Here is a 138,997-nt window from a genome sequence, read left to right as displayed (position 1 = left end):
CAACTCAGCAGCTGCTTTAATTCCACTTCGTCTTACATGCTGTTTGAGGTTTAGTCCAGTTGGTGAGCTTGTGCACTTGCTGTCTGTGGATCTTGAGTAGCGCTTTGATGAGAAACTTTTCTGCTTGCAAATGGCGCTATTTTTTTGTATTTTTTCACATGTTTAGAATGATAATGTTCCTCCTTAGATGTGTATGCTTAAAGAGCATAATAAAGTACACAAAGTTCTGGGATTTACTTTTGTATGTGGTTTACATCTGATTTACAAATGACTACTTGATTTTATTCAGAATAGGAAGGATGCATTATGTGGAATTTGTTGCTGGTGAAGCTGTTTTTTGATTATTTTTTGCTCTGTAGTTTAAGTCTGACTTCCTGACTAGGGTATTGCATCCTTCATATCTCCAAATAGTCTTTATTTTTATTATATTTATAAAAGAAAAATACAGCTTTCCGAATCTCTCCGAAAATAGCCAAATAGCTAAGCGTGGGCGGAGCTAAAGAGTGACGAGTACTGATTGTCAATACAACAGAGATATTGTTTGCAGTACCAAATCATGACCAGGATCTTTTATAACTGGGACCGGTCCATCTTTCAGTACGTTGACAGGCACGCTCTTGCTCTCGCTGGTCGATGCGTGTGCGTGGGCGCGCTTTTCTGGGAGAAATTCCCATATAAGTAGTTTAACCCTCTTTATTATGTAATATTCTTATTATGTAAAAACTCTTAAGATATCATGTATAAAGAAAGAAAAATGCATCTTAAGCACGCAGAATAACATAAGTTGACTTTGAACAATTATTTGCCATTTTGGACGATTACATAATTGTGGCATCCATAATTGTAATCGTGATTAGAAATGTGATTAATTGTGCAGCCCTGCTTTAACTACACATCATATAACAACAGATCAGTCTAATCATTCTTTGATACACTACACAGAAATTACTTAAAAGAGTCTGTTCAGGGAATCATTTTGACTATGCTGCTTGCTGTGGTTTATCTCTCTGTGTCCGAATCTCAAAATTATTTTGTAAGGTGTTGTATCGGTATTGTTTGTAGATACAAGATATTGTTGTTCTTTCTTATAGAGGAAGCATTACTTAATGCCTCTGGTACCATGATAGTTTTTTATTATTTTTTTTTTTACTACATTTAATAATTTTGTGTATTTATTTATATTTTAAAATAAATGTTGACATTGTATTTTTACACTTAACAATTTCTAGTTTTACAATTTGAAAAATTAAATATTTGTCAATGTGTGTGTGTATATGTGTGTGTGTACTGTATATGCACGTTATTTATGAATTAAGATTTTATTTATACAATGTATTGATAACTTATGCAATGTTTAGTTTATTACTTTATGTAGAATTAACATGAATGAAAATGTATAAATGTTGTTCAGTTATGAATTATTTAATGTTAGCTATTGCATTAACTGACGTTAATGAATAGGACACTGTTGTAAAGTGCCACCAGCAGTTTTACAGAAAAAGATTCACAATTATTATTATTATTGTTATCAAGTAAAATAACTGCATCTAAGCATGCAAAATATCTCTAAGAAATTATTTTTTGAGACTGTGAGATGATATTGTGCAGTCATGTCAAATGACAGGGGTTTCGTCTACACGATGATATTTGTGCCACTTCATTAATGCTCAGATTTTAAATAATTCATGTTCAATTAAAAATGGCAACGTAATTAAACTATCTTTTTCACAGCTTGCAATAGGAAGTGACTTTCTCATTATCTCCATGGCAGGCCATTGCTGTGGATCATCATCTATTCGTGCTTGTTTTTAAAAGTCATGCAAACCCCCACAGCAGTACATCAGACATAAAAAAAACCCCGGCAAAGACTAATTATCTTGGGATTTGGAAGAAAGGAAACATGTAATCTTTTCACCCCTTTTGGTAGCACTTACTACAATCTGAAGTCACCAGCTCTCTTTTCCTCGGAGCACAATGTAGTGAAAAATAGGCCAGAGAGGTTCAGCTCTTTTAAAGTCATTGTATAAATCCCCCTTCTTTATCATACAATAAGAGACACAACTCCACCACACAAATCCAGATTAGCAGCTGAAGAGAAAGTCTGGCTTCAGATGAAAAGTGAAAAGTGGTGAGTTGAGGTTATTAGCTGTGTCCTTGCTGGAAAGTGTCAGTTGGAGGGTTGCAGAAACTTGGGATAGTGTCCTTGATTGGCTAGGCTACTAAATCTCTTGCTGTTTGTAAACCCTGCAGCTAGCTCTGTAGCATCTAGAATGGCTTGCTACCCAAGAGTTGAGGCATTGATTGGCACTAACAAGCCTTATATTTTCAGTCTAGAATGCTAGACTGATTGCCATCTGGGTAAAAGTAGACATGGATTGCAAACTGGTTTCAGCTGCTGGCTTCAAGTCATGCTGGGAAGTTCCTACTCCCATACTATGTTCTATTCAACTCATAATATGTTTCTGTTTCAAACCACTTACTTGCAAAAGTGCAGTTGAATGTAACTTGATGTTGACCAGTTTGGAAACTCATGAAATCATCCATGTTAATATGACGTGGTTGAACATGGTGCCGAAATAATGATAAATATTTTTTTAAGAATGTAAAATTCTATTTGTCCACAATTCATAATAATTATAAAAGCTGCTGATAGTTTTGCAAAATGCTGGCATGCTGGCATCTTCTAGGCATCAGACAAAGTATTTATGATCTAAATTTGGAAATATTAAGTCAAGGAATATTAAGGAATACCATACATGACTTAAATGTAGCAATAGAGCTATTCTTAATAATAAATACAAATACAAAAAATGGTCAATGCATATTTTTTTTCTGCCCAAACATCACAATATATTTTTAACATATTGTGATGTTTTGGCTGAACAAAAACAAATTATTGAGCATTTTTTTTTGTAAAATGAGTATTAATTGATAGCTTTATCACTATTCTTCTGCAACAGTCCACTAAAAGAAAAAAGAAAAACCCTGTACATTCAGGATTCACAGTTATGATTAATATAATTTCATTCAGTCATTTCTTCAGACAACTAACTAGTCTGTTGTTTTGTGGCATTAAAAACATCTACATTATAAAACTGATCTGAGATCATGTAGACACTGGTTTATGGTTACACCGAGTTCATCCCTTACGGTAAGCCATTGATATTTTGAAATGTTTCAAATATGTTATGATGCAACAAAATCTTATTTATTGAAATCTCGTGCCTTTGGCATTTTAAGGCATGATCCAAACCACTGGTTCAAAACAAAAGAATCACAAAGGCTTTGAAGTGTCATGAGGCAGTGCTTCGAAAGCATCCATCTTTAATCGACATGCCTCCAACTTGGACAATTCCCAATGGTAATTATGTCTTTTTTATGGTGTTCTTGTGTGTAATTATAATCACTCTGTGACTTGAAGACAGTATTAGCTTATCTAGGTTTAATATGTATTGAGCTTCACTCTAATGTGTGTTGTGCTTTGCAATGTGAAATTTGTCCAAGCTAAAGTCATGTATGAGTCATTTTATTTACAACAAGGACCAGATGGCATGAAATGCATTCGACAAGTGAGTCTGTTCTCTTTCACCTGTTTCCTTGTCAAGGTTCTGTAGCAGATCCACTGACATCACATGGAGCATATGGCCACTACTCCAACTCGAATTACCCAATAAACCCTAGAAATACAACCCTAGAAATGCCAGGCTATTGATGTTTGAATTTCTTCCATTTTGTCAGCTCTGTGCTTCAGACTAGTGTTGTTTTTGGCGGCCTGTTTTAATTTTAATTTTAGTCTAGTTCTTCGTGTGAAGCTTTCATTTTAGTTTTTATTAGTTTTAGTCACGTTCATACTCTTAAATCTAGTCAAGTTTCAGTCAACTAAAAGTCTGAACAATTTAGTCTTATTTTAGTAAGAATTATCCATTACTTTTTTCATCTAGTTTTAGTAAACAAAAAACTGATGATATTTAGTCTAGTTTAAGTCAATGAAAATTGTATTTTAGTCTCTTTTTAGTAGTGCAATTCTATTTAACCCAGTCAATATAGTAGCTAGTAGTATAGACAAAACCAAAATTGTCTTTTAGCCAAACCCATTTCAAACAAGGTTATCTTATTATATTATTGTTACCTTATAGACTACAATACATCAATTCCAGACACGGAAGAAGCTCAGATTTTTTTTTTTACCAACCAAACATGTTAGATGTGTCTGCACAGTTCAACCTGATGCAGCCCCTGAAGTGAGACACAGGAAACAAAAATACTGCAAAATAATAATAATAACGCGACTAAACGAGACGAAATAACATGATAACATATTGTTTCGTCTCATTTTGGTCAACAAAAATGAAAAGCAGTAGGAGTAGACATTTTAGCATAGTTTTTATTTTGTAAATCACATTTAGTCTCATTTTTATTCGTCAACAATATTGCATTATACATGTAATTATAGTCATTGTCACGTGACCAGCATTTAAGTTGCGTCTCGTCTCGTTTTCGTCATGTGATAAAGGTTCGTTGACGACGATATTTTGTCATAATTTTCATTGTCTAAAGCAACACTGCTTCTGACACTATGTCGGATTCGGCACACAAGTTGTCCCGTTTGGTTTGCCTGGTGAAATCTCGCTTTGATCCAGTGGTATTTTCAACAACAACCATGAGCTGTGAGATGATGGAGAGCAGTAGTGGGGAGCTGAAAATGAAAAGTGCAGGGGCGGGATTTTGGGAATTGCTTTTTGGTCCTGCTTGTCATCCTCAGTGGAGAGTAGACTTTTTAACATGGCAGCTTTGAAGTTGAGATACATGTCCTGGAGCGAGTTGAGGCCTGTGTCTCGACCCTCACCTTAGTGGTGCTTTTAATTAGCTTCTTAACAGCGAGTCATGGTGGGCTCACCCGCCGCACTGCTCTGCAGGTGCCATAGACCTAAAACACTGCCCCCTGCTGCCAGCTGACATTCCTCCATGAATGTTTTTGCTTGTATTTTTACTCTTGCATCTGATGAGTTTCCATCTTTCTTCTACTGCCAAGGTTTTATAGATGGTTGGGTTCAGCGAGTCTTCCGATTTCATATTTTGCGTTCTCACTCTATCCTTTAGAGCTTTTCACAGTTGAAATAGTTAACCCTAGGTCATTCTAAACCCTAGGTAACTGGAATCCTGGATTACTTTGCTTATTATAATATAAAGTATTTTAAAGGAAAAGAATAAAGACTCTTCTTCACTCCAATTCAAAATTTTCATCACCATTTGACATATCCCCTCAATGCTAAAACAGCTGTTTATATGACCAAGTTTTTCCCGTAACAGTCTAACACCACATTGTTTCATACTGTACACCTTTGACACCACAAAAGGGGTACTAAACCTTTTCTGGACCAGAAGAGTTTAATAACTCCAGGTAAAAAAGTGATGCTAACCCTGCTACTGAATTGACCAAGTGTGAAAACTGTGATTTTTTTTTTTGTCACCAAGCAGAATTGTAAAAGTAATTTTTTTCAAACAGTTTTTCGGGACAGTCCCCCGGTTTCAATTGGTCAGCCAAACAGGTAGCCCCACCCCAAACTCACCCCATTGGTTGAGCTAGTGTTGCCAGGTGGAATACTCAAACAGATAGCAATGTTTTCAAGACATCAGTGTTAACGCTTTCAGTTAAATTGACCTACAGATTTATAGTAATTAAGTTCGGATGGGGGAAAAAGCATTTTTGACCTCAATAGAGGTACAGACTTTTACAAACTTTCAGGCCCTAGTTTTCTTGAGGTCTGTATTTTTTCTGCATGTCAGCATTTCTCTTGTTTTCTGTATTTTAAAGTCCAAAAAATTAACAGCTTTATTCAATGTCCCACAGTTTTTATTGATTTTGGCCTTTTTTGTTAAGAATTATGGCTTAATTGTCAAAGTTGTCAGTAATCATGCAATAATTTATATACAACTTCTGTTGGGCTACTGTATGTCATCACAGGGCTTGTATCTATTTATTGTAAATGTATTTATTATTTGGTTGAAAAGACCTGGTGGGATTCAATTACAGTTAGATAAAGTGCAATGCTTTCAGTGTTTTGAGAGGTGTGAACGGACTGATATAAAGGCTTGCTAACAGTATCCTCAGCAGCAACATTGTGCTCTTAAAGCAACATTTTCACATAACATTCATGGCCAGCTGGCATTTATCCAGTCAAAGGTGAAATGTTCTATAAAACATAACAGAAAACATTTCTCAGTTGAGCAAAGCATAATCTGTACATTGCTGTTGGAGTAATATTTTAAAATATTGTGTCTGCAGAAGGAGCATATCATGCAAAATGTGTCCTTTAGTTAAGTCTAGTCAGCTGTATAATCATGCACTACATTTTGCTCTGTTCTCCTCAGATTTACTAGCATGGCTGTCACGACACTGACCTGATGAGGCCTCGAGAGGGTCATGCTTAGTGGACAAAATCTTGTGAACACAGTTGCATTTGTTGTTTCAGCCGCCATGTTCAGGTCTTTTTTTTTTCTTTCTGCAGAATAAGGTTAGCTTGTCAATCTGATTCTTTTTTAAAAAGAAATTAATACAATAAAATACTTAATCTTGAGCAGCAAATCAGTATATCAGAATGATTTCTGAAGGATCATGTGACACTGAAAACTAGAGTAATGGCGGTTATCATCTGGAATAATTTGCACTTGGAAATATATCCAAATAAACAGTAATAATAATACATTTTACAAAAAGTAATAATAGAACTCAATATGACTGTACTGTGTGTTTTTTTTTTATAAATAAACATAGCCTCGGTTAGCATTATAGAATTATTTACATTAAAAAACATTTAAAACGTCTTACCGACCACAGACATTTTATTTAAAACATCTTAATGACTCAATTTTTTTCTAGTAGAGTGAAAGCAATGTTAATTTGTTTTAAAATCATAGTAATGCTTTTTTTATTGTTACATGTAAAATCTATAATAATATGATTTCAGATTTTTTTAATTGCAAAAAAATGACAATACAGAATACAGATGGTTTCTTTTGAGTGGCCATACATGAAAAAAGACTGCAGTAACAGTATCTATAGCAGTGGCTAACTGGATCATGCTAACCATAACCACCGACAAAACTGGCATATGTTATAGTAACTCTGTTCCCCTGTTCTATTTTATTTCTTCCATCTCCTCTCACCTCACCATTGTTGTCTTCAGCATCATAAAATGTAATTTTTCTCACTTCAAAGTGTGATTTAACATTTTGTTAGTGACATACAATTAATCTTTCTGCAACTGCAAACAATAACACCACTCCTTTAGACTTGCATGATAACAGTTGTGTGGAGATGCCTTACTACTGTGCGAACAGAGACTAGGTGTGTGTATATGTGTGAAAAGAAGAGAACGCATCGTCGCTCTGGGATATATGTATGTGTGTGTGTTTGTGTGTGTGTCTAGCAGCTGCTTATTTGGTTTCGCTGTGACTGATTCTCTAGCGAGCCAGCATATGTAAATAGATATGTGTGACTTCAGACTGCCTGTTCACATATCTCCATCTGTCCAACTCCATGGTTCTGTTTGGATCCTTGAGAGCGTTGCTAGCGATGTGCATTTCCGTGGGTGTTCTGTGTGAATGCATGCATAAAATATGTAAAAAATGTATTCAAATTAAAATACTGTCTCGTTTGCATCCACCCACCAATGACTCAAGGAAAGATGACTGGGGGGCCTTGGAGTGTGACTTGAGTTCAGGTCATTTAGGTTTTGAGACCAAAATAGACTTTTCAAATTGACAGGCCTTTTTGAGAATGTCAATACAAGTCCATTTTGTTGAGCAGTGGTATTTTTTTTTATAACTTATGATAAAATGGGTAAAAGATTATTTAAAAAATTGCATAGTCCAGGGGACTCCAAGCTCATTCCTTGAGGGTCTGAGTTTAGCTCCAACTTGCCTCAACACACCAGCCTGGAAGTTTCTAGTATGCCTACTGGTAAGACCTTAATTAGCTGGCTCAGGTGTGTTTAGTTAGGGTTGGAGCTAAACTCTGCAGGACATTGCCCTCCAGCACCGAGTTTGGAGACTTTAAGAATGGATATTTTGACTAGTAACCACAGAAAAACATCCTGACACTTTTCTGAATACCCCTCAGAACATAGAATATCCCACTCTGGCATCGATTTGGCCAATTTTGCCAAACATCAGATGAAGTCAAACATCACTCACAGTTTTATCCGAAATTGTTTCTCTGGCTTCTCAGAAGGCAGACATTTCTCTCCACTTCTCTTTCCCTTTCTCTGTTTTGAATTAGTTTAATTTTCCACCGAGACACCTTTCACTTGTTTTCTGGGTAGAAACTGATAGATTGAATGCTGTGGCCCCCACTGACTTGAAGATTGTTGTGATCTACTGTAGCTACTGTAACACATGTACTCAGAGGGACGTCATCTCTCAGGTTTTCAAACTGACACTTACAAACACTCTGAATGTCTCTTTAAAAAAATACTTTTTGTTTATCTGACTTCTAGTTACCATTATGCAGGACTAGGGCTGTACAATTACATAAATGTTGATTATTTCCCTTGATATTGTCACACAACAGAATTTATCATAAAATATATGTTTTTCCTTTATACTGAAATTTAACATGGAAACCAACCACACAGTTAGTTATTACTATAAAACTAACTTGTTATTAGCAGTTACCAGAATAATAAAGTAGATACGTAAATATGTGGACATATGAATACATGCAAGTATAAATGATATAAGAAATCAGTTTTAAATAATTAAACTTCTGCAATGTACTGCTGTACAAAAGTGTGGTGTCAGTTATTTTTCTTTTATGATCTGAGTCTCTTATGCTCACCAAGTCTGCAATTATCTTGTGAAAATAGAAAACAGTAATATTGTGAAATATTATTACAGTTTTTAATAACTGCTTTCTATTTGGAGATTTTAAAATGTAATTTATACCTGATGTGAAGCTGGATTTTCAGCAGTCTTCATTGTCACATGATCCTTCAGAAATCACTCTAATATGCTGATTTGGTGCTCAAGAAACATTTCCCATTATTGTCAATGTTGGAAACAGTTGCGCTCTTTAATATTTTTTTTTTTGTGGAAACAGTAGTATTTTTCTTTGAATATAAAGTACAAAATAACAAGCTGAGAAGTGTTTTTGAAAAACATTGGTCTTTTGATAGCATTATTAAATTATTCTCAGAAAGCAAAATCAGTTTGTTTACTTCTTTAGGAAGCAATAGTGGTGTTGTATTTCATCCATTTCTGCCTGACCATATACTTTAGTTTTTACCCCCTTTGTGCATCATAGAATTCACAGATCCCCTTTTTCATCAGCATGTGTGGTGCATTGCATGCTCTGAGATGTTACCAGCTAAAGTTTGTGTTTGTTTCACAGGAGCGAATCCTCAATTGCTCATCTGATTGGTATGCCATTTAGGGCTGGGAAAAATATCTTGTCAAAATGTTTACGATATTCGATATATATCTCGATATTTTTGCATTTGCATTTAAATAATAAAAAACATGATTTTCTTTTATCCATTTAAAAACAAAAAAACAAAACAAACACACAAACAAACAAACAAAAAACATTTAGATTAAACAGCTAATTTAAACTGTTTAAAAAAAAAATCTAGACGAAGTGATTACTTACTGCTTTTTATTAAATGAAATAAATATGTAACTGAAGCAGTGCAAAACAAGTACAGATAGTGCATTCTGTCAACTTTTTAGTGCATGCAATTCACAATTTAAACTAAAATAAGTATGTTTTTTAGCTAAGAACACAAGAAGCTCTGTGGCATGAAACTATGTTCCCACTGACACTAAAAACCCTCTTAGATAGGCAGCTAGTTGCTGAAGCACACAGCTATTTTTATGTATAAATGAATACCAAAGACTTTTGCACTCTGTCTATATTATGAAAACTGTTAAATATAACCGTGAAATTCCCTATTAGTAATTCCAAATAGCGATAATTCATGTTTCTCTGTTCAAACAGCACGTGCGCATGGTTGCCAAATTGCGTAAAATAAGCAAACACCAGGAAGAAAATTTATCCTTGTAACAGCAAAGCTCAGATACGGGGATTTAAACTCTTGTTATCTGGCAACCGCTCTCATGAAAGCTCTCATAGTAGAGGTGCGTATAGCAGTCCGCAGTTACATGTTGTATTTTGATGTTCGGCACGTTTTTTGGGAAAGTATGCTTGAATTTGAAATATTCGATATTCCCAATATTTTCTAATTTTACATCGTCGTCAAAATTTTCGATATATCGCCCAGCCCTTATCCCATTGACTGGAGCATTTTACAGACCATTCTATGACAGGTTTTTGCAATTCTGCTCCTAGCAACCTTCCATCACTGTACATTTTAGGGGACTAACTAATCTGAAATCCCACATCCAGATCATGTAGAAACCTATAATGGGAAATTCTAATCGTGTCATGTGCTGAATAAAGGAGAAATCCTAAAATGTGCAGTGTTGTTGGAGGTCCCCAAAAAATGGGATTGAGAAACACTGTTATAAAGTGTTCACCACATTTTTTTTTAATCTATATATTTAACATTTTGACGGCACATTGATATCCTTGACTTCCTGCATTATGCTGTTTTTAAATAATATATTGTCTTTTTTCGCTGTGCTCCTAGGTGGAGTTCAATATCAGAGACAAAAGATTAGCATAGTTGGGGATGTGAAAGAATAAATACACTAGTCACTGTATGACATGAGCATAATTTCACACCAGTCCAGATACCTGCAGATGCCTATTGGAGTGCTTTAAACGCAAAATGACTTGTCACACTTGACAAATTAGCCTTTAAGAGAAGTCTTTCCAAAGAAACTTCAAATAAATTAGATTAAAGTTGCATTTGCAAACTGAGAATGCAATATAATATTAGTAACCCCACTGATATGAAAATGGAACAAAGCAGCTTTTTGAAAATGTCTATTAACCTCCAGACATGCTTTCTGTCTAGCTATACTTCTGGCAAAGTTCTAAAACTGGCAGTTCTTGCTCAGAATATTACAGCTTTCAGCCACTTCCTGTGACTGAGAAGTTCAGTAGGTTTCAATCCACAGCTATTGACCTGCAGCAGCTGTACTGACACAGGACGTCCTGCAGGTGCAAGGATGAGCTCTGCCCAATCTGGGCTCCAGCCCATGAGATCCCAATGACGCATCTTCTTATTTTGTATTCCGACAGTTGGCCTGGATCTGTAAAGTCTGTGCATGTGTGCCAGACAGACTTCTCATTTGGATTTGGTGATGGCTGTCTCAGGAGTGCCTTCTTCCACTTAGCCTCAGGTGCTAACATGTTTCTCAACCTTATTGAGTCGAGCAAATACATACAGTAACAGGAGTCTGGAATTTTTCAGCTAAACTTTTTAAATGGTGACCCTACAAATGTGTACATTTAAAGTTTATCCTTGTCATTAAACATTACAGTAGTTGAGGTTATGAGGTAACATGCCCTTGTGGCTCTCTGGTTATTAATTGAACTTATTCTGTTTTTGCTACAGGCAAGTTGACGACTTCATACATGTTTTTTGTGTAACCCTCATCATGACAGGTGCATAGTCATGCAACACTGCCACTATAGTCTTATTCTCAATTGAGCGATTCTTTTGAGCTGGTTCTTTTTGCAAATCATATTCAGTGAAACCAGTGGAATCTAACTGGCAAATAAATGAATCCTCTGAGATACTTAAAACATTTTTTTTTATATCATATTGTAGGTCGCAATCAGTGGATTTAGATTGCTGAATGAATTACTCTTTTTAAGATGTTTCTTTTTTAGTAAATCAAATTCATGCAGCACAACAAATAGGGTAAGATTGCAGAACAATAGATTATTTGGGGGTCCAGTTTTTTTAGTAAAAAAATCATAGCATGTTCAGTGTATTTTGATTGGGGTTGTGTATGTTGTGTGTTATGTCGTTTAGGTTTTTTATGATACCGGTGCCAAATTTATACTTTTAAACCTAATTTATAACATAAACCAATGGCTTTATTATCTTAAAAAAGTTTAAAGCATACAAAAATACATAAATATAAGCAAATTCACAACACAACACATTTACAAAACAAATTCACAATAAAACTTAAGCCACCTAACCCAACTACAATAATTTAACAATAAATAAACAGTCAGTTACAGCTAAGCAAAGAGCAAAGTAATTGGTAATCTTGGTAGGAATGCAACAATACAGTTACCTCACTGTTAAAAATATACCGTAACCTTGGTTTTTGGTTCGGTTCAACAATAAAAACAAATAAATAAAAACTCCTGTACACTAGAGAAAACCAAGGATTATAATATGTCTATTTCAAATTTCTTTTAAGATAAGTATTACTTTTCCTATATTAACACAAAAAAGGATGGATTGGCCATTATTGAGCGCTATAAACACATGTGATGTCTGTTTCATTCATACTGAAAACCCGAGGGTGCCCTCGCACAGAAACTCCACATATGCATCACCGAAGTAATAGAACTCATGTTGTTCAAGGAAATGTATTGGGTTGAATCAGTAAATAAATGAATCTATGTATTTGTACTATTATTTATATATACTATTTATATACTATTATAATAATTATCAATATTATAAATTCGATTTTAGATTTACATTTTTCAAGTTTAAATGAGTTGATTTTTTTCTTGTCATGTTCATTAGTTTTCATTAATTTCTATTTAGTCTTAGTAATTTTAGTTCTTAAACTTAGTTTAATTCAGTTAGTTGCCAAGACAGCATTTTTCCATATATTATTTAGATTTTACTATTATACTTTATTCATATTTTATTATTTTATTGTATTTATTTCAGCTTTGAATGACTGAAATTATACATTTTCTAATCAGTTTTGCTGTAGTTTTAGATGATAACAAACTTGGAATAATCGATTGAATGAGCTTAATTAGTGGTTTTTTTAATGTATATTTTTTCGATTTCATTGCTGCTCTTTAGTTAAGTGTTGCGTTGCAGCCAACCGTGAACTATGTTCGGCATTCAGCGCATCAGACATTACGGTTGTTTGCACATCGGTGGCACTATGATAAGACCCAATAAGGTCATTGTATTTTTCACAAAGTGCTAGTCTTCAGTAGCACATTTATCTTTGGCTCAATGTTACATGCATTATGGAAAGAATCTGTGATTTTCCTCCACTCTGTATGGCTGCTACTGTGTGAGTTTGGACTCCCTCATTAAATCCAGGGGTAAGAAATGAAATACATTCATTGTGAGTTCTAAGAAAGGATGAATGGCCTTGCAGTAAAGTGGCGAGAGACTTCCCTGCTCAACACAAACATGGTTTGTCTTTGTCTTGATGCTTGGTTTGGGGCTGTGCGCCAGGATGCTAATAGGCTAGCGGAGGAGCTAGGCTGAGGCCCAGACAGCCGCAGCACATTTCAACCACGTGCCTAAGCAGTAAGCGAATGTCTGATTAGCACGGGGTAAGCTAAAAGCTAGTTCGTTTGGAGTGGCGTCTTCTCTCAGTACTCACGAGATTAAAATCAAAGAGCTGGTGCTCTTTAAAGAGCGAAGCGAAGAAACTAATTATTTTTAAATCCTATAAATTACTTAGCCTTGGTTAAAAATGAGTTAGCTCAGCAAAATGTCCATCATGTTGGGCTGTTAATGACAACAAATAATTTTTCAGCTACAAAGAGTTGTTTTAACAAGAAAACTTTTCAGGGAAAACAAACCTTTTTGTACCGCATACTGCAGTTGGTATTGTGTTAACCATTGGTGGCAAGTGACAACGGACCAAACAAAAATGTTTCACAGTCACACTGAGGATGCCTGCAGCTGTGTGTGTGTATAAAACGATGTGGATGATGTGCTAAACTGCATCTGGGATGCAGTCGGTTTGTTTTTTTGGTTTACTGACATGCAGTATGACTTTACTGCATTTGTTGAATTTTCATGTCATGCTAAAATGTCACACAACAGAGAATGAACATATTCTCTGAAAATAGGTCAGATCATCTTATCAAATCAAATACATAAATATAATCAATGTAGATGAAACCTTTTAACTGGAAAAATACTGAAAGGAAATTACTGCAATTTTGTTTTGTTGATGTATTGATTTATTTTACATTTCAAGAATTTGCTGCTAATGCTAAAGCTAGGCCTCAAAGTATGGCACACAAACTCAATTTAAGGACGAGGTGGTGAGGGATGCCACAAAGGTCATGAGAAAATGTCTGAGGAGCAGAATCTAATTTATGAAAAAATAAAACTCAGAAGGTGAGTTGAGGTTCAGATAGGATGCACATTTCAAAATGGGACACACTTTAAATATCCCTTGTCAAGGTAGTGCTAACCTGGAAGCATTGTTAAACAAATTGCCTCTCTCTAACGTTACTGCTGTAGATAAATCTGAGACATTCCCCTGATCCTCTGACAACATCCTATTTGTCTTGTCCCTGCTATTTTCTCGGTAGTAGAACCCCAGCTAGCTAGCAAGCAGATCCTTACAACCTCTAATGACACAACATTTTGTGGTGCAGCAGATTAAATCTGTAGTGTTTACAGCAGATCTATGGTGTCAGATTTAGTACTTTGATCTGTATCATTGCTTCTGGGTTTCAGATGAGGTGTAGTTACATCTTTAGCAAAAAAGTTTTTGGTGTTCCCAAAGCAAAACACAATAACACTGTAAATTGCATAACAAAAAGAAAAGAAAGGGATTAAAATGAATCTGATTCTTTATCTGCAGGTTTTAAGCTATTGATAGCCAGAATTCATCAGGATTCACTGGTATGTTCTTAGAGGGCTCAGATGAGCCAATTCTTCAATTTTTTAATAAAGGCTAATAACCTCCTAACTCTCCAAAGGGAACTTGTTCACATTAATAAACAAAACAAGCAGATGAGCCTGCACACACAAAAGCCTCTGTGCTCTCTAGCCAAGGGGCTTTCAACCCTGGCAGTGGCTCAAGCCTGATGTTTTCTCTGTGTTGTGTTGCTGTGCCAAATTATATTGTAATTACTTATTGGAGGCAGTTTTGATGAGGCTGAGGCAAGGGGCCGGGGGAGCAGAGAGGAGGACTTGATTGTTGTTGTTCAGTCATGATGGTAAATCGTTTGTGCTTGCCTTCAAAATGATGGTACTGATGAAAAAAGAAAAACTGGGCATTCCACGTTTCTCTAAGGATCTTCTCAGAATGTCTCAAATGTCTTTGGCTTTGGTAGGAGAGGAGTAATTGCCTAAATAAGGTCTCAGTTTGTCACCTTTGGTATCTTTTCCCACTCTTACAGAAACCGATCCCTGAGTTGTTAGTGAATGGCGTGAATGAAACCTATTGGGACAGAAGCTCTGAGAAGTTGAACTCTCCTTTTGTTCTCTCAGATATACTGGCTCACATGAGTAATAGGGATCAGATTTGCAAAACAAAATGTAATGATTCTGGTTCGGATTCAGATTCCACTCAAAACTGATGCAATACTAATGAATTTATGAATCATTTTAGTGTTTTTGAGTGGTGAGATGGCTGTAAATAGCCCTTACAATATGCTAAACATTTTTGGTACTTGTTGTTCAGTAAGTGGGAGTCATTTTGATTATGGATTGATTAATGGGAAGGATTTTGTTTTGACTCTTCTAGGTTGTTTACAATTGCTAGGTGACATCACAAATGTGTGTGTTAATATTGAATTCAATTTATGTGCACTTCAGAGGTGTCATATGAATATAATTTTACAATATATATATATATATATATATATATATATATATATATATATATATATATATATATATATATATATATATATATATATATATATATATATATATATATATGCATTCACAGTAGTTAATAACAAGCACAGAGCAACCAATTTGTTCTACTAACCCTATGTAAAACTGTCCTCATTTGTCCGTTGTGGGGGCAGCCCCAGAGGTGGCAGTAATGAGGCAGTCAGCTATGAGGGTCACCTTGATGTCATAGTTATTGTTAAAGCCATTGCCTGCATGGTTTCTCTCCCCTCTGCCCCGTCTGCTTTGACTTGGCTCAAGTCAGCAGCACGTGACTGGGATTTGTGGACTGCCCACCGCTGCCCGCTCTTTCTCACCCTACACGGCTAATGTGAGGGACCACAGCAGATGTGGCGAGGTGCTCAGGATGTGCCACATTAAGCCTCTGCCCTGAGGTCGCGAATGCGCTGCGTGTTAAATGTAATAACGTGGAACTAAAATTTGTTGCGGGCTGAGAAGTTTAAGATGTCCCTGATGGATTAGAATAATAGTTTGGAATCGTTACAGAAAGCTTATAGTATTAGTTGACCCTTTATTCAGGGCATAACAGGAAGTTTGTGAACTGTTAGGTGAACATTTTGTGAACGTGACTCGTTTAGTAATTTACATGTTTTTCCAACCAGAGGTGATTTTTAAAGAGCAGGGTGGTCACTGGTAAATTCCCAGGCGAGGCAATAAACATAAATTTAAATAATTTTCATATATTTTTTGATGTATTATTATTTAATAACATATCAGTTTATGTACTAGTATGTTAGTGAATTAATGAATAAATATTTTTATTACAGTAATATATTTACCGTATTTTCCGGACTATAAGTCGCACTTTTTTTTCATAGTTTGGCTGGTCCTGCGACTTATAGTCAGGTGCGACTTATTTATCAAAATTAATTTGACATGAACCGAGAGAAATGCACCAAGAGAAAACATTACTGTCTCCAGCCACGAGAGGGCGCTCTATGCTGTTCACTGCTCCTGTAGTCTACACTGAAAACATAGAGCGCCCTCTCGCGGCTGGAGACGGTAATGTTTTCTCTTGGTTCTTGGTTCTAAATAATTGCGACTTATATATGTTTTTTTCCTCATCATGACGTATTTTTGGACTGATGAGACTTGTACTCAGGTGCGACTTATAGTCCGAAAAATACGGTAATAATAAATAATACTGATAAGGCTGGCAGTGTTTTCACTGTAATACACAGTGTAACTGTTCCTTGCAGATAAATTGGTCTATCTCAGTGCTTGTGTTGTAAACCTGCAGTCAGTATTGATTGGTATGTGTGTGTCCTTGGACATGTTGTGCGTAAGAGCGGTGTGTTTTTGAATGGAGACATGATTGCTTTGGTGAATGGCTGTCTGGCTGAAGAGCCGGTGTTGGAAATGTATGTGGGTGTGGAGTCTGGCACCTCTCACTCTGCACAAACAGAAATCAGATCACAGAGGTTTGCATGATGAAACAGAGGCTCAAATAACACACGGCTGCTTAATTAGGCTGTCGGGCCGGGGGTCCTAGAACGTACGTCTGCAACCATATTAACCACTCCAGAGGATTGAGTCGTCGTATTGTAATGCACATTTTAGTGTCAACAAATTGTGGATCAAATGTTGTCCAAATTAAATGTTATTGCCCTGGAGGCATTTAAATATATAGCCAGACGCTTTTAATAATTCATGTACAGAGACTTGTCAGGTTAAGCAGGAAGCACGTATTCTAGTCGTTTAAGGTTTTTAACGAGAGGAAGTGACGGACTTGCATCAAGACTGATAACATGTTTTGCTTCTCTCTTCTCTCGGCAGCGGGCTGCACGTTTGATGAGGACTCGGACCCCAGTCTGTGCGAGTTCAGCCAAGGGGAGGAGGATGACTTTGATTGGCAGCTGTTCCGGGCTCATGCCTCGCCACACTCCACCTCTGATCTCCTGCGTGGTAAGTCTGCCCAGCATTGCCCAATCTTATTCTGCAAGTTTATTTCACACTGTGTCACACCGTGGACCTGTCCATCCCAGATGGCCTCCTACTGGCCTCATCAGTGACAGAAGGAAGGATGGCCCTCATCGCAGCATGCTGTTTTTTTTTTTCTTCTTGTTTTATTTGTAGTTTTGTAAAATAAACTGAGGGAAAACTGTAAGATGTGTGATATCAGCTCATGTGTTCGTATCATCATCAAATCTACCGACAACCTTGGCATTATCATAAAAAATTATAATATGTTATTATTTGTCTATATTTATTATGAATAATAATAGTAGTAACAATAATTCTATTTTTTATTACAATCATTTATTTTACATGTTCAAAACTTAGAAAAACTTTCACAAAACTCCACAAGGATAATCAAAAGTGGAGTATTTATATAAAAAAATATTTAAATATTATGTATTTTGCTTCGTTTTTAAATATTAGGTTTATTTTTTATTTACTTTTTATGTATAGAATATTTGTATTGTTTTTAAAATCCCATATTTAGTTTTTTAATATTATTATTATAACTGTAAACTGTGCACACTTTGGCAATTAATATCGCAACATCTTCTGAACGCCTTGTTAATATTATTGTTATATTATTTATTGAATAAATTTGGCGTTTGTTATTTAAATTAATTGCTGTTTCAATATTTTAGAATTTTATATTATTAATTTAGATTAATAATGACAATAATAATAATCACCCATAATACACCTGTTCATTTTAGATGTCTTCCTACTGACAGCTGGAATGACATCCCCCGTCGCAGCATGCTCTTTCTTTTTTATTTGTAGTTTTATTCAAATTTTAATAACATTTCATGTGATAAATGTAGCTAATATTCAAATTTTATCAATATTTATTGTTGCAGGAAATAGTATTCTCCTGGCACGGATGCAATCACTATGTGTGGTCACGTGCAAATCAACTTTATTCAGTCAAAACAAGCAGGTGCAATATGAAAAAAGTTAAAGCGTCTGATCTATAAGAGTGCATCAGCAGCTCTCGCCTCTCAATGTCTTATTCTGTCCATGTCAACCGGCGAAACAGAAGTGATTAGGAGTTTGGCCCCGCCTGAAACAAATCAATCCCGACAATCAATGAGTTCTTTGAAATGTAGCCCAGCCCGAATGGGAAGTGTCAGAGAGATGTGCACGGCCTGCTGGGAAGGGGCTTTTATTGAGAGCCATTGCTGAAACTAGATCAAAACAAGCAGAGGGAGGGAAGAAAGTGCAGAACTAGTAATTGGATTAGGCAGACAACGGTGGTAAGTCAGTGAAAGAGACAGATGGACCACAAGGACTTCGATGCAAGGAGAGATAGGATGCCGATGACGCAATGAAACAGATAAAAACTTGCTAAGGTTCTCAGCGATAGAGTAAAACTCAGGGGACCTGGATAGAGAGGCTTGTGAAAAGCATATCTCACAGGGAATGTGAGCCAAGCACTATACTCTCTGAATGGAAGGTCAAAGACTACCAGAGGAGTAGGAATTTACAGAGACAAATAAAGCCGTGCACCAGTGTACATTTATAATATAATATTACATAATATTATATTTAAAAAATAATAATATATAATTTATTAATAATATAAATATATAAATATTACATTTTTATTTTTTTATTTATATATTTGTTTATATATTTGTTTATATAATTTAATTATATATTTTATTTTTTTGTAATTAATTTTTTTTATAATATAATTAGATTTTGCATAATTTGTTGTGGAATTAAATGGTGAAAATGAAAATTGCTAAATTGATCGTAATTTTTTTTCAGTAATTAAATCAAATGCTTTTATTACCTATCAGAATAATCTTATGCTTTGACTAATGGAAGCACAGTAGCAGGATTTGAATGAAGGAATGAATCAGTTTGAAGTTTTGAACTGAGAATGTAGCACTTTTTAAAATTGAAAACGGTACCAAAGCCGTTAAAGCAAAATTATAATCAACTTGTGTTAAATATATGAATGAGTCATTAGGACAGTCGAATATGATGGAATCCTCCACAGTAAATCATAATCAGCATTCTAATCATATGCAGACCCAGGACACCTCACCCACAGTCACAGGCGCTGTGCAGTAATTAATACATTTCCCTCTGGGTTTAATTACAGCGGACTGTCTGTCGAGTGACATTCACTCTTTTCTGAGGGCAACAGATGAGTCTAGGCATGCAAAGTTTAAGTAGGTGAGAATGATGTCACACCTTGGAAACATATCGCACCTTCTCCCTGCAGTGGGAGTTTACCATGTATTTTTAAATGGAGGACCCCACACAGACAAGACCGATTTGGATCATTTTAACATTGGCTTTGGGAAACTAGGTCAGAAACTGCATTGAACTGAGAGGCAAAATGGATCTTTTCATGCTGTTTCTGTCTCGATATGCAAACATGGCGCTCTCCTAAACAAGGCCCAGTTGTATTTTCTCAGTTCTTCATGTCGCAGAGATCCTGTCACCGTCACCCATCTTAATTCACAGCACAGCGCTGAGCTAACTTTTGCTTGGAAGACTATTTACAAGGGAACGGGTGTAAGTCTGGTCCCTACCTGGTGATAAAGTGATGAAGTTCTCTCTGTCAGGAGACCAATACAGATTTTTATATCTGAGCAAGAGGTTTAGGATGGGTATGCCAGGGTTTTGGATACCTACAAGGAACAAAATTATACTTTCACATTGACATTATTGTGACAGGTAGGAGTGACACTAAAATATGCAAAAAAAAAAAATAATATATATATATATATATATATATATATATATATAAATATACAAAAACAGATGCTTTATATATTATTTATGATTATTATAAGTAAACAAAAAAGCTAAATGACTTTTATTGTTAAATCACAAAGGCGGCAATTTAAATAAATAAATAAACTCAGCTTCAAGAAAGGCTTAAGTTTCCTTGTGGTTTTCCGTCAAAATAAAACGCTCCATGGTTTTATGTATAATGTAAAAATGAAAAAAATTTAATAAATGATTGTAAAAAAAAAGTATTATTAACACTTTTCTTTTTTTATTTTACAGTGAAATGTTTAATATGCTATAATAATAATAATAATAATAATAATAATAATAATAATAATGTATTATTATTTTATAGTCATATTGAAATATATCCTCAAAACTTGTTTTTCAATTTTTTGGAATCACAGTTTAAATCTGAGTTGCAAATTTTATTCTAATAAAAAAAAAAATGCATTTAAAAAAATAACAGATTTCTTTCCCAGAATCTTGCAGCCTTACTCGCATCTGTCACAAAACGGTGAAATTGTGTTTTTTCTCTTATATTTCAAATATGTTCCCTAATTGCTTGAAATAAAAGGGTCTGCCAAGTGCATAAATATGTTTTTTCATATGGAGTCCTGGAGTAATGAAAACCCTAGTAAACTTATGGGACGCCAGAATAGCAAATGTATTAAATTTGTGCCAAATTTTACCAGATTTGTACCAAATTTTAACAGATAGACTGCATTTAAATTTGGGTTTAGACTTTCATTTCTACAGTTTGACTTAAACCATATGTTATGTTTCAGTTCTGTTTTTTTTTTTTTTTTTTACTCACCAAACAAATTTTTAGTCAAATTTGGCAAGTATTCATTCTAGAGAGGCAAAGCAGAGTCGAGGCAAGTTCTTCTGAGGTCAAGCTGTTAGCATTCATTTGCAAGAAGATTACTTAGTGTTAGTGGGAAGTCAATCACACTGCTGTCCACTGTCTATCCATGCAAAATGGTTGTGAGGTGAAACCGGTCGGTTAGAAACAGACAGACCTCTTGGTCAATGTGGGAGGCAGAAAAACCTGCAGCCCTTCAGATAACCTAATTGGGCCTTTCTCATCTTATGCTAGACTTCTGGGTCCGGCAGAGATCTACTGTAATCTCCTCACCAGAAGCAGGTTCCCACAGATATTAGCACTAAATCCTGCCAATTCTCTAGTCATGCTGTATCTTATTACGTCCCTCCTAAGTCAGAGAGGCACCGAGGCACACGTTGCTGATCAGAGACCTGTAGGTCTTTATTACCAGCCGCCCTTCACCTTTCTCAAACAGCAGGCGTGTGTCCCATCTGCACATTATCCACACTCTGATGCCCAGGCCTTATTCATCACTGATATGAGAGACCACAGGGGCCCCTGACAGAGGAAGTTGGTGGGGAGAGACACATCTGGTGGAGTTGTAGGGTCATTATCAGACCTGGCTGGCTTCCCTCAATGATCTAATAAAGTTTCCTGAAGCCCTGAGCTGCCTGCCTCCATTCGCCGTCTCTCAATCACTGACTTCTGCTCTGGGACTCTTGAAACTGCCTCTTGACACATGGATGGAATGGAGTTTGTAGTGTGCAGGAAATTAGAAGAACACTACCTTTTGAAAGTTTGGGTTGTTAAAGCCTTTTAAATATTTTTGAAAGTGTCTTTTGCTCACCAAGGCTGCATTTATTTTATAAAAAAATACAGGAAAACAGTAATATTGTGAAATGATATTACTAATATATATATATATATATATATATATATATATATATATATATATATATATATATATATATATATATATATATATATATATATATATATATATATATATATATGTATGTGTGTGTGTGTATGTGTGCGTGTCTGTGCGTGTCTGTGCGTGTCTGTGTGTGTGTGTGTGTGTATATTTGTCCCTGTGATTGCAAAGCTGAATTTTCACTATCACACGATTCTTTAGAAATCAATCTAATATCCGGATTTGGTGCTCAAAGTATATTTCTTTTTATTGTAAATGTTGAAGACCGCTCCTTAATATTTTCTGTAAACTGTGATTTATTTTCCAGGATTCTTTGATGAGTAGAATGTTCAACATTTATTTGAAATAGAAATATTTTGTAATATTTTTTACTTTTGATCAATTTGCAATTCGCAAACTAATCCTTGCTAAAAGCATTAATGTCAATTAAATAAATAAATGCATACATACTTAAATTCATACATTCATACATAACATCTCATTATACCTCAATGTCAGTGGAATATGAAAAGGAAGAAAAAAGTCTCTGAAAAGCAAAAGAGAACATTTTCAGAACACTTGCATAGAAAGAAAGCATGAAAGTATTCGGCAGAGCTGGGGGTGTATATATAGGTACCATCTCATCTGAAATCAGACTCACCCGTAGCACTCAACTCAGCGAAAAGAATTGATTAATCATGCCTCTCTCGTGTTCAATTTTTCAGAAACTCTTGGATTTATACAATGATCCTCCACTTCTCTTTGAACTTTCATCTGATCTGAGAAGTGTCTCTCTTTTTTAAGTGTCTCAGCCCAGAGTCTCAAGTTATACATTTAGCACCTTGTAATGGAATCAGCTCTTGACGAAGGTCCCAAACACAAACCAGATTGAAATTCCATCGCAGGTGAGATCAAAGCATGATGAGTATGGAAGTAAAATAGATATGTGACCGTATTAGATTACTGAAGGCTGGTCGAATATAATTCCATTAATCTGGCTTATTTAATACGGTCTTGTCATAGACCTATTTTTATTAACATTTTTCAGTATTGTATAAAAAGTTTATTTATTTTGTATATTTATTTAGATTTAAGTACCTTAAAAACCAGCCCAAAAAAATTTAAATTACTATGACACTATTACTATATACTATAACACTTTACCTTCATTCCAGTGTTGTAAATACTTTATTGTGTCTAGCTTAAGCACAGTGGATGAAATGGATGCTGTATGCGAAGGATGAAAAGTTTGCTGATTTCTGAGCTGCTGATTTACTTCATGGTTAGGAGTAAAAATTGTTTATATATTTATTTTGTCCTATGAGCGATTTGGCAGAACGGAATAAAAATGATGCGTGTATACATTTTCAGACACACCACTGGGATGGAAGGTGAAATGGGGAAATGAATTGCTGTGTAAATCTATCAGGGCAGACTAAATCCAATTGTAATAGGAGGCCGATAGCATATATTACAAAGCCAGGCTCGGACCACTACTCATTCACAAGAGTTCATATTTACAATCACGCACAATAAATAAATAGCCAGATGTATCGTGTAACAAGGGGATAAAATAAAGGCATTTTCGCATCGTATCGCTGTTGAGATGCTATTTATTTTCGGAAGAGCCTGTGTCAAATAAGGTGACATTAAGACTTTAAAGATCCCCTGCGACAAGCACATAAAATGAAATGTCTGTGTTTTAGACCCACCCACTGTAAAAGTGGGTAGCTTTATGCTCCAAATTCAGCTTTTTACATATTTACAGGATGTCGAAAAGTATAATACTAATTTCCTTAGCCTAATATATAGCTGCACAATTACCTGTACAGTAACTTGTAACAAGGCTGTACTTGATGACTGCAGTACTTGAGACAACTACAATTCCCAGCATGCACTGTGGCATGAATTAATTTTGTAAACTACTGTTGTTTAATGTGGTAAGCGCAGTTGTGTTGTTGTATGTTTAAGTTATTTGTCATGTGATATTAATTGCACCTCTTTCTCTGTCAATTTTTATGTTTATTTACAGACTCCAAAATTTGTAATGGTAATACAGGCAAACGTTTTCTTATATTTGTGCTGCAATTTTTCATGCAAAAAATTTATTATTTTTTGACATGATATTTTGATTGGGTGAAATACTGTTCCATGCAGAAAGTATTTGGAAAGTCTGGAAGCGCTATATGACATGATTTATATATTAAACCACTTAGTCTTGAGGGCCTCTTCCTTCTGAAGCAACCATTAAAATGTAATTTAGATTATCACAATATAACAAATTGTCTGAAATTTGTCTAATTAGAAGACTATAAAGCAATAAATAAATAAAAAACAATCTAGCAAGCTGTATTATCTGCCTCAGCATGCTGAAATATAAATTCAGAGCTAGCGTTTTGTTAATAAATATCATTAATGATGTTTTCTTACTATGAATGAGGGCGCCCATTTTTCGTTAGACGAATAAGGTCACAGTCTTATAAACAGGGTTTGTTGCTGCACATAGTCCCAATTGAATCTTTAGTGGGATCGCAAACCAATGTGTGTTGAATTTGAATTGATTTGATTCAATTTTAATTTAAAGGGATAGTTCACCCAAAAATGAAAATTCTGTCAATTAATTACTCACCCTCAAGTTGTACCAAAACCGTAAGTGCTTCATTCATCTTGCATCGTGATACTCTCCAAAATGGAGGCAAGCCACAGCAGACTATTTTACTGATGTCCTTACTATGTTTCTGGACCTTGATCGTGGTAGTACCGTTGCTGTCTATGTGAGGGTTAAAAGAGCTCTCAGAATGCATCAAAAATATCTTAGTTTGTGTTCCGAAGATGAATGAAGGTCTTATGGGTTTGGAACGACATGAGGCCTGAGTCATTAATGACAGAATTTTCATTTATGGGTGACTTAACGCTTTAATTTCTGATTTCTGTCCTTATTAGTTTAGTTTTAGTAATTTTAGTACATTTACAATTTAAACTGGCCAAGGCAACATTTTAATAAAATGTTATCATCCAACATTCATATATGTATATAATTATTTCAGCCTTATTTTAATTACTTAATTAATTTTTCATTCTCATGCATCAGACGACCATTTTGAAGGCCATTTTCTGCTGTAACTTCAAACAAAGAAAAATTAATCCAACCTAAAGAATGGGATTAGTTTTTCTTTGTTTGAAGTTACAGCAGAAAACACCCGCAGGGACTTGACATTAAGCGAGGCGACTGCATATCCGCGCATGTACTATGCTAATGTTAGCCCTCCTCTAGCGACAGCCTCCCTGTAATTAACGTTGTCTTGCAGCTAGCAGGCGAGACCTTGCAGAGTAAAGAGGTCGGTTTAACAGCATAATGGAGAGTGAAGTTACGACCGTAACCTTCAAATAGCCTGTGGTGGTGGTCACCTTGACCATGTCAAGCAATAGCAACTTGGAAGCAGCTTATCTTTTGATGTCTTGTTGAAGAAATAGGACTGTGACATTTAGATGGAGGATGTAGAAAGGAAGATGGAATAACGGCATAATGTGTCTAAGGGTTCTGCTCCGTGTGCTGAGCTTAACCCGCAGGCAAAACGGCTGGTTGTGTTTATGTTGTCATGCTTGCTTAGCTGTCATGCTAAGCAGCATGGGGCTCTGGGACAACCCCCTGATGGTGCTTGTGTTTGCTCTCTTTGTACCCTTTCGCCCGCTCTCTCTTTCTATGTCACTGACATGTTATCTTTCACGGTAATTCAGAGCTGCACTTAAAGCCATTTCAAATGTGACATAAGGCTAGCACTGTGAAAAGCTAGTCACATAAAAGGCTGCCCGCATCTTTCCGGGCCAGTTACACTCTAGTTGAGTGACACGAATTAGCCTGTGAGACGACACGCAGTGTGAATCTAATATAAAAAGTATAGTGTTTGAAATTGTTAAACTGATTATCTTATTCATTGTCAGCCATTATCTCCTTCGTAGGAAATGTCGGCAGTTCTCTTTATAGCACTAAACCTGGTCTTATCTGCTTCTTCTTAAAGTGTCATATCATATACAGTGGCCAAGCCACAATCTTAGATTATTTATTTGGCTGTAGAAAAATGCAATATACACAAGGCCTCCATAAGCAGTTTGGGTTTATTTTTGCTGCAGGTGTTGAGTATTGGGCATATATTATGAGACCTGCTGACTTGGCTTCTTTTTCAGCTGTGGAAATGATGGTGTTTTACTGCTCAGAGGTTGGTTTTTAATCAGGGGTTGAGGAGAATGCCTTAGGGTGCTGGAACCATTTGTGGCTGAGTGTGGTGTAGATGCTACCTAATATATTCAAAGCCAGTTATACTGTGTCTTGGCTCACTGGCCACATCATTAGGCTTGAAGGCAGCACATAAAGTGTATGAACTTATCTGTCTAAGGGTATGTGCAGATTGTGCACAAACACATCTGACATTTAGTATCTCACGAGCATGACAAATTGTTCCACCATAGAAATATTAGATAGTAATTAGTAATTACTCAAGGTAAAAGTAAATACATTGGTTAAGATTACAAACCTCATTTTCTCCCTGAGCTCCAACAATGTTGTATGTGGTGTCATAGTTTTGGCACCCCCTGCTTTAAAATTCAGGTTAAGTGAAAGTGTGATCCTAGAATTTGGTAGCACATTTCTAGCTGTTCATTAGCTGGTTAGCTGCATGCTTTGCCAAGATGGTCTACTAGCTTGCACCAGTCAATGACCAACTTGAACCAACTAATGGCTATTTTGCAACTCATGACCATCTTAGATTAGTTAGTGATCATTTTTACTAGATAATCATCGTCTTCGACTAGCTAGTGGTCATCTTGGACTATATGACCATGTTGTAGTTCAAGACCATCTGGGACTAGTTAATTATAATTTTTGAATAACTTATGACTAGTCTAGTCCTTAGACGTCACAGCAATGGATGTCTGATGCATATTGGACAAGCTAATGACCATCTTGGACCAATCAGTGACTATTTTGTACTAGTTTATGACTAATGATCATTTTTTGATAAACTACTAATCATATTGGCCTAGCTAATGATAATCTTTGAATAGCTCCTGTAATGGTCAAAGATGGTCATTAACTATGACTAGCTAATGGTCATCTACCATAGTTAATGATCCTCTTAGACTAGATAATGAACATCCACTACATAAGGACCAATCAGTGATAATTTTTTACTTTTATGACCAACTAATAATCAGACTAGCTAAGGGTTTTTTAAAAAACAAAAACCATCTTGGACTAGCTAACAATCAGCCTAAGCTGGCTAATGATAATATTAGACTAGCTACTGTAATTGTCATTGTAGACTAGCCAATGGCCAGTTTAGACGGCTAATGATCAGTTAAAAACACCTACCTTTGAAACAATTTCGATTAGCCATTGACTAGTTAGTTTAGACCATGTAGAATCCAGTTATCATGTTCCAAAGTGCACTACCAACTTAAACTGGATTCATAGGCAGGCGGAACATCAATAAAACAGAATAATTAATCTCATGGTTGTTTGCTTATTTCTATCTCACGGGAAGGTGTTTGCTATAAGAAGTAAGGCATTCTAAGTTGGAAATGGTTAGCTCGTACTGGTACACTAAGCCTTCTTTTTCAGTAAAAAGTTCAAGTAGAATCTTGTCTTTTATCACCTGGTGTGCTCTCTTTTTCTCCTATTCTTTTGCTATGTGCTTCTCAGGTGCAATCTATTTTGGGACGAATTACCATAATAACACACATCGCGCGAGACTGGCTGTCATTGTAATAGATATCTAGACGCGGTTGCTGGGCGGAGCCATTTGCATATAATCACTTTAACTGATATGATAATGAATGTCATGGGCCTGATGCAAGCAGAAAGTCTCTCTGGAGACGAATGGCTATTTGATTTATACTCAATAAATAATATATTAACCCAGGAAGAGAGAGTCTTTTGGTATGTAGACTTAACAAGGTCCACCTCACTTATATAAGCAGTATGCTTCATGTTTGTACATGTTTTCTCGTAACCTTAATTACTTGGCCTTGTTCCCCCAGATCTCTCTTGAGTGAGTTGTGTCCCGTGTCCTTGTAGACACCTGGAGTTTGTTCTTTTATTCATGTGACTGGCTGGTAAACGCTCATTGGACTGGTGTAGTGCAGTTGTAAGAAAGATAAGGGGTTGTTATTGCTTTAGAGAAAAATCTAACCTAAACCTAAAATGTTTGCTTACACACTCGCATATCAAGACTGCCGGCAATTAAATGTTTACTCATACATTTAGAGTTAATAAGGTGCCGTTTGTAACTCACTGGTGCAGGTTTCCCACAGAATTCAAACAAAAAACAACTTATAACTAACAACTAATTAAATATTTTAGGACACACATTGTATATCAGTTCTGGCTTTTTATTTTTATAAATTCTGTCAAAACATAAGGGGATAATCTTGTTCCACAGGGGAAAGAAGCTTAGACAGGTTTTGAATGGCATGAGGGTCAGTAAACGCTGCCAGAATGTACATTTGTTTTGGTCAAACTATCTCTTTTAAAGGAGGAAATTGGAAATTCCCATTGCACACATTTTCCCCCTCTGGTGTCTGAGGGGTTGCTAAAAGGGACAAGGTGGTACGGAGAGAACAGATTAGAGACTGAACCCAGAATAGGTTTGTAATGCAGTCTTCCAGCTCTCTGGCAACTCTCGAACTTAAGTTCATTTGTTACTTGAACACACACTTCATACAGCTGACCTCCAGTTAGCCTCAGTTTCTGTTAACTGGCAGCACCAACAAGCTGAGAGCTCAAAAACACTCCACTGCAGAAAAACAGCCTGAGGAAGTAAAAAAAAAAAAACCCTCTGTGCTTACAAATCCCATCTCTGCTGAATTACAGTTGATTACTGATACAGTTGATTACCATAAAATATTCTGCTTTACGGCACCCAAAAAGTCAGTCACCCTTGTGTCACTCCAAAACTATGACTTGTTTTTTTTTCTGCAGAAAATGACAGATGATATTTTTAAAAACAGTTTTTATCTATACAAATAAGGACAGCGGGGTCTAAAACAACATTTTAAGGACAAAAAACTACCAACTAACAACAACAACTTGCCACTAGAACTTTTACACTGTACATCTGTAGAAAAACATTTAAGTTTAAGGACATTTCCTTTAACCCTAAAACACAACACAACAAAATACATCTAAAAAAAAAATCAATACAGAAATTTCCCATTTTTATCCATACAAGATACATTTTTTATTAAGATTGCATGAGAAAAACAATATTAAATGTATATTACACTACAGTTCAAAACTTAGGTGCCCTGGATTTTTTCCCAAGTCTATTATGCCCACCAAGGCTGCATTTATTTTGATCAACAAAAATATAGTAAAAAAACATTTGTCTGTCACTGTCAGTGTTTGTTACTGTCACCTTTGATTAATTTAATGCATCCTTGCTGAATAGAAGTATTAATAAAAAAAAAAATACATTAATAAATACTAATCTTACTGACCCAAACCTTTGAATGGTACTGTACTGTAGTTAATTATTGTTTTATATTGTCCTTACATGGCATACATTTCTAGAAAAGACAAAGAAATGAGCAGGTTATGTTGAACAACTGAGCTTCTCTCCTCCACCTTCTATCAATCCAGAACTCTTTAGTCCTTTACATTTTATGCATTTAGCAGGCACTTTTATCCAAAGTGACTTAGAGTGCATTCAGGGTATTTATTTTTTTACCTAACATGTGTTCCCCTGGCAATCGAACCCACAACTTTTTGTGCTGCTACACAGTGGTCTACCACTGAGCCACAGGAACACAGTCAACCCAAATCTTCTCTCAGTACCTCCATTCTCCCAAAAAAACAACAAAGATGTGCTGGAGTCGCACGAATGGATGCAAGAGCACAACCGACTACAATTAACCTTACACAGAGAGAGAACATAAATGAGAATTAGAGACAGACTGTAAAAAGAGAGAGAAAGTGAAGGAAATAAATAAAATGGAAGGTCCTAGAAAAAAAAGAGTCAAGGAGATAAGAAGTGTACCAGGGTTGACGAGCACGGGAGAGTGAGAAGGAAGATTAGAGGAAGTCTGTAGATACGACTCCTAGGAGGAACAGAGGATGATGAGCAGTGAGGAAGATGCGGAACTACAAAACAAAAAAAGCAGAGAGGAGCGATAACACTGCTGAGCATGTAGAGAGAGAGACGGAGCTCTCTGAGGGATTAGGAGAAGGAAAGCTAAGACTAAGCTCAAAGTTAAATCTAAAATATGAGCCGCAATGAAGACTTTAAAGTGAATATTTTCTTCTGTTATTCACAAATATGACAAACACAGCCTTTTACGTCAAGATTACATGGTGATTGCGTTGAAAGGTTAGATAAAAATGTTTTTTTTTTAGGTTGAGATCTTGTGTTTGTGCTTACACATAGAAATGCTTTCATTATAAGTATATGTCCCCAAAAAGGTGTCTTGTGAGATTTCTTTTATTTAGTTATTTTTTCATTTATTTTTTTGTGGTGAAACTTAGTGGCAACTGGTTAAGTTTGAGAATAACTGATGAATTCATGTTCAGAAAATCCTTTCTTTTTTTGTGTGTGTGATTATTTATTAATAAAATTTTCTGTGCGTATTTTGCGGGGGGAATTGGAATTAATTTAAACAAATGCAAATATGTTAAATGAAGCTGAGATTTTATTTCGATTTTAGGAAGTAGAATTAAAATGAAATAAAATCCCAATCCATGAATTTAATTAATATATACTTATGTTTTTCATTTGATTATTTTTGTTGTTATAAACTATGCTATAAAGCAGCAAAATTAATGTAAATATATTAAAATAATAAATGATAACCTGAGTAATTCAGACTGAAAATGTCTAAATATTATTCAAAACTAAACCGTTTATTAAATAATACATATTTATTATTTATTGTATTTATTTTGTCTAAATGTAATATTTTACTTTTTTATTAAAAATTATTTTAAAAAGTAATTATATCTAATAAATTATCCTTCTTTTTATGGACCATGATGGAAAAACACTTCATTTCCAAGAATGCTTTACATTTCCCCAATCTTAGCTTAAATTCCGAATTTTGCAATTCTTTTTGGCTAAAAACAATCAAATTAGCCAAAATGGTTAAACAAACATGCTGGTGACAGGTGATGTGCAGCACTTTATGAATGACAGTTATTCTTAAGGCCCGTTCACACCAAACACGATAACTATAAATATAACGATAAAGATATAGTTCTAAAAATCATTCTCAATATTAAAGAATAGCAGAGTCCACACCACAACTATAACGATAAAGGCACAGAGAAACGATATCGTTGGAATCACTTTCAGAACGATTTTTTTTTCTGATGAACGATAAAAACATTGCCAACCAATCAGAATCAATCCTGCTGTAATGAGCTTGAGAATTTAAAGCAGCAGACACGCGTCCGCTTAGTATACACAAACAATATCGTTCGCTGGTGTGGACGCTAATATCGTTATCTTTATAGTTATCTTTATAGTTATCGTTCTTGGTGTGAACGGGCCTTTAGACTTTTTATTTGAGTTATTCTTAGCAGATTTCCACAGAGTTCTGAGCATGCCGAGGCCTTGTGGGAAAATAAGTGAAGAAAAAAACTGCAGAAACTTTAGTTGACCATAGCTTTAAGCTAGTCTCAAAGTCCAGCTTTACTGCCAGTACTCCCTCCAGAAGCCGAGTGCTGTTTGCGGTGGAGCCGAACAGCAGGATTCTCAGTGGAATCTCTCTCAAACTCTGCCGACTGCCACTACAAATGACTTCTGGGAATCCTCCAGCAGGAGCTGTCTAAAGTGATCTGCTCAGGCTGAAGCGCCACTAACGTGAGTGCACGTGAACTCGAGTGTGGAATTGTAATAATGCCATGCGTACAGTTCCAGGCTGACAGTAGCGAGACATTTGCACGGAATAATGAGAGACATGTTCACGGAAGTATGCTCCCGTGTTTACGCTCACACACGCAAATACTGTGGGCCTTCACCAGTGCCAGACAGAGATTTATGAGCTTTATATATCCATTGCAATGCTTTCCATTCTAAAATGTAGTTTTACAAAGAGAGCAGTTGCACGTAGTCATCGTGCTGGGACTTTCTGTCTATGTATAAAAAATGACAGCGTTTTCTTATGGGATGGGGATTTATAGAGACTTTATTTTACATTTGGGTTTTTAGTTCAATGTTATTTGATATTTCATCAGTTTATGTGATGTTTATGTCAACACTGGCAACTGTTGACTGTTGCCGATGACTTCTATAGTACAGAAAAAAATAATATAGAAGTCATTGGCAACAGTCAGCTGTTTGAACATGTTCAAAACATCTTCTGTCTTTGGTTGAAGAAACAAACTCGTACAGGTTTGGATCAAGTGGATGAGTTAATGATGACAGAATTGTAATTTTTGGGTGAACTATTGCTTTAAACTCAAGCAGCCAATGCTATGATATTTTTATATGCATATAATGACATATTGACCTTTTATTTAAATATATATATATATTTTTTATATTCATTCTTTTTTTGCAACTATTTTTTACAACTTTTTAAACTATTTGCAATTATTTTTACTTTTATTTGTACTTTATTAAATTAATATATATATCTTGCAGTGCGAACGTAATGAGCTACAGGGAATGAAGACTTAGTGTCAATATTAAAAGTGTTTTTATTTTATTTAAAAGGAGTGCTTAACACCTTAATCTATTTTTTTTATTTATATATATACTTGGGTGTATTTTTATACTGTTGATTATTTTCTCATCCATATCTATTTATTATTATAATTTTATTTGATACATTTTCCATCTCATTTCAATCCGTCAGCAAAAAATATAAGTTTATGTAAAAGTTTCTATGTATAACTAGCTTGGTTGTTCATAGCCTTTGGGGGAGTGCCATCATTTTCATGTCGTTTGCTAATTTGCAGATGGCCTCTGGAAGCAGGACATTACTTCAACTTCCCTTTGGGCTCACTGAATAACAGATATGACCCAGTCAATCATGTCTAGTCCACTCTCTCTTTCTTCCCCTCTATCTGGATGGACATTGAAGTGACCTGGCAGGGTTTACCCTTGAACTAGTTGGGGTCATCATGTCCGGCCATACACACCATGCTAGACATGGCTCAGAGACACACAGTGCTGGATTCAGCTTTATAACAAGCAGTTCTGTCCCCTTTGTGCTCCCACACACCCCTCTAGAGAGGATGAAGCCTCAGTGGCCCCTGTCAAAATCCAGGGTCATTTTCCCTTTGACCTAAACCCAGTCTCAACCCTCATTAGAGGATCTCTTCGGGCCTCTTTGGGACAGTTGTCTGCCGCACTTGTGGCCCTTAAAGTGACCGGAGGAGAAGATTTAAGTGATGACCTCTGACCAGACACGTGCCACTATGGGCTGACCTGATGCAATGTAGTGTTAAGGTGATTACCTCTCCCAAATTAGTATCCAAATCAATCTAAACAAATATTTTTTACTTAATTTTGTGGAAAAATATCTTAACACCATCAAAAGAATAAGAGATAAATATGTATACAACATAAAAGCTTATCAGTATATAAGCTGATATGATTTCTGAAAGAACATGCAACACTGAAGACTGGAGCAATGACTGCTGGAAATTCAGCTTTGCAAACAAAATAATAAATTACATTTGGAAAAAATATATTAAAATATAAATCAGTTTAAATTGTAATAATATTTGACAGTATTTGATAATATCAAAAGGGAAATGAGCACGAGACTCCTTATAAACACATTAAATAATCATAATTCAAAATTTTTGACCGATTAAAAGGTTTATTTATTTATTTTATTTTTTTGACTAATTGTGATTTTATATCTCACAGTGTGACTTTTTATTATTGTATATCTCCATATTGGTTTTTTTTAATTCCTTTAAAAAAATATGTTTTAACTTTTTTTATTGTAATAATCATGAAATTACCACGTTTCATATATGGTGGCAATTCAAAGTGCTTTTCAAAAAAAAAAATTATATATACAACTATACATACATTTAAAAAAAAGTCCGTTTTAGGATGTTTGGAAGTTTTCAATACAGAACAAGACAAATGCTGATTGAGAAAATTACATATATATATATATATATGCAGCGTAAGCTCGGATATCCCATCCTCAGCTAATACAATAAAATATGCTGATTTTTCAGCTGTAATTGAATTAGCCATAGATCAACAGAAGATTTGAGAACATATTCCTCATTACATTGCATTGCTGATTTCATCAGCCCCAGTCTATTTTTGACTTTAGAGGTGTTATAGAGTGGCTTTGTTATATCTGGTGACAATTAGACTGCAAGATAACAAGGATTTATTGGCCCAATAAGGATAACAGTTCATTACTAGACAAGAACTGTGGTAATCCTTTTTCCACAGGCTATAATTGGGTCTCAACAACCCCATCCCCCACCGCTGCCACCACCACCACCCAAACCAGCAACCATCCTTCAAAGTGAATTCCAGCTTAAGGAATTTCCTACATATATTGTGCGTTTTTGGTGAAATGAAGTGAGGAAAAGATGGCGAGACTGGGACATTGATGGGGATACACACAAGCTCTTGTGTGCCACAGTGACACTAAGCTGCAGACAGCAGTTTGTGTTCGTTTTAAGAGTGAGGCTTAACAGGCTCACCGGTTCAAAGACTTTGTCGTCTGCCTGTTTTCCTGCTGCTGTTTTCCTTTGTCCCTCACACAGGCGTATTCACACTCACTACTTTTTACTTCTGTTCTGTTGTTCTCTGTAACCATCTGCATCTTTCAAAAAGAATAGCAGTAAATGCTAGTTTGTATGGGCTGTTACATGATTATATACATTGAAAGCACGGGTCACTTATTATTCGTGAGAGGACGCCGTACACACAGGCTGCAGACGTGAAGGCAATAACCTGTTCCCATCCTGTCGGGCCATTTAGACTGCAGGAAAGCCAATGATTTGATATGGTATTCCTGTTTTGTATTTAGCACGCAGTCTCTTAATAAGTTCATTCATGCAGTAACCTAGAATAGTGGTTTTTAAACTTGGAAAAGTTTCAGAGAAAAATTATGGAACAAAACGAAAACAAAGAAATCTGATTTTATAATAGCCGTTTCATTCAGTTTTCTTGTTGGATTTCATACTTGTTTTATAACATTATAAAAAATAACATTACATATGTATTTAATATCACTTAAGATCATGCTTCTTAATAAAAGTATGAATTTCTTTCGTTTTTTTTTGTCATTCATTTCGTCTGTTTATTGTTTGCAAATGCAGTTTCACCTTCAAATAGTTTAGCTTCATTTTCATCTTAATTTTCCTACTTATTCGAATTCCATTGTTCTGCCTCAGCAATAATGAGGAGCAAGAAGCATATTTCAAAAGTAAAGCTAAGTTCAAAATGTTCTGCTGGCTGCTAGCGTATGGTTAGATGCTCCCCGTCAAAAGCCTGCTCTCTTAGCAAGATTCATATCATGATAAGCTAATAAAACACATCCCCAAATTGTGTTAAAAACAGGAAGCTTATCCCGCTAAAGGCTACATGACGAAAAACATTCTTGGCACTTTGTAGCATAAAGTGGGGCGTAGGAAGGGAAGAAACATTATGCTTGATGGATTGTGGGAAATACTTGAGTTTGTTCGGAATGACTCACTTACATGCAGGCTCTTCAATGACTCTATTACCATATCCATGCAGAAGAGCAGTAAAGGACACAATCACGCTTTCACATATGGAGTTCAAATTAAACAGCTCCATCTCAAACCTTTGGGAGCACTGAAGTGATCATCGGCCTGTTTGTGGCCTGTCAAGTGAACTCTAGCTTCCATTAAATGTTATTGTGACATTATGAATGTTGGCTGTTCTGAGCTAAACCTTTTAGAGGAACAAACACCTTCATCATATCGTAATATGCTTGGTTTTCTATCTCTGCAGGTTCAGACATTTGATCTGCCGTAACAAGGGAGTATGAAAGCACTCGCTTGCGTTCTGTCATCAAACAGAAACAATGAGCTGAAATCTTGGTTTGATACAGTGAGAGAGGGACGCTTTAAATGGGAGAAGTCTTCCAAAGATGAGATCTGTGTGTGTAAATGTGTTCTACATTTGCATCTCTAGATATCTATCAGTCTATGTAATGTTACCAATCTAATTAAGATCCTCATTGCTTTGTGCCAGATAAATGCAAAATCTGATTGCAAACATTAAGTAAATTGTCAGGTTATTATATATAATAAAATATATTGTTCCCTTGCAATATGTTGTGGTGTGTTGAAGTGTGTTAAAACTACAACTTTCAGATGTAGTTAGTAGCTGATTGACATCCCAACATAATAGCATTTCAAGATCCAGAATTCCACAATTCTTTGGTAACGTAAGTGATTTTCCCTTTTGTCACATTTTCATTGGAGAGCAGGATGGTAGTCAGGTATATGTCAAGGTTTTCAGACACAAGACCGCAATAACACCCACCTCTGGCATGTCCTTGAAATGAGCCGCTTAACCACAGCTACAGAAATAAATCTTGCTGTTTTGACTAGACGGTACGTTTGCAGTTTGAACGGCAGAAGTGTGAAGCTTAGGTGCTTTGTGCTCCATTGCTTTTGTTTGCTTTGCAAGAACTGAGGTCTCCCGGTTCTTGTTTCAGTAGAGGTAGAATCTAGTTAAAACACAGACAAATCCCATCATGCACTTGTATTTGAAAAGTGACGGAATGCATGTCACCAGAGAAGAGTTGTTTATGGTGATGTTGGGCGTTATATGAGCTGTTAGACTCAGTAGCATCACACTGAATGGGATTTCAGTGACCCAATTATTTTGTAGCACTGTGGGTGCCAAAGTAACTCAATATTATATGCTCATGCAAACCATGAGGAGAAAAAAATCCATAAATCACATTCCAGTACATTTTGCATAAACCCACACTTTTCTAATAGAATATGTATGAGAGTCTAGCTCCATTGGAAAATGAAACCTGCATCTAATCATCTGCCCAAGTTATTTCCTGCTTCAATATTAGCCAGCTTCTTATCTAGTCCAAGACCTGGTCTGAGAGGATATGCTCTGCTTTTCCTCACACTTTCTCTCTTCCTTCGCCCCCTCCTTCTCTCTCCTTTTTGCCTGTATTGCTCTCACTCCCTCTCTCCCTTGATCTCTCTCCGTCTGTCTTTCCTCCATCTTATTGCCTCTCTTTCTGTCCCCCATCTGGGTCTTTATCATCTTTTGTGGCAGAAGAGGGAACAGAAAAGTCCTGAGCTCCGGAAAGCCTCCTGTGAGGCACAATCTGCCCAGCCCCTGCTAAAAGTGACCAGTTTAGACCACCATAATGAATTTCCAGACTGGTTTTTGTTGGTTAACAGTGTTTGGTACTGGTCTAGATAGTGGACCAGCATGGCATTTGTTTGTGAAGCTGGCTGACAAAGGACATATTGCTGGTTAAGCAGAGAGAGAGAGAGAGAGAGAAAATTGGGGTAGTAAAAATAAACACAATTCAGTATGTATTTTCTGATATATTTTTTTATTTTATTTTTGTTTGCCTCTTGGCTAAGTTTGTCTTGTTTTATGTCTTTTTTATGGGAAAAAAATACCATACAGCGATGAAAAAAAATTTTATAAGAAAGAAAATATTTTACAAATATTTTAAGGATTCATTAAAATAATCAGTTTTGCATTCTTATAAATGTTTAAAAAAAAATCAAATAAATGATTTCAAATAAATTGAACTCTATTCACTGAAGAATTCTAGAAAATTCCAGTTTCCCAAAAATATTAATCACCAAAACATTTTTCAACATTAGTATAAGACATGTCTCTTGAACTTTATCTATGAAGAATAATGTGACATTAAAGACTGGAGTAATGTTGCTGACATTTTTAAGCACCTAATTTATTAATCCAAATGTTCAGTTATTCTTCATAGATCAAGTATAAGAGACATTTCTTATATCAATGTTGAAAAACGTTTTGGTGCTTAATATTTACTTAATATTAACATTCCCATCACAGGAAAAAAATACATTTTGGAATATATTAAAATAGAAAATTCTAATATTCTACTAATATAGATTTTTTTATTTTTATTTTTACTGTATATTTGATTAAATGCAGTCTTGAGTTACAGTAGTGAACATATGAAAGGTAGTCTATATGGTGACCAGGATTTACTCATATGTCTGCATATGTCACAGAATCCTAAATAATCTCTCCATATTTCTGCCTTTTTTTTTACAGGCTTCGATGAAGTGCTATGTTCGCATTCACATATTATGAGGAAAAAATCCACACTAAAACAAATGAAATGTTATTGATTATTTCAAAGCTTGCACACGGGAAGCAAAATGGTGTCAGGGTAAAGTGGTTCACAGCAGAAGTGATGTTCTGTTGATTTATTGTTCCTTCATAATGATAAGTGAAGGTGCTTGTGTATGGTTTTGCTGACAGCGGTGGATTACTTATGGACTGAACACTGCTGTAGTTTTCCCCCCAGAGGCTTTCTCTCTGGGAGGCTGTATATCAAGGCTTAAGCCATTGTCCAGACTCTCTTAAACCTCAGCTAAATTCCAGTGTCCCCTCTATGCTTTTGGGGGTTTTCCGCTCAATGTAAATTCATGTTTCAATTCCATTTGACATTTTCAGTTTTTGCATTAAAGACAAATGGAATATCATTTTACCATTTACCTTGCATTCTAGGTCATTTAATACTGTACAATGTGTAGTGTGGTCCTCAAAATATTAAATGGAACATTCTGGTAGGTGATAGAGTTTGATTTGTGTAGAACTTTTAATAATGCAGCATCTTAAAGGAGACCTGAATCTCTAGTGTTTACAACAATGCCTGTTTTGTGTTCAGCTAACTTTGATCTCATTCTTTCAGCAATGATGGAGAGGTTACTGTTGGTGTATCATGCTTTGTGTTGCAGTGTTTTGCCATTTGACACCTCAACAGAGGAAGATGCTTTTCATAGAGAGCTTTGTGTAGCCCACTATGCCCAGACTTCTCTAATTAATTCCCATGAGGCTTCCTTCCATGTACCCTGACAGTAGTGGTGAGCAGCATAGAAAACATTACCGTTTACAGCCGTGAGAGGGCGCAGACTGAAGATATAGAGCGCCCTCTCGCGGCTGTAGACGGTAATGTTTTCTCTTGGTTCTAAATAAATGCGACTTGTAGTCCAGTGCGACTTATATATGTTTTTTTCCTCATCATGACGTATTTTTGGACTGATGCGACTTATACTCAGGTGTGACTTATAGTCCGAAAAAAAACGTAATTACTTTTCTAAGTGTGTTAAAGCGAACCGGAAGTGAAGAATTAAAAAGTGACAGTTTATCCAAAAATGTAAATAATCACATCATTTACTCACTGTCATGTTGGTGCAAACCTGTATGACTTTATTTCTTCCTGTGGAACACAAATAATAAAGTTTTCACAGGAGAAATTAAGTAATATCATGAGGCTGAGCAAATTATAACAGTATATTCATTTTTTTTTTTTGGTAAAGTTTAGATGCAAAGTTAGGCTTATTTTTAGCTTGATCTCTTGGCAGCACGTAGAGCCTATCGCTAGAAAGATTTGTAAAACCACAAATATTTGACTGTGCTTACAGTACATACAGAAACACCTGCACAGCATCTACGGCAGTAAAAAAAAAAAATCAGTAATCAGTATTTTTGTCTTGTTTCAACATCCCCAAAATAACATGCATTTACCTGAAAAGCTGTTGTGAAGATGTAAGACTTGTTTTCAGATAATTTATCTTGAGGTATATTTCTTACCCCTTTGGCATTGTTTTTCCCCTTGTGTTAAGCCTAAACATCAATACATTTATTCAGATTTATGAATAAAACAAGCAACAATCTGTTTGCCAGTGGGATAAGAAAAATACATTTACTCAAGATGTAATTCTCTGAAAACAAGCCTTAAATCTTCATACAATTTTTCTTCTAAAATAAATTGAATTTGCTGCATGTTGTTTTTAAATAGTAAATAAAGACAACAATACTCTCTTTTCCAGTTAATGTCAATTCACCAGTATGTTAACTATAATTCTTACTGTAAGTACACAATTTTAATAATCTTTCAAATTGTTTGAGAATAGGGAAGTCTGCAACTGTAATGATGATGAACAATATTGCTGAAATTACTTTCAGAATTGTAATTATTTTTCCAGCTGATAAATGATAAAAACATTGACGGCTCATTAGAATCTGCTTGTCTTAAGCAATGACATAACTACACCGTGTGCTTATAATAAACTGATAGTACTGCCAAAATACTGTAGTTATCAATATAGTTATCATTCTTGGTACATGGAAAGATGAAGATGTTTTTTTTTTTTTTAATCATTTGGAATAACATGCACATGTATTTGTATTAAGGAAGCCAATAGCTTTAATTTTTGAAATTTAGTTGACTTCCGGTCCACATATATTACTCTTTAACATACAGGAGTGATTATCTATTTGTTCACAACTTTTAAATTGATGTAGTGAGGCGTGAGTTGTGGTCTCAACCTGTTTGTCTGGTCTCCAGCCCGGGCTCAAGGCTGAGAGTACGCAGCTTGTCAGAATGATGAGTGTGTCTAATTGAGACGGAGCACTGCTGGCTGAGCTGAGGGATTGACAGTTAATCACAGTCATGTTAAACTCTTCAGCACACCAAGAACGCCTCTTTCTGCGTCGACTCGTCTCTCCTGCTCACCTCACGCCCCACGCTCCACGGCGTGCCGCGATCTGCACGAGATTTATGTAATCTTCGTGACAGCTTGTTCCTGGCATCCATCCATCAGGGTATAAAAGCCCCTCCGGTGGCGTTTTGGATACCAGCCCGCACGCTCAAACTACGTCAGTGCCAGAAACAGACATGCCGGCTTTGCATCTAGCATACACACCCACACTTTAAAAGCCTTCAGTCGCACCTTTGGGTCGCTATTATCAAATGTGCCAAAAATAGAAAATAAAGCACTGCATTCAACAGTTCCTTTTCCGCAGGACACTTTTAAACCCCTAAAATGCCACCTACCTTATGCTGGAATTCTTTTCTGAATCTTGGAAGGATTATTGTTGTGGGCTCGATGGTTGAAGAGGTCTGGTTTTAATTGCTGACTGAAAACTAGGGAGACAGAAACAGCAAGTGCACTAAAACTACTTTTAAATGATGTGTGCCTCCATCCTTTGTCATTTTGTTTTCTCTCTCAGGGGCATAGACAAGAGAGGAAACAGCAGCCAGCTGCTTGTTGTTGAATGCCTTATAACGCTGATTTATCACTATCGATTTGAATTCCGCCAGTAGTTGCCTCAAGCTACATAATTAAAATACTGCATTGCCGAGTCCCTCAAGACTGCAGATGACTTGTAAATTTGTGTTTTTCCCTTCACTAAATAATGCCCAGTGTGCATTCACAGGCCTGAAAGGGCAAAAAAGTGTTGGCCACTGGTTTAACATTGTTTGGCGCAGTGAAACATGTCTCATGACTTCAGGACCCGGTGCTTATATTTAGCACCTGGGGTGTCAGCGGTGCTGTTGATGTTAGCCCAGATCTCCACCATCCTTTTGCTTCCCGGGCCCCAAGAGTTCTAGGAAAGGTGCACTTGGGAGACCACTATCGGAGCACGGATGTGAGAGGGTCAGCAAAAACAAAGTTCCCATCCAGTTGTACTTAGTTCTGACACTCTCCCTGCAGTGCTGTTTCCCTCATGGGTCCGAATGAACGGTTGCCCTAAATTTGCAAACAGAAACAAAGCTGCACCGCTTTTCAAATCTCTCCCTCACCTATGCAGCAGCAAAACGAGTCCATCTGAGCTGTTGTTTAAAGGAACACTCCACTTTCATTTTCCCTTCGGTCTTATACACAATGTAACTACAGAAGAGTCAAGTTTTAAATAGGAAAAGTATCGAAACTCTTTGGTCAATTTTGAGCGAGATCAGTCAGAACGACTGAATGGATTCAAAAACAGTAAAACACAACTGTAAAACTCTAGGGGAGTTGGAAAATAGTTAAACTTCCTGCAGTACCAGTAGTAGTAATATTCCATATTAACTTCTTGAAATGTTGTAAAATGTATATGCTTATTAAACTGGTAAAAAAAAAAAAGAAGGTGTTTTAAGATTGAGAAAATAAGCAGACTCCGTTGCTCTGAATGATTTTGTTGTTGTTGTTGTTGCTCAGCTCTCTGCTACTTTCATTGGCTCTGATGAAGGAGGTCTTTTGGTAATTGAATACAGGAACTGGGGACGTACTAGAACACTTATGTGCAGGGCATGGACTGTGGGTCGTAGACAACAGCCTCGCATCTACCCCCCTCCCCTCGAACACAGGTTGGCTGGAGGACGTTTTGAAATGTCATCATGTAGAGACCGTTTCGGTGAAGCACGTTTTTCCCCGGCGCCTTTGGTGACAGCTACTTTAAAGGCAGTGGCTTCTGAAACAGGCTTATCTCCTCTCAGCTCCAGAGGCCACTGGCTACACCCCGTCCAGCCACGCTTCAGCTGTTATTTACTTCCTAATCATGGATGTTATTTAGTTTTGTCTTCCCTCACTCTGTTTCTTTCTCCTATAGCCTTTCAGGGAAGTTTCTCTCTCTTTCTTCACCCCACCTGGAGGTCTGTATGTGTTTTCTCGTCCCCTGAGAGGCCGGGGTAATTGCGTCCCACCCCTTTCATTGCCAGTTAAAGAGCTGGAGCTCTGCCAGTGGCTTCACCTGTAAAGCAGCGTGTTGTTTGGTTAAGGAGGTTTTGTTTGTCCCGAAAGGAACCGAGGGGCTGAATTGGGAATACAGATTTCAGTTGACTTCCTTTGTGGTGATACTGCTAACAGTTTAATAAAGGAGAACAGTGTCAAACACTTTTCAAATTTGCTCCAAGATGTTTGCCTGGTTATATAATAGGATAAATTAAATTAGCAATTAATTTTTTTCGATAATTTACAGCAGGATAACGATTAAATTCGTTTTAATTCAAATTTATTTGTATAGCACTTTTTACGATACAAATCATTGCAAAGCAACTTTACAGAAAATTATGTTTCTAGAATATTTATTAGCTTATCAGTGGTGACTGCCAGTTTATGGGCATACTGTATGACAGAAATTTTCAGAAAAAAGTAATATAAGATGTAGTCAACCAGACAATGAACGCTATTAAAAGCAGTTATTATATGATGCAATCACAAGGTCTTTATTTACAAGGATAATGTCCACTATTTATTTATTTAGTTAATATAAAATATAATATAGCTATCGAATATAAATATATATATATATATACATTTTTATCTTGATTTGGACCGGCAAGTCACTTAAGAACAAGATCCTTATTTAAAGGTTACTATCCACTATTTATTTATTTTGTGTATATATATTATTTATCAGTTACAGTTATAAACTGTCATCTGTTATTTTACTTTTATTTGACTATACAAGTTTATTAAAAACAAGTTCCTTATTTACAAGTATATTGTCCACTTGAAGGTGGAATGGAGAACAATTAAAGATACAGTATCCTGGTTTTGATCATTTTGATCATTCAAATGGCAGACACAACAGGAGATACCGTAATTATTGTTTATGTAAATATTGTAATGGCAATTAGTTAAATGCCTTTCCAGCGTTAAAGACGTTTAATGGCATTAAACACATTTCATTAATCTCATTAGTAGTGTGTTAATGTTGGCAGCCCACAGCCTTTTCATCTCTACCCACCCATTAAACTAGTTAATTGATAACTGGGTTGGTGGAGGGATCTCAGAAGAATTTTTATAGAATTAATGTAAATTGCTAACAGTATATAACAGCTCATTTATGTTTTGAATCGAGACTGGTGGAATTAAATGAAACTCCTCCAAAACCTTCATCCAAATGTTATTAAATACAAAAGGAACAGTGACAGGAGACAAGACAAGCTGACAGAAACGAGACAAAATGACAAGAAATGTATTTATTAACAAACTGGAGCACAGCAGTGTGAGATGTTGTGTAGAGATGAAGTGATCTAAAGAACTGAGAAGAGAGAGAGAGAGGGAGTGATGGGAAGTGAAAGTAAACATTAGGTCACACTTTAGGTGATGTCACACCCCAGAGTAAAAATCCTGATGTTGGGCGATACGCTGACTTTCACGGTAGAGAGAGAAATTGATTTTTGCAACTGAAAAGGTTTCACACCGTTAACAGCAGCTTTTAGATCTTTCTTTATTACTACATGCTGTGTGCGTTTCTGCCTTTTACACACTCGAGGCAGTTTAATGCCAAACACATGCTCTGCTTTTGAAACAGATATCGTTTGATAATATTAATAAAAGTATTTAGGAATTGGCTTCTGTGTAACCGCCTGCGTTTTCCCTTGAAATAGCCGGAAACAGCCTTAGGTGACAGATTTAATTTTACATGTTTTTACAAGTCCATGAGAGCAGGGAATTGAGGTTTGGCGTGAAGACGGAGTTTGTTACAAATTGTGCATGACACAAATCGTCTGGAATTGTATCGGTAGTGATTAATAGATTCCCTATTTGGTCTGTTGGGGTCATTCCAAGAAATGGCTTTCTCATATTTTCATGCTCGGTGTACCACTACATTAAGAGGGACCTGTGGTAACTGCATTTAGATGTGAAAACTTAGCCGATTAATGAATGCTAATGAAATGTATCCCTACTGAACTAATGAGACATTCAGTTTGATGACAGAAAGGTGTCATTTAATGAAATTTATGATTGAACATATTAGTGGGGTTACTTGCAATGTGGTCAGTTATACATTTTGGTGCACGTGATTTTAAAGCAGTTTATAGTGTTTAGCTTGAACTGTTTTTGAAAGCTATAAATGAGATGGACTGTTGAGTTGTGAATATGAAATGCGCACATTTTAATTCATATTTAATTTTAACCATTCACAAAAAATAATACGTTTCAGTTTGAATAGTTGTCTTTTTGCTTTTCTAGTTATAAATCTATTAAACAAATATTAGAGTTTGCTAATAGTCACCACTAGCTGTTTTTTTAAAACCTGTTTGAAATGATGAAGGAATGTGATTACATAACAGGGTTTAAAATATTCATTTGAGATGAAATATTCATTTGTGTGTTAATTCCAGCGCACATTCGTACACAGTAATAGTGTCTTTAGGGGGAAAGACATCAGTGAATGTCAGCTGCATGGAAATGACATGAGACGTAATCATCATGACTTTCTTTAGGAACAGAATATGGACGATGAAGGATTTCAGTTCTGTAATAGTAATAACCTTTTTTCGCTTTTATTCAAAAATACAGTAGAAAAAGGGACAGGAAATTGTGGTTTAGGTGTTGGGAAATTCAAAAGAATGCACGTTCTTCTCTTTAGAGAATATAGCTTGATTAAGTGGTTTATCTATTTGTACACCTTGTATACTTTATGTCATAGGTTGAGGCAAGAGGTATGATGTCAGACAGCATAACTTGGCCTTCCTTTGCGGTCTGTGTTCCAAAAGCATTCTCACTTTTATGTGTGTATGGAAAAATAGAAATCCAAGACAGAATGCCTTAAATCGCAGCTGACCTTTTGAGAAAGGCTGGGAGACATGGGAAGAAATGAGAATCCAGGCTATAAGGACAGGAGGGGCCTTAAACAATTTTAGGAAGCGAGATGTGAGCATGACTGCTTCTAAAATTGAAGTGGGAAGAGGGCCTATTGATTCGCCTATATTCAGCTCTGCCCCCCCCCCCACCCCCACAACCTTTCTTTTTATTCTCAAACACACCTTTGAAGCCTCTTGATGTCAGAGGCGAACAAAGCCCCACTGATGGGGTCAAATGGAAAAAAAAAAGATGCTCTTAAAAGTTCTGAGAAGAAACAGGAAAACAAAGGAAAAGGGAAAAAATGGACTGTGCCACATTCTGTGAATATGCTGCACTTTAGTGTCCCATGACTTTTAAAAGTCTTTAAATGCATAAACTCTAATAATAAATTCTCTTAGCATGAAAAGCAGCTAGTTTTAAGCATTAAATGTGTGTCTACCCATACACAGATGTGTTTAATGACCCTTTCAGAATATGTATATTTGCAGTAGAAGCTAATATGTTCCATTTATGGGTAAATAAGGTACAAAGAGATACCTTTTAGCTTTTGTATCTTAGGATACTGCTCAGTTGGCAGCTTTGTGTCGTCTTTGTGTTTTTTCTTAGTGGTTTTTATTGTGGTACTTTTTGTGTTTTGAATGTGTAATTCCAGGAAAATGTACACAAATGTGATCCCCAACTTGTTAGTCTTTATATATATATATATATATATATATATATATATATATATATATATATATAAAAAATAACTTTTTTTTTCTTCTTTTTTTCATATTAAATTCCAAACAATCAACACAAATAAGCCTTTAAACTCTATTTAGACATGAATGTTTGTCCCAAATTTTGGGTTACAAATCAAGTTGATTTGCTAAAAATTGGAAAGCCGATATAAAAAAATGAATAGACAATAAAACATATAATATTTAGTTTGACCTCCTGGGTGTGACAAAATGTTGAAGTTTTGATCATGACTGACTATTTGTATATCTACCTTATTCATGCCAAGTAACAAGAGCCTTTACCCCAGGTCTGTTCCTGCTTCTCCGAATTTGTAGTTCCTCTTTTCTGTTTCTTTTTGTTTATCTGCCGTGCCTTCCTATTTTTTTCTCTCATTCCTCTGACTGTTTCAGGCCACAACATTCGAGCCCACGGTAACTTTTTGTGATTGCATCTTTCAGCCTTCCTCTCGTCCGCCTCAGCACTGTCCTTGGTCCTTTCTTGACTCACTCTCTCCCTTCTCTCCTTCTATTTTCTCGGCGATAGCATCTCTGTTAGCTGACGAGTGGCTGTTTTCCTGCAGTGCACCGTGTGAATGGCGATGGGCTCAATCACTCCAAATCTCGTTATGTATGTTCCTGTGCCCTTGGGAGGGTTAGAGGCGAATAGATGGGAATTTATCAGATTATAGCAGACTTGGAGGCATAATTCACCAAAGGTCACCTTATGTTTGATATCTCTGGTTTATGTGAACAGGATACCTGTGTGGGTATGTAACGGTGGCTTACGATGAGGTGACTAGTCAAAGGTTAGCCAGTGAAGACTCTTAGTGTAAATATCAAAAAGGCAAGAGGGACGTCTGACCTTATTGAACTGTTCAGTAGAAGGTTATTTGCTCTTCTTGGACAAGTTTGCATTTAAAATTATATGATAATACAAAATACTCTTGTTTTGGTACAGCACTTTAGTGCCATTTCAGCCTGAGTTTATTTTATACAGTGTATTTCTCTTGTGTGTTGTTTTTATATGTCTGCCATTGTTATCGTTCCAGTGCTAATGCAGTTCACGCAACCAATTTGAAAAAAATGGTTGAGGGAGAAAAATCGACATTGAAGGTTAGAAGTTCATCATTCATAACAGAGACAGAGGACAGGCTCTCTTGGACTTGACGTGGACTGACAGTGATTATGATGTCTCTGTTTTACAAGAAGAATTGCTAACCTAGAGCTGTGCTAGGTAATAAAACTTTGGGTCATTTTCAAGGATATCATTGAATATGTATGATCACTAATGCACAGAATGATGTATGTTGTCTATGTCTAATAAAACGAGGAGCTTGATCCATTCCCCTGGACTTAGTTGAAACACTGTAGGAATGTTTTATGAATACCACAAATGACTGTGAACTGTGGAAGCATCTTTACAAGAGTATTTTATCGACTGCTCTTGAGAGTAGATTTGTAACGTAATTAACCTTTGTACAATTACCAGAAACATCTTCTTTTGGAGCGATAAGACATGATTGGTTAACTCAATTACAGCTACATTTAACATTTCTCACAGAGATCATTTTATAAATCAAATTATCTCAGCGTGAATTAGATTTTCTCATGTTTTCAGCTGACGTCTTTATTTTAATTCCTGGGATCGACAGTAAACAGGATCTAGTTTGTGGGTTTTAGGTCGAGGGAACTTAGTAATAAACTCAAAGTGGGGACAAAAACCTGATCATGTCCAAATGTTTTTCTCTGTGCCCCAGACGCTGTTGATTATACTGAAATATTCCCTTAATGCTCACGGTTTAAGGGAAATTAAATATTGTACAGTCTAGTCCTCTGGGAGAAATTGTAGCAGCTGCCGTGGCTTTCGGAGGTTTCACGCTGGCTCTTGGAGATTGGATTCTGATCTGAGGCAGGAGAAAAAGATAGCGAGAAGTAAAATGTCAGCGCCAATGTATCATGTTCTGTCCTCCACGTCCACCTGTAAGAAAGAGAGGGACAGGGTGCCAGTGTACTCAGATGGGTTCTTGGACCACTGGACTGGATGAGATATATGGTCAGCTCTGTTGTTTGGGTTCAGATGATACGATGAAGCGCAGGCTCAAATGTCACCATGTGTTTTGCACCATTTTCGTCGCAGCTTTTTCGGAAATGCTGGTTGCACTGTAATAATAGTCTGTGAATACATATCTGTCTGTCTGGTTCAGTCAGTACATATGTCAGTTTATTACACAATCTGTATTCATAGTTATTTCTGTTAGGCTGCACAATACAGATGCAGAAATTTGAGAAGATTGATAGCCAGAATGTATCATAGACTAACAGGCTGTCAGTCTGTGAATAAGTGGTACAGTTACACCAGTAGGTGGCAGCAAGTGACTGTCTTTTTGAGTTAGTCATTGAATTATTCATTCAAACGATTAATTTCGAGAACAAATTAAGTGACTGTCCTAATGACAGAATCGTTGAATCATTCAATCAAAAGACTTGTTCAGAACACTGGATGCTTTAAATGGAAGGATGCATCCCAGTGAATGCATTAAATGCTAGAAGGAGAAAGTCTAATAAATGCACATGGCTATGTCATAAATGTTTCCGTCTCTGCGGTCACAGCATGAAACTACTATTAAAATTATAATTGGAAAAATACATTTTTTTGAACATTTTGGTATTAACTGACTTTCTATTAATGCAGTAAAGGTAATGACAACTGCCTGTGGTTTACATCAAATATAATGCTGTATCGCAAAAATATATTTTTGTCTAGCATAACATAATGAAATTGAACAAGCTCAGTGGCGATTCATTTTCAAAGGATTGTGGGCGATTGAAGGATGCAAATACATCTGATGCATCCTTCAAAACAGGCCAAATGACAGATGCGGAAAAAAATAAATCCTTTATCAAAACATTGTGATGTACAGGCAGCCTAGATATGCTGCCTTATAATATTGTCTGTAAATGAGTCATTGAATAATTCGTTGAAACAACTTTCAAAAACTCTGATTCAGTCAGGAACAAAACTACGACACGTTAGACATAGGCGTGGTTGTCACATTTTTCTCAGTGCAAATAGTCAGACATGTTTGACCACTCGTGTCTCAAGTCTTTTGCAGCAAATTGCATCAATTTACAGACACTGTAAACGAGTGGCACTCAAGTTCAACTTATAAAATAATGTGACTCTAAACCATGCTTATTGTAACTTAAAAATCCAAAAGCACATTCTGTGTGATTGGTACATTAAGGAAAACAGCATTCTATTGTCGGCAAATGCCTGGAAAGAAACACATTCTTCAGTGCATGGAAAGTTATCATTTGTGGTATTTTACTCTTTTGTGTTATCTTGATGACAAGCAAACTTTACTCAACCAATGACATGAGTTTGAGTAGGGGCTGTCTGTTTATTTGACCAATTGCAGATGTGATGCCAGCAGTTAAAGCATTTAAATCCTCAGTAGAATTGTATGTTTTGAAATCAGGCATAAAAATAGTAATATATTTACTGTTCAAATTAGACTAAAAGCTGTAATAGTATTTGCTTCCAGCATTGGCTTGAACAGATTATTTATTTGCTAATTATTGCCACTCATATATTGTGCATTCTGAATATCTATTTTCCATATATCTGTTGATCTAGTTTATTAATCTGGCAGCAGTTTAGTGACGGAAGTATTGAGGGCTTTAATTAGCCATTACATCAAAGTCAACAGCTTTACCTTCATGGGCTTGAGAAAATTAACAGTGCCTCATGAACTACATGATTCCTTGCTTACAGTGACCCCCAACAGCCCTTCTGTGGTATGAGGTGCATGTTTAATACAGCTCTAAACAACTCCTGCCTACCCTTCTTTTCCATCTTTCGTTTCTTCTCTGTGATGTGCTCTTCGATGTCTCTGGAGTACAATATAAAGAGGCCTTGAGGAAATCTAATTAACCAGAATGCTTTGAGAGCAGGGCTTTTCACACAAACATGTACACCCAGAGATACTTAAATCACGGGCTGTCCCAAGAATAGAGTAATTTGGGGAGGGCCTGGTTCCATTAGCTGTTAGTTCTCCAAGTTTCTTGATGTTTGTGTGCACGTGAAATTAGATAAAACAAATGTATTTTTCTGTGGCAAATTTTGCTTGAAATATATGCTTGCATCATTTTAAATAAAAGCATCGGATTTGATGGATACATATATGCGTATTTAATGCTGCTTACATGGTCAAACACTTTTTGTGGCTAGTATATATTTAATAAGCTGTTATCATTCAGTACATAATAGATGAAAGAGTAATGAGGTTAGAATCAAGGGCCATACAGGTCTTCACAATGCCAGCTTTTTTGCACTGACTAGCTGATTTCTACGTGTCAGAATTTTTTTTTTTTTTTTTGCTAGGTACTGTAATTCATAGCTGTTAACCTTCATCTTAGGAAAATATATATATTTATTTTTCACAAAGGTTTTTTTTTTTCCCTTCTCTATGAGCTCTGTCAGCCCATACACAGTAAAAGCACCTTTGATACCAAGGCAACAAGGACAGTCTGGTCCTGTCTCGTATTTTTCAAGCGATTCATTGCAAAGACCTTGGGATAGAGTGATGGTTGTCTTGTAGACGCAGCTACACAAGGCGGGGTTTGTTCGCTAAGCAGATAAGCACTTGAAGGATGTTTAGGTTGGCATGTCCTGATTAGGGAGGACAGAAAAACCATGGTTAAAGGTTCCTTCTCTTGTGTGTGTGTGTGTGTGTGTGTGTGTGTGTATTAATGCTTCAGCTGTAATTATTCATTCAGCGTCACCTTGCAGAAGGAGCCCCTAACCCTACTGTCCCACCGCCCTCTGTGTGTAAACGGCTCGTCATGCTGATTAATAACAAGCAAACCGAATGGTCCCTTGTGTACTTCTATGAGAGATCTTTCAATTACAGGCATGTTTGACTATATATGATCTTGAGAAATTATGTTTCTCTTTTCATTTAAATCATTATTACATGTTCTGTTAATTGACTTGTAAATGACTATGTTTTTGAATAGTGTGGATTTTTGCTAGTGTTTATCACGGTAATGACATTTTTCACTTTTTGTGGAACACTGAATAAACATTGTACTCAAAAGATGCTTGAAGCTTCTTGTCGAACATGATATAAAAAATGTAAACAATGTTTCTGATCTTCAGATTGCCCATGTGTTCACTCATCAGTCCACATTTCTGTAATATTCCAATATTTGTAAATAGGCAGTGATTCTTTCTAGAATGTTTAGTGTGATGGAATACTGGTAGTTGTAAAAAAATCTTTGAAAAAAAGAATTACGCAATTATTTGAAATATAAATCTTTTGTAATATTTTAAATGGCTTGATTGTCACTTTTATTTAATCAGTTTAATCATTAATGCATTAATCCAAAAAAAAAAAACAAAAAAAAAAATGGAAAAAGGAAAATTCAGTATGTGGAATAATCCCAAATCTCTCTCACATATATATTTATATGCGTGTGTGTGTGTATACAGTATATATATATATATATATATATATATATATACTGTATACACACACACACAGACATATAAATATATATATGAGAGAGAGAGATTCGGAATTATTCCACATATTGAATTTTCCTTTGGACACAATTAATATGTAGATAAAGTTAAAATATCTGTGACCTAAATGGAAAAAAATACTCAAAGTGAGAGAATTTAAAAACTATGATATATTATTGTATATAATTGAAAAGTAGAACAATTGTTAGAAAAATAAAAACATTTATTGTTTTTATTTTCATCTTTAGAATATCTAGAATATTTATTTCCTTTAAAATAGGGAATAGAAAATGCCTCTAATTGAAGAATCACCCATGTATATGCCTGTTTTGAGTATTTGTTCACAGATTTCTGTCTTTTTACAGAGAAATTTTGCAATTGTCACACTGCGCAGAGACAGAGAGCCTCGAGGCTAAAAAGAGCATGAAAGACATTTTAGTATTCCGCGCTGTGTGTTGTCTCTCTCTCTCTCTGTGCTCTGTATTGAGAGAGTAATGCCAAAATTGTCATCCTTTGTGAACTCACTGAAGGGAGAGATACTCTGTGGAAAGAGACAAATAGACAAACAAGGGCTTTTGAAAAGTAGGCACGGGAAAACTACACAGAAGTTTCTGAGGAGGCTGTAATACAGCAGATATGCTCCGCAGAGAAGCTGGATATTTATTTCCCCCTCAGTCTCTATTATTCTCTCTGAGCTTAGTGTGTATGTCCCTGTTTCCTTAAGCAGTCACACTATAAAATGAACTAAAGCTCTCCACAAATGTTTATAGCCACGCAAAGATGAGATTTTTTTTTTTCTTTTTTCTGAGAAATATTTAATGTTCTTTCCTTCAGTTGTCGGTTTTATACTATATTTAATGAACAAATTAAGTCAGAGTGACAGAAATTAAAATTTTGACATCATTTACCCATGTCAGTCCAAACCTGTATGACTTTCTTTTTTCAGACTTAACACAAAAGAAGCATTTTGAACAGCATTGCTTCCCATACAACGGGAACATACAGTGACTGTTCACTTCCAGGACAAAAGACAAAACAAGCACCATAAAAGTATCATAAAAATGCTTCATATGACCTGTGTGCAATATTCTGAAATTTATATGTGATTGAAATTTAAGACTTTGCTTTAATTAGTTGATATTTGAGAATTTATCTTTGTATGTAATGGCACTGGCCTTTGGCTGATTCTTCCCTCTTGCTGTGTTGTCTTCTTCCGCAAGGCTCCTACATGATGGTCAACTCCTCCCAGCATGCAGCGGGGCAGAGGGCACAGCTTCTGCTGCAAACACTAAGTGAAAACGACACGCACTGCGTGCAGTTCAGCTACTTCCTGTACAGCAGAGACGGCCACAGCCCGGGGGCGCTGCAGGTTTATGTGCGGGTCAATGGTGGGCCGCTTGGCATTCCCGTGTGGAACGTCTCTGGCTCACATGGACGACAGTGGCACCAGGTGGAACTGGCAATAAGCACTTTCTGGCCAAATGAGTATCAGGTGAGAAACCATTTTGAATTAGTTACCATGTTTTTGGGCGGAAAGAATGTTTGTGAGTTATTCTTACTTTTTGACATTGATTGATGTCACATTCATTATATTTACATGTGTGTTCAAATGTTTCATTTAACAATAGAAGGATTAAACAGTGCTTTTGGATACTATATGATGGTTTTAGAGAGTAACAAGTCAATACCATGGTATAGGTCAAGTACCCTGGTAACTCTACTGGAAAATACAGTTGAAATTTGTAGCTGTTTTATAGAACATGTTAGTTAGATTCCAGCTGGTCTAAACCAAACATTAGCTTGTCTAAGTTGATAATTAGCCACTTCAGTAGGGTCATTAATTGTTTTAGGTTAGTCTCATATATTTATTAGTAGGGGTGTAAGAAAATATCGATACACGTGACGGTAGTATCGCAATATTTTGTTTGGCGATACTGTATCGATTCTCAAAAACGGCTGTGTGACTAATCTACTAATAACTTTCTTGGACCAGCTATTGATCAGTATGGACTAGCTCAGGGGTCGGCAACCTATGGCAGGAGTGTCAATAGTAGCACGCAGAGGGATAATCGCTGGCACACGAGCGATAGGAAAAAATGAATACTGACGTACATTTTTAGGCAATAACTTCTCATAGTCACACAGCCTGTTAGGAGCTATAACTACTATTAAAGTGTGAGAATTAACCTGCGCTAGTCTACTAATGCGCGCGTGAATGCCACACATACTAGGGGCTTCAGATCAAAGCCTCAGCAGTCTAACAGTGCTCATCAATGTCAAAATGACTGAGATGGCCAATCAAATCAAAGTAGGTGGGGTTTACTGTTCACAGAAGCAGAGCGTGAAGTGTCAGTTTAACCTTAAAGAGAGCGAGGTTAGATGAAACTGCAAATCATTTAATATTAGTCAACTTTTAATATGTTTTACGATAGAAATGTTAAATGACTGACAGCTATATCCAGTGATTAAATATTTTCTCAAATTTGGCCATTTTGAGAGAGAGGGAGAGAGATGTGTAAATAGTAAAACATAAAAAAAAAAAAGAGTGGTTAACCAGAAAAATTAAAAATGGCACATCATGCCATAATTTGGCCGACCCCTGCTCTAAGCAAATTAATTCATCATGTTTGCCTTGAAGTATGCCACAAATTAGCAATGTGATTGACAACTGTTGTAATCTCAGTGGCAAGCTTAGTAAACTGGTTTTCAACTGCTGTGACTTTCAAGTTGCTGTGCCTCAAAAATAGTATTTCAGAACTCCTTCAACCACAGCATACACAGGCATCCCTTTTCCTCACCACGAGGCATTACACAACTGGTGATGGAGACTACTGTCTTATTAGTCATGCCCCTTGCACTGTTTAATTAGCATTGATCTTATCATGAATGTAGGTTAGTGCTGTAGGGCTTAGACAAACCCACAATATAGACCAAGATAATAGTGTTGACACGTCTTACTCAACTAGTGACCTAATTTCCCTACTGTACGATTACGTGTGAGACAAGTTACTGCTTACGAAATGACAGCTCATTCACTCCTCCCATGCCGATTGATTGGTGTCAATGGTCGGTCCACCATTGGGTTACACTCTGCTATGGAGGCGAGATCAAGTCAAGTCAGCTATATTTAAATAGGGCTTTATATGATACAGACTGTGTCAAAGGAGCTTTACAGTGTTAAACAGGAAAAAAATTATAATGCTTGCTGATAATGCAAGAGGACAATAAAAACAGTCAGTTTATCAGTTAAAGTCAGTTCATTGCTGATTCAGTGATGTCATCATCCAGCTCAGTTCAGTTCTCTTCCAATATTGTCTGTGCAGTCAAGTCAACGGTCTTACCAGAAATTGAGTCCCCTACTAAGCAAGCCAAATGCAACAGTGTCAAGGAAACAAAACTCTATTGCTGACAGATATGGAAAAAAAAACCTTGGCTCAGTTGGGGGGCCATTGGGCAGTGGGCAGACGCAGTGGGCTTCATCAATAAATTAATTTTCTCCGTTCTGCAAACTCTGCGCAGCTGTCAGAAAGCAATTAAGTTGAGTAGTGTTCACTTCATCCAGAACTGTCAATCTCTCAAACCTAATTAACTTTCACATGCCAGAGAGTAGATGTGGCCTTCATGTGTAAATAATAGTCCTTGCACCAGTCAACAAGATGTGAAGGTGGAGGGGACATGACAATAGGTGAATTGGTTGTGTTTTTTTGTACAGCTGCATGGTCGATTCTGCGTCGCTTTGAATTTTGCTGAGTGCACATAAAGAAAATATGTTGTTTCTCCATAAACCAAGAAATTCTCCTGGTTAGCATGAGGCTGTCAGCTCTTGTTGTTGGATGGTATAACCATCTGGTTAAAACAGCATCTTCACTGATATTATGAAATGTATTGTCTGTACTTTTTTTTTTTAACCATTGCCGTTTTTAGCACTCTATGTGCTCTGAACTGCATATGACTTACACAGTTACCCAAATTAAATTTCCAAACTTTATTTTCATTTAGGGTCTTTGGCTAATTGAAAACCTAAATTTCGGTTTCAGTGTTTTGGTAAAAAACAACAACAACAACAATAACAACAAAAATGGTTTTCTAAAAAATATATAATTCCTACTTTTTAAGCTCTTAAAGATGATGTCACAGCTTAGGATAATGGCTGCTAGATTCTCTGCCATTCGTGTTTTTTTTTGTGATTATCTTCTGGATGATTACAATGCTGTCGTATGTCGCTAAACAGCTAATTAGCTAGCCATATGCCAATTGGCTTGAGGTAATCAAAGGCAGTAAGCTCATGATGATGATTAGCTTGCAAGCTGGCTGAAAAACAATCAAAGTGTTTAATTTGACCATTTTTAGCCATCTTTATATAATATGTTATGTGACAATTTGCAAACAGATAGCTTTCTCCAGGTGTTATAGACCTTCTTGTGTATTGATAATGGTACACTGTAAAACTCTATAAGAGCACAGACCTTTAGTCTTTCATCATTACCAGTGAAAGAGTGTGTATGCAGAAAGTTGTAGACATATTGGCTCTGCATTTGGAAACCAGTGGCTAAATGACTGCCATAATAGTTTGTGCATCTGATGAGAGGATGAACTTGCTCCTCTTTCAGCGTAGTTTTCTCACAGCGGGAGTAATCACATTAAATCACACTTTGGTCCTGGAAGATGGCAGACTGTCCTGATCAGTGGTGAAACTAGAGCTGTGCCACAGTCTCAGCGGGTGCAACATCAAGGCTGGTTTGCTAAAACAGATAATTTAAGCTCAGTTCTAACATCTGTTATATTTGAGGCCATTCAGACGATCTCTAATGGCAACAACACTTGACCCTTTAGCAATTGCCGTAATTAAATTCTTAATCTAAAAATGCAAATCCTCATGTCTTTCCAAAACTGTATGCAGTGGCTATCAAGCTCCAGAAGTCAAGTGACCTTTATTTATATTGCGCTTTGTACAATACAGGCATGGACTACAGTGAAAAAAAGCATTATGAATGTACTTCATGAGTATATTTTAAGTCTTCAAAAGCCACACAATAGGCTTGTGTGAGAAAGCAGTCAAAATGTAATGCATTTTTCACTTACTGTATAAGCATTTTATTTTTTCCTCTCCGGCCAAAGTTTGCAGATAATAATGGTGTGTCATATTCGGTTTAAATTAAGTGCATTAGTCATATAATGTTTTTAAAAAAAAAATTTTAAGCTTGACATCTCCAGGTCACTGTGAACTGTTGCTTTAAGGCAGTACTTAAAAGAAACTACTCGTGTTCCACAGAAGAAAAAGCACACAGGTTTGAAAATAAGAGTAAATTCTTGTCCAAGTTTGAGACCATAACGAGAATTAATGGAGCTTTGTGCCCATCTCTGTGTCATCCTGGTCAAACCCATGAACTCTGTAAATTTACCTTGAGGAGGTTCTTAGACCTTCGCTTTCAGACTCAAAAAACATTTGATCTCAGGCATTTTGCATGACCCCAGTTTGACCTTTAGTGTTGTCTTTTGTGGAATGTTGTTTACTCTCTGCAGCTGAATTTTCCTGTATTCCGGAGTGAGAAGCTTCAGCTTCATGTCAGCATACTTTCATCGTCACTGCAGCTGCAGACTCGTCAGAGTATTCAGACTGGACACGAAAAATGCACCCCAAAAAATGTTTAAATTCACTGCTCAAGCTTGCGGTGTGACAGTTATTTTTGAAATTGTACAGTGCATTGTAAGGTGCATTACAAAGCATAATGAATGCATTAAAACTACTTTTATAGTGCATTACATTACCAACTTATGTTAGCAATGTCTGTTAAGACCCTTTCAGCCAAAGTGATGGGAGCCAAACTTGCCAAACAATTGCCTCATCACAATTAACAGGAGAACAAATTGAACAAAACAGGGCAAAAGAAATATTGTCCACAATCAGAAAGTAATTGATGAATAAAGAATATGAATAAAGGAATAAAGGAGGAAATATCAGCATTAAGTGCTACTTTGTGACTTTGTGCATTTATGTTTCATCTAGTAAGAAAATAAAAATCAAATCCTCACTGGAAAGCTTCTAAGATTAGTTCTCCAAGGACGATGTGGCTTTTAGCGATGATGTTCAAATATTATCCAGTGTTTGTATCAGTATCCTGTCTACATAGCTCATATGAGTGATTGCTTTAGTTAAAGAGGTCCACTTCTCTTGAGAACATGGGGTCTTTGCTTTCATAGGAGGAAGTGAGTGCTAAGAGATCAGCGAAACCATACCCTGTGTTTCCCCTGAGCTGAAATCATTAAACTGATTATTTTCATGAAATTAAATCCTTTATTCATATAACAAGACCACCTAGGCCAAAACCCTATTTGGAATCAGCTAATAGCCTGTTTGTTTAACTCTTGTTTTGGCTCATAATAAAGGGTTTCATACAAAACAATGTTTTTTTCCTCATAACTGTAGTGAATGGTTTTAGGGTAATTGATTTCTAAATAACAATCTCACAGGTTGATTATTTTGACGATGTATTGTCCACATCAGTGGCTTCTTATTGCCTAAATTGAATTTGTCATAATTATGCTCTTTTGTTCAAGTAAACACTATGAAATAATGGAGAGAGGGAGGAATCAACTAAAGTTTGAAATATTTGCATTGAATCTTCCCCGTATGCCTTGCTTGCTCATATATTTCTGCTGTTATTGGTGAAGGTGTAATAGATAGTGGGAACTTGTTATCAAATATTAAAGATGTTATCGGGCCTGCCAGGACTGCCAAAAAGAATCTAGCTTCAACCCATCCGCACCTCTCCCTCTGTATCGGCTCTCTCTCGCTCAGTTCTGTCTCTCACGGGCCTCCAATTAAATGCACATCACATCACCAAATCTGTGTCTGCGTATTTCTCTCTCCGCCATGTTGCACAACAAAGCTGAAGCTACGAAAGAGTAATTGAACCTGACACATTTTATAAGAAAAGGCACAAGAGTGTAAATAATGAAAATTGATTGTGGGTAGAAGAAAGAAATGGAAGAATTAAGAAGACATTAGGTCAGATCCATTAAAGGGGTGGTTCACTGGTTTGTTTCTAGGCTAGATTGTGTTATTGGGGTGCAACAATAAAAAAAATGTATTTTTCACATAATTTACATAATGCTCTGATCACTTTCTGAGAAACATGCTGATCATGTGTTCCTGTAGCTCAATTGGTAGAGCATTGCACTATCAAGTGCAAGGTTGGGGGTTTGATTCCCCAGGAACACGATAGGTAAAAATTGATAGCCTCAATGTGGTTGGGGGTTCTATTCCCCAGGAACACGATAGGTAAAAATTGATAGCCTCAATGCGGTGGGGGGTTCGATTCCCAAGGAACACATGATAGGTAAAAATTGTTAGCCTGAATGCATTATGCATTATGCTAAATGCATAATCATTTCCTGCTTTTATGAAGCTGGATTGGTTAGCTAGCCCAGTGTGTTGTGATTGGCTAAACTGCCTCTAGTGCGTGTCTAAATGTCCGGCCCCTCACCTCAACAGCATGTGCTCCGGTTTTATTGTAAAAAACGACGTTGTTAATGTCGCTTCTCAGTTTTAGCCCCGATTGAGAAGCAGAGGATATTATTGAAGAGGATCGTGCAGAACCAGTGCAAGCACGGCTTTTAATGGTAGGCCGATGTTTTTTGTTTGTTGTTGTCTCATTCTTTTGATACGCTGTTATTTGTAAATGCTACAGCTTTTGTTCGCTTTTAATGTACAGTTTTATCCTGATTAAAGCTTTAATACAGTAGGACAACTGCATGTGCGTCCATGTTTAATGCTTCTCATAGCTGTGAAAATAAGTGTATAATTGGAACAGTTCATTGTTAGAGCTGAGCTGAGAGAGAGAGAGATGCAGAGCACAACGACGCGAGGAACAGTATTAAGAATTTTGAATCATTAGAATCGTTAGAAGACAGAATCACAATACATATATTAAGATTAGATTTTTACGTGCACCTCTAGTTTTCTCTTCCTCTTCTCTAAAGCAACGCAAAAAGTTATTTTGTTAGTATTTTTGTCTTTCCTCATGATGGCTTGGTTCTATGGCCGTACACAGCTGTTTTGAAATGGCCGTCGAAAAAATATTATTTTGGATCCAGATGGTGTAGTTACAACATCTACCAGCAGAAGCTAATTGGACCAAACTAATCAGCCCAACCTCAACCCTTTGTTCAGGATTGAATAATTCTGAGGAGAGCTTGTCCTTGTTAGAGAGCCTGGTTTGTTTGTGTCTGTCCTCCTTGATTGCGGTCCTTCACATCTTCCTCCCCCCCCCCTCTCTCTCTGTCTGTCTCGGTGTCTCTGCTTGAGCTGCTTAGTCATCTTCTCATCAACCTCCAAATTTTACTTTGTGCATTTTGACCTTTTTTAACTGGTGCGTCTAGCTGATTAGCTCTTTTTTTATGCTTATAATGTGGATTTTAGAATAAATATAAGCCATGGAATGTAGCTACTCTATATAAATACTGCAGTTCGAAGTCAGGTGTAACAGTGAGTGCATCAGAAACAAGGTGGAGGTTTCAAGCGCAGTATATAAATTTAATAAAACATCGCAACAAGATTGAATCCAGGCATCAAGGAAAAAATCCAACACATCTGATTCTGGAAAAAAAGGCAACATTTTTGGACACTGTAAACATTCGAAAAGGGTGATAAAGTAAAATCAGTTGATCTCTAGTGATAAGTTTATTACATTGATTGCTCGTTAATTGGAAAACACAAATGCACATGCTGACATATACCTGTTTTGAACCAGTAATGCACTGCTATTATAACATACGATTCAACTAAGCCTTGCATTTCCATACTCAGAAATACTCCTCACTCTTTTTTTATATGTCCATCATAAATCAGAGACATTTGTTCCATGTATATTCTCCAGGGGGATGAAGTCACGGATTAGAAAACATGATACAGGTAGAGGATTTTAATAGTGTAAGAGCGCCTCCGTATAGAAATATGTGATTTTGTCTTTTGTTTCGGGGCGCTGACGACGTGTGAGCAGCATCACACCTGTGAAGTGGTGGGGAAAAGTCGAAAACACATTTCTGTGTAATCTCCCGTTGTATCATCTCGCAGGTCTGCTGTCGGTTTATTGTGGTTATATGGCAGTCCTTTCCAACAGGAGATTAAAGTTGAGTTACCGAGCCTACTGTCTGGAGTCACTTTCCTCCTCTTTTCCCACAAAGCACATTGTGTTTTTAGATCCCAGTCAGAGTCTTTACATCCATCTTGACGTATTTAGGCGCCGATGGAGGTTAAGGCAGGTTTAGGACGATGAAATCATGCTGTTCCTGATTTTGTAACATTGAGTAGTATTTGTTTGTGCTCCATCACCAAATTTTTTTAAGTGCAGTTGCATCATTTGAGATAACTTTTAGAGGAGAAAATGATGGCGACGATTCATTTATGTCCACTGTTAGAAATTAAATAAATAATGTGAACGGTTGAAAACTTTAAAGAGAGTTTCTGAGGTTAAAGAAAAACCCTTTTATGATTGAAAACAGAACATTCGGTCATAACTGTGATTTGCTTGGTTTCTAGACAGTAAACAAAAATGGTTTCTTTTTTTTGAAGCAATAACTTTAAGCGTGGGCAGCCAAGCAGACCACTGTTGTGAAGAGCAAACATGGCCTCCATACTCTCGATCTCATCACTGTCGTTTGCACAATATTGATTTGATTTCATTACACTGGAGGGACTGTCCTTTGCTCATAGGCGAGTGGTGAGCCTGGTCCCGAGGGACTCGTGTACCTTATGCTCACATTATGAGCCGGTGCGTATGCATGTGTGCAGCATGCCGATTCAGAGCCATGTGTCACAGTGCATGCAGGCCTCCTGATGAAGCCATTATTTCCTTTAGGCCTCATGGCCCCTTAGAGAAGTTGGCATCTGTTTTCTCTCTCTTTTATCATTCTTCTTAATTGCTTTGACATCCTTTTTCTTGTCAAAACTCAAAATGCCAAAACGAATAATGATGCATTTTGCTTGCTTTCTCCCTGCTTGACAGGATCGTCCCGTTCTGCCTAGTTTTCTCTCATTATTTCTTTATTTCATTATTTTGCTAATGTAAGCTTAATGAAAAACATTGAAAATGTCAGACAGTGGTTAAAATCTAGAGCAGACAGCCCATTAAAACAACTTTTGTGAGTTTAACAAATACCACTTGGTGCTCATGAATATACAAGGCATCACTCACTAACTAAAAAAAAATGTACATTTTAAATAGACTGCAACAATATTTTCTTATTTGATCTTATTTAGCATGTAAATAGCCTTAATATAAGTTTTTACTTGAGGCAGAATGGATTAAGAAAATTGACTATTTGAGCAAGATGTGACTTCAGAAAATATATCTTGAATTAAGAGTTTTCCCATTTGCAAGACTTTCTGCTCTGCACAATCATTGTAATTACACTACTTCATGCAAATGCTAAAGCTACTCAATTGAAAGCCCAAATACATTTTTGCAGGTTATGTTTACCTCTCTTTTTGTTTTCAGATATTGCTGGAGGCGACTGTGGACCGCAAAGGCTACATTGCAGTTGATGACATACTCCTGTTGAACTACCCCTGTTGTGAGTAGCATTTAACTATCATTATAATGCGAGAGTTTGTTTAACCAGCATGGAAATGTGAAGGACTGTACAAATGCTGGGATCACATTAACCTTTTCAGGGATGTAATATTGTTGTCTGTCCAGGGCTGGAATGGGACAAAAAAAATCGGCCCTGGCATTTTTTAGTCCAGGTGGCCCACCACCACTTCTATATACAGTACAGACCAAAAGTTTGGACACACTTTCTCATTCAAAGAGTTTTCTTTATTTTCATGACTATGAAAATTGTAGATTCACACTGAAGGCATGAATTGCCTGAAACTATGAATTAACACATGTGGAATTATATATGGAATTATATACATGACAAAAAAGTTTGAAACAACTGAAAATATGTCATATACTTCAAAGTAGCCACCTTTTTGCTTTGATTACTGCTTTGCACACTTTTGGCTTTCTCTTGATGAGCTTCAAGAGGTAGTCACCTGAAATTGTCTTCCAACAGTCTTGAAGCAGTTCCCCAAGAGATGCTAGGCACTTGTTGGCCCTTTTGCCTTCTGTCTGCGGTCCAGCTCACCCCTAAACCATCTGGATTGGGTTCAGGTCCGGTGACTGTGGAGGCCAGGTCATCTGGCGCAGCACCCCATCACTCTCCTTCTTGCTCAAATAGCCCTTGATGCCTTCAGTGTGACTCTACAATTTTCATAGTCATGAAAATAAAGAAAACTCTTTGAATGAGAAGGTGTGTCCAAACTTTTGGTCTGTTCTATATATATATATATATATATATATATATATATATATATATATATTATAGGAAATAATACTTTTATTTACCAAGGATGATTTAAATTGATCAAACGTGATGATAAAGACATTTATAATGTTACAAAAAATATATATATTTCAGATGCTGTTCTTCTGAACTTTCTATTCATCAAAGAAATCTGAAAAAAAATCTACTTAGCTGTTTTCAACATAATAATAGAAATAAATAAATAGCAGCAAATCAGAATATTTGAATGATTTTTGAAGGATCATGGCTGGGGTAATGATGCTAAAAATTAATCTTTGAAATCACAGGAAAAAATTACATTTTAAAATACATTCAAATAGAAAACAGTTATTTTAAATGGTAAAAATATTCACAATATTATTGTTTGTGCTGTATTTTAATCAAATAAATGCAGGCTTGGTGAGCAGAAGATAATTAAAAAAAAACTTTTGAACAGTAATGTTTTTTCTTATTATCTTCTGCTCACCAAGCCTGCATTTATTTGATTAAAATACAGCAAAATCAAGTAATATTGTGAAAAGAGGGGGAAAATGACTCCAGACAGCAGGCTCAGTAACTCAACTTTAATCTCCTGTTGGAAAGGACTGCCACATAACCACAATAAACCGACAGCAGACCTGCGAGATGATACAACGGGAGATTACACAGAAATGCGTTTTCGACTTTTCCCCACCACTTCACAGGTGTGATGCTGCTCACACGTCGTCAGCGCCCCAAAACAAAAGACAAAATCACATATTTCTATAGGAACTTTCTTACTGTATAAAAATGTTTGACTGTATGTAGCCTATGTTTTGGATAAGAGTAAAACATCAGGTCTGACAATATTGTATATTTTTTTAATTAAATCTGGCTTTATTTGCATTGGCCCTTGGAAACCTCTATGAACACACTTGACTTGGCCAAAAAATCACTGGGAACGAATTTACGTTGTATTAAAAGGTGTTAACATATTCTACATTCATTAGGATAGGTTAGATGCCTGCCTCTGTTTTGAGTCCCTATCAAGCACTTTACCAATTCAACTACTCTCTTCTCCTCCTGCCTGGCTCTTTGGCCTGCATCACACACAGCAGAGCAAGCTTGTTCTTGATAAATCTGCTGTGAAAACATGGGAAAAAGCATTGAGGAAGAAGTCGGGTGATGCGCTCTTTATATTGGCGGAGCAAAATACTTCATCACTCTGCCTGTAGTGCATTGTGATTGGATGTTTACACTGTCAATACATGTCCCTGCATGAAGGTCCTCGGCACAAAAAAAGAAAAAAAAAACTTCTGTCGGCCCCTTAGTGCCTCGGCACACCAGGAAAATGCCCGATATGCCCGATTACCAATCCAGCCCTGTGTCTGTTTATGCTATTTTGAGCCGATTTGCTGGAGTAAAAACAAAAAGAGAGAATATGCTAAGCATTAACCATTATTGCAAGTCTTAAGTTTAAATTAGCATTGCTAACATTATTATTATTATTGCCTTTGATTAATAATGATTGGCTGGCTGATTATAAATAAATTAAATAAAACAACAACATTGTGTGTCATTTGCATTGAGATGTATTTGCCAATGGATGATGCACATTTTCTGTTATATATATATATATATATATATATATATATATATATATATATATATATATATATATATATATATATATATATATATATATATATATATAATGAAATATCTTGTTTAAAAACTCATTTTTTCACATAAATTGATATAAATACATCATTATAAGTACTGATATTTATGATACTTGTCTTTATTCATTATTCATTGTCAAAAGATGCTATCAAATATTTAAAATATACTGCCTTTATGATGTTCCTATGATAATTTGGATATTCAATGTAAAAATCCTAGGTGAAATTCATGATTAATCATTAACTACAGAAAAAAATGTATTCATTAAGTTGACTGCTATTGCAGAATAATCTATTGGTTGTTATTCTGGGCTCTATGTTAACGATCTTAACGCAAAGTGTAAAGCGCACAGCGCAGGTGCACTCAGGGCATGTCCAAATCCACTTTTGCTATTTTAACGACGGAAAAACGGTTGGCGCGCCCGGGCGCATGGTCTAAACGGGTGTCCCAATTTTCTTAATGAGTAATGGATGTTTTTTGGGTGTAACGTGCAATAAACCAATCAGAGTCTCATCTTCCATTCCCTTTAAGAGCCAGCTGAGTTTGTTTCATGACGGATTTGCTATTTACATGGCGGAATTTGGCAAGCACAAAGACAGAACGTGAGTCCGATATAAAACAGAGCTGCTCTTGTGCGAGCAAATAGATAGCCTAATTCTGATACATGTGATGACTATCCATTATGACATGTGGACATTTATATATACACAACTCCTTTTTAGACCAGCACGCCCATGGGCGCAAAAATGAGCGCAAATGCATTTTCTAATTAAACGACGTGGAGCTGGACGGGAAAATGCGAACGGCGCTGGACTGAAACTTGCAAACAAACTTGCGTCGCATTGCGCCGGGTGAATTATAGGGCCCTCCGTGTTAATGACCTGCTGGATGCACATTATCCCACTTATTACATACCTCAGAATTTCATGAGTGACCAATTAGAATCAAGTATAACAGTTGACAGAACTAATACATAATAAATTATAATATATAATAAATTATATTAAATGGTAATTAAATGTAGGCCTATATTTCCGACATGCATTCTAGAAATTATCATCCATCACTGACAAAATTCAGATAGTCAACTAGTTTATAGTACCTTTTCTAACCCGAAACTTACTTCTTTCAGCTGTGACACATCAAGATTTACATTGCTCTTATATACAGTACAACTTTCTCAAGTTCATCTACCTATGCAGGTCCAGTTCCGCACATATTCTCCTGATGGATCTGTAAGCACACATAATTTGGATATCAAAGACATTTTTGTACCTTCACCTTTCATCCTTGTTTCAGTCTCTACACTGGCTTTTGGCTTTCAGCTCAGAAGGGTACAGCTACATTGTTACTTTGATGATGAAAAGATCTAGTCTCTGTCTTGTGTGAAAAGTCTCAGAAACAAGTTTTTTTATGTAACCCCATCACACTTCATTTCAATTTTAAGTCTACTTTATGAGCTTATACAGCGTCTGTAGCATGATTTTGTAATATGAATGATTCATCAGTGCAAACTCCAAGGAAGTTTGTAATTTGGATAATGTTAACCAACAGCCAAATAACTATTTAGTCAACTAAATAAGACTGAATGATACATGTAACTGATTTTTTCAGGAGGAAAATCTAAGCAGAAAGACTTAAGAAAGTCTCCATTTATACTCCATATTGTTTTCTGTGGTATATCAGCTAGTTCAGTTATTATTTTGATGCCTGTGCTACTGTGCAACTTTTAATATGCTATGCTTGCATCAGTATGCTGCATATGTACTGCATTAGTTAGTGGGAACATGAACCCTGCTGGCTTCTGGCATGCTGAGATAGCCTGCTAGCTGCCGGACATGGTAGAAAACAAACAGATCAGAGTAGGGAGGAGTTGTTGTGATGGAGTGTGTGATGTGTTCGGCCCTCCAGTGCAGTGAAGTCTCTGAGTGTACAGAGCTGTGATGTCTTTTATTGCCGAGGGGGAGAGTAGAAATCCTTTAAACTCCCCTAATCCAGCAGAGCTAGACATTAAATTTGCCGACTGAAGACTGGAAGTTAATGTTGTAAAGACTTGATTCATTTATATAATTCTTTCTTCACCAGCCACCTATAATTTAGTTTAAAATGGTGCTAATGTGCTGTAAATCATTATCATTCTTTTCAGCTTTTCAAATTAGCTTGTATATTATTAAAGTAAGATTTTTATTTTTTTAATTAATACTTTTTCATTAATCAAAGACACAAATATTTTATTCAAAAGTGACAGTATGGTCATTTGTTATAAAAGATTTGTTTCAAATAAATGCTGTTCTGTAGAACCTTATTTATCAAAGAATTCTGAAAAATCATGTTTTTCACAAAAATTTTAAGACAACATTGACAATAATAATAAATGTTTGAGCACATTATTAGCATACTGTATTACCCTCTCTCTCTCTCTCTCTCTCTCTCTCTAACATTTCAACTTGTGTTAATATTTAACAATATTACTGTTTTACTGTATTGATTAAATAAAAGCAGCTTTGGTGAGTATAAGACTGCAAGTAACAACAGAAAGCAGCTAATAAATATGTCTTTCAGTATTTTCAGTATTCGGTACCAATACCAGTGAAAATCCACAGTTCTCAATACGGATTTTGGTACCAAAGCACATAAACAAAAACAAATACAGATACAAAAACATGCTAATAAAAAAATTGACTATACTTTAATTTAATCTAAACTGTCTACATCAGTGGTTCCCAACCTTTTTCAACTCGCGTTTGCGCGGCCCACTACAAAAAAATTAACTGACCTCGCTATTGTCGGATTAATAACTTAGTACGGCTGGCACTGCTTTAGCAAAACTGCTGTTATTCTGTAGCATATGCAGCAAAAATATCTAAGATAAAATATCTTTTTGTTGATCCTGATGAGCGCTCGTCGTCACAGTTGTAAACACGGCTGCTTTCTTTTTTCGTGAGGGGGTTCGCCACGGTATCTTTGTTTCCCAGTGGAACAATTAAAGAATGCGACACACGTCTCGTGGAAATCCTGTAGAATTCAACCAATCTGATGACGACTTCGAGACTCCTGAAGTGTTTCCACTTTTGTGTACCATATGCATCAGACGTTTATCCAACGTTTCGTGGGTGTGACGTCTGAGGCTGAGACTGCGCTTATGCTAGCAATTAACTCCTCTGGTATCTGCATTCATTTCAATCTGAAATTCAAATTTAAATATTGAATAATATTCATATTCCCACAGCCTTGCCCTCTATTTGTGGTGGCACATATATGCAAATTCACTGCTCAGTGAAAGTGATGTGACATTCAGCCAAGTATGGTGACCCATACTCAGAATTTGTGCTCTGTATTTAACCCATCCAAAGTGCACACACACAGAGCAGTGAACACACACACACACTGTGAACACACACCCAGAGCTGTGGGCAGCCATTTATGCTGCAGCGCCCTGGGGAGCAGTTGGGGGTTCGATGCCTTGCTCAAGGGCACCTAAGTCGTGGTATTGCCAGCCCGAGATTCGAAACCACAACCCTAGGGTTAGGAGTTAAACTCTCTTACCACTAGGCCACAACTTCCTGGACAGACATTACAGACATTACAAGTAAGATTGAATAAAAATGACTTCCATAATTTTCTGATGACAGTGTGTTTCCTTTAGAAATACAGTGATATAAAAACACCCACACTGGGTTTCGACTTTGACATGTGCAGTGTTCATGTTTATTCAACAAAGTCAAACCCATTTGGAAAATCTATTTGTGGTGGTTAGTTTTGATATTATGGTGGACCACAACAAATAAATCAGTGTATGGGAAGCACAATAAAACTTACCTGCTTGAACGCTTTCATTTGTTCTGGGTGTCTGTCTTAAAGTGTTTTGTTAGTTTGGTGTGTTTCCTCCTTTTGAGGTCGCCATGTCTCAGTGCTTTTATGAAGAGAGCGCATCTGCACACCTTTCGGATAGTGCATCAAGAAATGGATTGACCGGGTACTCGGTACCACAGTACTTACAATATTTTAATATGTTTAGTACCGACTTAGTATCGAAGTTCCGGGTCTTTTGAAAACACTGTGTCTGTCTGCATTTCCTATTTGTCATGCATATTGCATTTTAGACCAGTTTGTGTCTAATTTGCATAATTTCTGAATGAATAGGGTGCTAGAACAATGCAGACTGCATGTGTATATATATGACGCATCGCGTGTAATTCATTCTTAGTGAATTCTCCCTTATCTGACTGGCTTTTATTTAAACAAGCTGCCTCATATGATAACATGTCTGTATATTTATTTGAGAGCTGCAAGCCTTTTCTAAGACTAACTCAAAAGGCTCCGACAGCACAATTATCAGCTTTAATTGTTAGCAATGTGCTGAAATGCGTTTTAGTGACCAGCCGATAGGGACCACAAAGATGTGGTCTTTGCTCAAAGTTAACAATCCTTTTCACAAACTCTTAAAGATTTCAAGACTTCATAAAACCATAGGGATATTTATACATATTTAAACAGAGAAAACTGACAAAGTACTATTAGATGGTAATAAAGTGCAATTCTGAACAAGCAAATCAACAGATGCTGTGGTCATGAAAGCTCATCTCTGCGGAGTCTCGTAACACCCTCTTCCTTCGCCCCCCTCCTGACTTCCTGCAGGCGGCAGATGGCATCATCTAAGCCCCACTGTGCACATTAAATAATTAAAACTCTCATCAGGACCTGGACACACATTGTCAAGAGTGGCATTGTGCCAGACTGCGGAAATCACCATTTGGCAAGACAAGTCAAAAAGGAAAGGAAGGCTAAAAGAGCAAAAAGCGTGAGAAAGAAGATTTCTGTGCGATTCAAGAGGGTGTGGTTTCTTTATTTTTTATACTCCATGAAGTTATTATAGTAGTTATTTTATTCATACGAATGGTGGAATATGTACTGTTCAAAGACTTTAGGATACAAACATAATATTTTATACCTATTCAATACTTTTGCTGTAACAGATTTACAATCACTTTTCATACTTTCTTGCCTTGTAATTCAATGTTGGCTCATAAAAACATGAACTGAGCGTCACACAGTGGCATTGCCATGAAACGTGGCCACCTGTGGACTACAAACAATGTAGCCTGTGCTTCTACATGGTTTTACAAAGAAGATAAAAAATACAAGCTCAGGGTGGATGTACAAAACAGCATTTTCAATTATATCAGACCTCATAACCATTTTATCTGCTTTGATTGACAGATTTTAGATTTGTGCGTTGTGGGTAGGTGGTTTATGGTGATTTTATTTACACCCCTTTAAAGCAGGAAGCTATTGTTATGAAACCTCATAAGTTATGAAGAGGTTGGAGTTGTGTGATGGTGTGCAGTCATAGGTCAGTAGAGTGAAGAGGATGGGGCTCAGCACACATCCTTGGGGGGCCCCAGTGTTCAGTGTGATTGTGCTGAATGTGTTGTTGCCGACCCATACTGCCTGAGGTCTTCCAGTCAGAAAGTCCAACAGCCAGTTGCACAGCGAAGTGTTAAGCCACAGCTGTACCAGTTTGTAAATGAGCTGCTGAGGGATGATTGTGTTGAATGCTGAACTATGAACCGTCTATGAACAGCATTCTGACGTATGAGTCCTTTTTGTCCAGGTGTGTGAGTGCTGAGTGGATGGCAGTGGAGATTGCATCATCGGTCAACCAGTTGGACCGATATGCAAACTGGAAGGGGTCCAGGGAGGGGGGAGGGCAGACTTGATGTGGTCCATGACTAGCCGTTCAAAGCAATTCATGAGGATGGGAGTAAGTGCAACAGGACAATAGTCATTGAAGCAGGATGGAGATGGCTTCTTCGGAACTGGAATGATGGTGGTAGTTTTGAAACATGTGGGAACAACAGCCTGACTCAGTGAGATGTTGAAAATGTCTGTGAACACATCAGAGAGTTCCACTGCACAGTCTCTCAGTACACGCCCTGGGATGTTGTCAGGACCCGGAGCTTTGCGTGCATTGGTCCTGCTGAGGGATCTCCTCACACTGTCCGGAGACAGCGCCATCACCTGGTCGCCAGGAGGAGATAGAGTCTTCTGTGCAGTGGTGCTGTTTTGTTGCTCAAAGCGAGGGAAGGAGGTGTTCAGCTCGTTCAGCAGAGAGATGTTGCTGTCACAGCTCCGTGGTGGGGGCTTGTAGTCAGGCTTGTAGTTATCACTATGCAAATAGAAAATGTTCAGTAGTTCAAAATATGAAATTATACATAAACCATACACTGTTTAAGTAAGAGTCAAACTGTCAGATGAGCAGGGCTGGCTGCAGTTCCCATAGGAGCTCTTCGCTATCTGAGACTAAACAGTGTTAACAATTTGTTTTGCCTAAGGGCCTTTTTTATTTCTGACACCCATTCAGTAAACTTCAGTGTGTGTGTGTGTGTGTGTGTGTGTGTGTGTGTATACACACACACACACACACACACACACATATATATGCATATATATAAAAGACATCTGAAAAGTTTAATTTATACATCCACAGCTAGAGCCAGAGCAAGCCAGATAGAATAGAGCCTATGTTTATTTGTGTTTACTTTTCAACTTTTAGCTCATGCCCTTGTTTTAATAGACTTTCTGCACTTGAAGGAGTGGTGTATCCTCTGCCATCATCAGTCTCTTAAATTGGTTTCCTTAATGCAGTATATTTTGTAATACTATGTGCATTTATCTATACTAATACTATTCTATTTATCTGTTTCCTTTTTTCTTTTTTATCCTTTGTCTAATCCAGACTATATATTCAGTTACAAAAAGAATTCTCTTCAAATTCATAGATATGACTATTAAATTCAAAAGGTCATATTGCAGTTTAGTTGAACCTTGCAAAAATCTATTAAAGGAGCTCAAAGTACCAAGAATCACGAATGCTGGAGGGAAATTATCTAGACAATGTATTAATTATAGTATTAATAAAAAAATCACAAAATACATTTTTATACTTACGTCTTCGTTTTCAGATAAAGCCCCTCATTTTTCCCGCCTGGGAGATGTGGAGGTCAATGCTGGACAAAATGCCACTTTCCAATGTGTGGCATCTGGACGTCCCTCTGAAGCAGAGAAGTTTTTGTTGGAGGTGAGTATAGATTGATTTTTATGTTTTTGTGAGATTAATCAGGTTTTGTCAAATGTAATAATAATTAGCTAAAGGCTGAGGGTTGCCGTCTGTTGTGACTTGCTGTGAGGCCATTTAATTAACACCAAACAGGCTCTAAACACCTGAATGTTCATTTTTAAAATGGCAGTACATTTTAGGAACATTTTTGTTCAGACTGACTTTCTTAAAGCTATTGAGATATGATGAGAGATCAGAGATGAGATCAGAGAAGCCTTGTTTTTGAAAGCTTGATGAAGAAGCATCAATAAGTGTCTGGCATCAAAAGTGGAATTAAATCAAATGAGTGATTATGTCACATCAAGGTCAAGGACAGATGCCTGTGGTTGCAAGCTGTCACTCAAAGCAACAGAAGATTCTGTAATAATCAATGTCCTCAAACCCTCTGAAGTGCTCATTCCTCCCCTAAACACAGCAGGGGATATATGACTCTGTGGCTTCACTTCCGTTTTATATGGATGTTTTCTTACTTCTTTTGTCATCTTGTAGTACCAGCTCCAGTGTAGTTTCAGTCAAGCTCTTTAAATATATATTTTTAACTTTTTACATTTTTTTTTATTGGCAGCTGTGGTCCATTACAGGATGACGTTTGGTGACCCGTATATTTTACAGTGTATAACTGTCATTAAATGTCTGTTTGTATGTGTTACAGGAAAATATTTTTTACAATTTAAATTATTATTATTATTATTTATATATATTTCATTTATATAAAGAAATTAATACTTTTATTCAGCAATAATACATTAAATTGATCAGTCTTTTAATTATAAAATGTAAGCAATGAGTCAGTAAAAAATGGGGTCACAGTTTAGACTAAAATATCATACGGTTTTCCGCATTGATAATAAATATTTCTTATACAAGCAATCAGCGTAATTAAGTTTTAAGATATATTCAAATAAAATATTTAAATTGTTAGCTAGTAATGCTATCAGAAACCCCAATCTTTTGAATGTAAGTGCATAGCTAGTCAAACTGTGTGTATTATTTAAAAAATAAATAAATAAAAATGTATAGTTTTAGTGCATTTTAACTTTTTTTCCCAATTGCATTTACTGTCATTTTTAACAACAGGCCAGCTAATATTAGCTGTTTAGCTATTAGCTAACTCTTAGTCCAAACAGAGTGTTCACAGCTCTCTAATGTTTATCCTCTGTGTTTGCCTGTCTGGCAGTTCACTGAATGTGATTGCTAGGTTGAATATAGAAAGAGTGGCTCTCAAAGCCAGATGATTGTATGTTAGGCTTTGTTTTGTGCAAACCTCAAATTTGCAGCCATTGCCCACACATTACCCCTGCATTCAGGTCTGGCTTGTGTGGTCTTGAACCACATTGAAAGCCTAAATTATTTAGCAGCCCCATAATAAACAAATACACATAGTTGTGTAGCAGCCGCAGACAGCCTTCTTCCGTTGGTTCGAGTGCACTCGCACTGCTCATTTTATGCCTTTGGTATTCAGAGAGGGGAAAAAGGGAATGCGTTGACGTCTTGGATGGGTGCTATTCACACCATTGTCTAGCTTAAATTACCTGAGCCGCAGTGAAAGGTTGCTGTTATAAGTGTGGTTTTATGTGAGAGACGTGTCTGGTTCCTCACAACGCTCCACGTAACAATTCCTGATAGTGGCGTGCAAGACTTTCAAGACTTCTTTATTTTTGGTCCTTATTCAGATGAATCATACTTTGGTGTCTAATATTTATGGCTCATCTTTCAAAATAAACTGAAGCTTTTCACTGTCATTCATCTGAATTATATTGTCATTGCTGCATTTATAGTAGTATATGAAATGTTTATTTAGTCAGATTTTCAATGCAAATATTGCCATTTATTGCAAACCCATGAGATGTTCGTGCTGCTCTTTCCCATACAATGCATATAGAATTTGTATTTGTGTCCTAAGCTTCGAATAAGAAATGGCTCTCTATCCCTATAGAAATATTGTTGTTGCTGCGACTACTGTCCAGAAAACTCCATTGCTCATTCAGTGTTTATTAGCAGTTCAAGTTCAAGTTCGTTTTATTTATATAGGACTTTTACAACAAGCCACTAGGCTGACCAAAGTGCTTTACAGAAGAGAAAATTATAAAAACATACACGAGGACAGTTCTTGGCAGCATGTGCTTGGTGACTAGGCTGTAGCATATTTTCATGTCTTCATTTCTAGCGGCACAATGGTGAAGTGTCTTCAGGTGGTTCTGTCAAGCACTTAGGCCGCAACCGCTTCTCAGTGTCCTTTCAACTGGAGGGCATCCAGAAGCCAGAGCAGGACCTCTACCGCTGCGTCACGCAGTCCTCCAGAAGCTCAGGCGTCTCCAACTTTGCTGAACTCATCGTCAAAGGTGAAAAGCATGTTTTCTTTCCTTTTTCATTTCTGTCTTCGTTTGACTGCCCATAATGTGCACATCATAACATAATGGGATTCTGGCGAAATTTGTGTCATTGTATTATTTTTTTCATTATAGCCTTGCATTCTCACATCGTATGCTCTTTTGTCCTGAAATTGTCAGTTTAGTAAGAAGGATGTCCAGTATGTGTGGACTGTTGTACTAGCAGTCTTTTGCTGGCAATTGGTATTTAGGAAAGCTTAAAGGGGTAGTACACCCAAAAAGGATAATTCTCAATTTATTTACTCCCCCTTAACTAATTCCAAAACTCCATTCTCTAATTTTTGTTTGTTCAGTAAAAAAAAAGAAAAAAAAAGTGTTTATTTTTTTGAGCTTAACAGCTTGTGGTCACTATAAATATATTGAAAAGTCCCTTCTAAAGATTCTTTAAACATATAATGTTTAGTGTTTCATGAAATAAAAAACAAAACAGCATACAAGTTTGGAACAACATGAGGATTAAATGATTACAACATTTTCATTTTCACTCTCTGAATCTAAATATTTGTATTAGGGCTGTCAGTTAATTGAAATGTTTAATTTAATTAATTACACCATGTGGCGATTAATTAATCTAATTAATTGCATGTTAAATTTGGCTGTGAAAATACCTCAAAAAGATCATTTAAAGCCATTATTGTGTTAAATGTTAAAAGAAGTAAGTAGACAGTACAAAAAGTAGCTTTAGAAATAAATATTTTATTTAATTCAACGTAAAATTTATTACACAAGGGAACATAAAAGAAGATGATTCAAGAAACGTCTCAGTATTTTTTTTTCCAGCTTGATAACAAACAGTCTTTAAAATACCTTCTTTTATGTTTCACAAAAGAGAGTAAGTCATACAGGTTTGAAACGACACGGGTGAGTAAAAAATGAATAAATAATTTTCATTTTTGGGCGAACTATCCCTTAATAAAATAATAGTCTTTGAGTCATTCATTCATATATTTGATTCGTTTAAACTGCTGATTAATTCAGGAATTATGTAAACGGCTCTCTTTATGATTCGTCTGCTGAATCATTGGTTCACAAGATTCATTCAAAATGCAGATTCATTCAAAAATGAATCGCTACTTTGCATTGTTAAGAGACACACAACAGTTCTGCTGTGGCTTTTTAGGTCATCTATTTGTTAGCAATAGTGAGCAACAGACAATATTGTGTTTAAAAAAATAACAATATTAACTCATTATTTACTGAACTGTTATATAAAATAACATTTGCACTCATGCTATTCTTGACAAAAACAGCACTCTTTTTATATCATATGCCATAATTATGAGACAAAAACTCATACGGGACAATTTTTGCCCCAATACCATTCATTTTAGGGGCATATGACTTCTTTTATGGACTATACCACATAGTGAGTTGCTGTCCTGCGTCATGTTTGTCAGCAGTCAACTGTATGAAAAATAAGATGACATACAGGTCTGGGTTGTTTTTCCATGGCTAATTCATTAAATGAACACATTAAATTGACAGCTCCAATATGTATTTATAGTATATACAGTATCGGGGGGCTTAAGTAGTACTGAACATAATAAACATGATAATTCAGGGGGTTCTTTAGCATCATTTTTGTCCAAAGCAAACCTCCCCACTTGTCATTCCAACCAAATAACTTGACATCTGCTCATCAGCCTGCAGTGGCAGCTTTCTGTGTCCACCTTTTAAACCCTGGTCAGATTGATATCCCCTAAGCTAAAAGAAAAGTCGGGTGGAATAAGGATAGGCATGGATGGAGGCACATGGGTTGTTCAGCATCCATCCTCATGGCATACTGAGAGAGGTTATGAGACAGCACCATGCTAATCCTATTGATAAATGTATCAGCACGGATTACGGCGAGTTTAAGAAATACAGCTTTACTGTATGCTACAATGTGACCTAGAAGCACAGCTTTATAAACCTTCAGACTGTTTTCTTTAAATGCCGTCATGTCAAACCAGAAATGAAAAATCACAGGGAACACCCTAAAAGAAAACTTCTAGTTATTCAATTATTTGTACTCCCTCACACTGTTTGTTAGTTTAACCTTGAAGCCCCTACAGAAAAGCATTTTACTCACTTCACACCTAAATCACAGAATAAAATTGTGTAGTCTTTTTAAGTTCATCTTGATTCAGACGTGATCAGAAAGTGGTTTACTTGTAGGCTTACTTTTTTTTTTTAACCAGTTGTGAACATAGAAGATGGGCATCATCCCTTTTGTTTTGTTTTCTTTAAATTGCTTAGTTTCATTCGTTTTTTCTTCATTTTTATTGCATTTTTTTATGGTTTTTGTTTAGTTTTTTAGTTTGGAACTCTCCCCTCCTAAGAAAAATCGCCCTTGTTGTATTGGTAGCACTTATTTTCACAGCAAATAACCTTCACATTTTCATGGTTTTCTCGGTAAAGCGATTGGGTAAGAGCACCTGCTAAATGCTTTTAATGTAACTATATTCCAGGGTAAAACTGTCAATGTTCTCTAGATCATCAAATTCTTTGAACATACACTGTTTCTAGCGGACTGACTAATCAAATGTTCAGGAAAGTGCTCGATACAAAGCACTTGCTCTTGTGGCACTTGTCACACTGACTCATTACATCTTCATCATTATATTTTTACCAAAGCCGTAGGCATAATCCACTAGGTAACATTGCAATATGAAGCATAATTTATAATGAGACCTGCTTGCACCTGTGTCTCTTATGTTAGAGAGCTTTAAAGCCATTTCAGACTTTAGCTGCAATCCTTCAGCAGCATGTTATTGGCATTACTTTCTTGATGGCTTTTACTTCGATAGGAGGTCCTATTTAAAATGCATTACTGCTCCTCAGTTAAGCACGGCAGATTGGCCCCACCAGATGAGTCCATAAAGCTATAGGCCCACATGCTAGCACGGCAGCGTTGACGCAAGCTCATTACATTCACCTTAGTTTTCCCTTCCCTTCGCTCTGATCTTCTCCTTGTCTTTCCCAAACTGCCCTCCCACACTTGCCCCCACTAACAAGAGGCTAATCAGTCCTTTAATTAGCTTGATCAACTCATTTCACAACTCACTGTTCCTCAGTGGGCCCATAGATTACATAACAACAGGGCTAATGCAGAGGAGCCAAAGGGGTAATGAGAATTGTTCTCAGTCAGTCAGTAAGGTTCAGATCTGTTTTTCGCAGTGACTCTGAACTCTAAAGCTTTCTGAAAAAAAAAAAAAAGCTAAAGGGTGAAATTAATAATCTGCCTTAACCAACGCTGGATAGAGGGAGAATCACAGAGATGGCCCGTTTTTAACACATATGAAAGCGGAGTCTAAGTTGATTTTATATTATTCTCTGAGCCTTTCTCTGACAGACAAGATGAGTTTTATTATTCCCTGTCATCTTATTCCTCCCAGAAGAGGCGTTCTCTGTCCCTAGCTGGATATTTGCCATCTGCAGCTGGCCCTGAGAGAGAAAGCTTGCAGACACAGCAGACCCGAAGATTAGCCATGGGGAAAAAAATCAGCACTTATATCTTTTCATTCGTTTCACTCCTCGCTTCCACCCTTCCAAATCGATTTTATTCACTAATTGTTTGATAACTCAAAACCCTTTGAAGTTCTAGTCATTAGCCAGGGTTTAAATATATATCTAAAAAACTTTATACCCTGCAAATCAAATGTAAGATTTTTTTCCACGTTATTGTGGCTACTGTGTAGCTGCCTGCTGAGTTCCTCGGGGCCATATATCAAAATCTCACACTAAATAACATGACCTTGTATCCAACGTTCTTCCCCAGTCTACACATCTGTTGGTTTACTTATAGCTCTCCCTCGAGGACTTGAAAGAATCAGCTATTGAAGACTTAATGTGCATGGTCAGATTGGCATTTTAATCCTTGAACCCGAAGATTAGCCATAGGAAAAAACAGCACTGATATCTTTTCATTCGTTTGACTCCTCGCTTCCACCCTTCCAAATCGATTTTATTCACTAATTGTTTGATAACTCATAACCCTTTGAAGTTCTAGTCATTAGCCAGGGTTTAAATATATATATAAAAAACTTTATACCCTGCAAATCAAATGTACGATTTTTTTTCCATGTGATTGTGGCTACTGTGTAGCTGCCTGCTGAGTTCCTCGGGGCCATATATAAAAATCTCACACTAAATAACATGACCTTGTATCCAACGTTCTTCCACAGTCTACACATCTGTTGGTTTACTTATAGCTCTCCCTCAAAGTCTTGAAAGAATCAGCTATTGGAGACGTAATGTGCATGGTCAGATTGGCATTTTAATCATTGAACCTAGTGTTTTAAGTTGTACAATTTTGAACTGCAAATGTTCTTTCACTTCATGTCAAGATAAGCTTGAAAACTGGGTAAAAGAGATTCAAGTTAGAATACATTAAAGTTGTTCGTATATTTATCCCGGGGGATGCTTGAAAAGGATAAAATATGAACGTTTTCTACATTACCTGAATAGATTTTTACCATCACCTCCTTTCTATCTCTGTCACAGTTCCCCCATCTCCCATTGCTCCGCCCCAGCTGTTGAGAGCGGGCTCCACATACTTGATCATTCAGCTAAACACAAACTCCATTCTGGGTGATGGCCCCATCATCCGTCGGGAAATCGAATATCGGGCAAGCCAGGCACCTTGGTCGGAGATCCTTGGAGTTAACATGGTTACCTATAAGCTCTGGCACCTGGATTCAGATACAGAGTATCATATCAGTGTGCTGCTCACCCGGCCGGGTGAGGGTGGGACCGGGCCACCAGGACCACCCCTCATCAGCAGAACCAAATGTGCAGGTAAGTGACCAGAAATCAGTCCATTGAAAATGGATAACTCGAAATGATATTGTTGTGTAGGATGAAACAATTAAGAGATTGTTATATATTTCAACCATGAATGAACAAACAGCATGTGAAGTTGGTCAAGTGTTTAATGCCAGTTCATTAATATATCCAACTAAATTTTAGCAAAAGTGGATGATTAATTGGAACTTGCATTTTCTGAACCCGATACTGCGGGCATCTCCTCTGTGGAGCCTTCTTGTGCCTGTCAAAACAAACAGTGAGGGGTACAGTAATGCATGGTTCTACCTGCAAATGAGTGTCTCCGCCGCATCACTGTTTCGGTACTGGAAAGAGTGTAATTAGGAAGATTGATCCTGTTTTTATCTGAGTGAAAACGAGAGTGAGAATTTGACCCAGACCTGGTCTACATGGTAATGGTCGCCACTTTACATCACATCCTCTTCCTAACATGCATGCTATCACACAAATCACAGCCTGCCTTTAAAAATGACAAATACAGTCATTCCCAGTCCCAGATTGTGCATGAGACCAGACACCTACCATTCATCAGCAAGCAAGACGAAGAGAGGTAGTCAGGTGAAAAAGGGAGTGCGGAAGAGCATGGCAACATAGGAGAATTAAGAATGCCATAGCATGGAAAAAAAATACATCAGCAGATATGACGAGAGAGTCGGAGCGAGAAAGATTCATCTGTGAGTCAGGTAGAGGCAAGTTTACGTCTTTAACAGCTTTTGTCTCTAAAAGAAAGGCAGAGAAACAGAGGAGCAGACGCTCACGTTAAACATTTCCCACTGTTTCCATTTCCTCTTCCACACTGTCTAGATTGAAATTCTTCTTTAAATGGGGTATTTACATCATATTCCCAGTGGTGCCTCACTGCACATGCATATTGGGGCTGTTTAAGCTGATGTCATATTTGCTGAACTGTTGAAGATGTAATTTTGACTCAATAGAAGCACATCAGTGGAAGTGGAACTAAAATGAGGTTTTCCATACTCCGCTCATGCTCAAATCTCCTGTGTATTCTGCCGTCATCTGAATAGAAGTCGAAGATATAATTGAGTGCTTGGAGAAGTGTGCTAGTGGGAACGCCATGTTGTGTCAGAGGCTATGAAGTTTTGATTTGTTTGACAGCGCTTGCTCACACACACGCATACACTCAAATGTTCGCTGTGATGATTTATTAATCACGGTTGAAAGGGGTTAGCGTTAGCAGTCATATGACTTGATATTCAGATTAATCTCCAGAGAGCTCTGTCACAAAAGTAAGGCCTTAGCTGCTGCAGGACAAGATGTTTGTTTTGAAACATCATCTGCAATAGATTTTATTCAAAATGTTGTCTTTCAATGAAATTGATGGATCTATAGTTCATCCATAAACAGACAATCTGTTGTTCCATACCTAAATTACTTATTTTTTCCTCTGTGAAACAGAAAATAATGTTGTTGTTTTTTGGGGTCCATTCAATGAAGGTATTGGTTACTTGGGTATCATATGTCACCACAAAACATCACAGACCCCAACCAGTCATGTTTTCTCCCTGATCCCCCCCCCCCCCTTTTTGGATAGGTGTAGTGTCAGCTCATCTGTCTTCATCCTGCAGGTGAATCCACCTCTTCCATTACAAAGGTGGCTGTGATCATTTTCTCTGGTTCCATCAAAACGGCCTCCATCCAGGGATGCCATTAACTCCTGTATACAGACCAGATGCTGACAATCTTCCCTTGTTGATATATCCCTTGCTGGCATCTAACTAGATCTTATTAGTTTATTTGGTTGTGTAGTTAGGCTTACCTTATATGGTTTCTCTCTACTAGCAGCTCATTTTCATTTTTTTTTTTTTTTTTTTTTCACTGGAAGAGCATTAGATACTTCCAGGACCTTGAATGACTTATCCTCCAAAAAACTGGAGGCAAGTGAAATGAATGATGAGATGACTAGGTTGCTTCTGGCTGCAGTTGAAGATTGCATCCTGGTGCTCTGCTCTAGGTAGTGACCTACATAAAAATGATGAAAGCAGGCACAGTCCTGTGGGTACAGCCGGAACTGGTGGACCTTCCGCCAAACACAGCCAGGTGTTCTTGATGAGGCATTGTTGTGATTAGGAGAAGGACTTGATGTGAAGTAACTCCTCTGAGGAGAGCGAGGTTAGGAAGGTTGAAAAAGATGGAAGAATGGAAAAAGCATTGCACTTCTGCTATAGACTGGTTCACAGATGGACCTCAGCCTGCTACTGGGTCTCTTTAGGTGTTCATCAGAGTGAGTTATACTCTGGATTGTAATGACATAAAGGTACAATGCCCCCAAAGATGCACATTGTGTCACCGTTTACTCACCCTTGTGTCATTCCAAACCTGTATGACTTTCTTCTGTGAAACGCATACAATAAAAGTTGATGGGGTCCAATGTTGTTTTGGACCCCATTGACTTTTATTGTATTGACAAAAACAGTTAAACATTCTTCAAAAGAACTTTTGTGTTCTGCAGAAGAATTTCAAAAATGTATATTTTCTAAACATTTGCTCACACTTGTGTCATTCCACACTGTGTGTATGCATGAATATCTTCATGTATGAAATAAGGTGATATTTTGACCATCTTCCTGCTGTTGAAATTTGATAGTGATCAGTGCCAGTCAAGCCCAAAAAGGGACAGAAGCACATTAAAATAATTTTATGTCAAATAAGTTTTCTGAATGGAGCTTTGTGTGAGCAAAAGACTAAAAGACAGAGCATCAAGTTTGACTAAATAGGGTGGAATGGCTGAATAGGGTCACAAATTTATTACATTCAGCTTGACAGCCATTGGTCACTAGATAAAATACATTTCAAAAGATTAGGAAAAAAGTTAAATTGAAAATACTGTCATTACTGTTAAATACTGTCAAATTGAAATACTGTCAAAAATGACAGGATTCATCTGAGGGGGGATTCATGATTTTATCAAAAATTAGCAGCTCAATTGTTTTCAACATTAGTCGTAATTAGAAATGTTTATTGTCACCAATCTAACAGAATTATTTATGTTAGAATGTTAGAATTATTTCTGAAGGAACATGTCCAACCTGAAGAGTGAAGGAATCATGCGATTAAATTGCATTCCAAGAAAAAAAAAAAACTTTTATTTTTTTTATTGTTATAATATTTCACGATATTGTAAGACTATGCAAGTGATGCAAGTCATTTCTGGGAAAACTGGCCCTTTAATTAATGTCTTTAATGAGAGTAACATACTGTATAACATTTAATTTTTTGCATGATTTTTATTCCCGTAATTTAACAAAAAATATGAGTGTTCTTGTGTACATTTGTTCAGTCAACTTCCATTGATCTCAATATAAATGATTTTACCCCAAATATCACAGAATCATGTTTCCCATCCTTTTCCCTTTTACAGACCAGCGACCAGAACTTCACGCCCATTAGTTCATTGTATAACCAGGAATGAGCTTAGTTCTCTCTGTACTACCTCATGTATCAATATTATCTAGAGTAATAGGACAGAAACTGGTCTTGTTTGGACTTCCAGCTGCCCGCGAGGAATTGACATGCTGCCCCAGGCCCCTGGCTGCTCTCTCTGGGTTTGGACCCATCTCAAATGGCAGCCAGGGAGTGGGCGCTTCGAAGCGCTGCTCTTGGCATCCAGACAAAGCCTTCAAACTAGGTTAAGGGAAGTAGGGTGACACAAAAGGCCCTTTTGAGCTTCTCAAAGAGCACAGTGTAGACTCTTGGATTGTTTTAAAGACAGCACCAGCCAACAGCATCCCATTAGTTTGCTTTTAACTAACAATCAATAGTTCCATTAAGACGATCAACACTCTATTTTAGTTGTATTTCCTGTGGAGCCAAATAGGACCTTTTGACATTCAGTGTGTATTTTAGGAAACGAATATCTTTAATTCGTGTCATTTTCAGGTCGACTAAGTGCTTCCCTTGATAAGAAATCCAGTCGCACTGGAAGTTAATCTAAATGTAAATCTACAAATGAAGCGAAATGTAAATCTAAGTATAGACCTTAAGGAAATGTGTAGAGAGATGTAGCGAAAGCTCTCTGATGTATGAAATACTTTAGGATTAAAGGAGCTTAATGTAACAAGTGCATTTCTGCAGGAGAAGTTCTGAATTGGTTTTCTGCGATCCATACATGTTCTCCTCTAAGGACTTCAAGACAAAATACACTTCCTCTAATTCAGCCCTGCTGGCCTTATGGTCTTTGTGCATTAGCTACCTCACCTTACCTTTAGTAATTCTTAAGAGCATGTCTTCTGAGCATCGGTTTAAGAGGAACAATAAAGAACTTGAGCCGTGACTTCATACTTTTCACAGGAAGTGCACACTTCACATCCCCTTTATTGTACCTTCCCACTTGGGTCCATTAGTCATCAGGTCCCATTAAAAGAACAAAGAAATACAATATATTATGTGGAGATATATTTAACAAAACTGCATTGATTGTCTTAAAAATGGACCATGACAAATGTGTTCATTGATAGTGGGGCTGGATGTCCTTGGTTCACCCTCACTGCTGCCTTTGTGCCTCTGTGAGAAACACTAAGGTTCCTGTTTGCCCTACAGACAGTAGCTTCCTCTGTCTCCTTATATCACATACGCCAAAGGTGGTCGCTGATCTTTCTGCCCCTGGTAAATAAGAAAGATATGATATGAGTTATGCCAAAAATAGTTGTCCTAACGCGACGACCTTGCACTAATGGTAACTGGCAGAACTGAATGTCCTTCCATGGGGCCCGTGGCCCCTGGACGAGGTGCAAGCAGATACTCTATTTGCTTAGCGACAGGGTCGGTGGCAAATGACGGGAGAGAGAGTACAACCAGCAGTCTGTGGAATTAATTAATGTAATTTGGCATGAGTTTTGTCCTCTTTAGCAGGTGGTCCATCAACCTTTTTGACCATGGTGGTGCCTCCTACCTGTGGTGGGTGGGGTAGGCGAGAAGTCTTATGACCTGGTGATGTCCCTGTGCAGATTCCCTGCGTTTTTGGCTAATGTTAACAAAATGTTTCACTGTTTTTCTATTCCAATAGAGCCCATGCGGGCACTGCGTGGTCTTAGAGCCTCGGAGATCCAGTCCCGGCAGCTGACCTTGCAGTGGGAGACACCGGCCTTCAACCTGACCCGCTGCCACACGTACTCAGTCTCCTTGTGTTACCGCTACACAACCGCAGGGGGTGGCGGTGGGCACAACACCACAGTGAGAGAATGCCTGGCTGTGGAGCACAACACTTCACGCTTTACCCTCAGAGATCTGCCTCCTTTTCACACCATCCAAATACGCCTGGCACTCACCAACACCGAGGGCAAGAAGGAAGGGAAGGAGGTCATGTTTCAGACTGAGGAGGACAGTGAGTAGCAGAGCTTTCAATGAATATTAATCTGTAAATGTCAACTCAGGACTAAGTTTTTTTTCTTCAAAATTTACAAATGGTAATAGACCAAATTGTCTAAGTCCCATCCATTTAAGAGCTCACTTATTCATCATTCAGCCTATTTCCCATTAAATAATCAAACATTTACCAATTAAAGTAAACTTACTGTATCTGAATTTTCAGATAGATACAGTAAGAAAATTATAGTTGTTGTTCCTATAGGGCTGAAGTATTTACACGTGGAGTATTCTGAATAAAGATGTTTCTCTTGGATCTGTTCAATATCATAATCTAAAAGACTCAGACTTTCCCAAATGGATTTTAAATGAATTTTTAATCATTCTCTCTGGGGAGCTAAGCATGAGCAGGTCAGGGAAGATTTTTATGCCCATTTCTGTGCGCTATCCAGTCATCACAGGCTGTAAGAATTCTGGTTAAAAGACAAAATAATTTTTCGGGGGGAAAAATTTGATACACTAGTATTTCACCCAGAAAGGAAGTATGATGAAGTGTGAGAGATAAAGAGATGGAGAAGAGAAAGTGCTCAATTATCAATAGACCTCTGAAGCTTCAATCAGCAGTTCTTTTCTTTCATGGCCTGTCACAAGAAAAAGTGATCGAGTCAGCGATTTTGAGTCTGAATGAGCATGATATTTTCACCACCGGGTATCTCTGCCTCACCAACTATCACTCCGCTCATACACGCTGTGCACATACCCGACGGCTAACAAGGATGGCTCAGTGACAGAGCACAAATGGCTGTAAAAACATCTGCTGATGTGTTACTGCTGCAGTGTGTGAGAGCTCAGAGCATCATCTGTCTCTCTAGCACCATTTCCACTTCCTCCTCATTCTTTCTGCCATCGTTTATGTCTGTTAATGAACCCGTGTTAATATTAACCAGACAAAAAAAGCCATGTCCTCAGTTGCAAGTTTTGCTCTTTCTATCTGTCACACAGACTTTGTTCTCCTGCTGAGAAGTCCAGCTTAGACCAGCATGAATTTCCACACTGCTCCAGGCTGGTCAAAGCTGGTTTCATGCCGGTGTGGTTGATTGATCAGAACAACTCTGCGGTTCGCATTTGCAAACTGATAATTAAGCAGCTTTGCCTTTCTGGTGAATACAGTTTAGCTAGTTAAATAAAAATTATGTTCTAATTTATTGTGTTCCCTAATGTCATTCCAAGCCTGGTTCATATGACTCTTCCAGTTATTCTCTTATGCAAACTGATAATTAAGCAGCTTTGCCTTTCTGGTGAATACAGTTTAGCTAGTTAAATAAAAATTGTGTTCTCCTTTATTGTGTTCCCTAATGTCATTCCAAGCCTGGTTCATATGACTCTTCCAGTTATTCTCATATATATATATATATATATATATATATATCCACTAGTATTTGGTCAACAAAAAAGTCATTTGCTTATACATTTTGTGTCAGTAGGAAATATCAGTTTATATTTCCCCAATTTTTTGCCATTAAATGTAATAATCCAGTGAAATTTTTGTTTGCACATGGATTCTGACAGCAGCCAGTGCTCCACACAGAGATCTGATCTCATCATCATCCAGGAAACAGAACAAACTGAGTTGTAGTACTGTATATTGTTATGCACAGAAAATCTATACCATACAGTAACTCTGACATTTAATTCAAGTATGCTGTGTGAAGAGGTCAAAGGTCATTGGCACTCACTGGTTTTGTAACCAGTCACAAATTTGAATATTCAGATGAGCTAATATAATTTCAGAGCTACAGTACATACAGCAAAAGGTTCTGTGAATAAAGACTCAAATCACAGTAAGCTAATAGGCCATAAGTTATGTAAACCATTTTCATGATATTATTATAATAAATTTTTTCCCTTGATTATTTTTCTATTATTTGCATACTATTATAGTATTTATTATTATTTTAATTAATTTAATCCTTTTCAATTTAGTTTAAATCTTAGCTGTTTTATTTTAGATTTGTATTAGTTTTTTAATATTTATAATTATTTAGCCCTAATTTATTTTAATTTCACTTTTAGATTTAGTATTTCAATTTGATGACTTAAACTTATTTTAGTTAGTTACTAAGGTGTTTTCATGTAGTTTATATTTTTTTATTTCAGCTTTTTTTTTTTTTTTTTTTTTTGAGTGGACTATACCTTTAGGAAGCTTTGATGGAGACACAAACAAACCAACATTCAAAACACATAATATACTAAACTTTTTAGCAGGATTTCCAACATTCCATCAAAACTAGAGCGCACGTTCCCAGCTCTTTAGCTCTTTGCTTCCATATTACTGTAACGGAGTACAAACTTCATAATCACGGGAAGAAGGAGGCGGGAACCGGCGGACATTTAAATGAAACTTTAATAACAAAATAAACACAAAACTGCACAACAGCACAAACCAAACTAAAACACAAAATAAACCCCAGGCCTGGTCCTTTCTCTAGTTCTTCACTGTCTTCGCTCCTCTTTTGTATCCTTCCAATCTCCTCCGTGGGACTCGAGACCGGTGAGTGGAGCAGGTGGCACTCAATTCCCAATCATTCCAACGACCTCGCTTCGTTCCCATGGCTCTCGGCCCCGCCCCACTCATCACAATTACATATTCACTTGACCTGTCAACAGTACTGAATCAATTATATTGGTTATAATGGATGAGTCTCTGTAATACGTTCACAACATAAAAGGCTTGCTTAAAACTTCTATAATTACAGTGGCTGTAATGAGGATATTTGAGTTGACCTTTGGGGAATTACTCACTTTGAGTAAATTCTAGTGAAATTACTAGTCTGACAGTGTAGGATCCTTCTGTTTCTTGATTCAAAACCAGTGGCTTCTTTGGTTTCCCACAGTTCCCGGAGGCATTGCTCCAGAGTCGCTTACCTTCACGCCACTGGAGGATATGATCTTCTTGAAGTGGGAGGAGCCGGTGGAGCCCAATGGTCTCATAACGCAGTACGAGGTATGTGCTTTCTTGCTCTTTACCACACTCATATCCATTTCTCTCACGCTGTCTGAATCTGTAGAGGTAGGCTCTGACGAGTCAGCGTTTTTGCCATGTGAAATATCGATGATCCACAATCCTTGAAAGACAAAACTTCCCACTGTGTGTTAAAATTGAACTGCGAGCTTAAATAATTTATGAACGTGCTGCTAACAAATGATCCCCCTCATGCGTGTACACACAGACTTGACTGACAGTGTACTATATTAGGAAGACCTTGGAAAGCAATGTTTTCCACCCCTGTATAATTCAAAGTTTCAGTCTAGTGGGCCGGGAGGGCTGAGTTGTTGTTGTTATTCTTTCTCAACTTAAGTCAGTGACAGGCAGAAAGTATGTATGAAATCATGATTTGGACCTGGAACTCTGCCTGCCTCTAATTGGTCCCTACTGCACCAGCCATCTGACAGAAAGATGTCTCTGTCTGAAGTTCTATATGCTGTCTCCTACACTTTCTGACATTTTAGAATCTTGCTTTATTTAAATAGTTGCCATGATGTCACCATAGAACAGCCATAGTCATGAACTGGGACTATTGTCCCAGAGCTACCTGGGATTAATTGCTTTGCTCGAGGACACAATGATAATTGCTCATGGCTCAGTTCTCGAAGGGATTGAATCAGCAACCCTCCAGCCCTGAGCCTTAGCCAATACACCATCATATTTTATGAAAGTTGCTGGTGTAGAAGCTTCTGGAACAGTTTTGGAAAGAAATTATTACTGAGGTAGTGTCACATACAGCCCATCCATCTATCTATCTATCTATCTATCTATCTATCTATCTATCTATCTATCTATCTATCTATCTATCTATCTATCTATCTATCTATCTATCTATCTATCTATCTATCTATCTGTCTGTCTGTCTGTCTGTCTGTCTGTCTGTCTGTCTGTCTGTCTGTCTGTCTGTCTGTCTGTCTGTCTGTCTGTCTGTCTGTCTGTCTGTCTGTCTGTCTGTCTGTATTGTTCTATTTATCTATTGTTCTATCTGTTTTTCTATTGTTCTATATATGGTTCTATCATTTTGTCTCTCTTTCTGTTTGGTTAATTTTATTATTTAATTCTGGGATCTAAGAATCATTTTACAGTGTATTTTTGTACACCAAAAACCGCAAACTGAAAGCTTACGCCTTTGTCCCAAAAAAAGGATAGCTAACAGTGTAATAAAAGCCTTAACTGTTTCTTCATTCTTCCATCCACTGCACAAAGATTCAGCCTGCTCGATGGAAAGGTGGTGAGAATATCTCACCCTTTCTCTCTCTCTCTCTCTCTCTCTCTCTCTCTCTCTGGTCACACTGCCTGCTTCATTGTCACCTTTCTTCTCACTCATGATTCAGGCTCTCAGTCAGTCACTAAATAGTTGTGAGAACGGTGCTTATGTCACACTCCAAAACACCCATCTCACCTCAAGAAGAAAAGGAGGTTTTGTTTGTGGATCTGTCATACGGATCAGCTATGGCCCGAAACGAGATCGACGCGTGTGTCCATCAGGCATCCCCTCCGTTACCATTTGCACTTACTGAGTTATCTTTCGATGATAACACACGTTTCTTTTTCTCCCCAGGCCATAGCTACCAAAGTCGCCTCAAGGATGTTTTCTAAAGGGGATTTACAGTCTTGACCTATAAAGTGGAGGCAAGGACAGATTTTCTGGCTCAAGAAGCCTGATCTTCTCAGGCATACAGAGATTAAAAGAAAAAGAATAAGAGAGTGGGCAGAGCTTGGAGAATTTGCTCTCGTTTCACTCAGATTAGCACATTGTCCAATTTTCTCTGAGCACACACAGGGTACTGCCTTGCCTCATATCTTAAAGGAGGCTGGGTACAGGTGCAACAAATGTCTCCTCAATCCCAGAAGCACACTGCACTGAAACACCCAACTAATGCTCTAATGCTCTGCATGCTTGTGATCAGAAAGATTGTCAGGTCCTTACACTCTATGCCAAACAGAGTACTGATTATTGTGTTCTTTCTGTCCTTACAGATAAATTTAGTAGGAGTGAAAATTGAATTGGCCAGCACCCCACAGGAAGTTAAATCGGTATTTAGAGTGGGAATGACATTTCAGACAGGAACCACTTTGGCAAGTTTACTTGAGTTTATTGAACACAATTTATCTTTGGCGGTGTGGTTCCTTATGGGGGTTCTTGCTCCCAGAATAATTGAACATACAAAAGCTTTAACATTAACCCCCTGAAACCATGAAATTAGAAATGCATAACAATTAAGACTTTTAATAAGTCTTTAAAGCAAACAGTGATAATCATGTAAATGTGGCAGAGGGACGTCTATCCTGTAACCTGGTTATGAAGATGGGTGTCTCTCAGCAGTGAGGTCCATACCAGCTAAGATTTTGGAAGCCTTAGTGATCTGAAACAAAGAAGACGACAGCCAAAAGGTGCACAGTAATTTGCTCATGCTTATAATGTGGAGGGAGGGAGCGTTGCGAGCCATTGAGCATACTTACCGAGCAGTAGTGCCACGTATATATATGTCCCGTGTCTAATAGGAGAGAGGTGGTGATTGGAGTGATTTGACAGCTGACCGCATCAGCTGTTCACAGCCTTGCCTCCGTGGCCTGACTGAACTAACGCTGCTCTCGATTAATATATGCTGCACTGCACTCTGTCTGTCTATCTGTCTGTCTGTCTTATTTTTTCTGTAAGGATTTTTTTAGTTAAAAATATTTTCATTTCTTTGAGTCACAATTCCTTACATTAAAATTTAAATTGAGACTGTGCATCCCACAAGTAAAATTATATTTTGTTAAAGGGGGGGTGAAATGCTCATTTTCACTCAATCTCCTGTTAATCTTGAGTACCTATAGCGTAGTACTGCATTCTTCTTATCTCCAAAAAGTCTTTAGTTGTATTATATTTATAAGAGAAAAATAGTCTGTGCCGATTTTTTTCGGAAAACACGAGCCGCTGGAGGCGTGACGTGTGGGCGGAGCTAAAGAATCACGAGCGCATGTAGGCTTTTGCGTTGAGAGCGTTTGGAAGTTGTGACATTACCCTGAGGGAAAAAAAAACATCATCCAAAACAAACCATCACTAACAGTCAGATTCAGCCGTTTATTTATGATCCAAAATCAGATCCCGGGGCTGAAACTGAACGAGAGCAGCAGCAGCAACGACTACAACAGCGTCTCTATGTGTTATTTATTGAAACTGTATATATTTGCTTATGTAACCCCTCTCTCCCGGGACCTTTCTGACACTCCTCGCACTCGCTCCGAGCGGGGCTCGAACCTGGGTCTCCTCTAACAAGGAGGCTAAATGGCTTTTATGTCCTCTGGTAGGGCATTCCACTGATTAGTGGCTTTCACTGTAAAAGATGATAGTCGAAATGCAGAACGACGAAAGGGAACTACACAATTACTCATATGCGATAGTCTGGTTGATCTCACAAACGTTTCACAGCAAGGATGAATAAAGTCATGTAATACAGAAGGAGCCAGACCATTTAAAATTTTGTGAACCATACACATGCTTGAATAACGTCTAAAATTGTCGAAGTTTAAAAAATTATACGTCTCTATGATCCTACAAGAATGAAAATGGTTAGGTTTTTTATCAAAAATGTTTAATGTCTGTTTATATAGAGATTTCAAGGGTTTAATAACAGTTTCACCAGCTTGACCCCAACATGTCAAACAATAAGACTTGTGAGAGAAGATTGTAGCATGCATCAGAGCCTTAGCTACCTCAAAAAAAAAGACAATGTCTAATTTGTCTGAAGTTTGCCATGTTGTATTTAATATTTCTCACCATTTTCTTTACATGTTTTTTAAAACTAAGATTAGAGTCCAATGTTAAACCAAGATAATTTAATTCATTAAGTATTTCTATCTTTTCACCATTAATAAATATGTCAACATCAGGAGATTTAACTTTTGTTTTTGTGGAAAAAATTCCTTTAGTTTTACTAATATTTAAGCTAAGACATGATTGTTCCAGCCACTGTGTAACTCTTTCAATAACAGATTTTAACGTCTCAACTGCTAATTCAGCTGTTCTTGCATGTGTAAAAATCACAGTATCATCTGCATACATTTGTACTTGAGTCCCTTCACACTGTTGCGGGAGATTAATATAATCTAATATAATCATTAATATACAGACTAAATAGTAAAGGACCTTGAGATCTTGAGATCGGGGAGGTTTACCTGCACAGCACTACTCGCTGGCCTCCGTTACACTTAGCGGTTTTGGAAAATGACTAAGTTCCACTTTATGTCGTCTTTTTTTTTTCTTTAAAGGTGTACAAGAGGTTTACTTGATGTGCTTACGCGCCGATAGCTAAGTTAACAACACAGAGATATTTGAAGCAGTTTTACTCACCGCCTGCGGTTCCAACACACGATCGTGACCCCTTTTGGTTGGGCCTGCATTATCCTTAAGAAATAAACGATATGCAAATTCGTTCCTTCAAACGTACAACTTAATTTTTGAAACTTTTTCAATGTTTAGCATGGGAATCCAACTCTTTAACAGTTTAAAAAACTCAGTATGCATGAAATACCATTTCACCCCCCCTTTAACAATTACTGGATTGATATTGATTCAAACTAAATCAAATCAGGTATGAAGTAGAATCCTCACACCAAATCACGTGTTGCTCAGTGTTGTATGAGGCAAAATGTCCAAGAAAAGTTCCTAGAAACATTTTACGGAAGAAATGAATCAAGAGTATATGGTGAGCCGGAATATTTTGGCACCGAAAGCGCTGAAACATTTCTCCTTTTTTTCACCTTTCAGAATATGGATCTTAGATCTTAGTCATGTTTCACTGACTTTAAATCTACACTGTATGTGATTGGGTGTGTGGATTCTACTTTACTCTTGAAATTGTTTAATACATCATACAGATATTCTATAATAAGGAAGGCTTTAGGCTTTGCATGTCGGCAGGCAACACAGACATGAACAGAGTGCTATGATATGATTTCATCCTTTTTTCTGTAAAGATGATAGTCAAACATGCCCACTAGCTTCCTGCTTGTATTTGTGAGTTAGGCTACCACGTATTGTTTGTATAATAAATGTTTGATTTCATATGTATATGAGTCATTTTCAACCCACTCTGAATAAGGATTTCGGTGTTAGTAAACTTTTATAAAGCATTGTTTGATCTGAGCTACAGTACCACACACTGAGTCATTGTATTTTTGCTTCCAGAACAAGAGTGATTTAATGAAAATATGATTCATGTAAATGGTTTTAATGTTTGCAATTACAGATCAGCTACCAGAGCATTGAATCATCAGATCCCGGGATCAACGTTCCAGGCCCGAGGCGCACTGTCTCCAAACTGAGGAACGAGACGTACCATATGTTCTCCAACCTGCATCCTGGCACCACCTACCTGATCTCTGTGCGGGCGCGCACCGCCAAAGGCTTCGGCCAAACAGCTCTCACTGAGATCACCACCAACATCTCTGGTGAGGGGTTTGTAAGGTTATTTAACGGGGCTTGTAGGTTTGAGTGTGTGCATATGCAATTGTGTGTTAAACAGAGCACTTCCACTTCAAATCCGAATGGAGTGTGTGTGTGTGTTTAAATGTTTACTGATCATGTTTCATAAGAAAAATTGTGAAAACGCAGAAGATGCTTTTATTTTGCATTATTCAAAATGCAAAATGTACCTGCATGTGTGTGAATGTTTCTTTGCACCCTCAGATGTAGCAGGTGAGATCTGTTAACTGTTGATTGAAATGCCTCAGATCATTAGAGAGATGTCTGAGGTACAGAAATACATGTTGGTGGTTCAATAGTCAGGAACAAAGTGAAACGAAAACACAGAAAAGGAAAAATGCGCACCTCCAGAGTTTCCGGTTCATCATCCTGTGCTTCAGGTGTGCTATTGATCTCTGAAGCGTGTGTGTGTGTGTGCGAGTATGCCCATATCGCCGCTTAAGAGCCATTATGTATTCCCGAGTGGATCTTAGGAAGTGATGGTGAAACTGAATCACAGCAGATGTTCAGAACCCAACAGGCCCTTCAAGAACATTACACGTCTCCCTGCACCTCAAAGAGACAAACTGACATCACTGTCATCCTCACCATTCGAAAACCAGCCCACCTTACAAAACAGTACCATATGCTGCTGTCAGCCAGACACGACTGATGCTAAATCAGGATTCCTCAGCGCTGGACTGATGCAAAGTGATGTGCGTTAAAGACAGCTTTTTCTCTGATGGTAATGATTTGTTTTTTGGCGGCCGTGATGTGATGGAAACACAAAATCCAATAAGAGGATTTAGTGTGTTGATAAGCAAGGCCAATTAATCTGCTAATATTTGGTTGTTTTGAGATTATTGGCATTGGCCTGATAACACTGTCTACTTGGCCGATTAACAGTCGAGGTTGTCACCTTGTATCAGTTTCTGAATCTGCCAAAACATTGTCAGTGGAGAAATAAATGCACCGTAGTTTTTAGTTTTAGTTATTTATTTTTTTCTTCAGCAATAATGATAATGTAATACAAAACAAAACAAAAAAATTCCCATGTTTATGGTAATGTCCACATTTCTGACACCACTTTGAAAATGATTTATAATTTTTATTGTTTAAATATGCACATTATTATTTTTATTGTTTTAATAATTTGAATATGCCCGTTTAACTGCATTAGTATCATCATTAACTGCAATATTATCATCACGTTTTACACACACAAAAAAAAACCCTAGTGGTGTTCATGCAATTTGAGAAAATACTTTTTTTCACTTAATGCTGAAAATATAACTTTTAATGGAATTTTCAATGAGAATAGTACAGAAGTAAAACAGAGAGATGCATTACAACCTTATTTCTGTGCATTTCAGTATGTACACCAAGCCTCAGAGAAAGTTTTGTAGCTTAGATGCTTTGGAGTTGTTACAGAATATCAATAGAGGCTGTTAGAATAGATGTACATATATGACCTGTTGTATACTTGCTTGCATACTATATAAAATTTGCTCTCAGGTCCATTTTATGCATGTAGACCAGCATTATATTTTGTTTATGTGTTTTATTTTGTCTCTGCAAGCACTCAAAACCATCCAAGGCTTCACATTTACTCAAGTCCACTCAAGTAGTTGCAGTTTTGCCAAAACCCACTTTTAATAACATAGTCATTGATTTCTGGCAGATTGTTTGCCTTTGCCTGTCAGCTCTAATTGACTGCTGATATTAAGGAAAGTGTTATTGCTCAACATGACCACCTCATGGGAAGGATGTAGTCCAGACTCAGATCCTTCTAAATGAGTTGCCTCTCTGTTTGTCCAATATGCACGGCTTTTAATAACATCATGAGTTCAAGACATGCAGAGGGAGAAGCAAGTAGAGTTCATATGAAGTGTTGGTTGTTGTCATCATGTATTAGGGTGCTCTTATTTCAAACAACGTTGCCGTTGTTCATGGGACTTGTCTAATTAAAATGTTTAGCTGGTTATGTTGGCTGTTAATAATTAGCATAAACTTCACTTTGACTCACTTTGAAATGACACAAAGTTAATGCTTTCTCTTTAATTCCTGAGCTCTCGTTCATTGTTTTCTGCCCGGTGTTTTAGAGAAGTTTATTTTTTGATAGTGAGTGGGTTTAAAAAGTTCTAGGAAGATACTATTATTACATTTTTGCTCTTGCGTTCTGTCTCTCTTTGAAGCACCCACGTTTGAATATGGAGACATGCCATCCCCTCTGAGTGAGACAGAAAGCACCATCACAGTCCTGCTGCGTCCAGCACAAGGCCGAGGAGCCCCAGTCAGGTCAGAGTGCCATTACTGTCTTAAAAGAATTTTACCACTACAAATAATTTCTACTAATGTTTATTTTTGTTTTCTCACACTTAAAACGTGTTAACATACATATTAGTTACATCCTGTGGCTATACTATTTTATTAAAAATAAATAAAAATACAACTTTTGTTACTACGGTGTACAGGGGTGACGGAAACGACACACCCATTATCAGAGTTCCGTATTTTGAACGCTTGATAGAAATTATAAACATTTATTATTTATCATACTTGCAGGTTGTGATTCAGTGGAGCAGCTGGTCCAAATAAACAGGATACTGATCCATCTTTCAAGAGCAAGTTTTTTGTGAATCCTGCATTGAATTCCCCGAAATATAGGTGCAGTTTGTGGGCGGGGTCAAGTTGTTTGCGGCCAGCCAACTTAGAACGTAGGCGCATATAATGCAAATGTATTACCCTGTGACGTGTAGTCGTCACGGAAGTGGGATTTGAATTACTAATGACTCGTCTAGGTGATTCTTTATTTTCATTTGCATTCACATACAGCTACATTACACACTGCATGAACGGTAATATTAGAAATGGCATTATAGAGGCACTTAAAAAAAAAACTATTAAACTCTATTACAATGAAACTTTTATTTCAGCGAGTTTCAACTTTTCTCTTATAATATGAACTAAAAGTACACTCAAAACAGAAATACAAAAACTCGAAATATTAACTGAAACTACAAAAGTATCTCAATGCTACTAAAATAAAAATCGTATTTCAATATTTTGTATGTTGTACTTTAATGTATCTGTATTTGTATCGTAAACTGTAACAGATTTTTTTTTTCCGTAAAGGAGATGCATCTCGATTTTTGCTGTTGATTTGAGCTTGTCTTGTAATAGACCTGGAATATTCCTTTAACAATACTTTATTACTATTACATTTTTTATTAAATACATCAATTTGTGAATGTATCCACAGTACGTATCAAGTGGTCGTGGAGGAGGAAGCTGGTAGGAAGGTGAAAAGAGAACTGGGTGTTCAGGACTGCTTTCCCATTCCCACATCTCACGGTGAGGCTCAGGCCCGTGGAGCTCCACACTATTATACAGCCGAACTTCCCCCCAGCAGCCTGCCTGAGGCTACTCCTTTTACTGTGGGAGACAACCACACCTACAACGGCTACTGGAACAGCCCTCTGGACCCCAGGAAGAACTACCTCATCTTCTTCCAGGCCATGAGCAACTTTAGAGGCGTAAGTGTCAGAAACTAGCTCTGTGTCTCACTCCACTCTCAGTATGCTTCAGTTGTTACATGTACGTTAAGTGAATGCATACATTTCGTCATTAGAACGGTATGCACAGCCTGTGAGTTCAGTATACATTGGGCTTCAATACGAATTCAGGTACTAAGCCTTTTTCATCAAAAAAAGGAACACTGGTTACTCAGTTATTTGTGATATGATTACAAGGTTTCTTATTAAACCACAAATTGTATTCGTAAACAGCATCATGTACAGAGGTAATAATTTATAATATTTTAATTAAGCAAAATAAATAATGTACATAATGGAATTTAGATATTAAAGATACAATATGCATTCATTCATGAATAAAAATATTATATAAAAAAATAGTATTTTTAAATTAAACAATTTTAATTGCTTTAATTGCTTATTATTAGCATTATTATCAGTATTGTGAGCAGTAATTTTAGGAGCATTTCAGTGGGACAGCCCAATAAATGGCCAGCTCTTGGGGCAGGTCACTTACTAGTAATTTAAGGAACTTACTGAGACACCCTTGTGTGGGTTTTCTGCATCATAAGCATAAAGGAAAACTTGGTAATGGAAATTCGACTGATTTTAGACACTGTATTGAAACTGTATTTTGGGTGTTGATGGCGCAGTGGATAAGACACATGCCTTTGGTGTGAGAGACATGGGTTCGAATCCACTGTGAGACACCAGTGTGTCCCTGAGCAAGACACTTATCCCCTAGTTGCTCCAGAGGTGTGCGACCTCTGACATATATAGCAAATGTAAGTCGCTTTGGATAAAAGCGTCAGATAAATGAATGAATAATGTAATTTTACACACTACTATTGATTGTTTGCAGTCTGCACAGAGGGAGATAAAGAGCAAAACCAGGGACCTAGAATAAATAGTGAGAATCACCTGCAACTAGTATCTCAAATTAACTGGATGTACATGATATCTTTGCTTGTTCTTATTGGATGATGTTTTTCTCCCCTTCTCCTACTGTTGAAACCTATAAGATAGTGTGTGTCACAGTCCCAGTATGAAATTAATAATAGCACACACCAAGCTTTGGGTGTCCAGGTCTTGTTCAGATTGGGAAAACAGCCCCTGTGCTCCCCGTCCAGGATAAACAACAAGGAATACATCTCGCTGGCATAAAGCTTGGCTCTTTCCACTCTTCTGAACAGCAATTCAAAGGCACAAAACTTGGACTGACTTTACCTACACTATTACACAGTTAGGTTTTTTGGCGGCCTTTAAGGGAAATGCCTCTGTTGACCTATAGTACAGACACAAACTCCCTCCCCACCGAACCCTGTAGGGCTTCTCACGCTTTACAGACTGAAATGCACCTGTCAGCCAAGCCATGATGACTCCACCTCCCCCTCGGGTTTCTCTCTACTCGAAATCTTACGTCTTGGAAACTGATCGCACAGCTCAGTCTCCTTTGGGCACTGCTGATTTACTTGACCGACCTTTAGCTAAATATTCATTTTTATTCAGCTCTATTTTATGCTGCAATAACTGCCGTAACGGCTGACAGTCTAAGCTAAAGAGAGCGTAGCTCAGGAGACTGAGCCAGCATTTAGCACTCCCCTGTTACCGAGTGCTTAAACAGTTCTGTTAGATGTTTTATCTTGACTGCATATAAACAAAGCTAATACACTTTGCTTTGTCTAATGGCCAACTTTATGGCTGTAAATGGTTTTCAAAGCTTTTGGCAGCAGCACAAGAAAGTCCTCTGCTGCATTTTTGGCCATTATTCTGACAATTAGCCATTAGAGAGCTGTGAATGCTGTCAGGGCTTTGTTTGATTACTTTCAGTGATAAATATATAAAGATGCTCTTAAAAGGTCTTTTGATTCTCGGCTGTTTACAGACACTTCCTTTCTCTTCTCTGCTCTTTGTTTACTTTGATGTCCTCCTCTTAACAGTCATTAGAGGCATAATAAAAAGACTGTAGCTGTCAGATGCTCTCTTTCACTCATACATGCAGAAAAACTTGGCTCTGAGATTCTTTTTGACACTGAACCCTATAGGACTGACCAGACACTTTCAAAGTGACTTTCTCTCTCTAACTGGTTTTATCATGAACTGATAATTCTTACCAAAATGTATTGAGCTGAAATTAAGAGAAATCAAAAAGAAATGTAAATGTTATAATACATATATAATTTATTATATCTATCTGTATGTGAATACATATGAATTTCTTTCATTTATTAATAAACAGATTAATCAATTATTAATAAATCAATTTTTTTGGTTGTTGTTCCTACTTTCAGTGGTATTTATCATTAATTTAAAACAGTATTTTTTTATTTTATTTTTTACTTATGCTGTAATTCATCGTTTGTTTTGGTGTTGTTGTTTTTTTCATCATAAAGGCACTAGAACTTATACTGACATGACGTTTCTAAATTTTTTACCTAGATTTATTTGTTTCACATTAAAGTAGCAAAATTGATTTGGGAGTCTTTATTTCCGAAGGAAAAATAACATTAATTCTTATGTTCCTGCTTTTCCCCTCTTTCTTTCTTTTTTGCATGCCTCCTTGTTCTCTGAACCAAGTAGGACCTTCCTAATAAGTTCCTTTACCATGCCTCCCTAGGCCTGTTATATTTATAGTGCTCATAATTCATTTACTTAGCTTAAGTTCGCTGACAGATCCCCTTTTGCAGTTCCTGCCATGACCGTTGCCATAAATTTGATTAAATAGAGCAGGGAAGCTTAAAGCTTTGTGTCTGCGTCTGTCTGATCAAAGCCCACCGGCTGTCTCTCGCCTGTCATTCGGGGTCAGTCTTTTCTTACACGCATGGTGAGCTACGATGACTTATGGTGTGACATCTAGGACCGGCTCTGTGCTTGGAGAAAACAGGCAGAGTTTGTTTTATCCCTGTGATATGCTCTCATGGGATAGTGTGTATTGGGAGCAGTGGCACACTTGCATCTCAATGATAGGTGCTGGAGCAGATAAAGATGAGTTTCTTATAAAGCCTGGATTGGCCTACATTACATTTTTAAGCGTGGATGTTTTAGGGGGGCTAAAATATCCATGTGTGTCCCTCTTCCCTTTCCTGAAACATCAATGTGAGTCAGTCTCTACATTTTTCCTCTTCCCATCGCCCTCTCTTTTCGAAATGATTTAGGGTTATGACAGGCTTTAGGAGCCAAGGCCATTTGGAATGGATTTTCAATAATAAAAAAAAGTCCAGCCACAGTTTAAGCAGAGGCCTCTCACTCCTTTTCCGGATGGGAAGATTTGCATAATTGCTCCATAATCCCTGAATTAGCATCTGTAAATCTTAATTTGATAATGCATCTTCTTGTTGAGGTGGCAGGCCGGAATTGGATTATGGGCTTGGATCTCATTAGCGCTATTTGACAGAGGTCGTTTTCATAACACCAGTATGACATCAACTATGATTTCCAACAAATTAATTTCTTTTTATAATTCTCTCCTGGTTGAAAGTCATCCCCCCCTGCCTCTCTTGTCCTCCGCTGCCATTTTCTGTACATTAAAAACCTGTATGTTATCGCCACATGGGAAAAGTACACACACACATACAAGTTCGGTAGGTGAGTGAGACATGGTGCTGTTTGTAAATGTATTTTTACTCTTTTACTGGCATTCATGCTGTTGTTGAATCAGCAAAAGTCAGTGTGAGCCCATTTGACTTCTCATCAGGTATCAGACAGCCTTATTTCTGCCGTTTGACTGTTTCACACAGCGTGACACTGCATCTCTGTTCTCTTTTCTCACAGGAAACAAGGATAAACTGCATCCGCATTGCCCGTAAAGGTGAGTTATTCAATGCTGATGCTACAGAATGTTCTTTGTAGAAAGCACTATGCAGTTTTGCGTGAAAATGCTTTTTGAAAGACAGAGCCGAGGTGAATTGACCTTTGCAAGGTCCAAATCAGCATACTGAGGATTTGCATAAAGTTAGAAAATGTACAGACTATAACGTTTCTTGCCAGCCATGAAACTATATTTTATGTTAAAAATAGACAATACATTTGGTAATTATGATTATGAGTAATTATGAGTGGGATTTTAAAATATGCATTTTTGTCTTTTTTGACAATGGGGTTACATTCAGACTGCATTCTAGAGGTCAGTGAAAGATGGAAAACAGTAAAAACAAAAAAACAGTTGCAACAGATTTATGCTAATTTTCTCTTAATTCTGATATAACCACATTAAAATGAAGTGAATGTAAAGAGTTGTAAACAAGTTAAATTATGATAGAGTGGCCACAAACAGTAAAACATAAAAATGGCAGTGGATTGGATGAATGTTGGTATTCTGACTGCACAAGTGTAGGTTTTTCAGCTTATTTGCTATTGACTTATTCACAATGTACATGCCTGAGGGCCACAACTCCGAAATGCATTCTAGCTCGAGATCCCACAGAAACTAACAGTTTGCTGCAGGCGGATGGTGCGTCAGTGTCGATTTTAGCATCAGAAACATCAAAAGGGATGGAGATAGACCACTTGCACTGTAGAAATTATAATGTTAAACAAGGCAGCTGTAGTCCTGCTGTGAAGTTAAACGAGTCTGTTGCCTTTATTGATAGAACTATTGGAGCAGCTGTAGGAACTATGAAGCCCTGCTTTAAAATAACAAGGCTAATCACCTGACTGTTTACATTAGAATGTGTTTATTCATTAGCAGGACTAACCAAACTCACACTGTTACATTTTCAGAGCTCATTCATTTTCAGGAAACCCGTGGTGTGTGAACGGAAATTGGGTTGGACAGTTAGTCTATAATTTCATACAATGCAATAGAGCCACTCTGAGCTTTACGTAAGTGTGTCTATAAAGTGTTTCAGGTTTCATGTGTGATTTCGGCAGCTTATTAAGACGCAGATATGAGATGCATGCCATCTGAAAGTTTTCTCCCATTAGTTTATTCTACAGTCTGCTATAAAAGCTTCTGGAGGTTAGTTAAGATTTGATGGATTGGTGAAGACTTTTTGTTTGTTTATCTCACCATCTTTCAGGTTGTTACGTAAAAGTAAATTGTGCTTTGGGATGTGTATTGGTTTACAGTGAAAGTTTGTGTCTAGACACACACAGATTTTTCTCCCCCTTGTACACCCCCCTTACCCTTCTCCTCCCTTTTTCTCTTCTGGAGACAAGGGCACTAACGGAGAACAGGTCACTCTTTCATCATGTTTGTTTTGGTTGCTTGCGGTGGGGGAGTGGACTATATCAAAGCAGATTTGTCTGGGGTAGGCAGTCTCGGCGCAGACACGCAGCAGCACGCAGGCGGAGAGGGAGATCAATTTTCGGGTCCCTGTCCAGTCAGGAGAAAGACCTTCACATCAAACAACACTGATCGAGTCACCTGTGCTTGTCAATACATGCTACCACCTGTCAGGTCCCTCAGAGAAATATGAAAAGGTTCGAGAGGCATAGATTCCTGTCAAGAAAGAAAGACACTGCCTTCTATCAAACACCATCAGGGATCAGTGTGGGAAGGATGGTATTGTAGTCTACGCCGTTTGCCACTAGTTAGCACAGCCTCCAAGTTAAATCGAACTGGCATTTTTTAAAACTGAGTAATGAGGGTGACGACTAGCCTTCCAAGCATTAAGCCAAGAGGCGCAGTGGACATTTAGGCCAGTTTTGTCATCCCATCTGCTCAGTGGGCACAGAAAGGCACACATTTCGGATGCTGGCTCACACGCCAACATATTGATGAACAGAATGGAGCTCTCTCGACTTCCTCAACAGGAAAAAAATGATTAAAAATAATTAGCAAACAGAAGGAGTGGAAACTATTTCACTACATTTATTTCTTGTATTAGGATCCCTCATTAAGGGTCTATATAATAAATTGGAATCTAGCTTGTCAAGAAAATCCATAATGGAGGTTGTTGATTTTGATTGGCCATGTAATTGTCCTATGTATCAACATTCAAGGTCCAGAAGCAAACTGTGAAACCCTGATTTGCTCTGAATGCAACCGAATTACATAGTCTTACAAAACTAAGCTGCCATGATTCCCATTTCATTGCACAAGTGACAGTTTAATTAACAGTCCCTTGGCAATCTTCACAGAACAATAGACTTTCGCTGTTACTCCAAGTGCTAATTTCCACTTTTGGTGTTCTCAGCAGGTGCTCACATTAATCTTGAAACAAATTTCATGCCTGTGTTGGGCTTAATTGATATTCTGAAAGGATGCTCAGCACAACGATAAAAACCTGATCAGGTTTGCATCCAACTTTAATGGATGTTTCCCCATCTATATTTCATGCAATGAATACCTCATTAAGAACTCGTGATGTAGCTGTTATTGTGAAAATTATGCATGAACTTCCATATCTTATGTTTGGAAAATGTAACTGGCATGTTACGGAAGAGCTATTATGTTGACACAATATCATACATCAGTCTTTGTTTTGTTTAACAGTAAAAAAATATCGGAGCATCCTCAAAACAAGATAATTTAACATGAGAAGCAATGTATTTTGTGTTTTCCATTTTTCCATTGGCAGGCCTTTTAAAAAATTTACAAAATAAAAAATTATGTAGCAAGATGAAATTCACTTAATGCTTTTGATTTCTGCTTTTTTCAAAAAATAAATTCCTTTCTCCATTTTTGGAAATTAGGTTTTTATTGAGCATTTAATTGTAGATGTAATAAATCTAGATCAGATCTATACACTGTTGACATCTAAAGAATTATGTTTATTTAATATTGTTATCAGCCTGATGCAGACTGTATTGGTGTCTTAGATGCAAGGAGATATGAAAGGAGATGGTTTCTTCTAAGATAATTCATAGCTGCGCTTTTTTCAAAACTTCTCAAGTCTAGTGTAATGTGGGATCTCCATGGGGGTTGTGAACGTATAGTCTCTGTTGTTTTCAGATATCTAAAGTCTGTCACATACAAAGTTGCTTTGGATTGGAAGGGAAGGACTGGTCTAAAATTGCACTACTCGCATTGTAATTTTCATTTTATATAATTATATGCATCTGATGCCATACTATAACTACAGTCAATGGAAAAATTCAAAAAGCAAAGCTCTTCAGTTTTCACATAATTTTCTTCACCATTCTGAGTGAGCCGTTGTCACAAAGACTGGGAAGTTTTGAAACTGCCTTTGGCTGTTGAGGGAGCAGAGAGCACCATGCAAATTCTTTTTCTTGCTGCCCCACATCCCTCCACATGCTTATGACTTATTTTTAGCCTTGGCCTTGCATGGAGCCCTAAAGCAGATCTTTTTCCTTAGGCCTTAGCTCACACTCTTTTTTTTTCATAGAGCCCCGTTACTTTTAGGCCACTGAGACCTTAAGGAAGCGCTAACACTATGTAGAACAAGATTACTCTAGTGCCTCTTCAACAAGATGTTGGACTCCTATTGTGGATTTGACTTAGCAGACATGGCATCTTTGACAGGTAACCCGTTATTAGTTTAAATAGCCATTTGCTGGTTTCCTGGAGCCATGTCACTCACTGAAAGTTTCATTGGCTCAAGTTAAAAAATATAGATGTCAATCATTACCCCTCATTTTTTTAATTGGAAGAATGAAACATTTTTTTTTTCAGTGAGTGACAACACACCTGCTTGCCTTTGCCAGATCATTGAATAGTGTAACAGCTGAATGTCTGCCTCATAGAAAATGTCTGCTGGATTGTATGTCTCATGGACCACTTGTTTGTAAATTATACTTTGCATCTTAATGTGTCTTCCATAATTTCTCCTACAGTTTTAATATAAAGTATGTTAGCATAAAACATTATATCTATACATCCATCCATCTATCCATCCATCCATCAATCAATAGTTCAGATACAAAAGTGCCGTCTGAAATTTTCTTATAATATTAGCGTTTTCTTTCAGGTTCCTATGATTATGTTCATGTATTTTACTTTAATGGCAATTAAAAGAACAATTCAGGGTTTAATATTTTTATTTTTTAATCATTATTTTATCATTTTAATCATTGAAGACTAGCCTTCCAAGCATTAAGCCAAGAGGTGCAGCCTTTTCACCAATGTTTTGATGAAAAGAGCAGAATTTCATTGATTTTCACACATACTCTTTAAAAAAAAAAAAGTACAAGCATGGGTATGAAAGAGTATAAATAGCTCAGCTGCTATGTCCAGGTTAGGGCAGTTTGCCTCAGGCTCCACTGGATATGCACACTTTCTCTTTACTCTCTCTCTCTCGGATCACACAGACTCATTTTGTGGTGTGACAGAGAGTCATACTATAACCAGGAGCCTCAGATTGTGAAATGACCCCTGCCCACACACTGACAGTGGAGACAGGTGCCGTGGATAAATAGCTGACCGGGTGCAGTAGGTACTCGCTCCACAAAGAAGGCATGCAATCTGTTTGGTACAGTAGAGAAACAGCTTATGATGAGCAGTTGAAGGAGCCTTCAGGGTTGCCAGATACTCTTCTTTTCCATCAGGCTTCATTTGAATCTTTTTCCTCTCCTAAGTACTTTGGATTTGTGTGTTTGTGTATTGTTTGCTGGTTAATATGTTAATTAATGTTGGTTGATAGGTTTATATATAATTGCTGGTGTTCTCAAATGTTTTGTATGTTTGTGTGTTCTTCAGCCGCCTGTAAAGACCATCAGCGAGCTCTCGAGGTCACGCAGCGCTCCGAGGAGATGGGGCTCATACTAGGAGTGTGCGCTGGTGGGCTGGTGGTCCTTATATTGCTACTGGGGGCCATTATCATAGTCATTAAAAAAGGGTGAGTTCCTCTGGTAAGAATACAAATATGAAAGCCAAAGCATGCTTTGCTTTAAAGCATAAATGTGAAGCAAATGTATTTAGACATTTATGTCACACCTGTTAGTATAGTATAATAATTATAATTTATATTTTTATATTATATTTTAATCTATTATATTTTATTAGGTGCAGTGACATTTGTGCATTTTAACGTGTGACTTAAGTGTCCGAAAACTTTTTGGAGCCACTGAATGTGCTTCAAAACAAAGAACTGCTTCAAAATTATTGTAGAAGTGGTTTTTAAATGAGAATTAATCTGTTCCTGAGAGACTGGGCTGTTGTGTGTTCAACTATGACTAACTTAAACCCATTGTGGTTTATGACTTCTTCGGCTCAGTCAAAATGCACCCAGGTGTTCTCTGCATTCTCACATGCATCGGCAGGGGTTTTCATCTTCTGAGATTATCTGTGTGAAATATTTAATTAAAGAGAAATGCAATTCAATTACTCACTTAATTAGGCCCTGCCGCCATGAACCAGAAATGAGCAAATAATTGGGATGGAAAAATTATGCTTTCAGAGATAATTAGCCCACGGTTCTCAAAAGGTCATCAGATCCAATGACAAATGAGAGACACAAGCCTCTCGTTTCTCAAACGGCTCCAATCGCTGAAGATGAGTCTACGCAATGGTCATCTCATAGATTCATCTTCAACAACAGATCATTCACCATCTGTTGAGCTGAATATGAATTCCTCTCATGCATGCATTATGATTCCTCAAGGCTACCGTTTTAGACTTTTGTCTGCTTGTCTGATGGTAGCTGGTTTTGGGGATACACAGATATTAAAATGATGGCCAATATGACACATTGCTTTATTTCGAAATTCGAAAATTCATGAAATTTAAAATTTACTTTACTGTTTTGTCTAAAAAAATTTTGAAAATCTCCACCACAAAATTGCGATACCAATACATCACACATCCAAAGCTAGTTTTAGTGGAGGACCTGGTGAACTTTCTTGATCAACCTGGTTGGATCTGATTGACTAAACCAGGTTACGCTGGAGGGGATCCATCTTGTAACCAGTTACCAAAAGCAAGCCAGCTTGACCACCTTTGGCTACTTTGTTCTGGTTCTGTTTTTCTAGCTGAAATACTATGGCCAATTTGTTTGCATTTGAGCATTTTAGTTATCAGCACATACCTTTTTCGCCTCTCTCTTTCATTTTCTGTCTACAAAAAAAAAAAAAAGCCATTTAGCCAGAGATAAGTGTCATAGGAACATGCCTACTTTAGCTAGCGATGGGAGTCCTTCCCTCTGAAATGGAAAAAAATATAGCAGGCCTTTGTGTAAAACAGAAAATGTAAGCCATTTTATCCAAATGCACCTCAAAATTGAGTTGAAGTTTGTAATACAAATGCAGATGGAAGTGTTCTCCAAGCGTGTCATTGGACAGTTTAGCAGATATTGGGTTAGATTGTGCTGCTGAATTGCAGTGAAGGCACGACTGCGGAGAGCGAATATGAAAGTCCCTCTCAGCAGGCCACTTTGTTTAAATCGTTAAAAGCAACACGATGAAGTATTTTATTAGGCCGCCATTTCCCGCTCTGGCTGAGGCTTTGTGCATTTCTGCATGCGTCCCATTACTTGCGTGGCAAATGCAAGCTGCTGACGGCTTGCCATTTTTCACTCTAATCAGAGCTCTACCAGTGCTTGCATCTCACGTCCCTTTCTTCTTCTTGTTCTCTTTTCTCTCTCTCTCCAGAAGGGATTACTACTCATACTCTTATTATCCGTAAGTGGCTTCTTCACCATTGCGCATCATCATTTCTCATGGCTTTTTCGTGCGCTTATTAGAGAGGGGGCGGCAGCGGAGTGATGATCTTCTCTTTCTCTCTCAACCAACTCCCCTAACTCACCTCATCTCTCTCTCGTTTCCTTCACGTTCCATTTCTCTACCTCCCCTTCTCCTCTCCTCGCCTGTTTCTCTCTGTCTCCTCAGTAGGAAGCCGGTGAACATGAATAAGACCCCCATTACGTACAGGCAGGAGAAGAGTAATATGATGGGCTCCATGGAGCGCAGTTTCACTGACCAGAGCACTCTGCAGGAGGACGAGAGGATGGCCTTGTCATTTATGGACACCCATACATGCAGCACTCGCAGTAAGACGTGACACAACACCAGCGTACACACCCCTTGAACTCAAGCTTAATTCATTTTCTAATTTAAAACTGAATAGAAAAGGCCGAAAAGAGATACAAACCAATATTGATTAAGAATTCTTTCATTTGTTTCCTAACACTCAGAGGTGCTAAAAGTGAGAGTATTAGATGCTAACGGCAACGAGTACAAATGAATGGATAAAGACTTTGTTGCGCACACAGTTAAAGTGAAGCTTAGGGACTCACTCGGTCACCCCCTATTAATTTGTCCTCATTTGTAGTCAGTATGAAAGCTTCATCAAAGCCACAGTCCTTCTGTAATCACTCTTTCACAGCTCTAAATATAAGATGTAGTGCTGCTGATGTAGTACTTTCTCATACTCCTTCAACTCTGACATTAGCCTATAAATCCCAATATAAATATAAACCCATGTAAAATGTGTGTATACTAGTGAATAGAATACTTAAAAATGCATTTATGAACACACATTCGAAAAACATAACCACTTTATGAGATGCAAATGAACTCAGATCTGCACCAGAAGCTCATCCTTTAAGGCATCATGGTCGCGAAGAAATTAGAGCATGCAAAAAAGAAAATACAAAATAAAAGTTGAAAGATGCTAATAATATCCGTTTCAAAGGTATCTAACTCTGCAGGCACTGAATAGTTGATGTCTCAAAGAGAGAGATCTCTTGATCAAAATGAAGTTTTAATGGCACGTCTCAGAGCTGTCTTGCAACATTTTAAGAGTCTACTGCGTGGAATATACTGTCTGGGTTTCTTCTTTCCTATTCCCATTGAGAAATGACTAGCAGACGGTTAATTTATTTGAATACACATATCATGAATTCATAATTGCTCCCTGATCATATTTATGAATACCAATTATAACCACAGAAGATGAAGTGCCACAAGGGGATGATCATTCTCAAATTTAACCCCCTTATACTTGTTTGGAGTTTTGTTATTTTTAGAACATGTTTATTGGTTATGAAGCTGCCTCAGGAATAGCTGTTTCCTATACTTTTATATCCTTATATCCATGCAAACATTTGATTTGTGCTTGTTCATTTTTACCAAGGTGATCCACGGAGCTCTATGAATGAGTCCAGCAGTCTGTTAGGCGGATCACCTAGACGCCAGTGTGGCCGTAAAGGATCACCCTATCACACGGGTCAGCTTCACCCAGCAGTGCGTGTGGCTGACCTCCTGCAACACATCAACCAGATGAAGACCGCAGAAGGTTACGGCTTTAAACAGGAGTACGAGGTAGGTTTTAGTTTTATTTTATTTACAGACATGGAAAGTTACTGACTGAGTTGGCTTTACAGTCATTGAGTTACAATACTGAGTTATTGAAGTAATTGCACTTGTTTTTTAAATAGAAAAAAAAGAAGCTTAAATAGCAGTTTGTCACACCTGGATTTGCATTTTATTTTTTTCTTTAAAAAACACTCGAGCAAGTGGTTTCAGTCATAATAATATAAATCTCAAGCAGATTTTCTGATTTATTTAAGGAAGTCAGAATATGCTTCGGGTTTAGTGCTTCTTACAGTGTGGTCTATCTGGGAGCTGCCATTGCATTAGTGGAGGGACCTGTCAGTGTGAACAGATGTCTGGCTTGGAGATCTCCAGCCTCCAGAACTCACCATCTGCAAGCCTTGTCAAAACAGACCTCTGCATCCAATCCCCAATACACAAACACATTAATGCAAAGATGCATGTTTATGCACAGACACACATTCCAAACTTCTTATCGTTTCTTAACAATATGACATCCTCACACTGTTGTCATGAGCCGCTGAAGTAAAGCTGCAAGATGGTTTTTGGAATTATCTACCAACTTGAACTCAACCTGGTTTTGCATAGATATTTGAAATAAGGTCTGGTCCACATTTCAACTTTTTATCAATTTCCAAGATATTATGTCACTTATCTTACAAACATTGGGAGATTATAGCTTGTTAGATCAAGAAAGTGATTTGAAGTTTTGTGTGCAAAATGAACAACGATCTAGTTAAAAACGTCCACTATCTCAAAACGGTTTTAATTGAGTGTTCTAGCATGGTGCTGTGCTTAGGCAAAATTTTCAATATGATATCACTTCGGTAATGCTTCTACTGTTTATTATGTTGGATTTAATTATTATAAGTTAACTTGTCTTTAAGCATGTTGTTGCAAGTGAAATTTAAATCTATTTTACATGAGAGATCAGGCCATGAAAGTTAGTAACCAGATCCAGATGGCATCTAAAATACACAATAAATAAATAAATATGAGTAGAAAAGAAAAATAATAACTTATAGCAATTACTGTCAAGGTTGTTGTTTTTTCCACAATAGTTCTAAACACACTAAGAGTATTCAGATCAGATTACTCTTACAGTTACAGCAATTTTGGTGATGGTACTGAAAAAAAAAAAATCTAATTAAGCTCAATTTGAGATTTATCTTATAATCAGAGTCCTTGACTAGGCAGTGTTTAGTATTAGTTATATAGTAATATTATTACTTATTAATATTTAGAATTAGCTTGTATTATAAGTTTTAAGTTTTCATTTTAAGTTTAGTAATTTTTTGTGTTCTTTTCATTTTTTATTTTTATATTTTACTTTAGAAATACTTCAATATGAAGGTTTATTTTTATTATTTAAAAAAAGTTTTAGTATTTTTAGTGTCCTTTTACCAGATTTTTTTTTTTTTTTTTAACTAATATTTTATTTTATTTAAGCTTTATTTCAATTACCGGAAATGAAAACACTTTTAGTTTTAGTTAACAATAACAATAATGTAAAGTGATGAAGTATATGTTATAAATGAGCAGTTTGCAGTGAACCTTGATATATTGTACACTGTGTATCACAGTTGTGACTCTGAGAGCAGTTAGTTTGAGCTGTTCTTCACGGACAGGTTCGCATCACTCCCCCATGGACTAAAGAGGAGCCGTTATTGAGATGAAAGTAGAGGTCATACAGCCCTTCAGCATTACTGCACAAAGAGTGAGCTACACTGCAATCTCTTTTCCTCCCTCTGTCCCTCCCTCTCTTCCTCCATGGCTAATTTTCTCTCCTCAGAATGCGGCTTGAGCATCTCCTCTCGGCGCTGCACTCATGTGGACTGTTGACTCTCCTCTGTCTGTTGTTGTCCACAGAGCTACGAGACAAAACATCCCTCCACATAATCAGACCTCTGCCACTAGCCTGCCTCTCTTGAGCGCAGCTTGTGGACTCATTAAACTCTCCCCCCAAGTGTGAAACAGATTCAACTGAAAAATCAATACGCACTTTCCTGGACATGGTGTCACTGTGTGTGTATGTGTGTGTTTGAGGTCAGTGTCTTAGTGCTTCATAAGCGGAAAAGAAGCATACAAACGGACCCCAAGTACAGTCCATTGATCAGTTCTTATTGGCAGAATCTTTAGTTTAGATATAGTGGAAAAAAAGAAGGAGTCGGTGTCTGTCCTATAAGCAAAAATAGGGGGTTTTGATGTGTTTTTTGCCTTCTGTATTAATTATCTTAAATGACATATACATATCTAATATATATTCTTTAGAATATATGAATGATTTTATGTTTTTTGTTTTCCTTAAAATAAATCAAGTGGCATCTTTCATGTTTGTGTGTGTGTGTGTGTGTGTGTATATATATTCACTTGAATTGGCAGTCTAAATTCTTACAGTTTGAAGACCTAGTTTAATGTTGATTTTTTTTGCCTATGTTCACATTTATATTTTAGTGAATGCTAGATTTGCTAGTCAGGGATTGGGAGAATTTAAAACAAGATGAAGATGCAAATCAGTTCAGTTAGAATTTTTTTTTGGTTTACCTGATGCTGTTCCTGTGATATTGAATATTCTGTTTTCCTTTACCCGGTGTCCGCTGTGTAATTTAATAATTTCAGCAGTTTTGAGTAATATATGCAGCTGCAGATATTAAATAATGTATTCACATAAAATTTGTGTTGGAAAGGAAAGTGGAATTGTATTAAATGTTGTCTAATTAATATCATAAAAATACATTTCTTTGGGGTCCAAAGTAATCCAGAACCTCTGGTCTAAATGCTATTTATGTCAGAATTGTTTTTTTAATGAAATGCATTTCAGACAAAGTTTAAGGATATCATAATTAAAAAAATATATATCATTATAAAAATGCTGTTCTCTCTCTTCCTTTCCCTCTCTCTACATTCAATCATATATTTGTAGAGCTTCTTTGATGGCTGGGATGTCAATAAGAAGAAGGATAAAACTAAGGGAAGGCACGACACTTTGATGGATTGTGAGTTTATTTTTTCAGTATTTGCATGCATATCAAGATCATAAAGAATATCATGATTTAGACTTGATTCTCAGTTACATAGATTATTTAAACTTAATTCAGTTTCATAATGTCTGATAATTTAAATCTTTCATGTGCCTGAAAGTAAATGGGAAAATTCATTAACAATAAATGACACCAGCTGATAGCATTGTTTATTTTCACCCACTGAACTGATTCTGCTGTTTTAGCACCCAGAAATCAAGTAACAACATTAGTGTGGAAGATAAGGCATTCCCTATAATAAGAAATATAGAAAGATGTATAGAAAAATACTTTTTTATTGCACAAAAGTAATGTTACTGTAATGTACTGTATGTGTTTTGGTGTTTCAGATGACCGTCACAGGGTGAAGTTGCACCCGCTGCTCGGTGATCCCAACTCCGACTATATCAACGCCAATTACATCGATGTAAGTCAGCCGTCACATGCTGTCTTCAGCCAGACTCACAAACATTCACACTGTTTCTGTTATTATGTGGCTCCCTTGGAGTTTATTTGATATTTATGGACACTGTCCTTTAGCCTTGCTATACTGTATATGGCATATCATCATTTCCGTTTTGATAGAAAACTTTTCTGACCACTAGCTGTCCTTTTTGTGGTGGGTGAAACTTGGTAGGTTGTTATTCCTGTGCTGGCGGATCTGACCTCCCAAAGGATTTTAGAGCATGGTCAGATGTGAAGCGTAGCTTACTGACATGTGTGGCAAAGTGTGTTTGGGTCCTTTTGTGTCTGATTTCCCCTTTAATAAAGAGGCAGGTGGGCAAAGATGGTCAGCCCTCTTTAAACCTACTATTCACAGCTTACTCAGTGAGCACCCGATTAGAGAAGACTGGCAAACTTTGTCATAATTTCCTCCCCATGTCATTCCAAACCTGTATGGCTCTCTTTGGTGAAAAATACATAGTTGAATTTTCAAAATGATTATTAGAAAATGTCAGAATTCTCATTTTTGCATAAACTATTCATAAAAAGAGACTTTAAAACTAGATGCACACTCTAAAATCTTGCAATTTCTTCATCTTGACTATTTTGGGCCTTGGACACAGCAAGTGATTTTCTGAATTATGTGGTTAATTTTGAATGGACGGCTCTAAGCGTGTGAAGCATCGAGTGATTTCAAATAAACAGGAAGAGAAAGGCATATGAAGAGCTTGGTTCCAAAACGCAAGAGATCTATTTTGATTAATCTGGAGTAAAAAAGTGTTTTCTTCACCAAGAAAGTGGCAAGATGAAAACCGCTATTTTCTGTTTCAAACTGTCATATAGCATATTTAGGTTATAATAACATAGAAAATTCAAATCCAGGTTTTTATTTTCAAAGATGTATTTAATCCAAAATGCAATAAATCCATAACACTAGTATTTTGTCTTTTTATTTTTTCCTCTACATGTCATGATTGGCCACAATATCAAATTATCTTCAAATACCTTGAAATTTTAGTATGAACCAATATACAGGAGCAAAACAGAGCATAGGCCAATTTAAAAAGAGGTTATATACAGTATATAGTGGAAAAGCAAAAAACAGTCAAGATGCTTCTTTGTACTGTTTCTGGTAAACTTGGCAGTAAGTAGAGGCTATTAGGAAACATATTAAAGTGAGTGGAACTGTTGTTTAATGTGTTAACTCCTCTTCATTGCTGTCCTTTCCTTTAGAATAGCTCTTGAATCAGCCCAATAAAGGAACTTGCAAGAAACTATGGTAGCTTACACATGAATAAATGTAGTAATTTAAAATAGAAGGGTGTCATTTTTTCAATGTTAAAATACTTCCCTAGCCTGTAAGCCATGTGTTTGTTGATTTCCCTGAGTAGTTTAAAGGCACTTTCTGTTGTTTGAACCAGCCCCACGTAGCAACACCAACTCAATGGAGTTTGTTAGGGGGCGGGGCTATCCGTTTGTCCAACCAATGACAGAAGGAAGGAGTGTCTCGGAAACCTTTTTGAAAGAAATTATGTTTTCTGTTTGATGATGCTAAAGACACAAAAATTACACGCTTCACACCTTATATTTAGTGTGCAAAGATTTGCCCACCTGCACTTCCAAAATATATGCCTCCATTTTAAGTGTTTGTCCCCTGGCGTAGAGCTTAACTAGCTAACACAAGTCTTTCTCTTTCTTTCTTCTTCTAATTCTCTCTCTTTCTGTCTGTGATCTGTTAATCCTCTTACTCTCTTCAGCCTCTCATTAACTAGAGTCTGTCTTGTCTTTTTCTATCCCCCATCCCCACCTCTTCGACTCTTGGACCCTGTAGATTCGGATAAACAGGGAAGTAAGTACTTCACTGCTCTTTCCTTTCTTTCTCTCTGCATCTCCCCACCCCATAGCTCTCTTTTCTTCTCCTTTTTGTGTCGTGGCATTCCTCTGTTTGGATTACTTAAACATGAAGAAAAGTGACTCTGTCACACAGATCTTCTTTATATTCTTCCCTAAATGTGGATGCATAAATATTTCAGCTTCCATCTGTTTGGTTTCTTATTTCTTACCGGTATGTAGTTTTCACAGTTTCAGGTAAAAAAAAATCTTCTCTTCACCTTTTCATTCCCAGTCTTTTTCTAAAATTCAGGAGGAGAAAGGGGTCAACGGTCAGGAGGTTAGTTTTTGTGGTAGGATAGTTGGTGAAACTAGCCTAAAGGCCCCGATATACTTTAAATTTAGTTTGTTTTCGTTCTTCGTTTGGGGGCCAAAAAGAGATCGAAAAGGCTGAGCGACGGTGTACTGTTTCTGAACATTCCGACATCCCCGCACTGCTGGAAGCGGGGTGTAGATTAATGTAAACATAACTCATGACACTCTCGCGTGTAGCCCTAAACACAACAGCGATGCAACGATGCAATGATGATGTATGAAGGTGTGAGACGGGTACCATTGGTCAGATTATAGACCAAAGAATATTGATTAGCAGCAGTTCAGAGTCAAGTTTGCAATTCAAAAGAACCTTTCCATTTCCATAATCAGTCCTTTAAGTGTGAATGGCTCATAGTCTGAAAACTTTAGCATGATGTGGAAAAAATATATATTGGCATTTATGTTGCTAGTGACTTGGAGATGTTCTCCTGCCACCTGACCTCTGTGGAATGGTGGAAAAAAAAGAAATTGCACGTCAAAGAAGGTGGAGTTTCAGAACACACCCACCGATTGCGTAACTGCCACGGATCAATGGAAGCTCAAAGGTGTTTAGGAGCCAGAACGAACTCCCAGAAAGTTCACTTTGGTGATCTCTTTCGAACTGCTGAAACAAACTTCGCTTCGGCCTGATTTTGTTTCGAAATGATGTCATATCGGTTTGTTCTTTGATTAGTCTTTCTTGTCTCATATCCTGTCCAAGCTGGTGTTCAGGTAAAAGGTCAGTCTCCCATCCTGACCAGTTGAAAAGTGCCCGATGTTTTAAAACCAGATGTGTTCCCCCATCGAAGCTTTCTTCAGCAGCTCTTTGCTCTTTGACCATGGCTGCCTTACTAATAAAAGCCAGATTTGGAGATCTATATAGTAAGTTTCTCATCATGGGATAAAAACATACCTTTTATATAGTTATATAAGTTAAAAAAAAAGGTAATTGTGAATATTTGTCTCAAAACCTCATAATTGTGAGATACAAATTTGCTTAATCAGCGAAATTGTGATATAAAAGTTAGCAATTATTTGTTATTTGTTACTCCACGGCAGGAAAAAAACAGAATCATCTTATAATATAGTGTTGTCTTATTATATAGTTTTTTATCACAGTATAATTTAATCTTTATACATGAAAATATATAGCTGCCTCTATATTTTAGTAAGGGAGTCAGTGAAAAAGGGGTTCATCATATTTTGAGGGTCACTGGCATTAAAAATGTTTGAAAACCCTTGGTATAAGTAATAGTAAATCATGCTACTACTTGAATCATCAGGACAAAGCTCTTTTGGACCAGTTATCTTCCCAGCATTTTCCCCCGTTACCCCTGTGTTCTCCAATTTCCCATAGACTGATGAATCCTTTGTGTGGAACAAACATCCCCCACAATTTCTTTTTCCATCTACAGTGTATATGTTTCTATGTTTGTTTGTACAGTGTGCAGGAAATAGCATGGCCCAATCAAAAGTGTAATGGGCGTCTGCAGTGTTCTAAATGGAGCAGCAAATGCTCAGCAACAATAAAGAACATGTCTCTATTGTCTGTTTAATGAAAACAGATCCAGTTTTTGGGAGCATCCCCAGGTAGTTCTTTGAAAAGGCTTAGCTTTGATGAATAAATTGCATGTTTTGAGATATTCCTAGAGTTTCCTTCTCCCTGTTCATTGCAAACATGAGCTGATGGAGCAATTTTGTAGGGAGCTCATGTCCTCCATGATGAGTTTTATGTCTGGGCAAATGAGTATTACTTTCGTAGCAGGGTGCCTTTTTGTTTGTTTATTTGTTTTTGTGCCTCAGACTTATTAACAAACATTACTAGCTGTACTACTGATTTGACTACATTTTTCAGTTTGCCTTTAGTTTTCAAAATACAAATGGCCTTACTTTTTAGTTTGTAATTGTAAAGAGAGTGTGTTTTTAAATACTCTCTTTACGATTTCTCAAGTAGTGTTGGGAGGTCAGATTCATTTTAGTGAATCAGTTTAAATGGCTCATTTTAGTGGTTTCATGTAAGGTTTTGTTTACATTTGCTTTTTTTTTTTGTTAATTTATTTAGAGTTGCCGTTGACGCAAGAGTTGGCGTCATCTTAATTTAGAGCCTCTTAAAAATGTTTATCATATAATTTGATCAATATTTCATTTTTTTAAAAATGCGGTAGCTTGACTGTAGCTTATAGGTGCTAACATATGAAATTAATTAAATGTCCTAAATCTAGCTACTGTTTAATACTGTTAACATATTTTTCCCCCCATTAAACGTATTATCTACAACAAAAATTTGATTAATATTGATGAAATATTCTGAACAATTGATGGCCCTAATTTAAAATCATGAACATCCACATTACACTCTCTCTCACACACACACACACACACACATATATATATTAAATAGAGCAGATCTTCTCGTTGAGGTCAGCATGATGAGATCACATGACCCTTATTTTATCTCAGTGACCCACAGATTATCAAACGGTTCCACTCACAGACCAACTTAATTTACCAACCAAGTTGATATGACTAAAGACCTTGGATCTCTGAAGAGTATTAAGAGCAGATACACGTAAGTGATGTTTATGGGACACAAATGGCTTACACAGCATTTCACCTCTCTCTCTTTCTTTTTAGGGTTATCATCGATCCAACCACTTCATTGCCACTCAGGGTGAGTATCTTTGTCTGGACAGGACTTGTGGATGGATGGATGTGTGTGTGTGTTTATATGCTTCAGTCTGGCAGTGTCCAAGACTTTCCTCTCTTCAGTCTGAGCCTTTTGGTTTGTGTGTGTTAGATTGAAAGCTTCAGAACACAGAGATCCTTCAGATGGAGTCTAATGAGTTCTGATCCCGGAAATTACAGAGGAGTGCAAATAGAAATGATGCAGCAGAGTCAGGATTACCACCTGCTGTCTTCTTACCTGAGATCAAAAACCACCAGCACAAAGACTGCAGGACCTTGGCTCATCTCAGACAGATTGTGTGTCTCTCAGTGTGAGAATATTCAGGGACATCCTTGAATTGAAAAATTTAATAGGATTGATTTACTAACAGCTTGCAAACCCTCTTTTGGCATAAAAAAAAAAAGACATGCAGTGTAAAATTAGCTTTTAAAAAGCCTGGACAGTTATTTTTACAGCCGACTTTATTGCATTTGCAATTGTAGGAGTTAAATGAATCATTCAAGGTGGTTTACTGAGGTTTGTGGTAGTCAATTTACTTTATTTGCACCATTATTTAATGCCCCAAAAACTTTATTTACACCATTATTTAATGTCTCAAAAAAGCAAGTCTAAAGTTCTACATGTTTGCTAGCCGAAGCTAATTTGTGCTCCACTTGGTAGATTGCTTTGGACTGTGTGTGCATTGTCATTAGATCAGCTGCAAACATTTCCTCTCCCATTGACACTTTTATGGGATTGCACTCTCACGTTAATTTGCTCTGTTTAGTAAATCTGGCACCATATTTTATGGTCATTTGTTTATTTATCTTGTAAGTAGTTGTCTTATAAATTGAATGATGCACAGTCTGTGTGGTCGAAGACCGTAAAACGGTGAGATCAGAGATCATAAACCTCAATCACCTACATTTGGGTGCCAGCCAACTGTCCTTACTAGGAAATCGGCTTCATGAACACACTATATGATGTATTTCTTAAAATCTCAGCATGCAAAAAGATTTCTATACCTCAGTTTCCAAACAATAGAAGTCATAGGAATGTCTCCACCATGACAACAGAAAGTGTGTTTGCATTTGAGAGACACATCAGACATGAACCGCCCTCTACCCCTTTCTCAGCTCTACTAAAACAAGGTCACCCTCTTCTCTCATCATTTCAGATCTCCCATAAATAAATCATTACATGTTCGTGGTTTGTCTGTATTTCTCCCTAATTGATTTTCTAGGCAGACTCATTTGATGGGAGAAATTAGCTTTTTCTATCATAGAGCCACAACCTGCTGAGGTTAAAAACTGTTCCATTCACCAGACATGTGTGCTATTGAATTATTCTGTGTGAGGCTCTGGATTACTGAACTGCCTTATGACACTTGGTCAATTAAAACCCACTGTCTGGAGCACTGGCTGCCATTCATTCAATGTGTGTGTGTGTGTGCGTATATCTATATCTATATATATATGTGTGTGTGTGTTTGTCTGTTTGTTTGCAGGGCCCAAGCAGGAGACGGTGTATGATTTTTGGAGGATGGTTTGGCAAGAGAACTGCTTTAGTATCGTCATGATCACCAAGCTAGTGGAGGTGGGCAGGGTATGTTCTAGATCCTTCCTCATCTGCAAACTAAACCCATAAACTAAAGACTCTCACCATTCAAATCAGCCTATTTCATTCATTCATCGCCTCTAAATGTTTGTGCATTTGTGGGTCGGTTACACTTACTTGTGCTTGGAAATATGTACATTTATATAATTTTCCATTCATCTTCCGTAGTTTTGGAAAATTATGTTTTTATATGCGATTACTATATGCACAAAAAGTACCATGGAGTATCATGTAAATAACAATAATAAATTACATAAATACATCTGCATTGCTCTCAACACAGTAAGATTTGAATTATCATAATTCCCACACTCATGTAATGCATTCTGCTCCCTTGTTTTGTGGCCCACTTGTTCCAGCATTTTTAAACCACCTCTATTTCTTCCTCCGACATAATTTCCTCTTTCATTTTCCTCTCCACACCCGCATCAGTTTGGAGACGGCGTCTGCTGCCAACAGTCCTCTTAACACCCCCGCCCCTGCCCTCTTATGAAACTGGGGCTCTGTTATGAAAAATATGCTACCTTTTTATGATAAAAGCTGTGAACAGCAGGGACAAATGGATGATGGCTTAGGTCTGACAGCAAATCTAACAGTTTTTGTAACTGTAATAGGCGTGTAGAAATAAACCCGGTTTACAGTAAACAAGGAGGGAGTTCTTTCACTTCAATAATTTGATTGCTGTAAAGCTTTAACTCACAGACCAGAAGGTTTAAAATGAAAAATAAGTATAGAATATCAAATGAATATATATTGTTGTTGTTGTTTTTCTCCCCAAATTTTTGGAAATATACATTTCTATTTATGTATTTGCTTTGAAATGTCTTAAGAAACAAATAATCAAGGCAAACATTTCATTACATTTATTCAAATAATTATATTTAATATTTTTTCTTTGATAGCACCAGTATTCTCCATTATTTTAAACATTTTAACATATGAAAAATGTACAAAAGGTACATTTTTTGGCCAAGTTTTTAATCAGCTCATGTACAGACAGTTTTACAGGAAAATCAATCAACCATTTTTTGCTACTGAAGTTTTGATCAGAGAACCTGCTAAAACATTGGTAAAACATTTTCATACACATACAAGAAAGAACCATGAAACTATTGTAATGACATGCTTTATAGGAAACATAAAATTGTGCATTGAAAACTTCTCAATATTCATGATGTTTAATTTTATATTCCCAGCAAAATTATTTTAAATATGCTGTAGCACTTATTACCCAGCGCTAGTGTCATGCTGCTGTGGACTTCTGATGCTTTCTATCCTGAGTTTGTTTATTTTGGTTTGTCTTTCAGGTGAAATGCTGTAAGTATTGGCCAGATGAGTCAGAGATGTACGGAGACATTAAGATCACGCTGCTGAAGACTGAAACGCTGGCGGAGTACACAGTGCGAACGTTTGCCCTGGAGCGGGTATGAGATGATTTCTCTTCCTCTAGAGACAGGACAGGAAATGATGGGGAAAAGAAGGGTTGTACTGTATCTCCCACATGATAACCACAATGCCTCTAAGCCACAGCTCCAACATTCTCTTATTTCTTACACAGCAGTCTGTTTTGCTCTGCCATTTGATATGATGTGATCTGTTATGCACATAGTAATGTACAGTCAGCAGGTCATTACCATTATCAGCAGGTTTTGTGTCTCGTTACTCCGCATTGCCTTGCCTATTACCCGGCTGCGTACCGAATAAATAAATGGACATGAATTATTGATTTGAGGTGAAATCATTTTGTTATGTAAGAAGAAAGAGCTAGTGGAGTGAAATGAGAGACGGGAAACTATCACAGCCATGTCAAATCAATTTTCTTATATCGTTAGAATTAGAATCAAGTATTTCCAGCTGTTTAATAATTGCCCATATGTGCTGCTGTGCTGATATGCAGTGGTTATATGTAATCTGAATTACGTAATCTCATTGCAAAAATGAAATCCTTCTATTTAGACTATATTACATTTTAAAATATTAAAATATATTTTTAATTAAAAAGTTTAATCTTTTTAGTTGGTGGTTGTTGTTTTTTTTGGATTTTTTTTTACATTTTTAAATTGAATTATTAGCTTTTAACAGACCCCCTGCAGTTCCTTCATAAAAATTAAAAAGTTTGTGAAATCTTGGTGTAATTTAATGTTTAATGCACTTAATGTTGTTGTTGGTGCAATATTATCCTATTCCAATCAATGATGTTGGGTCAAAGATAAACTAAAAGTAATTAAAAAGTGGAATGTGGTGGATTACTTACAGTTTCATAATGTAATTTGTATTTAGTAATGAACCACAATTTTAAGTCATCTACCCAGCACTGATGATATGTTTTGCTTCTTTGCTAGGATTAGGGTAGAACTTGAATTGTGTGTATGCGTGCACCCATTTTTCGTGTGTGGTAAGGGAGAATTCAGAGTGACAGCCCTGTAAATGAAATGGAGAGAAGCGCCTGATACCTAGCAGAGGCCCACCGAGCTGTCTGTTCCAGGATTAGAGCTGCCTCATCTCAGAACGCTTTATGGCGGGCACATTAACTAAAGCATCGCTTTCTCTCTTCTCTCATTATCTTTTCTTCTCTGTGATACAATGGGCTAAATGTGGGTGTGTTTGCTGAAATTAGCCCAATTTAGCCTCCTCCACTTCACCCCCGTTTTCTCTTATCATCCTCTTTGCTGCCCTGTGGAGGCACAGTTCTGTCGACAGCCTTTAATGTGAGTTTTGTGCTTGCCACGGCCCTGTCAATCAAACATGGGCTGTGGGTTGAATGATGAGCTTGTGTGTGTTTGGCGAATGGTGGGGAAGGTTTTTCTAGTAACCATCAGACAGACTGTCGACTGAAGCTTTCTTAGTGTGTATTCAAACAGACGACCAATTGGGATGCGTAATTGGAAGTCTCTTAGTGGCCTGTCTAGTAGACGTAAAACGCCTCCCCTGAGTGGGACCGCAGAGCTGGGTGTTTATTCAGCTGTCGCTTTTGCTAATTCATGTCTCAAGTCATGAGGAATACAAACTCCAGAAGCGAGGTACCTTAGATTATTTGAGCAAATAGAAAAAAATATATATTAAAAAACAATCCAGTTGCAGTTTGTCTTTGATAAATAAAAATAGTAATACAATTAAATAAAAATTGTGCCACTTATCTACTTATAAATCTTAACCGTATCTTTGCTGGAGCCGTGGCCTATTGGTATGTCCTTACACATTGATCCAAGATGCATGTATGGACAATTCGGGTTCAAATTTCTTATATTTCAGTATTCCTGTAATTAAAATTAAATTATATTAAATTCGCTACATATTAATTATAATTGAAGTGTGGAGCATGTTTGTCTTTCAGAGGGGATACTCTGCCAAACATGAAGTGTGTCAGTTTCACTTTACATCGTGGCCTGAGCATGGAGTCCCATACCACGCCACGGGTCTGTTAGCCTTCATTCGGAGGGTCAAATCCTCCACTCCACTCGACGCAGGGCCTGTGGTGGTCCACTGCAGGTATGGAGCGCTGCATTTCAGAATATGATAACAGCTAATGTTTTTTTAACCAGAAATGTCTAAATATGTCCATGAACAAAACTTTCTAATGCTAAATGTATTTGATCAAAAATACTGTAAAAAGCAATGATACTGTGAAATAATACTACAACTTAAAACAGCTGTTTTCTATTAGAGTATATTTAAAAATGTAATTTATTCCTGTAATGGCAAAGCTTCATTTGCAGCTATTACTCCATATTTCAGTGTCACACGATCCTTCAGAAATCATTCTAATATGCTGATTTTCTGCTTAAATAAGATTATTATCAATTATTATCAATGTTGTGTGTGTGTGTGTGTGTGTGTGTATATATATATATATATATCGACTACATGCCACGGCGCATTGCTGCAGTAATTCAGGCAAAAGGAGCCCCAACTAAGTATTGAGTGCTGTACATGCTCATACTTTTCATGTTCATACTTTTCAGTTGGCCAAGATTTCAAAAAATTATTTCTTTGTATTGGTCTTAACTTAAGTAATATTAAAATTTTCTGTGATACTGAATTTGGGCTTTTCCTTAGTTGTCTGTTATAATAATCAAAATTAAAGAAATAAACATTTGAAATATATCAGTCTGTGTGTAATGAATGAATATAATATACAAGTTTCACTTTTTAAATGGAATCAGTGAAATGAATCAACTTTTTGATGATATTCTAATTATATGACCAGCACCTGTATAATGTAAAACCAAACAAACTTCTTGTGAAATATTTTGCTTGAAAATTGTGCTTTTGCTACACTCCCAAGGTAATTTAATGAATACAGTGGGACTGACTATCATTTTACATTTCCAAAAACCTGATAGGACCATGATATGTGTCCAAAAATCTGGTTTTACCACTTTACTCATGGCATTACTTTTTGGTACTTTCTGTTAGTGTTTGCAGTCAAATGTTACATGGGACTTTGAATGTTCACATCCTTTCATGTCTTATAGGACTTTGGCAGCTGCCTTAAAACTTCAAGAGCTTGATCTTAAGTTCAAAGAAAAAGCTAATTTTATCATTTGTGAGTAAGATCTTGCTATTCGTCTTTCGCTCTTCCTCTTCAGTGTGGGAGCAGGCAGGACTGGCTGCTATATTGTGCTGGATGTAATGCTGGACATGGCGGAGTGTGAAGGAGTGGTGGACATTTACAACTGTGTGAAGACCCTCTGCTCTCGCCGTATCAACATGATCCAGACAGAGGTGCAGACTCTCACATGTTTCCCCATAATTCCCTTTACCCCTATAGACTTATTACATGAGATCTCTTGTATTTGCATAGTAATACGCTCTGTAGGAGTCGCTATGAATATTCAGAATGTTTAGCCTTGGAATTTAGTGAAAAGCGTGTATTGATAGGTGTCTAATACCCCAAAAAATAAATAATCTCTGTTGCATCTGTCCGCTCTGCGGAGGCAAGTGCCTTTGCTTAGATGTTCCAATATTTGCATATCCAAACTTTATTATGTAAATCCCAGTCATTTGACAGTTTAAACCTTAGTCATTTTTTGCCAGATGCTTTAATTTAATCCATTCGCAAGTGTTTATGTAGAGCAATGTATTCACTCGCAGTACACTTTGAAACATGCCACAAATTTTGTTTACATCGAAACACGGAGGTTAAACAAATTCTGCTTTTTTTACTCTATCGAGTGTTTTCTCAGAGGAGGTAAGGAAGACAGTGCCTTCTCCAAAAAATAAAAAACATTTGAGAAAATTACAGTAAATGGAAGCAAATATTACAAAATAAATAAAAATGCAGGTTAAAAATAAGGTACAAAAAATTATTAAAAAAAAAAAAAATCACAGAAAGCATTTCCTCCTTGTCACTGTGATTGGCTGATTAATGCAGTAATCTCTTTGTCTCATGCACACAACAGCAAATTCAAATGAATGTGTTAAACTAGATGGAGTTATAACAGAGCAGATTGCTCACCCTTTAAGACATTATCACGGAATCTAATAGTGAAGTCAACAGCAGGATATATGTAGTTATGTCTTTGCTATCTCTTTCTGTATAGGAGCAGTACATATTCATTCACGACGCCATCCTGGAGGCGTGTCTGTGTGGGGAGACGGCAATCCTGGTAAACGAGTTCACCCTGGCTTACAAAGAGATGCTGAGGGTGGATTCCCAGAGCAACTCGTCACAGCTACGGGAGGAGTTCCAGGTGTTTGTCAACAATACAAAACAATTGAATGTTTCGTAATTTCTCCCAAATGTCTTGATTGTGAGATCTCAGTGGTGTAAAATCCCATATGACTGTGTGATTGTACATTGAAACATTTTCTGATTGGCTTTGGATTTGTCACATTGCGATGCAGTTTCACATTCAGTGATGGCAGACAAATTGCTTGTCACCTGAAATGTTCCACATGGCGCTTAGTGTTAGAGACAGTTCCCTTACTCAGTCTTTGCAAAGTGAAACATGCTGCAGCTAATGTTGGACAGAAATGTTTAGGGCCGTGTTAAAAATTAACCACTTATATGGGCATATTTTCTCATTGCTTGCGCGTTTTTTCATTTTTTTGCGATGCTTGCGGCAACACGGGTCCATTCCATAGCATTTGTACACCTACACACATACTGTAACAATGAGAATACTGAGATGTAATAAATGTCAGAATGTTGGGAACTTTCAGAACTTAGAATCCTTTATTTCATTTGTATACACTGCAAACGTGTAACAGAAGAATCAGTCACATTTGTTGTCCATTGGGAGCAGTGGTCAGCCGTGTTTCACTTTGCAATAGATCCCCTGGGAGCGAAAGGCCGGTGAAGGTTATTTAATAAAAGATGTACCACTCCACATGTGTTGCTGGGAATAGTTTTATCGATTCAGTGGAAGGCAGGGAGAACTACCCTTGCTCTCCTGCACTTACCTCTACATTGCATTTTCCTGACTTTACTTTCCAGGTGAATTATAATGCATTCATTATAAGCAATTTTTTTTGCTGAGTCTTTGAAACAGAAGTACAGGAAGGCTGATTTGGATTACAAGGTGTACAGTATATTTTCTATAGTTATTAGATACTGATGGAGCATATTATAATGGGTTTTGTACATACATACTTTTGATGTTTATGTAGACACTTTCTGTTGAATTGTTGTGATACAAGTTCCTTTGGCTGTAGTAAATAACAGCAAATCTGTTTACCTTTTGGATTTCCTTGGGGAACAGTGCATGTATCATGTCTGTATGATTTGCAAACATTTTTCCTGACTTTGAGGAGGTTATAGCAACAGTATTCGTTATGTATGACAATACATATTTCTTTTTTTTTCTTTCGCTTTTTCATTTTTTTAAGAAAGAAACATATTTGATCTCTTAAGATATATATATATATATATATATATATATATATATATAAAGAAAGAAACATATTTGATCTCTTAAGATATATATATATATATATATATATATATATATATATATATATATATATATATATATATATATATATATATATATATAATTATATATAATTATTTTATTTTAATTGTCATAGTTAAATTTGTTTGTTATGTATTATTATTATTATTTATTATTTATTTAATTGTGTAGCTTTTCTTTCAGTTAACAAAAACTGTAATGAGTAATTATATTATATTATAAATGTATTATTGAAATGTAAAACTTTTTGTTGTCATAGAGATACATTAATAAACATATTGGCAGGGATAATAATAAACCCACTGACCCCATCTAAGTTGTCAATGAAGCCTCAAGCAAAGGAAAAAAAAAATTCCAAAGCTTATTTCAGTTGTTTAGCATATCCTCCATTTCTTTTTCCCCTCAGACGCTAAACTCTGTGACTCCTCATCTGGACGTGGAGGAGTGCAGCATTGCCTTGTTACCACGAAACCGTGAGAAGAATCGCAGCATGGATGTTCTGCCACCTGACAGGGCCCTCGCCTTCCTGGTCACCACTGAGGGAGAGAGTAACAACTACATTAACGCGGCACTGATGGATAGTTTCCACCGGCCTGCCGCCTTCATTGTAACCCCGCACCCGCTGCCCGGCACAACCTCGGACTTCTGGAGGCTGGTGTTTGACTACGGCTGCACCTCTGTGGTCATGCTGAATCAGCTGAACCAATCAAACTCTGCTTGGGTAGGTGAAAGCATCCGTACAACCACTAGAAGCTCCACTTAATGCAGCGACCAAGAGGACTTTGGTAGTTCCTTCTTTTCATCTTTATAACTTGCCTTTTTACATTCGCTTCATTGCATGTCCTTTGAAGTTGATTAAGCTGTTTTGTCCCCAGCTTCTGTGAATCTCCCTGTGAAATGTTTTATATTCATAAGCATATAGTCAAGTCTCATTTACATAAAGCTTCCCTTTGAGTTTGTGGAGTTGCGTTCCGGTGCTCTTCTCGATCACGGTTCTCTGAAAACCCTGACGTGCGCTAACATGCCGGCAGTTACTCAGTGTCACTCTCGCAGTCGATCTGCTCCTTTTTTCTCACTGTGGTGGATTAATGTCTCTCCCTCTTCTTCATTCGCATGATTGCTCTCTGCAGTCCATAAGTATTAATATTTATCACCTCACTTGCTTTGCTGTCATTAATGTCCTTCCTCTTTCTTGCCAGTTCTCTTCGTCTCCACCCGTTTAATTTCAGCTCAGTTCGGTTTAGTAAGGCTACAGCACTTAATATGTATGGATGGTGAATTCTAAGGCTGCAACATATTCCAAATACAGATGAGTCAATATATTCATTCGATTGAATGATAAAAATGGTGACTCTCATTCATTTCACATCACATTCTTGGACTGAAATCCTTTTGGGTTTTTAGATAATGGGGAGGTTGGCTTCTGACTGTCCTGCTTGATCATCATATGTTCAGCAGCTATACTGTAAAATATACTTTCTTCAGAAGCCTTTTTTTTTTAAGTCTAGACAATTTTCAGGTCTAGACACTTTTCCCTTGCAGAGCCCTCTAGACCTATTTCCTCCAGAATCTAGCTCCCTCCAGAATTAATTTCCTTTTCTTCCCTATTCTTCTCTATTGATACTTTAAACATTCCATGAAGAATTGGTTAAAACACCTTCATGAACGTCTGAAACTCATTTACTGCTGAATTATGTTTTTTATTCAAATAGAGAGAGAGAGATTGTATATTCATTCATTCATTCTCTCTCTCCTTTTGTATAATATCTAATTCTATTTTCTCCTGTCTATCCAGCCTTGTGTGCAGTACTGGCCTGAACCAGGTCTTCAGCAGTATGGTCCTATGCAAGTGGAGTTTCTATCCATGTCTGCAGATGAGGACATCATCACACGGCTTTTCCGGGTCAAAAACGTGACAAGAGTGAGTTCTGTCAATGATTTAAAATATATGAGGAGTTTTCATCATATTACCTTATTACATTGTAGCCCTAGCAGACCCTAAATATACCCTTATACCCCTTATGAGCAAAAAATAAAGATTACTCACTTGATCCTGTTGGGCCTCTAAAGGTACACTTAAGGTAAAAAGTAATCCAGCTGTGCAAATGAGCCTCTTAATGTTCTTTCTAGAAATGCAAAGTAGATTCCAAAGTCATTTTTCTGGGAGAATTGAATGAGACCAGGTGATCACTATGTTGTGCCTTTTAACTGTATGCTTAGTTCCAAAAGTAAATTTGAATTTTATGTAATATTTGAAAAGCTTTGGAAGCATTTTTAGGCCTATTACATAGACTAAAAGATAAAGAGTTAAATGAATAGGGCAGGGATAGGCAACTCCGGTCCTGGAGGGCCACTATCCTGCAGAGTTTAGCTCCAACCCTAATTAAACACACCTGAACAAGGCAATCAGTGTTTTCGGGATTACTAGATAGATACAGGCAGGTGAGTTTTTATGAGGGCTGAAGCTAAACTCTGCACGATAGTGGCCCTCCAGGACCGGAGTTGCCTATCCCTGGAATAGGGTTTGTCAGCCCAATATATTTGTCAGCCAAAGCTACGAGAGCAATTAAAGAACAGAGGAAAAGTTATTTCAGAATATCCATTTTCATACCATCAGCACATGGCACTTCATATGGCGGCACTTTCGCAGACAAGGACAGATGCCTAAATAAGTTTTTATAAGCCTGCAGATATGAAGCATACATAATGAGTATGCCACAGAAGGTCATTTTTACCACTTTCAATTTGCCCTAGCTTGTCATAATTGTAAGATCTAATTTTGTTCTGTTTTGCTCTGTGAATGTTTTATAGCAGTGCTCTTTGCCTAATAGACACCTGCATTTTACTCTCTGCCCGATGTTTTTTTGACAGATGTCACAGTGTTATAATGCTTGGCAGGCAGCAGATCTGTGGAACGTTAGAAACTAAGGCGATTGAGTGGGGGGAGGCATTTCCAGCGCTGTAGAGGGTATTAAGGGGGTGTGTGGATGTGATCGTGGGTGCGTGTGTTATTCAAATGTGACATCTCTTTTGCTTAGATTGTGTGGTGGAGAATGTTAGTGTTAGTGTTTTTGTACGCTTCTGCTTTTAAATGGTTTACTTTCTGCATTGTTGCATGTCTTCTGTAGAGACTTGTTTTTTTTTAATCGCTTAGAAAGATGGGCATTCATGTGTTTTGATTATCCAGGAAATCTTACATGTTAATGGAATTAAATTAAATCTGGCATATTAGTTTAATCCTCCATATTATGTTTGATGATGCGCTTTGCTTATTTTAATGATTGGTAAAATCATGGATAAAGACAAGACACGGTTTGTAGTCAAATTTTTTGATGTACAGCAGGCTAAAGGATATTGGAATATAGTGGTTACGAGAACGTTGGAACCTAAACATTAAAAAAAAAGGCTAATAAGCAGAGAATGTTAAATTGTCCTCTTTGGGAAACAAAAACTAAAGTTTCCAGGACATTCTGGGAACTTAAAATTGGTAGTGAGGTGCGTAAACTCTGTAATTGCTGGATTATGTTTTAAAAAAGGGTTGTTTACTGGAAAAGTTTCCCCTTAAATTTCAGATCCACCCTTTATTCTTTATATCAGTTACGACATATGCAACAACTGATGGCACAATGGGTCATATTCAGAATGACCATATTTAGATTGAACTGAATGAGATTAATTGAGCATTGTTATCTGTAAAAACAGCTACATTTTTATTTAAAATTCATTTAATTTGAATATAACTTTATAATACATCCTACAACCTAATTTAACTACCTCTGGCATCACTGTATGTCCTATCAATTGTTTACAAATTAGAATAACATTTTAAATTGTGTCGCTCAGCTATGGTCAATGCGCTCACTTCCAACCCTGTTTCAGGGTGTGCCTCAGGGCTCTATATTAATTCCACCTGTGTTTGAAGCCAAAGTAGGCGCGGATCAGGGCCAGCTTTACAGTTTTTCTTCCCCAGCCGAGTGAAACCCTTTACCAACACACTCATTCATCACAACCTAAACACTGCTGACTTGGCACTGCTGAGACCTCAGCATGGAGAACAGTCCCACGCTACTGTACACATTCATAAACAAGCCCAAATGCACAGCTGGTGATGCATTACTGATCTTGGCTTTTCCTTTTTCCTGTCTCATCCATGTGAAGCTGCAGGAGGGTCAGCTGGTCGTGTGCCAGTTCCAGTTCCTGCGCTGGTCTGCGTACCGTGACGTGCCTGACTCCAAAAAGGCCTTCCTCAACCTGCTGGCCAGCGTGCAGAAGTGGCAGAGGGAGTGTGGGGAAGGTCGTACTGTCGTCCACTGCCTGTAAGTTGTATTGTTAGAATTATTAGAATCAATTTCCATTGTGTCTGTTTAGGTTTACATCTGGATATCTGTACATTCAGTTATGGCCAATTAAAATGATTCATAGTGTTAATGCAAATACTGTAGATTAAGAAAACTTCAATTTAGCAAATTAAATTTGAAGTGAAGTGAAGTGAAGTGAAGTGACATTCAGCCAAGTATGGTGACCCATACTCAGAATTTGTGCTCTGCATTTAACCCATCCGAAATGCACACACACAGAGCAGTGAACACACACACACTGTGAGACACACCCGGAGCAGTGGGCAGCCATTTATGCTGCGGCGCCCGGGGAGCAGTTTGGGGTTCAATGCCTTGCTCAAGGGCACCTAAGTCGTGGTATTGAAGGTGGAGAGAGAACTGTACATGCACTCCCCCCACCCACAATTCCGTCCGGCCCGAGAATAGAACTCACAACCCTTCGATTGGGAGTCCAACCCTCTAACCATTAGGCCACGACTTCCCCATTTGCACAAATTAATTAGGTTGTGATAACGTGATGAAGAGTGTTGTTGCATTAGCGGATTTTAATTAGCTAAACTGAACAAACAGTTGCTTTTTTTGAGTGTATTCTAATTTTCTTTGTTAATGTTTTGGTTTGATTATTTGGTATTCTTTCTATTGATTTCTGCTGCATGGTAATAGACTCCTGCAACTGTATATTGTAATCTTTCATAAGCTCTATGGACTGCTAATCAGATACAGACAGATGTTTTTAAAAAAGATCAGCTAAATGATGCAGTCCTGCTGTGCTTAACTACATCTGTTACTTCCACAATGTGTCCTCTGCAGTGTGTCATTGATTGATGTTTCCCCAAGCAACTGATGCAAATAGTTACAGATCATTTTTTTCTACTTGCATGGCGAGATGTATGTCTGGTCTAGCAGGTGCACTGGCATTATTCATCAGTAATACAAGTACTGGAAGATCCATGAGTCCAAAGAGTTTCCAAACACATTCCTATTGGAGATTTTGTTTTTTTAGAATATATTTGAAAATAAGTCAAATTGGAACTACAGGAAGTGGAATTTAATAGAATTTACACTACCATTCAGAAATTCAGGGTTAGATATTTGGGTGGGGATATTTGTTCAAAGTTTTGAGGTCAGTACTTCTTTTCAGCAAAGATATGTTGAACTGATTAAAAAAAGTGATAGTTAAAACATATTTCGAGATAAATATTTGATATAAATAAATATCAAATATTTTGAAATAAATATATAAATATCTTTATATAAAATTATTAATAAATGCTGTTCTTTTTACTTTTTATTTATCTATCAAAGAACCCCCCCCCCCCCCCAAAAAGGGATTCCAGGTTCCAACTAAATATGAATAAATCAACCTGTTAGAATGATTTCTGAAGGATCATGTGACACTGAAGACTGTAGTAATGGCTAATGAAAATAAAGCTTTTCCACCACCAGAATAAATGACATTTTAAAGTATATTAAAATAGAAAACTAATATTAATTGGAATCATATTTCGCAATAATATTATCACAATAATACTGTATTTTTGATTAAATAAATGCAACCTTGATGAACATGAGACTTAAAAACATGTTAAAAACAGACAACAAACAAAGACCCCAACAGACGCCACACTTTGGAATGGTAGTTTAAATTTGATTAAATAAAGGGCAATATTTCAGTTTTGAATGATGCACAACCCTGCCATAAACTTCTACATAAACAGCTAAAACTGAATAATAAGCCAATACAGTACAGCCCAAATCAAAGAGAAAAAGGAAAAGATAAAAGCATTGTATTAACACTGAAGAGCAGAAATAAATTAGCTAATCAAAGAGCAGTTACACTGAATGGCAAAATGCGTGTTGACCATTAGGTGACGTTCCTGCCTTGTATATTGTTGAAGCTCCTTGCTATGGCCTGGGTGATGGCCATTGTGCCCTTGAACGGCACAATTAATCCTTGTCTTCACACAGTCTTATCTGTGTGTGCTGTGACCCCTATCTCTGTTTGCCAGTGAGCCGGATAAGAGAAAATATATGCATAATATATTTCAGTGTACCTTTGCAAACAAATCATGAACAATATTCTGACATGAATAATTAAACAAACAAAATAGCTCTCAGATAAAATAATTTTCTAAACAGGGACTTATACCCTGTGTTAACATGGTCATCATCCTTTTAACCGCACACTTGACTTCCCCCATGGCTTCGTTTGGCTTCGTTTCCCCTCCTGCCCACTAAGCCACCTCATCTGGAACCCCAGGCACAAATTTGTTTCCCATCGCCGCCCAGAAACACATCACTCAAAACTGTCACACAGTGTTACCAACCGCAGGCAGAGAGAAGAGATTATGGAGATGAAATCAATTATGCTTTAATACAGAACAGCACAGGCCTTTCTCAGTGCTAAACCAGAGCTGCCAAAGCACTGACTGTGATTGATTATCTCACCATTGTCTCATCTAGCTGCCGCCGTCGTAACGTACGCATGCATAGCAGAAGAGCTCTGCGGATCTTCAAAAAGCTCTTTATGCCTCTGATGCAGGCTGGTTTCATATTAACTGGATATGAGAGATTTCTGGTGTAGACTAAATATCAGTATGCAGCACAGCCAGATCCGTTTCTCCACTATCCTCAGTGTTTCTTCTTTACTCATGACAGCCGGGTTTGTTGTATTCTTGTCTGTCTAGGAACGGCGGTGGCCGCAGCGGAATGTACTGTTCCAGCAACATCCTGATGGAGATGATCCAGTACCAGAACATGGTGGATGTCTTCTATGCCGTCAAAACCCTTCGTAATGCTAAGCCCAACATGGTGGAGACACTGGTGGGTACACAAATCGATTGCCAGTGAAGTCACACTAAAACAGAACACACTATTTAGAGAAAGAATAAAGAGATTGTTGGTTGCAAAACAAATGAGAGGAATCTCAAGAGGAAGTCTTGCCTTTGAGTTAAATGGCAAAAGCATCGGTTTTGCTACAATCCTTACTGTAGACCAGGGCTTATCTAGAAAAAGCTTATGAATGAATCGAAATTATTGCACTAATTCTTTCATTTCTCTGTCTGTGGTGCAGGAGCAGTATCGTTTCTGTTATGAGCTGGTTCTGGATTATTTGGACTGCTTGGAGGTCAGATAGCGGACCCCCCCCCAAATCCCATCATGCTGACCTCACTGCATGGAGCAGGACCACCGACAGGCTCGCCCTCACACCCCCTAATCACCTCTGCTTCCCTTCTTTCTGTCGTCTTACCCAGATCATAAAGCCGAAGGAAGAAGCAAAGTCAAGTTTTCTGCCTTTTTGCCCCAAACACCTAAATATGTTACACCCTTCTGTGCCATGGCTGTTTTTTAATTTAGGATATTTTCAGCATTTTTTCCTCAGACCTGGGAGCGATTCCAGAGCCTGGCTTGGTGTGGTGTGTTTGGTTTATCTTTGCTTGAGATAGTGGGCCATTTCAAAAAATGGCAGCTTTATTTTACACCTGCCTGTTTCTCTCTGGCTGGCTGTTTGGACTGAAGAGCAAAGATAAACATCACTTGGAGAAGTCTTCTGTATGTGCAGCGCAGTGGAGTTGAGAGTTGGGCATCTTTACCGTGGCTCTTACAACGGAGTCGGGCACTTGCCATGCCCCTTAAAAAGCACTAAAAGGACAAACACAAATGCATGCACAAATGCTGACATCCACACAACACACAGATTCAACCAGCAGAGCTTTCCATCAATTGCCTATCAAGAAGCCAATGCCTCTTCAACGCAAAAGGAAATGCTGTTTCACCAACTTTTACCGATACATGTCTCCCTCATGGGTACTTTTCTCTGAGGATTGGTTCTTGTATCATCGGAGGCAGAGTTTATTACTATATATGGTGCCATATTTCTCAAGAGGAGATTGACAGGAGAATTGGGTGGCCACGTTGCCCCATTGTGGATTTCCTATCTTGCTGTAACTGTCGTCTTTTTCCTCTCACTTGTGTATATATACTTAACGTCTGCTGGAAATCTCTTATGTCTTAAGGTGGAAGTCTCAAGTGCTAACAGTGGCCTGTGTGCTTACAGCAAAGGAAGTACATTGGGGGAGACATGATGGCATTCTAAAGCTTGCGGTGGATTACACCCTGACCTTTATCCTTTCACTCAGTGGTTTTGAGAGAGCGCAGTTAATAGTCCTTTTACAACGGCGCTGCGAAATGGGAACGGAGGCCAAACTGTGTCAGAAGTGAGGAGAAAGGGACCAGAAGGAACACCACCAATCTTCTTCTTTTCACTTGTAACTATTTATCGGACTGACTCGTGTTCTTTCAGTGGATTTGTTTAATAATTGTGCAGCTTTGAGTGTACAGCTGAATCCTGGGCTCGAGATCTTTCAAAGCATCCCTTTATGTTTACATATTCACAGTCCATTTCTGTTGCATTGCAGTACGTGATGGGTTTTATTTGCCATTTTAATAGCCTGGATACACAATGCTTTATCATCTGATTGTCAAGTGTGCAATTCATGAATATGGTACTGTGGTGTCCTATGATGGGGTTTTTTTATGTTAGCTAGTCAAATTTCTCTCTGGCCTTTCACACCTCAGAAGTCAGTTGCCTTTTTTTTTTTGCCACATTGTAAAATCAAATCATCAAAATATCTTGCTTTTAAACTTGCTTTAATATTCTCAAAGATTGGTAACAGAGTTACCAAAGAGTGTTCCATAGAAAATGAATTAAAAACAGCTTATATACTCTACTGTAAAATGTTCTTTCTGATGGTGTAATTCAACATTTTCTTAAGTCAAAGAACTTTCTTACAACTGTTGGCTGCAAAGAGAAAAAAAAGTGATTTCTTTAAGAAAGAACTGACAGCCAAGAGTTCAGTGATTAAAAATACCAAACTGTGTTTATCACCATTGATTACAGTAGTTTAAACTAAAAGAACTAAATAAAATAGTCAGAATATCCACATCTGTATTACTCAAACACACATCTCTCAAATTGTTATGGCCCCCAACTGTGAAATTGCCATATCAGCAAGATGCCAAGTTGGCAAATCACAGAGGCATTTTCCCATTGATTACATTAATCTGCATAAACCATCTCAGACTGAGGCAGACTGACGCCTCAGTCCACACTGACCGCATCAGATGACTGATGCTGTTAACAAGCTAAGTGTAGTTAGGGGCCGCTCTCTCAAAAATGAGAAATCTGCCATTATTTACTGTTCCAAACTGATACAAATTTATTTCAAATCTTTTGAGATTTGGGACAATATGATGACAGAATTTTTATTTTTGGAGAAAGAGTTTCTATAAGGGAGCCAGAGAAAATACTGATTGATCAGATTACAAAGTGTTGTGACTTTCTTCACCAAATCCCCCTTTGGACTTTCTTGGAAAATGCCTGGACACTCAGATTTTAAGTGGAAAGTATGTGTACATATAGATGTATATTTGTGTTCTTTGAATAGTATGTGAACAAAGTTTGTTCAGCCAGATTTAACAATTAAAAAGTGACAGAAAGAGTTGAATGTACTGTATAAGACCTGTTTCCTAAATATGCCGCCAAAAGATCTGACAAATGCTCAGTCTGCTGAGGACGATCTCTATAAGCCATTCCAAAGTTGTCCCTTTAGAAGGCCCATTCAGTCACTTTAAAACCCTCCAATGATTGTGTATTTTTCTTTTCATGCTCATTCCAAAGACATTAGCCAGCTTCTAATGGTAGCCATGCTAACCTATGCTAATACCGCATAACTATCCCTAGGGTGTCACTATGAGAAAGGAATCTTGTCAACTGCTGAGCCAGGTCCTTGTTGATTTTGTTTTTTTATGCGTTTTGTTTGTTTATTTGTTTCCTTCCGAGTGTTTCTGTATGATACTGAATGAACTGAAAAAGAACTGTGTTTTTGACCATGTGTTTGTGGGATGGGAAGAGGACACAGAGGCATATATCTCTTGGGGAACTGAGGGTTGGGGTGGGACGGGGGTTCAGACAACAATAAAATGTTCCAAAACTGTAACTACTATTGGAGTGTTTATTTAACCTCTCATGTTTTTTTTTAGGTAACACTTTACAACATTGTTTGAAGGGGTCATATGATGTAATTAAAATTTTTCATTTTCCTATGGGGTGTTACAAGCTCTTGGTGCATAAAGAAGATCTGTCAAGTTGCAAAGACTAAAGTCTCAAATCCAAAGAGATTAAACATGCCCCCACATCTCTACGTCACTATGTGGGAAGATTTGCATAAGAAAGAAGGCGTACCTTTTATTCTCATTGTAGTATTGTTGTTGCTGCCGCCTCCATGTCATATAGACGCTTTGTATTTCACTGTGAAAGTGAAACTACATGGTTTGGCCTTCCAAAAGAGGACGATATCCACTTTGTCTTGCCTGGAGCTGATCCGTGATGTTCACTGAGGAAATACACCCACTTTGCACTGTGGATCACCAGATCAGATTTCACCGTGGACAAAGCGGTGTCCAGCCCAGGGGCATTACATTTAGTTGCCGCAAGACAAAGGTACGCTCCTTCGTAGAATCTGCCGGCCGCGCGGTTCTTAAGACTCTGCTCACTCAAGCCGGCCTCAGCTCACTCTAGGCCTCCAGCCCATGCTCACTCAAGGCCACGGTGTGTGCCGCTGTTTCGCTGAGAAAGCAGAACTACTTTGTTTGGCCTTCCAGAAGAGGACACGACTAGAAATCATGTTTATATCACGTTTATAATGGGTTTTAGATATGTGTTTCATTGATCCGGCTGGACAGGACATCAAAATATTTTAAGGGGCGTAACATTTCTGTCACACCCTTGAGGTATTTGGCCAATCACAATGCACTGGATAGCTGGCCAATCAGAGTACACCTCACTTTTCAGACCGATGAGCCTTGTAAAAATCAATGCGTTTCAGAAGTCAGGGCATAGCAGAGAAACAATAATGTACAGTATTTGGAAAATACTTTTTTTTTCTTTTTTTACCTTAAACACATTTAATTACACCAAATACACCTAAATAATTTTTAGCAACATCATATGACCCCTTTAATTTGTTAGTAAATGCACTGGGTATCATGACGTAATGAACCATACTTTTAGAATTTTTTTTTAATCTTGTTAATGTTCATTTCTACATACATACTACATATTAAGTTGTGTATTATGTATGTAATATTGAATAATGTAAAGAATATAAAATTAACTACACTGTAAAAAAAAAAATTAAGTTGTTGATAAAACAAATTAATGGCTTGATAAGAAAATACTAAATCAGATTTTTCTACTTCAAAATTCACGTTTAATACAATTACTTTTATTTACTTTTAAAATGCACTATAAATTTCTGCATTCACTGTGAATTTCTGTAAATCTGTTTTAAAAGTGAAAGTGACATACTCCGAATTCGTGCTCTGCATTTAACCCATCCGAAGTGCACACGCACACTGAACACCCACCCAGAGCAGTGGGCAGCCATTTATGCTGCAGCACCCATGGAGTAGTTGGGGGTTTGGTGCCATGCTCAAGGGCACCTAAGTCGTGGTATTGAGGGTGAAGAGAGCAATGTACACGCACTCCCGCCACGACTTCCCTTAAATAAAAAAATAATAATAATAATAAAAAAAATAAAAAAAAATATCTCAGGGGAGAGCGGGAACGCAGTCCCCTACTACCATAAATTACGCAGTCGAGATTCCCACATTTGGGGAATTCGCAAGGATCAGCATGGGCGGAGTGCAATGGACAAGCTTCGCCCTGGGTGAACCGCCTTCTTGATCATGGTGTCTCCCCTGCTTTTATTATCGATAACTGCAGTAGCTAATGTTAGCCAATTAAACAATATTCTGTTTTCACATCGCGACATCCTGTGGAGGGTGCTCCGGGAGTATGGGGTCGGCGGCTCCCTACTTAGGGCTGTTCGGTCCCTGTACGACCGGAGCAAGAGCTTGGTTCGCATTGCCGGCAGTAAGTCAGACCTGTTCCCGGTGCATGTTGGACTCCGGCAGGTCTGCCCTTTGTCACCGGTTCTGTTCATAATTTTTATGGACAGAATTTCTAGGCGCAGCCAAGGGCCGGAGAGTGTCCGGTTTGGGGACCATACGATTTTGTCGCTGCTTTTTGCGGATGATGTTGTCGTGTTGGCATCCTCAGACCAGGACCTTCAGTGTGCATTGGGACGGTTTGCAGCCGAGTGTGAATCGGCTGGGATGAGAATCAGCACCTCCAAGTCCGAGGCCATGGTTCTCAGTCGGAAAAGGGTGGATTGCCCACTTCAGGTTGGTGGAGAGTTCCTGCCTCAAGTGGAGGAGTTCAGGTATCTTGGAGTCTTGTTCACGAGTGAGGGAAGGATGGAACGTGAGATTGACAGACGGATCGGTGCAGCTTCTGCAGTAATGCGGTCGCTGTACCGGTCTGTCGTGGTGAAGAAGGAGCTGAGCTGTAAGGCAAAGCTCTCGATTTACCGGTCAATCTACGTTCCTACTCTCACCTATGGTCATGAGCTGTGGGTCATGACCGAAAGGACAAGATCCCGGATACAGGCGGCCGAAATGAGCTTTCTCCGTCGGGTGGCTGGGCGCTCCCTTAGAGATAGGGTGAGAAGCTCGGTCACTCGGGAGGAGCTCAGAGTAGAGCCGTTGCTCCTCCACATCGAGAGGAGCCAGCTGAGGTGGCTCGGGCATCTATTTCGGATGCCTCCTGGACGCCTTCCCACGGAGGTGTTCCAGGCACGTCTCACCGGGAGGAGGCCCCGGGGAAGACCTAGGACACGCTGGAGGGACTATGTCTCCCGGAAGAGCTGGAGGAAGTGGCTAGGGAGAGGGAAGTCTGGGCGTCTCTGCTTAGACTGTTGCCCCCGCGACCCGGCCCCGGATAAGCGGAAGATGATGGATGGATGGATGGATGTTTTCACATTTTTATTTTTTGTTAATTTTGAGTACATATTGTTAAAAAGAAGT

General features: G+C 37.4%; 1 protein-coding gene and 1 non-coding gene across 13 annotated transcripts; one reads left to right on the top strand and one right to left on the bottom strand.

Annotated features, from left to right (window-relative positions):
- Window positions 1-17,566: 17,566 nt before the first annotated feature.
- LOC113092915 (receptor-type tyrosine-protein phosphatase U) lies at window positions 17,567-135,520 on the top strand. 12 transcript variants are annotated; one of them, XM_026258688.1, is made up of 30 exons: window positions 17,567-17,696; window positions 53,270-53,541; window positions 62,549-62,624; window positions 72,008-72,123; window positions 74,330-74,504; window positions 79,038-79,331; window positions 84,382-84,699; window positions 87,575-87,684; window positions 92,964-93,165; window positions 95,374-95,476; window positions 96,441-96,714; window positions 100,486-100,522; window positions 105,314-105,452; window positions 107,203-107,232; window positions 107,443-107,600; window positions 108,686-108,873; window positions 111,809-111,881; window positions 112,256-112,332; window positions 114,181-114,198; window positions 117,168-117,204; window positions 118,706-118,803; window positions 120,123-120,239; window positions 122,150-122,304; window positions 123,405-123,540; window positions 124,359-124,508; window positions 126,139-126,453; window positions 127,528-127,653; window positions 129,891-130,048; window positions 132,757-132,892; window positions 133,143-133,205. In XM_026258688.1, the coding sequence occupies exons 2-30, from the start codon at window positions 53,278-53,280 to the stop codon at window positions 133,203-133,205; spliced, it is 4,143 nt and encodes a 1,380-aa protein (XP_026114473.1). In that variant the 5' UTR covers window positions 17,567-17,696; window positions 53,270-53,277. The 12 variants fall into 12 exon arrangements, with proteins under 12 accessions (XP_026114473.1, XP_026114479.1, XP_026114475.1 ...); XM_026258689.1 differs by having other exon boundaries at window positions 17,571-17,696; window positions 107,440-107,600; XM_026258684.1 differs by having other exon boundaries at window positions 17,572-17,696; window positions 107,440-107,600; window positions 129,897-130,048; window positions 133,143-135,520.
- A 2,161-nt stretch (window positions 135,521-137,681) lies between these two features.
- Window positions 137,682-137,843, bottom strand: LOC113092917 (U1 spliceosomal RNA). The gene has a single exon (XR_003287662.1). It is a non-coding gene; the product is annotated as a U1 spliceosomal RNA (small nuclear RNA).
- Between the last annotated feature and the right edge of the window lie 1,154 nt (window positions 137,844-138,997).

The sequence above is a fragment of the Carassius auratus genome, unplaced genomic scaffold (genome assembly GCF_003368295.1).
Source record: "Carassius auratus strain Wakin unplaced genomic scaffold, ASM336829v1 scaf_tig00214752, whole genome shotgun sequence".
Lineage (NCBI taxonomy): Eukaryota > Metazoa > Chordata > Actinopteri > Cypriniformes > Cyprinidae > Carassius > Carassius auratus.
Note: the sequence above shows the minus strand (reverse complement) of the source record. Positions and strands in the feature narration are given on the sequence as shown.

Coding starts and splice junctions, on each gene's coding strand:
- LOC113092915 (XM_026258689.1), top strand. CDS start 53,278: ATGATGGTCAACTCCTCCCAGCATGCAGCGGGGCAGAGGGCACAGCTT. Junction 72,124..74,329: donor CAGAGAAGTTTTTGTTGGAG/GTGAGTATAGAT, acceptor CTTCATTTCTAG/CGGCACAATGGTGAAGTGTC. Junction 100,523..105,313: donor CATCCGCATTGCCCGTAAAG/GTGAGTTATTCA, acceptor TGTGTTCTTCAG/CCGCCTGTAAAGACCATCAG.